We start from the raw sequence: 143,730 nt of genomic DNA on the forward strand, positions 1-143,730 counted from the left end.
TATTTTGACCATCCATGAAGGTGAAGAACCTCCTGGGTTTTGGATTGCTCTTTCAGGTGATTCTGACAAAGAAGAAGAGGTCATGGTCATGGAGGAACCCTCTGAAGGCATGGAAAGTGCTGAGCTGGTTGATTCGGGGACTACTGGTCCAAGAAAAGTTGATGCATATGATTTGGATTTTGAGATTTTCCACAAGGCACTTGCTGGTGGGGTTGTTCCACCTTTTTCCTTGTCTGATACAGGATTAGAAACTTGTCTTCCTGCTAGAGAACAAGGTTGGGCAAGACTGAGGAGGAAGTTTGCTAGTGGATTGCTCACATCCCCCAAATTGAACTGTGATGCTGATTCAGACCCATGCAATGATCATCAACCCAGTGTAGATGTGGAGGTTGAAAAACAAGATTCTGCAGATGAGCCTTTGTCACCATCATCAATTCCTCCCTGTGGTTCACCGGATTCCTTTGAATGCTATCCAAATAGGGAAAAAGGTAGTCCTGAAGCCATGGACTTCTCTGTTCATGGTGTTGCTTCATCATTGCCACTGTCTCCTCCTGGCACATCAAATCCTTTTCCTTGTTTTATAAGTTGCAGTCCAAAATTCAATTCCAAGTCACCAACACTTTCACCTTCAAGTTCTGATTATGCCAGTTCATTTACTTTTTCACCTTCCTCTACCAACTGGTCCGACTTGTCATTTTTGTCTCCTCGGCAGCCATTGTCATCCGGCCTTGAATCAGCTGAACCATTTAATGTTAAAGACTCGTCTTTCTCAAAAAATTCCTCTTTACTTCACAAAGAAGATGTCCCTTCACCCTTGGAGGAATTTTCAGCTAATCACACATTTGGAGGGGTGAACTCCAATTTGCCAATGAAAGGTTCTTTCCTCTCAATTGCAGAGTGCAGAGGGAGTCATCCACCGTCTCTTATGTTGCCACCCTCTGCCAGTGAATCCTCTCACGTCCCCAAGAACAACCTGGTAAGATCATTGTCTTTCTCTTTGCCTGAATTAGATGATAATGCGGTGAAGGGTGATACTTGCAAACAATCTGACCTTGAAAACAAAGGAAAATGACTAATATCAGATAACTATATCATTAGTTCAGGTGTTGAACCACAGAGTGAGATTAATCACAAAGAGGATCGTAGTACAGAGTTATGTAATATAATGGCTGAGCTTGACATAGAGGAGAAAGGAAATGGGATGACTTGAGCTCGAATTGTGTAAATTTTGGATGTAAATTTGCTCTCACGCTCAGACTATTCCGTGCGTGCCCAATACTGATTATGATCACATGCATGTCGTGCCTTATAATTGCAGTTGAAGTACATAACAGTTGTTGAAGTTAACAAGCGAAGGCAAGCCATCAACTCGTCAGGAACTAATGTTAAAATTGATGTAGCTTGCGTTGTTGTAGAATGATACATCATCTGTCATTAGTTACCGCTTCCATTAAATAACAAAATTAAGCTTCAAAAACCCATGTTTATTTAGAATTTAACTTTTGAGTGTTAAACACTGATTTCTTTTAGCCTGCAGGGTTTGCATACAATACGGTCTGCCAACTAACAACAATATAATTTTAACAGTAAATTGTATGAAAAGAAGCGTTATTATCTATAATCATAATTTCTTTTGTTTGGTACTTGGGATGGTGAACAATGGTCTCTCATGTTGTGTAGCAGTTGATTCAATTTTCTGCTTGGTTTTCAGGAGGACTGCAACTAATAACATCCGAAAGAGGGATAATAAGAATAAGCCTTCAAATATTTTTGCCTATAATATACTGAAATCAGGACATGCAGCCTGAATTGCTGATGATGGTTCGGTAATTTGTTCATATGTACCAAAAAGATGATAGTTTCGGTAATTTGTTCATATATACCAAAATACTGCGGATAGGTGACACAACAGATGTAGGCTTGTTTCTTAAAGTCCATTGTTAGACCTTAACAATGCCATTGTGGGACCCAACGCACTGCATCTCATGGCTCTATGGGACCATGACCTCGTGCTTGAGCTCTCTCCTCCTCTACTCCAACAATCCTCCTGCAACAGCTTGGCCTTCTTTGCTTTTAATGCCTCGTTAATTTTGTCCCACACGTTTACTTCCCCATTTTCTGTAAAGAAATTCCACATGTTCAGTGCATCAAAATGTTTTCATTTTTCTATAGACCATACACTCCAAGAATCGTAAAGTGTACATTACCTTTAGCAGTGATATGACCTCTTTCTGGATGGCAACTTCCCACAGTAGTTTGATCACCCGCGAGTTTCTCACCAGTGCTACCATTAATTGCTTTTGCCGCAAGTTTTTCATTGGTAATATCATTAGTTGCTTTTGTTGGATTAACCAAAGCATCACTTTTCAAATCAGGAATGCCATGCTTAACCATTCGAACATCGGCCAGCAATGTATACTCTATCTGTAGAAGGAAAACAATGTCATTTTCATGCAAATAAGCAGCAGCATGCTATTTTTATTAGAAAGAAAAGTTTTTTGGACATTCAATTAAAGTTAAGGCTTTAACACTTCGTCATGATCTAGATTAAGATAATAATAAATACATAAATGCACCAGCACAAGATGTCTGGAGATTAGTTGTTATATATAACTGCAATTTATCAACTTGTTGGATTAACATAAACCAGGCACCACTTATATATTGTTTACCATAGTGGACATACTTTACCTCTAAAGAACCATCCTCCTGATAAGGGGATGGATCATACTGTACAGAAGATGCATCCTCATCTATTTTTTTCTTAAAATCAAATGGGTATTCTAAAACTGGTTCCAGCCAAATCCTATTTGATTTAGCATCATACCGAGATATTTTCCCAACCTGCAAGGACATAGATGTAATTCGTATTGAACTTCTGATGCAATTTTTTTTAATAATGTAATCCAAAAGCAGACTTGATAGTTGATATGCACCCTAAAGGAGGAAAGTTCCGGAGTCCAAGATGCTGTTAACTCAATCAATCGATAAGCAATTACATCACCTTCCTGCAGTGTATACATAAGTTATTAAAAAGCACCAAAAGAGTACCATATAACAGAATTTACAGATTCATAGCACTGAATACAGAAAAGAATTTGAATGGTATAACCAAAAACAGCTGAAATGACTCCTAACATGTTGCAACAGGTTAATTAACTACTAGGATACTAAACAGAATAAGAAATGCCATAAGGACAAATTAGGGGGAAGGAAAGAACAACACCTTAGGCAAGCTTGTATAATGTTTAAGCTTATCAAAATCTATCACATTGGATGTCTGTTCCTTTTCAGCATTCTGAACTGTAGGACAATCTTGACCGGAATCTTCATATCCATCCTGCTTACGGACAGGCATTCTCTCTTTACCCCATTTCTGGCCCTTCTTCTTGTTGGTTATTCCATTCCACTGAAATGTTTCCTGAAACACTCAGTTTACATTTACAAGTCAATTGAAATATCATGACAAAAATAATAGCATATCTCCAACAATACCAAAAAGATGAATCCTTTGCCTTCTCCAAAGTTTTCACAATATTACAGAACTGACATGCAATTACAACTGTGCACCAAAATTTGATTAGTTAATCAATATAGTAAGTTTTACAACTTCAAGCTATTCTTAAGAAGGTTTTTTTTTAATTAACATATTTTTTTAACATATATATATATATATATATATATATATATATATATATATATAAAATTTACGATACCAGAAAAAAAGAGAACCCCTTTAGTGAGAATCAAGATACGGATTACATGAGCTGTTCAAGTGCTATCAAATTTATATCAAGTAACATTGATTCCTTTCAAAGTATCTCCCGAGAATAATCCTAAAGAATTTTGTTAGCTCCATCCCACCTATCTTCATTACCCATCACAAACCCAAGAAAGGACTAAGAGTAAAGAAAAGGCTGTTTTGTAAATTATGTACTTTACAATCACAAGTCACTTCTGACTGGAACACTCTTTATTCTCCATCAAACCCTATAGTCTAAAACCCCAGAAAAAATTAAAGCAAGAAGTTCAAATGCAAATAATAATAATCATAATGCTTAGTATAATTTTCTGCAAAATTAACATATTAAATATTTGATATTGACTATTTATGATTGAGAGTAAAACACAGCAGAAATTGTGAATCTTTTACTGAGGAAAATCAAACCAACCACTGGAAACTGATTCTGTGGCACTGCCTGATCCTGATCTGCATCAAATAGACCATGGACATATATCAGATCATGAAAGCAATTAATCCTGAAGCCCAAAAACACAACTGCTACTTTCAAAAATTTATAGCTGAGATCTGCATGCAAACCCTTCTTAAGGGGCTCAAACCGAATGTGCCCTGGCCTAATTTCCACAGGAGCAATGTCATCCTCTTCTTCACTTTCTTCATCAGGTTGTTGATGTACATCAGAAACAACACAATTATTATCGTTGATAGGTAATTCTTGTCCACCTTTTTCAAGCACAGGAGTCTGATGGAGCTGCCAATTTGAACAAAAGAACATTTCCTTTCAGAAAGATTAAATACATGTTTGCAAATAGTAAGCTTAGACAAGTGATCCAAGAAAACTGACAAATGATTTCAACCCTTGCAATTGCAATACTATGACCTGGGCATCTTACTAACCAGACAAAAGTCTATAACTCAACAAGTCAACTATATCAAATACAGCTAGTAAATTGTCATTCACAAGCAATGTTATCAACTGCAGATCACGGAAAATTGCAGAAAGCCAATAATTTGCAATATCATATAAGAGGATAGAGTGCAGGCAAATAGTGGAAGCCACATAACGGTTGAAATAGTGAAAAACTAAGCTGTATGCAAATAAAAATAAAATGCATAAAAATTGGCATAATATAAATTCAGGTTCAATTGGCCGGAGACTCGTTGAAGATGACAAGAGGATGCAGGAAGAGGTGAACAATCGTTATTGGAGGAGTGGAGGAGTTCTTCCTTGATCCTTAAATGAAACCATGAACAAAGGTTTACATGTGGGAGAAGATTAACAAATTTACATGCGTGGGAGGAGTGGGACACTGGGATTGATTGGGAAAAAGGTCACATGCAGTTCCACATCCATCTATTGATTGAGATGCCGCAATAGCAAACAAAGTCATGATTGCGAACCATGGAATTCCACAACACAATAGCACCGTAGCACCACTATAGTGGCTATTTAACAACACTGTTCATAAGATCCTATCTCCATAAATACATTTACAGTAGCATTACAGTACCATTACAGTACCAGATTACCTTCTCCTTCTCCTTCTCTAATTTCAGTTCCCTCAGCCATCTTCTTTTAGCTTTCTTTCGCCGAGCACTTCTGCTAGGCAACTGACAAAATAAAATTAAGTATATAAATACTTGGCATCCCCTGTTCTTTTGTGAAGAGATGGACGTATTGACTATTGAAACAGAATAAAATGACCAAGTGAGATGAAGTGTCCAGAAAGATATCCATAAAAATGGAAATTCCTAAATCATTCACCAACTAATATTCACAGACCACAGTATACTATCATGAACTAAATAAGAAAGCCATCCTGCTTTTATTATCTCAGGACAGGAGTATTTTATTGACCAAATACTCAAATTGTTCCTCTAAATACATGGGACATAGGGTTGGTTCTTCAAAGATTTTTAGATATCAATTCAGTCCTTCATTGTTTAACGTGAACATCAATTAATTCACTCAATGTATTGGTATATTTGGACACCAGTTTAATCCCCAAATCCATGCTAATTTAATGCTATGAAGGACCAAATTGGTGTACAAAATCTTTAGAGGACTAACATGATGTCCTATATATCTTTGGAGGCTCAATTTGAGTTAGTCTATTTTATTTCAAACCCTATTATTTGGCCGCATCAAGTTCTATTAAACACATGTGAACATATCCTGACACAACTCACTTTACCTTTTTGGCGAAGGAAGGAGGACATGAGAAAAGTCAGAAAGTCAACTACAAGCAGAAGTTTCTAATTTGACTTGAAGGAATTATATATATTTATACCTGCTATATCACCTCAGCATTGATAACCAAAGAATCAAGCTTAAAGCCTTAAACTGGAAATATTCTCCATATGTTTACAAGTGAGATTTGGTAATTTTCTTAATAAAAATCAAAATGTGAATGGGTCATTATGACAACATGGAACTTTATTATATTTAATTCAGTGCAAACAAGAACTATATGTGTATTCAAAAAAAGTGCAAATAAGTGCTACCTTTTTAGTTTCACTTTCATCTTGAGGCTGGACAAACCTGTACAGCATATCAGAGAAAAATAAGAAAAAAATATATATTTTATTTTTGATATTCTGGAAACCAACATCCTCATCATAAGGGAACATGGATTTCAAATTGGATGAATCAAAAGGAGGAACTCAGGAATTAAACAATTTATACATAACAGAAAAAGGCATATTGTTTTATACTCCATCAAAGCACACCTCTTAATTTACAAACACAGACAAATAAACATAAAATAACCAAGATAAAAAAATAACCAGAAATGCACACAAAATTGTCCATAAAATTTTATCAGTTAATTCTCATGCCCAAAAAGGACCAAATATACACAGCAATGCACAATCAGAGAAGGAAAATACATCATATGAATCACAAATGTGATCAAAATGCACCTTGTTTCATCACTTGTAGGATCACTTTTGTCATTCTTTTGTTTATTAAGGTTGCTTGACTTATTTGGCTGACTAGATAAATTGGAAGACTTCTTCTTGTCCTTCTTGACAAGACTCAATTGGTGATGAATATAGCCGTCAAAGCTTCCGTTTTCCTCCTCATGGCCTTCAGAGCTTCCGTTTTCCTTCTCATGGACCTTAGGAGTGACTAACAAGTTTTCGGCAGTAGACAACTTAATCTTCTTCTGACTAAATTTAAAAGATAATGGAATCAAGTTAACAACCCAAATAATGTTTACATGCTCCAATAACTACTCAAAGTTCCAAACAGGGGAAAAGATAAAAGGTTTCGAAGGAAAAAGAGAGTTCCCCAGGTAATCATACACTAAAATTAAGTTAAAAAAAGGAGCAGAAAGATTAATGTCATTGCCCAACTTACTCCCACAGACAGAGATTAGCCAAAATATGTTACATAGAACAGAAAAGCAACTTCACAAAAAGGTTACTTGTACAAAACTAGATTCTGAAACACTCAGAAGAGAAAATACCTCCAAAATAAATAATGCTGAAAATCTCTTACAACTCTGTAAGCTTTGTTGCACTAACAATTAAAAATTTGAGGAAAAAACAAACCTAGGGCTCTTGAGCTTCTTTGAAGCTTTTCTTTTCTTGAAGACAACATTCCCATCCGATTTAGATTCCACATAAACTGCATCTTCAAGCTGGTCATCATCATCCTTTTGGGACATGGTTTCTTCTGCCCCAGACTCCTCCTCTTGAAGGCCCTCAATTGTGAGAAGTTTCTGAAGCTCAATAGCCTGATTCTCACATGTCGCGGGCCGCAGCATTGCAGATTTATCATCAGTTGATACACTTCCTTTTCTTTTCACACTACCACAAATACACAAGCATTATAACACTGCAAGCAGAAACTATATTGGCAGCAACAACACAGAATGTGAGTGAAAACTGAAAACTGAAAAAAAAAAAAACCGAAAATTGCATAAACTCACCACACAATGTCCTTATCCTTCAAAATGCAAGTGAACTCAAAAGATGGCAAAACAAAACCATCCATCTGCATTAAAATCCCAAAAAAAAAAACAGAGTCAACACAGTTATCCAAAATTTCAATCGTCAAAGCAATATACTCAGCAGCTCAATAAACCAATCGAATCATAAAATCAAGATATGCGAATTTGAATCGTGATTTTTTAAAATTGATGATGGAAAAGAGTAATCGAATAACATGCATAAGCATACACACCGATAGGACGATGCCATGGGGACAGGTGCGGTGGAGGCGGAAAGTGTTGAGTAGATGAGAGGCAACATCGGAAATGGTGGTGTGTTGGGGTTTAAGCAGAAACCAGCAACGCTTGAGCCCTTGCTTCTTCTTTGACTTGCTCAACATGCCACGATCCTCGAACACCACGCGAAGTCTCACCGTCTCCGCCATCGCCGTGAATGCGACGCTCGCTGACACGGCTTTTCCTGCAACCGCTGCTCAGTGCTCGCTCGTTCGACTTCTTAAACCCTTGCTAAGCTTATATAAACGGTCTCACGCACACTGCCACTGCTGTCTTGTAGTAGTTCTTAAGGCCTGCCCTGCCTGAAAAAGACCAAAGTCACCCCGCTAGTATACTTTTATTTTTTTTTCATCATTTTGTAAGATTAAAGTTCAAATAAAATTGTTTTCTAATCATTTTAAAAAAATAGCTCGATTTTAAAAAATTGAGAAACTTGTTAGTCATTCGATATACTTGTGGGTGTCAAGTTTGGGAATTTTTGTCATTTTATTTTTAAATTTAAAATTGAATCTTAAATTCACATTATACTAATTATTCTTTATTTGATATCATTTGACAACAATGAGAATGTTTACATAGGATAAAGAGTGAGTTGATAAGACTACAACCACAACAATAATAAATTTATAATTGGAAAAGATTAGCAACAAAAATAGTGATTATGATAGTTACAATAACAATAATAATCATCACAATAGAATTAATGATGATACTTGTGATGATTAGTGATAATGAAAAGATAACAGTAATGGTGGTAATAATAATAACGATAAATTATAATATTATTTGTGAATGATAGAAAGATGGTTGTGATGATAAAATGAACCTTGATTATTGTTGGAGACTTGCATATCATTGTCATAAGTATTATCGTATTTATCATCATCATCATGGTTGTAAAAAATGGGACAAACCAACCGGTCTAACCAATTAGAGTGAGAATTGATATGTTATCTCATAAATCCTTGAAATTAGACATGAAAAAAATCAACAAAAAAATTGTTAAACCGATCTAAAATTATAACAACCAAAAATAAAAGATTTGTGTGCTTCATCTTTTTCGACGCACTTTTACATTTTCTACCCAAAATATAAGTTTACTTTAAATTGCAATGTATACTATTTGTTGAAGCCTTCGCCAATCCAAGTTCTTCGTTCTACAGCAACATTTGGTTTACACTTCTCATTAATCTAAACACTGGATCGATTACCAAGCCAGAGTTAGTCACAAGCAAAAATCAAGTATCAGACACCTAGCCAAATTTAGCCAACGGCTAAACCATCAACTGATTACAAAGCCAAACATAGCCAACAACTAAATCAAGTATCGGCCACCGAATCAAACTTAACCATGAGTTTAAATCAAGCACTTGGAGTCTCATGCATGCACTCAGAAAAATAGTGACAAAGAGAGAGACTTAGGAGAACGAAGAAGAAAGTTTGTTGAAGGGATGAAAAAAAAAGGAAAAAATTAAATATACATTTATTTTTCTTCCATTTCACTTTTATCCCATTTTCTTTCTCTATTTCTCTCTTCTTATTTTTATCATATCATTTGTCATATTAATTATTTTATCTTTTTATTTTCTACAAAAACATTGATTTACACCTCTTGTATTTACACTGGGAAGAGCAACAAAAAAAAAACTTATATGCATATTATCTTTCGTTTTACTTCTATCTCAATTTTTTCTCTTTCATTTTTTTATCATATCAATTGTTGTATTAATTTTTTTTCTTTCTTCCTTTATTTTATCTCTCTCTTTTCTACCCATACACACCAAATTCTGGATGTACGCTTGTTTGAAAGAAAATATTAAGTGCAATACAGTCAATTTTCAAGGTTAAGGAACTCTGCAAGGGAGCAGGGACGTTTCATTTAATCATACTGCAACGTATTAGTTTTTATTTGATTTTAATTTTTAGGTGAATTTTTACATGTTAAATATGAGTAGTGCAAGCATGCTCGTATGTTGGTACTTGCTTCGATGATTTAATGTGCTTGCTTGCTATAATAATTAATTTTTTAAACCATAATAATAATATTTCACACAAAAAAACTTTTAAAAATAATGCAATTATATTATTTTTATTTAAAATTATAAAATATTATTTAACTATTATCAGTTGAACTATTAAACCTTAAATTAATAATTTTAACAATTTAATATTTTAAAATATCGGCAATCATGACTATGGTAATGATTATTACAGACAATAGTTATCTTGTGATTGTTGTCAATTTCATAATCTATATTACTATTAATGTCATTGACCTACGTGATAATCCCAATAGTCACGAATTTCACTACCCTTATCTCTTCATAGTAGAAATAATTGATTGCTTTACACTCTGTTTGGTAGCATCAAAATATTGTGGAGAGGATACAGCATTTGTAGAAAGAACATGGAAGTATATCAACTTCCTTTGTTTGGTACGTTAAAATAAAGAGGACAAAATTGAAAAAATAATGAGACCTGCACGACATAGCTTTCCTTTGAGATACGAAGAAAATAATAAAAATAGAGTGTGTGCGTTTCACTTAATAAATTGATTTGCCCAAATTTTTAGTGGTTAAAACGATTATGCATGTATGTAAGCATAATCAATTTTGTGTTTTAAAAAATTATCATATAGGATATGACATGAACTTTGTCGGGTAAGATAGTATTTATTAATAATCTTTTTTTTTTCTTTCAAATCAAACAATCCCAAAGTTTATTTTCATTTTATTGCTGGTGAATCAAACAACCAATATTTTTTACTCAATTTATTACTTTTTTCACTTTTTTTATTTTCTCACTTATATTTTCACTCCCTCTGTATCTAACACAAAATAATTTTGTTTCAAAATAAGGTGGGTCAATGAGAGAAAAAAAATCTACGGTTTGAGATAAAAATTAAAATTTAGTTTAAAAAACATAAGAATTTAAAAGAAAAAACATAAGCTTATATTTAGATTTTAATTTTAGTTTTAAACATTTTTAAAATTTAAATTAACAACTAGCCATAGCAAGACAGAACTGTACAATTATCACGTTAATCATCACACAAATCGCTTTTCATTTGTCATATGGTAGGACATTTGTTTTGAGCTGTATTAATTGTTTACTTAGGATTCTCAAAAAATACTAGAAAATATATTTTTGTTTTGTACAAATATTTTTTAATTTAAGCAAAATGATATAAACAATTTAGATTCAAGGAGAAAAGGAAAACTTTAAAGAATTTAATTTCTGACTAGAAGTAATTTTAAACGAAAATTGAAACTTCATTATAAAAAGATTCAAACGTGATTAAAGTTAAGATTAACAAACTTTAGTTACACAACAAAAAATATTTTAAAAAGTTAACCAACTTTACATGTATGGATTGTGATTAGATGATTATATAATTTTTACATTATTAATATATAATTTTTTTCTTAATTTATAATTAAAAAACCTTCAAAAGTAATTAATATGTTTGAGGATTTCTAATATCGTTCAAATACACTACTAGTCTTTATTAAATATTTAATAAATTCTATTATCATGACATTAGACAGGGACATGATCACCACTATGTTGCTTATATATATATATAACTTGTTTATATTTTTGGTTTCTTTGGTATTACATACTCATAATTGTGGAGTTAAAACACGTCATTAAGTCACATTATAATGGAACATGTTAATTGTTATGTTATTATTAAACGACATTTCACTAAAATTTGATTAATATTTAATAGGAGATAAATAGAGAGACTAAAACTATATATTTATGATATTTGAAAAACTTTGAGAGCTTAATGCATATTTGGAAAATCAAAAGTTATTTTAAATGTAAGTTGAGTTTCCAAATATAAAAGGAGTTCCTTTTGCAAACCTAAGTTTAAGGTTTTTCAAGGGACTCAAACATACACTTAATTTGTATAATTATTAGTTTTTGGTTCCAAATTAAAGATCACATGTATTTCACATAAGGCGAGTCAATATCATATAAATTAAAAATGTCATTCGTTTTCATATAAATTAAAGATTACACAAAATTTATTTTAAAAAATTAATAAACTTATCATACATATATCAATTGTGATTAGATGACTATATAATTTGTTTATATTATTAATATATAATCTTTTTTCTTAATTTATAATATAAAAAACCTTCAAAAGTAATTAATATGTTTGAGGATTTCTATACCATTAAAACACACCGCTAGTCTTTATTAAATATTTAATATAACTTTTTTATGTTTTTGGTTTCTTTAGTATTGCATGCTCACAATTGTGGAGTTAAAACATGTCATTAAGTCATATTATTATATGTGTAATGTAACATGTTAATTGTTATGTCATTATTAAATGACATTTCACCAAAATTTGATTAATATTTAATTGGAGATAAATAGAGAGATTAAAATTATATATTTGTGATATTTAAAAAACTTTGAGAGCTTAATGCATGTTTGAAGAAAAAAAAATTATTTCAAATGTAAGTTGAGTTTCCAAATATAAAAGAGTTCCTTTTACAAACCAAAATTTAAGGTTTTTCATGAGACTCAAATATACACTTAATTTGTATAATTATTATTTTTTTGTTCCAAATTAAAGATGACATGTATTAAGTAGATAATTTTTTGACATATGAACCCGATAAAATTTTATATCATTACAATTTACATCAATCTCTGGTTTATGAAAATTAGTCTATTTTCTTGATGTAACTTGATACATATAAATTAGGAATGGCAATCGTTTTCTATCTCTCTATCTCACATAAGGCGAGTCAATATCAAAAATGAATTTTAGAAAAGAAGGAGGCTCCACTTGCAGAGCCAGGGAGGAGCGAAGGGTATCTGTGGATGAATGACGATCATGCCCTCGTTGTTGCTTTGCTCGTTGTGGAAAAGAATATAATGAATTGCGCAAACAAGTGGATCTGAATTCACATGGGACTCAGCCACAACAAGAAAACTTTGCTTTCTCCTCTGCTAAGAGTAAGACCCAAGCACCTGTTACTGCTTCTATAGTTATTAAGTCATAGAAAGAGAAACACTTCATCGCGAATCGGAGCATGGCGGAGCTCCGGCACTCTTCATCCCTTGGCAGCCGAGCCTCCAATTCTCCGATGAAGCGAGACGCCGGCGCCGGCGCCGCCGATTCCTCCCCTCTCATTCCCGACAACCACCTCGCCGACGACGACGAGCACGATCGACACTCGTCCAAGGACCGCGACCGGCACATGTGCTCCTTCTTCACCGATGACCCTAGGGTTTCGCCTCACAACTCCAGGATCTCTCTTGTTTTCACATTACTTCTTCTTCTCGTTGGTTTAGTCTCCCTTTTCACCATCTTCAATAATCTCGTTAGTCCTCATCTCTCTGGCTGCATTTTCAGATTCACTACTAAATCACTAATGCATTGCATCCTTCTTCGCCTTTCGGTGTGTGGAAAACGAAATTCCTTATCTGTAATGTGTAGTGTTATTTTGTTTATCTTAAATTGAATTAAACTACCTATTGTTTTGATTTTGATTTGGTAATGCTCAGCTATTGTATAACTTCAGTTATGAGTAGATGTGCAAGTAATGCATGTAATTTTTTTTTTTGGATACTGAAAGAAACAATTCAGCTGCAGTTGTATTTCTTACTATTATTTTTAGCAAGTTCTTATAATTGAATTTGTGTTCAATTTTTTTGTAGAATGCGCCTTACTTGTGTAAAAAAGATGGGATTGTTCTTCACTGCCCGCATGTAAGTTCTCTAAAGGACCAGTGTTTTGGAGTTTCGTTTCTCCTTCTATATTGTTCAATGCCAATGGTGTTCTTTTCCCATTCACATGGACTCTTTGGTATTATTTTTAGGTTAAAGAATCACCATCACTTTGGGAAAATCCTTTCTCTTCCACAACATCTTGGAAGCCCTGTGCTGAGCGCCAGGATGGTGTTTTACCAGGTTTCCTTTTTTTTCTTCTGTTCCTTAATAGATATTTAAGACCTCATTAGCATTGCAAGCCATGCTAAAACAGGGAATTAACAAATAAAGTAATAAGAATATCTTAACCCAGAAGTTGTGACAACTTAACATATTTTGCATTTGTCAGTAGCATCCACTAAGAGCAATTATAAGTGGTATCTCAACAAGTCCGTGACTGCAATTCAATTCTTGTTTATGGAGCGAGTGGACTGTTTAACTTTTTTATCACCTTCATCTTCATTAAAAAAATACTCTGCAAAATCCTTAGGTTTGAAGATTTTTTGTTGTAACAAGGGAGTTCTGTAAAAGTGATCTACAATTATTATTTTTTCTGTTTCTTTCTTCTGTAATATATGTTATTGGGGATTATGTTCATACTAGCGCTGTGTATGTTGTAACAAGGGAGTACCACTGCAATTATTGATAGTATTTTTATACCTCCATGTAGAACTTCCTCCTGAAAATGAAACAAATGGCTATATATTCATCCATGCTGAAGGTGGTCTAAATCAGCAAAGAATTGCGGTATGAGATATGTTCTTTCATTTGTGATACCCTCTAGCTTAGACTATTTTTCTTTTCTGAAATTCACCTTGAATTTGACATTCTCTTGCATAGCCATCGTTCTCTTGTAGACTGCTGCACTTTAGTTGGAGAATTTCCTTCCACTTGTAAAATATGTGAACATAATGTTCTTCGAACTGTCTGATGTAATTAAAAAGTAAAAGAATAGACCGATTTAACTGTTAAAGTGCTGTCTCAATACTGTACTATTCCCAATTTGGTGCACTAGCAAATAGCAAGCTAGAATTACGTTTAAAATTGGTTTTGATGCAAATTCAATGTTGCATTTGATCTATGGTGCTGATTTTACTGTCTTGTACATTGAAATGGGCGTTATATGAGTCTGTGGAAAGTTTCATAGAATTATCATATAATATTTATCTATCAATGATTCACTTCTGCACTTCTTTCAAAATGCAGATATGCAATGCAGTGGCTGTGGCAAAAATATTAAATGCCACTCTTATTTTGCCTGTTTTGAAGCAGGACCAGATTTGGAAAGACCAAACGTGAGATCTCTTGTCCATTTTTTTTCATGTTATTTAGATAAGTTTAATTAGATTAAATTACTGATTTGGTCCCTACAGTTGACACCTTTTGTTTTAGTCCTTTCATGAAAAAACTCTACATTTTGGTATTGGTCCTCATGAAAAATCATTTATGTATTGGTCCCCACTGTTTATCCCTTTTATCATGATTTTAGTGGACGCTGAGTTGTCTAATGGCCTTCTTACTAGGCAATTACATTTGACAGAAAGAAAAAGACATGGTTAATGAGTCAGCTTCTTCTTTAAACTAAAATCCCTAATCCATTAAAAATCTAATCAAGAGTAAAGTTGGTGTGTTCTTGTAAAGAGAACAACCTTCCACACTTCAAGTTCTAGCAACAAAACTTTTTGTATGAACTTAATAACCTTTCATTCCAAATTGTAGAACTACACCACATCACAAACCAAACCTACCCTGGCATCCTACTTTTGGTTTTATGGCTCAAGGATGCAAACTATGGTAGTGTGGCTCTGTATTGGGCTCAAAAGGAGTGTAGAAGCACCGAGTCAGTGTGGTCGGTTGGTAATGTAATGTCAATGAAGATTAGCTGCCAGCCTGCCACAGTGGCTATGTGTTCCTGGTTGGGTAATTTGGAGACTGACAGTGTGGGGGAGATGTTACTAATGGGGCAGTTTGCAGGTGATTTAGGGTCATTTGATCTGTTGGTCTCATTGGGATGATGGTCTGAGATATTGTAGCTTTGCTACTAGGGCAGAGATGGAGATATTATTATTTTTTAGAATTGCTAAGAGGACAAAATTGCTAGTATCTGGGTTGAGTCTTGAATTGCAGAAGTTTTCTGGGTGAAGTTTGGGATGGTGTTGGTTTTAATTGAAGATGTTTTTTGGGTTGTAGAATGGATTACTATTGATTGTGATTTGGAGAACTTTGGTTGATGATTTGCTTGCTATTTTTCTTGGTTATGGATTGGGGTGATATTTGATGGGTGTGGTGGATGCAGAAAATGACACACTTGGTGTTGAAATGAAGTTTTTTATGGATTGATGATGCCATTTCTTTGCTGTAAACATTAATTGCCAAATAGGGACACTGTTAGACAACTTAGCATCTCACTAACACTACGATAACTGGGACAAATGGCATAGACCAATGCATGGATGATTTTTTCTATAAGAACCAAAACAATTTTTTTTTTATGTAGGGACTAAAACGAAAAGGGTATCGGCTATGGGGACCAAATTATTAATTAAATTGTTTAAATTGTAATTATTACCACCGTTTTGCTAAGCATATGTATCATGTATGACATCAGATCACCAATATCATTTTTCTTTAACCAATAAAGTCAAATAGTTCTTAAATTTTTATTCACTTGGCCAATTCTTTTATCACTCCACTAGCTGTTCTTTCCTCTTCTATTAGTTTTCTTGCCTTGTGTGGTAGATTTCAATGATGGGCCTCCTTGGCTCCTTGCTGACCATGATGATGCGTTTCATGTTTGCAGGAAATTTGAAGACATTTTTGATGTGGATCACTTCATTGACTACCTGAAGTATGATGTTCGTATTGTCCGTGATATCCCAGAATGGTTTACCGATAAATCAGAGCTATTTACTAGCATAAGGTTTGATAGATTTCTGTGATTTTTTTTATTAATTTGTTGAAAACTTAAATCCCAAGTCAGTATAGGAGATGCACAAATATATTCTTTTTTCCCTTAAAATTGAGATGTGGAATATGTCCTCAACCAATATCTTTTTTATTTTCTGTTTTATCAGTGTACTGATTGACATGTATTGAACAGTATAATAATTATGAATTTAAAGTTAGAGATTCCCGTGCTTTTTTATTTGAGTCTTTTGAACACTTGCATCCCAAGTTATAGCTTGTAAGAGACGGATAAATATGTCAAGAGCCAGCTAGCTTTTTGTTGGTTTTCTGTTTCATCAATAGACTTACTGACTTTTGGTTTTGGTGGGAGTGCTGGGTGTTGTGATCAAATGTCATGATAATTATGAATTTAAATTACTTGTTATTCAAACATGTTCACAGCTGGTGATGGTTTTTCTAACTTCTTACATTTTAAACTTAGCTTTAGGATATTGTTACCAATGATGTCAACCAAGATGTTTCTAATAGTTGGGATTTGTTATTGATGCCTTTTGTGATTGCGTACACTTGGTTTGACTAACAAAGCAAAAATATATTCTCTTACAGACGGACTGTAAAAAACATTCCCAAATATGCACCAGCACAATTTTACATCGATAATGTTCTGCCCCGAGTCAAGGAGAAGAAGATTATGGCTCTGAAACCCTTTGTTGACAGGCTGGGGTAGGCCAACGATAATATATATGCTAGATGCCACTTTTTTTATATGTAATTGATCTTATCATGATGTCTCGGTTCTTGTTTCAGATATGACAATGTTCCTCCTGAAATCAACAAGTTGAGATGCAGAGTTAATTATCATGCACTGAAATTTCTTCCTGATATAGAGCAGATGGCTAATTCACTTGCATCAAGAATGAGAAACCGAACTGGCAGTTCAAATCCTTACATGTATGTGACATTTGTAGTCACGATCTTGCTGTAACTGAGTTTGGGTGAATTTTTCCAGTGTCAGTGATTTAAGAATTTTACTGTAAACAGGGCTCTGCATCTTAGATTTGAGAAAGGAATGGTGGGACTATCATTCTGTGATTTTGTGGGGACAAGAGAGGAGAAAGCCAAAATGGCGGAGTATAGAAAAAAGGAGTGGCCTCGACGGTACAAGGTGGCCATACTATTTTTTATTTAAAATAAATATGAGCAGTAAGAACCTTCTATTGGAGCATTTTGGTCATATTTGTCTTTGTTGAAAATGCAGAATGGTTCCCATCTGTGGCAATTAGCTCTGCAGAAGCGAAAGGAAGGACGGTGTCCTCTAGAGCCTGGAGAAGTGGCTGTTATTCTTCGGGCCATGGGCTATCCAAAGGAAACTCAAATTTACGTAGCTTCTGGACAGGTGTATGGTGGACAGAACCGGATGGCTCCGCTAAGGAATATGTTCCCTAATCTGGTAAGGCCTCTTCACTACTGCATGGATTATAAAAAATCAACATGGTGCTTCCGTGTGAAGTCCTAAAGATTTTGAACCTTTATCTTTCTCTGTTTGTTTTTTATGAAAATCACACCCATTATTATGTAGTGAATGTAGTGATGTCATGAAATGGGGTTCTAATGTCAGTTGAGGCTATCAAGCATTCAAGCCATGATGCAATGATCTCTTGCTCTATATAAAATTTACTCATCTATTATAATTAAGTAGACATATTAAGTTTATTCCTCGATAACATCACAATTCATGTATGGATATTTTTGATTCTTTTGCAATGTAATTAATATTTCCCCCATTTGACAACAGGTTACCAAGGAGGAGTTGGCAACTAAAGAGGAGTTAGATGGTTTCAGAAAGCATGTGACAAGCCTGGCAGCTCTTGACTTCTTGGTGTGCTTGAAGTCAGATGTATTCGTGATGACCCATGGAGGCAACTTTGCTAAGCTGATCATTGGAGCACGTAGATACATGGGTCACCGTCTAAAATCAATTAAGCCTGACAAAGGGCTAATGTCCAAGTCTTTTGGGGATCCATATATGGGTTGGGCTCCTTTTGTAGAAGATGTTGTTGTTACTCACCAGACACGGACGGGATTGCCAGAAGAGACTTTCCCTAACTACGACCTCTGGGAGAACCCTCTGACACCCTGCATGTGTAGAGCCTGATTACAGCAATTTTATCGATAACAATGGGACTTTACTCAAGATGCATTTGGGAGAAATATGCCATCTAAGTTATGAATTCTATCTATCTACAGGGTAAACGACGGAATCTGGGCTCCTGTCAATGCAAGCTTTGAGGTAGGAGGGGCAGTAAATAGAAATTTGAAGCAGTGATATTGGCTTGAAGGGAATGAGATTGGACTGTTGGTTATCACTTTAATGAACAGATTTCCTATTCTGAGTATTCTCTTTGCCGAGACCAGGTGGATTTTGTCTTTTCGTCTAACTTGTAGCAATTCCCCGCCCTCTTTTCTTCTTCCAGGAAAAAAAATTGATCAATTTTTTGTACCAAGAAAGATGTGCAAATCATTAATGAATTTCATGTTGCTAGGTTTCTTTTGTGATTATTATAGGAGGATTTGGCTCCTTATAAGTGCAGAGTGTAATTGAAGATGCATTAGAAATTGTGATAAAACAGATGCCCATGTAAAATAAGTTATAAAATTATTAATATTTTAACTTTTGATTTTCCAAACCATCGATTCTTATCTTACACTTCATTAAATAGAGGAGCTAAAAAAAGTAGTATAAAGTATGTTCAATCACGAGAAAAAAGGGATCATTCAGTCCATTGTGAAGATAAACGGTGCAGTTTTAATTCAGGGCTCAAATACCACAGGTTGGAAACTGGAAAACCAGAGAGGGTTAGAAAGAGAGAGAATTATATGATGGTACGTATTATGAATTTAAAGTTAGAGATTCCCGTGCTTTTAAGTACGTATTATTGGATGAATGTTGATTAAAGAGGGGCGAACGAGGCCTTTAATTCAGGGGCGTTTGTCGCGTTTCTGTGTGTTGGGCGAGGAATCTGGGTACGCGCCTGTCTCATTTTCTCTTGACACCAACGAGACGAAAATGTCATGTTCCCACAACGACAACGAGGCTGTTCTTGAAACAAGACCGCACGTGCGAAAGAAAACCAACCTTATTCAACTTTCGCATGAAGTACTTGTTACTACAATTCATGGTTCTTATACTCCCCTCCCTACCGCAGAGAGACAAATGTTCAAGTGATTGTCGAATTGGGACCTCCTTAACTAGTTAACGACTTTCATTAAATATGTAGTTAACCGAGTTAATCTAAAATTAAGGGTTATTGGTCACTATTTTGTCGATATATGCATAGGTTTGACAACACAACACGTCTCTTCTTTGTTTCCCTTTTTTTTTTCCTTCTTCAGTTTAACAGTATATAATTCTTAAAATTTAAACATTAATAAAGGAATGTTTAATATACTCTATTAATTGTCTTAAAAAAATATTTAAACATTAACCTTTTTTTATTAAAAAAATTATTTTCAATATAATAACCTTTTCTTATAAATATATTTTAGTTTTTTGGGAGTGATTTGGTACGAAGGAGAGAAAAGGGGAGGAGGAAAGAAAAGAGAAGTAGAACTGAGGAATGGTTTGGTAAGAAAGAAGAGGAAGATTTATTTTTTTTAAAAAAAATATGAATCCTACTGTATAAAATTTCTTTTTAAAAGTGACTAGATTTGCAAAGAAAAAACACCACTATTCACATTTTTTCCAATTTAGCCCTCGTGATGCCAAGTGTGCTCCTGGTCATGGTTGTTGTTTTAACTGCAAGAAGGTAGAATAGTATTTTCATAAATTACTATTTTTTTTACTTTTATTTTTTTCTTATCAAATCACTTAATTTAAATATTTCTCTTTTTTTTCTACTCTATTTCACTTAAAGCAAATCTCATTTTACTTTTCACTATATTTTACTCTATTTTTCTTCTCACCCATTCTCTTTGTTTTCTACTCAAAACCAACCACAACCTTAAGGAGGATGTCAAAGACAGTCTCCCAAGTCCCAATTAATGAACTAAAATAATGGAGATTTGTGTTAGTTTATAATTATAAACCGTGTTCAACTTTGTGACCAAACAGAGGCACCAGAAAAAGCAATGATGAAGTGTTTCTCCTTATCCTCAATCTCTCTTTTTATTCTCCTTTTTCTCTGTTCCGAGAGGTATATTAACATTACATGGCCTATTATTCTTTTTCTGTAGCTATCATTTAGTACAGATGGCGTGTTTCGCTTGCTTGTTTCCTCACTGATTGAAACCTCTCCACATTAGATAATAAAAGCACAACTAAGTTGTTTTCCCATATATTCATGTGTTAATTTTAACTTGTGTACAACTGTAACTGCATTATCAATAGACTGAGTGAATGTATTATTATCCCACAGATGACTCTGTGGTCGATGGCAAAGTCTCCCCTTATGTATGGAGGGGATGTTCGGAAGATTGATCCTAGCACATATGATGTTATCACAAATCCTACCCTTTTGGAGATTAATTCTTTCAGCTCAAATAACATGGAGGCATGTGAACCATATATCTTTTTTGGGATGGAGGGAATAATGTTTCTCAAATTAATGTCATATTTCTTTTGCTGCATTGGCAGTTTCCTTATATCACAAGTGTGAATAGTGAAGATCGGGATCTTGGTAAGCAAATGAGAAGAAGCAGCAAAGAAATAAAAACAACCTATACTCATTCATTAGGCCTCACAAGCTGCACTGAGTCAAAGGCAAGTGGTTTGGCTAGTGGAAGTCTTAACCAATATCCTGAAAGACTATGTTGGAAAAGGAGTTTAGGAAACAAGCATCTTGCCCCCTTCTGTGTGCACAAGAGAGAACTTTACTTCCCATTGTAATCTTGCTTTATCTTTCTCTGTTTTATTTTCCTAACTTTGATTTGAGTATTAATGTTGTTGACAACAGAAATTGTGACTTTGATACCGATACAGTGGTGAAGTGGGTATGTATCAAGAGTATCATCACTATCATTTAGTTGCAACTAACAGAATAAAATTTTGCTTGGATGCTTCTCCAAAACACAAGCTTACTTCTAAAGAGTTCAAGAGAGGGACATTTTCTCCCTGCAGGTGGGATTCAAATCAGTTAAGTTGTAGTCTCTCTAGTCTCTTCTTCAGGCTGTTTTTGTGGTTTTTCTTGGGTTTATACAATTCAAAGATAATCTTTCTTGTGCATCCTACTACTTTTATCCCAATCTTTATGTCATATACCTTGGCCAATTTTTTTTATATATGAAATAACCTTTAGATATGCATTTATTTATTTTGATATGTTTTTGTGTATTCTGTTAGAAGCTGATCTTTGGAATCTTTAACAGATGTGGGAGTTGAACCCTAATGGGACCCTGGTGAAAAGTTATTCTGGCTTGTGTGCAACAGTAGAGTCTAGTGAAGGTGAAAATTTGTATATATGTACCTCTTTCTATAATGATTGTGATTGATGCAATTTATTGAGTTTATCTTGTTTTTTCCTCTAATTTTTAGTATCCATGATGCAAATTGTCCGTTTATGAAGATACTATAAATTCTGGTGGCCTGCACTCTTGGATAGCTACAGGAAGAAAAGGTATGTTGCTAACAAAACTACAGATAAATTTGGTCTCCGAAATATTGCTCTCTTTCTAAATAAGTCTTTAGAAAGTAGTGCTTAAAGTATTGAATGTCCATCAATTAAATTGGTTTAATTTGTCAAGCTCATCGGGCCGATCATCCATCCAATCCAATGAACACTTTTGAAAAATGCACATGTTATCTGTAAAGTAGTCTAGCAAATTTAGCCAAACTACATTTGTGTGTATTTGCGAGACATTGAGGGTGAACTAGCATGTCACAACAAATAATTGTTTGAAGTTATTATCTTCTAACTCCTAGAGTTGTATCTCTGTGTAGGAGAAGTCTACGTTGCATTCTTCAATCGAAGTGAAAAGAAGGCGGTAATATCTGCACAAACATCAGACCTGGCAGAGACTTCAGTTCTTGTGAGTGCAGTGAAGTGAGGAGATGCTATAGAAATAACTCAGGGAACGTTATCAACGGCAGTGGAAGTGCACTAGTTGTTCTCAATTGCAACTAGTCCATCCCCCTTTCCCCAAAAATAGAAGAAAAATGGCATTTCAGTGGCTTTCTTAATAGTTGTGCTAGTGGGGTGATGGCTGCTTGAGAAAACAAGTTAGTATATACTACTTTGTTTACTTCAAATAACGGTAAGTGAGTTGCCTAATAGGCACGCACTTAGTTGTCACTGCTAGGTGGAAGTACCAAATAGCTTTACACTATATTTGACTGGAGTTGCTATCACAAATTTAAGAAATTAATTAATTTTTATATAAATATGACTGGAGTACCAAAAAATTAAGAAATTAATTAAAATGTACTAAAAGAATAGAAAAACTACATTAATCACAAATTTTTATATAAATATATTAATTTTTATGTAGTAATAATTGCCTTAAAAAAATTATTTCAAAAACCAGTTTTGAATTTTGATTAGTTGAGAGTGATAATATTCTTCCAATTTGGGAATTAAACACGAAATATGTTTACCGTGAGATTACATAAAAAGTTAAATATATCGTTAAGGCAGCTTCCAGGTACGTACCCATTCATTCGAATGTATTGTGTTGTATTGTGGATATAATAATAATAATAATAATAATTCATATTAAATGAATGGATCTATTTCTTTTGTTTTATGGAAAATTAAGAAATAAATTTTGACGTTTACTGTGGAATGCCACCCACCCTGTTTTTGGTGTGTCAAAACAATTGACCATTTAGGGTAAGAGTTTATTTTTTTACAGAAAAAAATTATTTATTAATTCATTAATTTTTATTAGTAGAAAATTTAAACCTATGATCAATTTTTTTTTCTCTTTATCTTTTACCACTAAATCAGTCTTATGTGACCACTTTCTGTGCACATGCATGCTTGTTGAATTCTTATGTTATGTGCCATTATTGTTTTGGTGATCAGGTGGTGTAGCTGCTCCGGCTGCTGAGAAATAAGGAAAAAAGAAAAAAAGTAGAGGAAGACGATGATGATTTGGGATTCTCACTCTTCGATTAGACTACTACACTTATACTTTCTTCCTTTTTTACTTAAACAAACACCTTTAGTTTTAAGCTAAAAAATTTGTATTAATTTTGCATCAATTAATAATGCTTTTGGTTCTCAATAATATTTCATTACTGTTTTTTCATAGCACTCACTAATCAATTAATTTAAAATAAATAATTAAATTCGTCTCCACGAGTATATAAGGCACAAATAAATTAAACTATTAAAAATAAAAAAATATAAATTTAATTTTTAAATATGTAAAAAATATGATAAATTAAACTTATTAATCACATTTAAACAAGTATCGTTATAATAAATTATCTTATAAAGAAAATATTTACTAAAAACAACCACGTTTAATGTTTTAGAAATATGTAATGATTCAATACTTGTTTTAAAAAAATCATGAATTAATAATATAAAATGATTTTATATTGTTATTCATCATCACATATTTTATAATAAATATATTAAAAATCATACTAGATGTTTTTCATTGAATAATAATATTTTTTTATATTAGTATATCTATTAAATTCTAAAAAGTAAAAGGATTAGTAGGAGAATATCTTAAAAATATTTACAATTATTTCTTATAAAAAATAAATTTTATATTTACAAGTATTTAATGTAATTATATATTTAAATTTTAAATATAAAAATTCAAAATTACTATTTAAATTAGAATAATTTTGGGACGAGATTATTTATGTCCTTTATAATAGATGAGAGTGTAAAATATTGAAAAAATATTTGTCCAATTTTTAAAAAATAAGATGAAATCTCAACTTTTTAAAAATTTTATATTTAATAATTTTAATATAAAAAATAGGAAACGCAAGTATAAATGTCCAGATTTTTAAAACTGAAAACTCTCCTGTTTCTCTCAAGTGGAGAGAATCCATGGCCATAAAATGCTGTTAGTCTATTTACATTAAATTTATATTAAATATCTTCCTTCTATTTTAATTTTTTTTTTAATTTCACAACTAATGACTGATGATGTTTACCGAAAGCCATAAAAGAATTGGCGAGTTGGACATGCATTATTCTGTCCCAACATATTTTCACCGCGTTATACCATTCGTTATTTTATATAAACAATTTTTTAATGAATACAAAAAAAATAATTTTATAAAATGAACCTTATTATTACTAATTTATTTTTAATTTTTTTCATCTATTATTAATATTATAAGAGATGTAAGTAAGAAAAATTAATATTACATTAAAAAAATAATAGTAATTATTTTAAAACTTTTTTTTTTCTTACACATTCATTTTAAAAGAAAGTGACGCAAAAATACCGTAACGAATACTCTTACCATACATTTTGTATGAGTTGAAATGTTGAATTTAACAAGAGACACAAAATCTAATTAATAAACAATAAATTTGGTTAACGTCATTACATACGTTTGATTTTAGACATTGAGTTTAATTTTTTATACTCTGTATGACAAATTTATTTATATATAATAAGTGATTATGGAATGATTAATATTTTCATATCAAGGGATGATTAAACAATACCATAATCAAATTAAATTGTTGAAAGTTAAAAGTATAAAAGAATTGGCGGCCGCCATATAATATATATATAATGTGGCGATGGGAAAGTCTCTTCTTCATCTCCATCTCTCTCCTTTCTTCTCATTCTTCATTTCCCATGTTTTCTCACTCTGATCTGCAAAAATATAAATGAATTAATTGTTTCTTTATATAAAAATGTTCTATTTAATTACAATGACAAACAACGCTCTATTGACCACGTCGTCTTTTTCTTCTGCTAAATTCTCTTTGTTTCGAAAACCCAATACTTTCACTGTCAATTCCAATATTTTATGTTCGGAATCAAAAGTTGCCCACAAGCTTACCAACCTGACTTCAGAATTCACCTCTCTGACGCAGCCAATAGATCGAGTGAAGCGCCTCTTGCACTACGCCTCCCTTCTACCTCCCTTCGCCGACAACGAGCGGATTCCGGCGAACCGCGTGGGCGGCTGCGCCTCCCAGGTGTGGGTGGTGGCGGAGGTGGACGAGCGGCGGAGGATGCGGTTCCGGGCCGACAGCGACTCCGAGATTTCGAAAGGGTTCTGTTGGTGTCTGGTCTGGATACTTGATGGCGCGAAACCCGAGGAGGTGCTCTCGGTCCACAGGGACGATTTGGCTAACATCAACGTGGGGTTGGGGATGAGTCTCAAGGCCCACTCACGGACCAACACGTGGCACAACGTCTTGTTCTCCATGCAAACCGCTGCTAAGGGTTTCCTCCTCTGAAGTGAAAACAATCAATATTTTTCCTCTCACAACACACACGAATGTAGAAGCATGGGTGATGTTGTTGGGATATCCTTATTGCCCTTGTTCCTGTTTTTTCTTTTTATATATATAATCTCGTTTTTTTTTTTTATTGTTTTTATGATCACGGTGGGGTTAGCTATGTTCCCTGAAATCAAAGGGCGTGTGATAATGAGTCTGTCAATATAATTTTTAAATCAAACGGGAGTATATGTTTAGATTAGATTCTCGGTATAACAAAATTAATTAAATTTTTATGATCAATGCAAAACAATAAATAGTTGCTATCTACTTTTTTATTATGTCACCATGATTTTGTGTGTTATCCAAACACAGTAATTATTAATTGTAAAAAAATTATATATAAATGCGTGACGAATACGGTTACAATTGTTTTGCAGTGATAAACACCCCAAAAACCTTAATTATTTTGGTCATGGAACTCTTTTTAGTAACAAGGGCATGAGAAGTTTTCGAATGTGTTCTGATTTACAAGTACATGTGGTATTACGATTAGGGCAGATTCATCAATGGTATGCAGGATGCGGATTTCTAAGGCTTTTTGTGACTTTATTAATATGGCGACGTAGATGCATGTGGCCTTGTATTTATAATTAGGTGAATGCAAATGTTGCTAATGCATATGGCATTATTTTTTTTTTCTACATTACTTGAGCATGTGTTGTGACTCTCAGGTTTTATATGGGATGTTATTGCAACTTAGAAAGCTTCCTGCTGTCTTTATTAACTGTTTTTTAAATTAGGTGTCGATAGACTTTGTGCTGCGGGTTTTTCTGCATCATTTGTGGTTTTGTTTTGTCAATTTGCCTTGTGATGTTATTGGCTGAAATTTTGACATAATATTTCCTTTGCCACGTTTGTTCTCTCTAGAACATTGATTGATACAAGAACCGTAACCAGAGAAGAAGTCCACACACATGATCTGCTGCATGGATAAGATGCTCTGCTTAAATTTGGAATTATGATTTTATTGATTATCTGATCATACAGCTTAGCAAGATAACTACTTGAATGAATTATGAATGGAAGGAGAATTAATGTTTTGAGAAATCAAACATATACATTTTGTAGTATTTTGCTAGTTAGGAAGAGAGAAATTTAGAAAAAGGATCCGTGTATATATATATATATATATATATATATTGGTCCCTGAACCATTACATTGCAATTACGTACCCGATCAAAGTCCCAATCTTAGGTTACAAATGTCCAAATGAAAAATCATACATTTATTGAGGGGATGGACACTGATATTATTATATGATTAAAATAATTAACTAATAACGAGGAAGAAACATTTGACCAAAAAAGCACACGTTGCGTTAAATTAGTCAGATTCAATGTCTTCAAGATTTAAATATGTATGTATTTTTTAATAATATCTTACTTGTATTACACATTCCCTATGATTTATAAACACTCTTTTACTCTGTGTACATTCCATTAACACTTATAAATCTATTTCACCCATCATATTTTTATACTTCATTCTTTTTTTCCCACTAGATGTCAAATATGTTTTAAATGTCATCTCGACCTGAATAAAGCAACAAAGGCAACATGCTTGTCAAAATGCAACAAAGTCCAATATATAATCTCATGACAAATATTCTATTTTATTTTACTCGAGATTCAAGAATGTTCCCAACAATGTACCTTATTTCTAGTGAGTGTCCAATGTTAAATATCAGACACGCTGCATGTTGTTGTCTATGATTATTGGACTTAATTTTTGGGTCAATCAATCTTAAGAATCATTATTTTGGAAATTATTAAATATATTTCATAAATTCTCCAAAACAAAAAACAATTCTATGTGGTGCAATAAAATATGGCTCATTTCACCCTCAAATAAATTATTATTTTTTGTTTTTAGTTGTCAAAATCATATCATCATAGCGGATAAATCCTTAACTAGCATTTACATTCGGGTTGTATAGAAAAAAAATATAAATTTTGAGTTATCATTATTAGTATGAAATATTTATTAATTTTATTGGTAATTAATATTTGTTAAATAATCTAGCTAGTCTTCCTAACATATTTTTTTATCCACAAAATTATTAAGATCGATCATATTTAAAAAAAAATCAAACGTAATTTCATTTGAACCAACATACTTGATGTTTAGTGTAATGTTCTTGAGAAAAATAATCATGTGACTTTCTTTGTCCTACTAGACTCTTAGTTGTGATTTCAGTATTTTTCATAATCTGTCCCATAAATTGATGAATAAGGATCTGATTATGGTGCTAAACATACCCGTTACACAATTTTTACCAAAGCAAAAATTTCTTGTGGTGTCTCCAATGGATAGAATACAACAGACACTTGGACGATAGCACAGGTCATTAGACTTTTGGTATTCAAAGCTGTAAATAAATAGCATCTACACTTAGATTCTTGATGGCTGTTTTATAGTATATCTTTTTTAAAGAGAGATATGTGGTTAAAAAATAAAAATCAGATAACCTGGATTTCTCAGTCGAACAAACATTTGGAGGGATTACAAATTACCCAAAAGTAAAAACGACTCCACTGGGGATCGAACCCAGAATCTCTGGTTCCGTAGACCAGCGCCTTATCCATTGGGCCATGGAGTCCTAACGATGTTCAAATGCGTTTAAAATAAAATTAAAACAGTTACGTTTGTAATGCAAATTGTAAACAGTATGCTCTGTGTATGATAAGCCTAGGGGAGAATTTGTTGTGTGACAGCAGGTAATAATAAGAGATTTTAATCCATAAGAAGGTGAATTTTGAGATATGATATGCTTATTTAGTTTAACATCTTCTAATTTTGTTAATTTAATTGTTATATTAAAAGTTATCATTAAAAAAAAATCAGGTAATTGAAAACTATTTGACATTTCATTAGGTAATTTTAATATAAAGATTTTGTTAACCGGTATCCTTAGATATTGATTAAAGAACTAAAAAAATATTTATTGAATAAAGAGAATGAAAAAAAGTTACGAATATTCTAATATTTTTTTTTTTAGTTTTTTAAGCAATGTCCTAAGAGCATCCATTAATATTTATCTTAATTTAATGCATGATATGTTTTTAAAAAAACAACTAAATGTAGACTATAAGAATAAATGTTTACAGATGTTTAATTGATCTAAAAAATTGATATATATATATATATATATATATATATATATATATATATATATGATCGTGAAGATAATATTACATGATTTACTAATGGTTGTATTGATATATTTTAATTTAATAATTGTGGTTATATTAAATGAAATAAATATTAAAAGAGCTAATATTTGAATAAACAAATTTCTGATATCAAGTATGAGTTCTCAGATTTTCCCATCCATAATTATTTTATTTAACTCAAGTAAAAAATGTTTCTCATAAAAAGATTTATAAACTCATACAAGAAGAATAATTCTCATTATATATAAACACACGGTTAATTTGTTCAATAAAATTGTCATATTCTCTTGCTTGGATTAGAAAGTTATGTAGTGCTGATAGTTGATGGCCTGTACAAGGTAAGCAATAGAAATATGAATAGAAACGAGGATAAATTCAAATGCATATCATTGATCATTTTCTTCTTTTAAGTATCTTATAAGGATGCAATTATGGTTAGTTTGATTCTTTAAATAATTTTAACTTCAAATTTAGCTCTTAATAATGAAAATAATATCAAAATTGTTTTTTAGTCCATGAACTGAGAAACTTATAAACTAAATGGTTTTTTTAGAATAATAAAGTAAAATGATGTTAATTTTGTACTATTTAAAAACTAAACCAATAATATCTTTCATGATTAAGGGACTAAAATGATATCATTTTTTATATACTCCCAATGTTAATTTTTATGATTGAAAAACTAGATTATTATTAAAAAAAAAAAAACTAATGACACTACTCAGTCATATATCACATGTAAATGCTGTTGGAAGTATGTGATTGAAGGTGAATACCAATCAATCAGTACTTATGATGTGCTGAATGGGTCATATGTACACAATTCCATTCCATGTTGACCATGGGCTGCATTAGGGCCTTATAACACGGGGTAATTTCTCTTACTATTCTTAACTTATTTGGCTATTTCTTAATAATTTGATTCTTCAAAATTCATTTGGCTATGACTCTGAACATTATGATCGCAATACTATTATGCCTAACTAGATTGAATTGTGATGTTGTCACGCGACAATTAATTTTGATTGCTCACGTACTAATTCAGATCATTCAATATTTAGGTCCCCTTGACTTGATTGATTTTATTTTATTTTTTACTTCTAAGAAAATGATAAAATTAAAGATAAAATTGTATTTTTGGTTTCTCAATTTGTCTTCAATTTTGATTTTGGTTCCCCTTTAAAATTATTGACGAATTTCTATTTTATCCCATTATGCAATCTTGGTCCTCCAATTCAGAATTGTACGTTTACTATTATACAAGAATGTTGACTGTTACGTGTCACGTTCTTATCGGATAATGACTGTCACGTATCATGTTTTGATTGGTCAATGACAATAATGCATTTCATCTTTCATGGATTCGACATCCAATCAGAACATGACACGTGACGGTCATCATTCAATAAGAATGTGACACGTGACTGTCAACATTCTTTTATAATAGTCAAAGTCCAATTTTGGATTGAGAGATTAAGATTGAGTGGTTGAATAAAATAAGAGAACAAAATTCAATAATAAATTTAAAGGATGAACAAAATTAAAATTGAAAACAATTTGGAAAACAAAAATGTAATTTTACTTAAAATTAAACAAAAGTGTAATATCATGTTCATGAAAGCACAAAAGTTCTTAGTTTTTCTGGTGAACACAAAAGTACTTAGTAATTATTATGCTCACATTTTACTTTATTTTTTAGATACATAAACTCCTTATTACATTTTTATTTAAAAAATTGCACCTAGAGAAAAACTTCAAAGTAAGTTTGTAAACAAAATTCAATAAAAATACTTCTTGAGCCACTCTTCACGATTTCATATTTAAGATTAATTTCTACAATCTTTTGCTAACTGCTAATGTGACTATTGAAGTATTGGAACTTGACTTAAACACGTTTTCGATTTGTGAGATAATACGTTAATTTGATTCATGCATAATATATATATTTTTATAAAGATGGAGAGCATTATGTAATTAAGTTCTAGAATGAAAATTAATTTCGTTGACTCAAAACTATATTTTATATATGTGATTACTTTTCATTAAATTATAAAAAAGTTATATAATATTTTAAAATATTAAGAATGTACCAAAATGTCTAAAAAAATGTACAAAAAAGCCAAATTTAGAACCGATATAATTAAGATGTTCTTAACTATTAAGAAATCGCTTATAATAAGAATTTTTTAGAAAAAAATCCAATAGGAAATTATTAATTAATTATAATTAATATCATTAAAATACTTGGTAACAAACATCCATAAGGCATGTGAGAACAGTCTCAATCCCTTTGAAACAGAAACGTCATCAATTTCATTCGACCTAAATCCTTTGCCTAATAAACGGAATAACAAAACATCACAACCTTGTCTTTTTTATTTTATTTTATCTAGTGGTACCACTATCACCACCTCGCCTTATCTTTTACACCAACAACTTCAATCAAAAGGACAATTACTTATCTCTAATCACTAATCATCCTAATCGATTTTGATTTGAAAATTCAAATACAATCACTAATCACAGCCCTTTCTCTCTCTCTCTCTAATTAATTTTCATAAGTAAAGGTGGAAGAAGAGAAGGGAACTCAAAAACCAAAACCAAAAACAAAACAAGGGGTACAAAAAAATAGAGGAGCATGACCCTCCATGCTGTTTAAACTCTAATAGACTCGATCTTGTTTGGTAGTGCTATTTCTATTGCTATAAACCCAAACCAAAGAAGATTCCACCCTTCATTTATTTCTTCGTACGTGTCTCTGCCGCTGAAAATTTCTTTCTCTGCTTTGCTCGCTCTATAACTTTCGACTTTATTTTCGATCAACATCATCAAACTCCTCGCATTTGGGGTTTTTTTTTCCTCAGCTATTCACCAGAAAAAAAGCTTCCATTTTTGCTCAGATCTTCCTCTTGCTCCTCCCGTTCCTGTTCCTGGTACATTTTCAGCTTCTCTTATTTATTGTCTTCGCAGTTTCAAAATTCATGAACTAAAGTTGAAAGCTTCAAATACTAGGATTAAATTTCCCCAAAACATAACCCCATGTAACTTTATTCCCCTTTCCCCTTCTTTTCTGGAAGAAAGATATATGTAAAAAAAAGTGATAAAATTTAGGATCGTGGTCATAGCATTCAATAGAGCTTCAGTTCAGAGATATAGATGCTGTAGAATGATTTACGAGTTCAGTTTATGTTAGTGGTAGTAGTACCATCATTGCGTCTTTATCACGCTGGAGAATTGTGCCTCTTTTTATTCCGCTTCCCAAAAAGCTTATCAATAATTTTCTCAAGAGAGAGTTTTTGCTTGCGAAGGTTTTTGTTAATAAAAAATTATGATAGTTCAGATATGGCAAGTTTTATATATTTTCTTTCCTTTTCCTTCTTTCCTTTTATCTGAATGTTTTAATGGCAGTTTCTATATTTGCATTGAAACTGCCGCGTGGTTTTGCATATGTGAAGCTACTATGTTGGGTGTCAATATCTATGTAATCCGTATCAACTTCTGTCAAAGAGATCACATGAGTTGTCCAACCTGTCTGAGTTAATTTCGGAGGTTATTGAGGAAAAAACACATGCTTTTCTTGCCTATGGTTCATTTCACTCAGTGTCTTTCTTCATTTTAGCTAAACTTGGTTCCTTTGCTTTTGCTTCTTGGCAACTTCTACCATACTAACCACCGACAGTGCCTTTTAGAGGTGCTCTTGCTTCCATGATTGCCATTTTATATGGTTGAAAAGTTCAACCGAATGGTGCTATGATAAGTTGCCATGCTGCTTGGGTTGTGGAACACCTTCATGAATACAAGCAAACTAATCTTGTAAATGCCTATGCTATGTTGGGGATTTGAGATTATATTAGGGGATATTGTATAATCTGTATTCCTAACAAGATAATTTTTTTGTCTAATAAAACAATTATCCATTATGTTCTTTTGAAATTAGAATCATTATCTGGTTCCAAATTTTTAATGTTTCTTGTTCTTTCTGCTTTGTTCCTTTGGCAGGGTTTTTATTACTTTAATTTGACAAGCATATCTGTTTCTTATACTGAGGATACTTGCCAATTGATAAACAGTGAAGAATAGCTCCTCCATATAGTTTTATGAACATACAGTTGCAGAAGTTCCAACATAAATGGTGATCATCACTCGCAGGTCTAATAATTGGTGATAGCTATGTTCTTTTAATAAGAAAATTTGTGTATTCTAGTTAATGTCAACAACTCCCTTCAATTGACATTGGACATTTCCATTTCATTGGCTGCAGTTCTGCTGGTAGAAAACCAAGTGAAATTATGAAGTTTTTCTTGACAACTTTTATTGGTATAGTTTTCGGATTCTTTATAGGAGTATCAATTCCAACATTGTCAATAACAAAGGTGCAGACTGAGTATCTCTTTCCTCTCCTCTTTATGGCATAGTTTGTGCAGAAATAAAATTTTGTCAATGGTTTTATGTTATTGGACTTGATAATGGTATGCTAACGGTGCATAACAATTTGCAGTTGAATCTCCCATCTGGCCTGCTTCCCTCCATTGATCTTTCTTACATTGAAGACAGATATGCAGGTCGCCAGGCTTGGTCTTTTATGAATAATGGTAACAAAAGAAGTTCATCGCAAGTTCAATTATCAAGTGATACATCAAAGGTACACACTGCATCCTGGTATCATTTTATTAGGGCATTTTAAGCCACTGATTTTATGGGGATTATAATGACCTTTTCATGTTCTTGTTCATAAATGGTTACCAACAGAGAGTCTGTATATTGAATTATGGATCACTCACTTGTTCCTTATTCTCTTGCTTCTCTTCAGATTTGGGTTCCCTCAAATCCAAGAGGTGCAGAAAGATTACCTCCTGGCATTGTTGAAGCCGAGTCAGACTTTTATTTGCGTAGATTGTGGGGCAAGCCCAGTGAGGTGTGTATCCTAAAACAGTTTATAGGCTCATTATGGCCACAATTCCTAATATCACTAGAAAACTGTTTTTTTTCCTCCCTTATTTTCTACCATTTTTGAGGTGGGTAGGGAGTTGGAGCAAAGAAAGCTTGTCCTTTTTTGTGCATCAAAATAACAGCTAAATTTCAGCTAAGGTCTTGTTAAGTGCTACATGATAGCAAAGCAAAATAAGTCTTTCATATGTTTGGCTAGATTATTTGCTTGCTTATATGAAAGGAAAAAAACAAATATTTAGTGGACAGAGCATTTAATTAAGTTGACACTTGCAGGATCTAACGTCCAGGCCAAATTACCTTGTAACCTTCACTGTTGGCTATGATCAGAAAAATAATATTGATGCAGCTGTGAAAAAGGTCTTAATCAGTTCATTCCTCTCTCTGTTTGCATATGCTTGTTTATGTGTCTTTTAACTGAAAATTTGCTTGAACAGTTTTCAGGGAACTTCACTATCCTGCTATTTCATTATGATGGCCGAACTACTGAATGGGATGAGTTTGAATGGTCAAAGCAGGCTATTCATGTCAGTGTTCACAAACAGACCAAATGGTTAGGAGCTAAGCGGTTAATTATTTTTTAGATAATAAATTATCGTTGTAGTTTTTGCAAGTATTAGTGTTCAATGCTTACCTAATTTCAATTATGTTATTATATTGACAATTTTGGTTTTTCCCTCTTAGGTGGTATGCCAAGCGGTTTCTGCATCCTGACATTGTGGCACCATATGACTATATATTCATATGGGATGAAGACCTGGGTGTTGAGCATTTTAATGCGGAAGAGTGAGTATTGGATATGAGAGGGATATTTTTTTAAAAGATTTTATTTATTTTTAATCAAATTTTCATATGCCTCTCTTATTTCAAGTGCAGGTACATAAAACTGGTGAGGAAGCATGGGTTGGAGATTTCACAGCCTGGCTTAGAGCCTAATAAAGGGTTGACATGGCAAATGACAAAAAGAAGAGGTGATCAGGAAGTTCACAAGTAAGAATGATTGGAGTCCTGCACCAGTTTTATGGCAGTTCATGTTATTTTAAAGAATGCACATTAACTGTTTATTTTCTTGATTTCTGTTAGAGTGACAGAGGAAAAACCAGGATGGTGTTCTGACCCTCATTTGCCTCCTTGTGCAGCGTAAGTAGCTGCTGATGTATTTATCATTTACATTATCTAGTTTACAGGACTGCATCTCATTGTGCTATCACTGTTATATAAATGCAGGTTTGTTGAGATTATGGCTCCAGTGTTCTCAAGAGATGCATGGCGCTGTGTGTGGCATATGATTCAGGTTGACTGATTAATCCTGAAGTCCTAATTGCTTTAAAAGATGCCCTTGACTAGTTGTTTTTTATGATGCATCCTTGACAAGTTCTTTAAGCACTTAGTAAAATTATGGTTGTACCACTTGACATTGCAGAATGACTTGGTCCACGGGTGGGGTCTTGATTTTGCTCTTAGAAGATGTGTTGAGGTGAGTCCATTCTCACACCTTTGTCAAGTAAAATCCAATTTGGCTTGACCAGTTGACCTTAGGATAAGCACATGCCAATGAAAAGAAAAAAGTGGAAAATAAAAATGCAATCTATACATACTATGAAGCTTTAAACAATGATCCTTTTTTTCCCCCCTGATTTAGCCTGCCCATGAGAAGATTGGAGTTGTTGATTCTCAGTGGATTGTTCACCAAGGTCTTCCCTCACTAGGGAATCAGGTACTTTGTTTGTCATGATTTCTCTAGACTTGACATTTTTACTCAAAAATCTGGCTGTAATTTATGCTTATTAATATTCCTTTTCTTTGCAGGGTGAATCTCAAACAGGGAAATCACGGTGGCAGGGGGTATGTTACTATGTTTTACATGTTCAATATTTTTCAGCTGAATTTGTTTGATTACTTTTCTCAAGATCGTTTGATATGGTATTTGGCTTCTTTTTATCTCACATTAAAGTCTAATGAAGAGGTTGTGTGTGTTATAATGGAAGTAGTCTAAATGTTATGTATTTTGATAAAGAAATTTGTTGATGTTAAAATGTTGTTTGTGCTAGGTGAGGGAGCGGTGTAGAAAGGAGTGGACCATGTTCCAGAGTCGGTTGGCAAATGCCGAAAACGCGTATTACAAGTCCATGGGAACTGATACATCTAATTCCACAGCTCATTAGGGTGACTAAGGCCAAAGTTGACTTGTACACAGATATCATTACTACCCTTACGCGTAGAATTTTCCCTTGAAGAAAAATATATATTCCTATGTAACGTTACGTACATGCAATGCAATCACAATAGAGTCCTAGCTGGGGACCAAACAATCATTTCGATGTAGAATTTTGCAGTACTGAACAGTGAGTAAATCAAGTGAAGAGAATTATTATTGCTGCTAATGAAAGTGCTTATAGGAAATGGAAATGCTAGTGTATCCTAAAATTGGAGGCTGACAACGAAGTTCATTAGGGTATGTATGTTTGGAATGGAGAAAACGAAATGTCATAATTATCATACCCTTGGGAGGAGGAGAAAGGACTATTACTATAATAGTGTTACAATTTCTTATTGTTTTGTTCTACTAGTCAGATACTGGAATAAAACTTTAAAAGTTGATTTTATCATAAACTGTTTAAATAAGTAGGATTGTCTTTAGTGAACAATATCAGTGTTATAGGCAAAAAAAAAAAAAAATCATTATTTTATCCATTATAAAAAATCTTATTTTATACTTTTCCATGTGTTGACAAGTTGAAAACAGAAGATGGCAAGAGAGTCATTTTCAAAATCGGTTGTGGGGCGCGCTAATCGGATATGGGGGGTTCCAATATTTATTTCCGTAGTATCGTTGTGTTCAATCCTGGTGAATTTTCTAGATTCGTTTCCAAATGGTTGCTGTGGGCACGATCTTTTGTTGTTTTTTCCGGTGATTACCATCATTTTAACAAAATCAAATGGCTGAGCGTTCAATCAAACACTTGAATAACTCTACGATGACGACAACTTAACTAGAGTTTTCAATATCTGATCGCCAGGTGTATGTTTCGAGAAAGAAGAAAACAACCATAAACTTTGGAATTGGTTTCGTGTGTTGTGGATCATGGGGAAACTCGGTTGGGCCACTGGAATTGATCTAATCTAGTCACTTGCTATAAGTATAATTGGACTAATAAATGTACTCTGATTATAGAAAAAAAAATCCACGTTCAATTTTTTTTTAGGTGGAAGAATTGAAGAAAATAGTATTAGGAGTTTACAATAACTCTCATTAATTTTACTTAACTAATTAAGTTAGTTCTACTAAACATTAGAGTTTCAAATCCAAACTGTAAAAAAAAATCTAAAAATCGAATCAAACCGATTATTTTTGGATGATTTTTTTTCTCAAATTCAGTTTGGTTTCATCTGTTATTTGTATTTTTGAAATCGAATCAAACTATAATACTTATACTCATACTTATAGTACTTTAAAATTATATATTTTAGAGTGTTTTGTAGTATTATTTATACAAATTCATATAATGTACACCACTTACTTTTGCCTTTTCATATGATTTTTTTCCTGCATAGAGGATTGGCTCGAAACAAAATAAGTGGTCAAGTGGGAATGATTTTATAGGCAGCTACTGTTTGGACTTTATGGAGATCTAGAAATGCTTGTGTTTGGGAATGAGGTCTTTGATCGAGAGAAAATATTCCAAGATATTCAATTTTTCACTTGGTTTTGGTTAAAGAATTTAATGAAGGTAGACGTGGTCTCATTCTTGCCGTGGCAGATACAGACTAACTTATGCCTGAAACAACTCACTCCTGGCTCGTCTCTTACACCTCCCTTGATTGAATAGATGATGCATGAAGTGGGTTGAATTTTCTCGTGCAGAATATATGTTGCTATTGCTGTCATGCAGGGAACATAAATTGCTATGTGCTTTTATTACTCTTTCTTTATTGGCTACCTGGAGTGATCAATCTGGTATCGACAACTTTATTTGTTGAATACAAGGAGGTAGTAATGGTTGATTTTTTGAAAGTATCATAAAGATAAGTGGGATAGAAAGATAGGTGGAGAATTAATTTGTTAGACACGGTGGGGGTTACGTACGATAACAATTGCCTTGATGGAATAGAAGGGGAAGTGAATTTTTTCTTGTTGTCTCTTTGGTTACTTAATATTTACACCTACACGTTAATATTTTGTAACCTTGGTCTAGAATTGGTGTATGATGACCAATACTTGTACATAGGTTGAGATATTCTTTGTGTCGTATATATCAATATATGTCTTATTTTACTGATTAAAAAAAATAAAAATACTAACACTTTCTAAAATGGGGTTGTAAGAAAGGAAAATAACTCTGAGAAATAAACAAGCTGTTTATACAATACAGACACGTTTCTCTTTGATATTATTTTTAATTTCTATTTTAATTTCCACTTTATTACGGTATTCTTATATTCATCGCTAAAATTTCAGAGAAAGAGTATTATTTATGGATCTTATTAAGGAGTAGTACTCTAAAGACACCCGATAAAGACTATTTGATATCACATATTTTATTAAAATAAAAATGAATCTTTTTTAATGTTTTTAACACGATAACTATATGTTTTAATTTAATATTTTGTTTATAAACTAATACTTTCAAACTATTAATTAACATTTCTAACTATTTATTTCGATATTACGGCAAGAGAATATTAACCATTTTTCTTTTAATGACTAATGTTTATGAATGATATAAGTGAAGCTACTGGTAAGAAGAACGTTGGTTTGCAAAGAAAATATCTCTTGGACGTTTACAAGAAGCCATACTGTGCATCTCTCTTCTGACTTACCTTAAATTTTATAGTGCAGCATAGGCATCCAAAAGGTTTCCTTAAAAACTGATTCATAAGGGAGTGGTCTACCCAACTATATAAGTACTTATCATGTTCATGAATTACCCGATGTGGGACTATTCTTAACGGTATGTTTTAAACCTATCATAAACTGAGGCAAGCCTATGATATGAATAATTCTAAATTTTTTATAAACTTTTTTTGATGTTTTTAATTGTTAAACAATAAAAAATAATTGATTGAGGCACTGCGTTAGCGAGTTAAAGAGCATACGCGGAGGAGATACAATGTTGATATATTGATTGGAGGGAGAAAGAATTGAAAGAGGTTACAAATTTGAATCTTTAATAATATTTTCATGAATAGCTAACAAACTGACATGTGTAGAAGAAAATCTAGAAACCTCGGAGTGTTGCAATTGATGCATGCCAGCACTCACAACTTCTGTGGCCACCTAGGACACGTGGCTCTGATGGCATTGATTTTTCACTTCACCTCAGTACTTACAAACTCCTCCACGTGTTGCCACGCGTAAAACCCTTTTCCCAAGGTCACCCAATAGAACCATGGTTAGTATTCGCTAGTTAGAATATGTGAACGTCACTCACTATAGTCTATATATATAATATACATAAACTCTAACATTTCATGTAGTAGTATTTATCAGGCAAGTGGGGGTTGGTTTGTGTTTTTTTGTTATATTTGTATGTTGTTCTGTGCTGGGTCCTTAATTTGTGGCTGAGAATTAATTATTATTATCAATTATGGGTCTCTCAAATTTCCCAAGTGCATCTGAAGGGGTGCTACCTGTGCTTGTGATAAACACGGTTCTCTCAGTGGCAGTGTTGAAGAACATGTTTAGATCCATGCTCCAAGTAGTACTTGGTGGCAGTGCTGCTGCTAATGGTTCAAACATTGAACATGATGAAAGTTCATCATCATCATGGGAAAGGAGGGTGTCAATAACTCAGTACAAGTCATTGTGCCACAGCCACGACATAGGAGGAACAAGTATGGCTATGGTGGAGTGCTGCGTTTGTTTGTGTCGTTTTGAAGCCAATCAAGAGGTCAGTGAGTTGCCTTGCAAGCATTACTTCCACAGAGGTTGCTTGGACAAATGGTTTGATAACAAACACACCACTTGTCCCTTGTGCCGTTCCATCGACTAGACATGCAGACATATACATACAAAGGTTGATTAATTACCATTAGAGATATAGCTAGCTAGTTAATTAGTTGTTGCTATATACTGTTAACTGGTTATAGTGAAAAGAATCAATGCCTCTTTTCATTTCTTTACTTTAGATTTGTAAAACTCCTTCAACCAACTCAGTTTCTCTTTGTTTTAGTTTTTATGGAACGTAATGAGAGATGACGTTGCCTTAACTAATTGCTTGATTTTGTATGTACAACTGTTTCAATATCCCTTTTCATTACTGCATGGTAATTCTAATTTAATACTTTTGGCTTTTTTAAACTGAATAAAATCTGATTTTGCAAGCTTTCATAAGGATATGACACTCTGTTTCTTCAAGATCTCAATGAGCCAGGATGGAATATATTAATGTAACCTTTCACAGAGGTATTTTAGTTAGTTTTTATTTTTTTTATTATCGGAAAAATTTGTTTTAGTGTCGAATAAATAAGAATTTTTTTTCGTAATTTTTTAATATGAATAATTTTATTTGGAGTTGATCTCATAAAATTACTTCTTTTAATGCAAAATAAATGTGCTTATTTGTCCCTTATTAAAATATTATGTTTCAATTGAAAAATTTATCATAAGAATAAAAATATCTTAATGCATGATTTTTTTTTCCATTTTTTTCCTCATTCAAGTATATAGATAATTTTTTTTCTTTATGTTTTATGTTTGTTTTTATCGATTTTAAAATTTTCGTCTTAATTTTTCATTTTGTTTTTCTTTAAGCGGAGCATAGATTTTTTTAGGTGATGAGGATATGATTTTGATTGATAGAGATTCTAAGCATTCATGGCGCGTTAAATGATTTTGCTTGAAACACTAAAGAATGCGTGGGATTTGAATTTAATGCCACGTATTGATTTGTTTCGCTAGAACTTCCTGACTTTTGAAGCACATTTTAATACATTTTGGTTGAAAAATGTTTTTTATTTTTATGTTATACAATAATTAGTGAAAAAAATATTTTTATGACAAACTCTTGAAAATAGGAAATAAACTAAAAATAATTATATATATAAACTGAAAAATAAAATATTTTTTCAATATAAATAACCCTTTTAATAAAATTAAATTGCATTTTCACATTATATAAGTGAGGCAAAAACAGGCAAAAAGAAAAAAAAAATAGAACTAGAATTTAGTTCTTTAAACTTTATTTTATGCTCTAGTTTAGTACTCTACTTACTATAATAACTATTTTATTAGAATCAAACAAATTTATTAATTTTTTATTTCTACTTAACAACATCAAACAATGCATAAAAAGAAATGAAGGAAGTAATATTTAATTTTTTTACTACATTAATATTTAATTAATGACCTCACATGAGAAGATTTGTTATGTCTAAGAATATGTTTAACTTGTACCTTCAGGAGGTTTGATAGAATAGAATTGAACTTAATAACATACTCAATTGTCTACTAATTATACCGATACTTATTGATAAATACTAAACTTAATATATGACAAACATAGGGAAAGAAAAATATAATTTTACCTTTGAATATAATTAATTTTACCAATAGTTTAATTAGTATCAAATTAATTTGTTTGAATTTTTTTAATTAATTACATATAATTTATACACAGTACTCAATTAATTTATACACAGTACTTTCAAACTATCTTCACGAAATTATCCAAGTGAAGTAGGAAAGACAGAATCTCCCATTTTTTTTTTGTAGGAAATCATCCTCTCACGACATTTTCAATAATAAAAAATGTCTCAAATTCTACTAGAAAAGAAAACTTACTTGAAAGTTGGTATTTCTGTCAAGTTAATAAATTAAAAGTTTTTAATATTCCAAAAATAATAATTTCTTTTTAATATTCTTAAAATAGTGTGTTATTGGTCATATGAGTTATGTCATTTAACAATTATTAGAACCAAATGGGGATTAGAAGTTTTTTAATATATTTTATAATAGTGTGTAATAATGGTCATATGAGTTATGCAATTAACCATTATTTATTAGAATCAAATGGGACTAGACAGTTCAACAACTTAATGCATGGTATTGGTTGCATACCAGCTGAACGTAGAAGCAACACCCTTGTTGCTTTTTAAAAAAACGTCCGCTACATTGAAGGAAACTTTTTTTCAAACACACGCTTAACTAGTCTTGTAACCTGTCCAGGTCAATTGTTATACCGATTTTACAATTAAACCAGTATGTGCTTAATATGAACCGGACTGAATCAGTAAAAAGGGGTGCTGATTTTATAACTGAACCAATTTTTTAAATAATTATTTTACTACTTAGAATTTGAACATGATGAGACCAAATATAAAACTACTAATAATTATTACACCAAAGATAACTGTTGATTTTCTGTGTGTGTCATGCATCTGGGTTGTGTGTGGATACACCTATGTTAGCCTAGCTAGTTGATAAACTGACAAAGTTTTATAACACTGATGCAATCCTATCTGTCTGCATGGTTTAACTTTAATTGGTTTGATTTCTGACTCATTAGTTCTGACTAGTGATCTTGTTAAACTTAACAACACGGATGCGACTTGAAGGGAGAGTCACATAGCATTCAGTTACTCTTGATTCATTTAAAACAAAATGCATTGTCATTGAAAGGGAAGAGGAGTTATATCTATCGACCATACTTGCACATACATAAACGAGAGTAATGTTTTCCCTACAAACTCCATTCCAATCAATATATAATTAATTCTGTGAGGATTAATAATACCATAGCTTTTGGGAACTTAATTTGCAATTGGCAATTGCATTACCACCACCATTCAATTTTATTCGTTTTACATTTACAGTTACAGTTGAAGGCAATCAATGTAATCAACTTGTTTGATAAACGATTCGAGGAAAGTAGAATCATTGTAGAAAGGAAGAGGAAAAGGGCTACTTTGGACGTGAAGATTATTTTAACTTGCCAAACAAAACCACATTATCCCTTCTTATATGAGATTTTTGCTACACAGAAAGCTCATTTGATTCATACATACAAAATTCTTCAAAATAAACTGTTCGCGATTCTCGACAATCATTTCCTTGTTATGATGACTGTATCACATTTGTTTCCTATCACAAACATACACACTAGTTTGTAGACTGAATGCTATGTTAGGATTAAAGATTCTAAACTTAATTTTGAATGAAATTCATTTTGTAAACTCAGTTCGCAAAAGCAATTCTATGTTTTCTTTTATTTCAAATTGATTTTCAAGATAAAATTGAAGCAGAACTCAATTTAGCTTCAAACTTAACTGAAAACTAAATAAAAGACTTCCAATTTTACTTTTTAAACGTACCTTTGGGGCATCCTACTAAAACATGCCCTTGATATTATTATATTGATAAGACATCAAATTAATGGAGTTACTCCTCATCTCATTATTTATTTTCTTTAAATCTAATGGTTGTAAAGAGTTATTAATCTTACAGATTATATTTCAAGTAAAACAATGACTAGGATAAAGATTAACTCTTTCAAGATTACTCTTGAAATAAGTTGATCCCTCCTCTATTATATCACTAGCAACCTCTCATTATTTCACTAGCATTACTAAACCAAAAGGATGCAAATATAAAAGGCAGAAAAAGGTATGAATGCTTAAAACATCTTGACAAGATACATTGGTTTCACACTTTCACCTGTCGAGTGTCGTGTTGCTGGCTCTTTTATTTCGTGTGTGTGTGGTAATGGTAATATTAAAGGACATTGAGCGGCAAATAAAGAACTCTCAGTCATCACAATGAAAGACAAGGGTCCCAATATATTACAACTTCATAAGTTAAAATTAGATATTACAAGTGACATATCAAGCATGACAAGGGTCGAAATACAAACAGGGGAATCGTATTCCCATAAAGAAAACGACAAAAATACACATTTTATTACAGTTTGTAGTGATATAGCAAGAAGCAAATGCAGAGGAAGTACTGAAGTAGGTTGTATATTAGACCCCCTTTGGTGTCTACCAGTTCTTGTTCCTGTCATAGGGATTGACATAACAAGTATCCCCAGCCCAGTTATGATGCTGATATCTCATTTCTTCCACCTTAGCTGTGATTGCACCAACATGCTCCTCTGCATAAGCCTCCTCGTACTCGGTTTCCTCCGAGAAATACTCATGGTGCTCACCAGAATTGAACTTGCCACCACCACCACCACCCTTTGAAAAATGGTGAGAGGCCTTATTAGCACCAAAAGGGGACCTTTTGCCGCTCCCATGATGCGCATAACCACGCCCATAGCCATGGTCACTGTGCATGCCTTGTTGAAACATATTGCCGGAGCTTCCTCCAAACTTGACATGCTGTTTTGACATCAAGATATGAAAGTCCGTACCAAAAGCACCTAGCTTGTTCATGTGCATGGCTCCTAACTTGGCATGCTGTTTTGACGTTGAAAGGTCAGAGTCCACAGCAAAAGCAGCAAGATTGTTCATGTGCATGGCTGGGAATCGCTTATCAGAGCTCCAAGACGACTCTTCGTGGAAGGCATAGCCATGCTGCTGAGCCTGAGTCTCCATCCACATGCCATCATCAGCATAGTATTGCTGTTGAAACACAAGGCTCCTTCTCATGCTTTCTTGTTGAAAGCTTGGAGGAAGTTAGTTAGTTTTCTGTTTTATTTCAGTTGTTGGAGACCCTTTAATATAATAATATTAGAGACAAAGGATGACACATTAAAGAATCACAACAACCCAGTATATCTAATAAGTTTATTGACTTTTATGAAATTATTTTAAAAATCATATTAATAAATTGAACAATAATATATAAAAGTATTTTACGTCATCATTATCATTAATGTATCACCGTTAAACTCATAATATTATATGCCTATATAAATGGGATAGATAACAATGCATCTTTGCATCAGAATATAATTTTGTCAAATAATCCAATGGAATTTTGAACGAAGGCAGGGTCGGTTGGACTTGAGAGTGCGGTCATGAATTGTTGATAAAACTTTATTCCAAACCTCTTTTGCGTGTTTGAATAGGCGTCAAGTCTGTCTATATCTTCGTCCTCCATAAGCAGGCTATGGTAGCTTGTGTGTCATTGTAGTGACGTGATTTGGGTAATAGATATGGTTTGAAGACGTTCCGATGAGTTTTCTTGACTAAAAACCATTCATTTCAATCTCTATACATAATATTAACATACTTTTAAACTAAAGTGATAATAAATAAACATGTAATTAACGAACTAAAGTGATAACATAGTTACTTATTTTGAATTTTCCTAATTTTCAAGAAATAGTGTTACAGTGTTTTAAATTTTTAGAAACTAAAATAATTATTTACCCAATATTACTTGTGTAATGACTCATACAAGACCAAATATTAGCTTAGTCCAAAATCATAAGTGTTGCCGTATGTCAATGTCACTAATAGAAGTAGTATGCCCTCATGACTCCCGATGAATAATTTATAATTGTGAACTGTGACTCACACCTTGGTCAAAAGTAACATTTTCTCTATTGCTACACTAAAACATGATATTGCTTATGAGAGACCTTAGGCACCATGTTAAGGATTTCAGTCTATTTCTAATCATGTATATCAACACTCTATAGGTGTTTACGCTGGAATTTGGTAAACAACCGCTAGTCTAAGTTAATTGCTTGCGAGATCAACTAGTGAATCTCAGGAGCATGTCATTTGTGTGTTTGCTTTTAAATGTAAAGCTTTGAATGTTCATCACTGCCACAAACATTCATTGGTTCGAAATTTGCAAAAAGTAAAGTTGTTTAACAGAAATCGAAATGCTGGAAGTAACTTGACAAGGAAAGGAAAATTACAGAATTTAAAGGCTCAGCGAGTTCATTCAATCGAATGAACCATTTAAAAGGCAGGAATTATAAAATGAAATGTAAATTGCACTGCATTCGAAATGTAAAGTTTACAGAAACTTAAAATGGTTCACAAACATACATTCTCCTTGTGTACTCGTTTCTCTCTGCGCTGGGTACTTTGAGTATCTAAGGATTTTGTAGAAATGATTTGCGACCCCGAAATCTGACTAAAAAACTGCTATATATAGATTTTCGAAAATAAACTGCCCTAACGGTCGAACGCTATCCTAACGCCAAGTGTCCTACTACGTACACCTTGCATGCACACATAACCGCTCCCTAGAACGGTTATCCACATTACTCGAGATCGAACTGATTTGGTGAAGATTTGTTCAGAAATTACGCTAAGTCCAAAACTCTTGCTGCCTCGACTTCGACTCGTCCATACACCAGTTCGAATTGCCCAATAGCTCGAAGTCCTCTTTCTTGTCTTAGCTTTGTACTTCGTAAATACTTCTTTGAACCTGGGAATTCCTTCTTAAAGACTCTCCTCTCTTTTCGATTCGAGCAGGTCCTGACCAGACTCTTGCTCTGTAATACGCTTCGAAACTCGAGACGACATCTAATGCATACTTAGAGCATATTTTAGCTCGTCGAAAATATGGGCTAACAAATTGCCCCCAAAAAATGTCCGCTTCGATTCGAGATCGAAGGAAGATGAGAAGTTGACATTTTTTCTCTTCTTCTACCAGTTTTCCTGAAACGGCGACACGATGGCACGTTTAATGGTAACCGTCGCCTCGATCTCCCACTACCCATCATTAATTCCACCTTTCTAGGCAGAGTGGGACACGTGTCACGCTGGGGAGTCAAAAGGGAAATCTGATGTGATTGATTTCTGACCCTTGATTCTTATTATATTATTTTCCCTTTTTTAAAGTGAAACCTCCATAAATAGCGCCAAAAAACCTCAGAGAAACCCCTTCAGCTTCTTTGCTTCCGAAACCCCGAAACCTTTCTTCTTCTTTGCTTCTGAAACCCTTCTTCTTTGCTGATTCGTATCCATTATCTCCGGCGAGGCTTCCTTATTCTCAGATAACAACTTGCTACTCCTTTCATCATCAAACTCACCGAATCTCTGAGCTTTGCCATTGTTCTTCGTGAACCCAAGCTCTCACTCACTGATTCTATCAGTTACAAAACCCTTCGTAAGAATCATCCTCTCTCAGATTTACAATGTCGCAAGGACAAGCAGTTCCGTTTGCTGGGAAATGGCACCGTTTTACAGTCAGGAACGACGGAGAGAAGGTGGTTCCAGAACCACAAGGTGACGCCGAACACACAGAAATCTGGGAATCGGAGGTGATGATCCCTTTCGCAGTAGAAAGGACAGTTTACGCTTTCGGTGGACCTCTGCCAGACCAAGAGTCACTTTCGAGTTCAATGAACAAGGTATTTCCCTGCTACCCAACTTGCGAACCTAGGATCTTTGATAGTGAGCCTTACAACTTCAATTGTTTAAGCAAACCCCATAAATTCTTTCGATCCGCCCCGTCAATAGCCCATAAGGATTACCTACCTTGGCTTGATCGAGTCGAACAAGCGTATGAGGATTTCTGGAAGACATATGGCATATTTGACTTGATACAATTCTCTCGATTTGGTCCTGAATATCGACCAGAAATGCTGATAGCAGCTATGCATTTTTTCGAGTCTTCTACCAACACCTTTCAATTTAAATGTGGTATGATGACCCCTACTCTCTTAGATGTAGCTGCCCTCACAGGCCTTAGGCCTAGCGGAGAAACGTATGATCCCACTAAATCTAGTGATAATATCAAGCTAGTATATAAGGAGAACACCTTTTCCAAATATATAGCTGAACACAAAGGATCGGTCGAAGAGGAAGTCTCTGATGAAGAGCATGTAGCCTTCTTGACCCTATGGCTATCTCACTATGTCTTTTGCACAAAATCCTTGCAAGTAGCCAAAAGATTTATTCCAATGGCAATACAAATTCATGAAGGTCAGAACTTTGGATTTGGACGCCTCTTGTTAGCAGTGCTATATGAATCGCTTGGAGAGGCATGTGATGACCTGAAGAAATCGAAGGATGGGTCTTCCTTCTTAGTATCTGGGCCTATGTGGCTTCTCCAGTTGTGGCTTAACGCCACTTTCGAACAAGAAATGGGATTAATAATCCCACAAGATTATGCTGAAGAAGTTGCCAATCGCTCGATCGAAGGCCAGAGAGCACTTCGATTAACACCCAAGACCTTCGATCAAAATCAACAAAAGCTTTTCCTCAAGTACATGAAGATTTTTCTGAGCTTTGACAAGTTTCTTCCCCAACATGCTCCATTCATTAGTCGAGAGGTCGGCCCGGCCTGGTTCACTGACTATTTTCCTGTTGTCGATCCAGACAATGAAGAAGAAGTGAACGAAATATGGTCATTTTACTTGAATCCACAGATCCTGTCTTGTCGTACAGGTGTTCAATCGAACTATTTAGGCCTGGTTGGATACCAGCCTAATTTGGTTTCGAGACAATTTGGCCTCTCGCAAATCCGTCCTAAAAGCTTGTTCGAAGATCCTCGAGACGTCATACGAGGGGCCAATCTTTCGGAAAAAACTTTCAAGAAATTTTTGAAGATTTCTCTAGATGAAAACTATAACCTGCATCCTTTTGAGTTCAACCATTCCCACTTCTGCACCATAGGGTTTGTTACCTGGTGGGAGAAATATTACTCGGGCCGTTCAGTTGGAGACACTACTATCATGATCTCCAGACTTGAGAGTGGTTTTACACAACCAACGGTCGAGAATATCCGCTCAAACCTTCAAGCTCGAGGTACTAACTTTTGATTTTCTAAATTGATATGTATTTTTGCCTTTTCTAATATTCTTACTTTCAGGCAAAACAATCATGTCAAAGAAAATTACTGAAACGTCTCGAGCTGATGTGAGACCCAAGAAACCCACTGGGGTGAAGATCCAAGAATGGAAACAAGAAGAGAAGGTAACTCTTCTGAACTTATCTTTTACTCTTAACGTCTTTGCCTCATATTTCTTTATTTTTCAGAGTAAAAAGAAAGATGATAGCACTGAGACTACCACGACCTCAAAACGCTCGAAGCGTGTGGTCATCGAATTCGACGAAGAAAAAGATGCAAGTTTTATTTCTAATGTCAATATTATAACTCTCTTTCAGGTCTATATTCTGACATTTCTTTACCCTCATAACACAGGAAGAAGAGGAAAGACCTCTTATAAGAAAAAGAAAATCACCTGAGACTTCGACCAAATCTGCTAACCAAACAGAGGCAGGCAATTCCCAGGCTCAAATGCCTAAGAAGAAAAAGAAAGTGAAGCAGGTCGAGCCTGAACCTTCTGTGACTGTCGAGGGTGGCGAGCCAGCCAGGAAGAAAAAGAAAAAGACCAAGTCTTCAAAAGAACAAGGTGAGAATCAACCTGTTGACGTCCAACCACCTTCGACTGATGTTGACGGCACTGAAGCAGAAACTACTCCCTCTATTGCTGAGATGGGCAACCCTGTCGAGCAACCGGACTTACCACAAGAACAACCTACCGTCGAGGTATCATTCTTAATGTAATTTTAATCATAGCTTATACGAAACTATTTGTTAACCTTTTCCATGACAATTCGAATTAGGTACAAAATGTTTCTGTAGAAGAAATACCCTCATGTGCTCGAACCTCTCCTGCTCCTGAGACGGATGCAGTGAATGTTGAGGAACAGGGTGAAGGTCAAGGTATTCGATCCAGCAGTCCTCATGGATCGAGTCAGAAAAGTTCATCTGAAGAACACTTTTCCGATGAAGAGGCCATACAAGAGGCTGAAGCTGGAGGTTCAGACATTTTCCCGGCGTCTTCGACATCTAAGCTTTCCGCTAGCATAGGGATCGCAGAGGATACATTCATTCAAATGCAAGACGAAGACCCTGCTGCGCCCTTCGACTCCTGCTGAACACCAGTCAAGCCAACACCTCAAGTGAAAAGATTCCTGGTGCTTCGTCCTCATCTGATGCTGACATAACCTCTTCAGTACGCCAAGATTGCCTGCTTTTGAAGTTATCAATGGAATACGCACGGGCAGACGTACTTAAATCCATTGAAGAGAACCCCTCTGCTGCTTTTGGACACCTGAATTTTTTGAAGAAATTGCACAACCCCCTTACCTCTGATGAGATTCTAGGCAAAGTTATTCAAATCGAGGCCATCATCGACCAGTTTGCAAGTGCCGTGCAGAAAAAACGAGAAAATGACGCCAGACTGGATGCCCAGAAACAGGCACATATCCTTCTGCTCGAGAAAGCCCGAGCTGCTCAACAAGAAGTCGAACGTCTCACCAAAGAGGCAAAAGAAAGGTCTTCTGACGTCAAAGCCTGTGATGATAACATTTCCTCCTGGGAGGCAACTATTACGAATTTACTGTCTCAGGTCGATGATCTTAGGCAGAAAATTGTAACAGAGCAGGCCAAACGCAAGGAACTCCAGGAGAAGGACGCTAACTCGATTCAGAAACTGGTTGCTGAAAAAGGGAGGGAAGGCCTGAAGGCCTTTAGTGCATCTCAAGCGGTAGCAGATGAGGCGAGAGCTATGGAGAGTGCTGACCAGGTCTTAAGCAAAGAGATGGCCACCCTGAAGAAACTATATGAGGACTTAGTCATGCATTAGTAGAACTTATGATTTTTTATTTCGAATTCTGTATTTCGATTCTACTCTTGATGTAATATTGACACATGCCCTTTCGTGGCAATTTTACTGTTATCGCCATTTTTATGTTTCCCATATTCCTCTTATTCTATGCTTATTTTAAATTCGAGCAGTGTTGGTTTATATTTTTTCAAATACTTACCATTTATGCTCAAAGTACGTTTGTGAGGGGTTAGCTCCTCTAACTCATAAGCACCATTCGAATAAATCTGAATTATTTTAAACGGTCCTTCCCAATTTGGGGACCATTTGCCCAAGGCTCGATCCTTACTATCCTTGGGCAGGATAACCTTCCAAACTAAATCTCCAACATTAAAAGTTTTTGACTTCACTTTCTTATTATAAGCTTTAGCAACTCTTTCTTTTTGTTTAGTCAAAACTTCTAATGCTCTTAATCTCTCCTCGTCTAAATCAACTAACTCATCTGACATCATTTTCCAATAATGGTCGATTGGAATGTCCATTTGTTTTTGTACCCTGGCTGATTGCAAATGTATTTCGACCGGAAGTACAGCATCGTGCCCATAAGTCAGTCGAAATGGGGTAGTATTAGTTGATTCCTTAGGAGAATTTCTACATGCCCATAAAACTTGATCTAACGTTTTATTCCAATTTCTTGGCTTTTGGGCAATGTGTTTTTTAATCAAGTTAATTACAATCTTATTGGATGCTTCGACCTGACCATTTGCTTGCGCGTAATATGGTGTTGAGGTTAATAATCGAAAGCCAATTTTTTGGGCAAATTCTTTCATTTTTCGTCCCGTAAAAACTGAACCTTGATCAGTGGTAATTGTTTCGGGAATACCAAACCTATAAATAATATAATTTTGAATGAAACTAATTACTGCTTCCTGATCAACATTTGGCAAAGGGACTGCTTCGATCCATTTTGTAAAGTAATCGATACCAACTATAATATAACGCTGGTTCTTCGAAGAAGCAGGCTTGATTTCACCAATTAGGTCCAAAGCCCATCCTCTGAAAGGCCAAGGTTTGATTATGGAGTGTAACTCACTAGCAGGTACATGCTGTATTCCTGCATGCTTTTGGCATTCCTGACAGCCTTTAGCAAATTCTATACAGTCTTTTAACATCGAAGGCCAATACAAACCTTGTCGAAATAAAAGCTACTTTATTTTATGGCCTGCTTGATGTGATCCACAAGCCCCACTGTGAACATGGGAAACTGCCAAGTATGCTTCTGATTCACTTAAACATTTCAGCAACACTCCTTCTGCAGTCTTTTTAAACAAATCATTTCCCACAATCACGTAATTTAAAGCCCTAAATTTAATCTTTCGAGCCACATTACCTATTGGATTTTCCAAGTATTCAATAATGGACTTTCTCCAATCATTATCTAATATATTGTCAATGGCCAAAATTTGAATTTTTTCCTGGAGATCATTCATGCTTTCATCTTCATTATTTTGTGGTGTATTTGCCCCCACAAGTTTTGGCATTGGCAATTTAGTGCTTAATGGCTCTAGTAATTCCAGTTTATCTTTTATTTCGATCAACTGAGTTAACTTCTCCTTCGACATTTTGTACCCTGAAGCTATTTGGGCTAAATCATTTGCTTCTTGGTTTTCTTGTCGAGGTATATGCTCAATGTTAATATAATCGAAATGATTCAGAAGAGAATTTGCCATAACAAAATATTTTGCTAAGTGTTCACTAACACATTTGTATTCTTGTGTTAATTGTCTCAACACTAGTTCTGAATCACCCCTTATGTTAACATTTCTTGCCCCCAAGCTAATTAAAATTTCAAGGCCTGTAATTAGAGCCTCATACTCAGCCTCATTATTAGAACAAAGCCCTTTGATTTTATATTTGAATTTAGTTGGAACTTTATTGGGGGATATTATTAAAACTCCAATTCCAGTTCCATGTTTGTGTTTCGAACCATCAAAATACAAAATCCAAGGCTCTGTATCGACATAGTGTTGCGGCATTTCGATCAGTGAGTGATCTACAATAAAATCAGCCACAATTTGACCCTTAACAGATTTCAAAGGCTTGTATGTTAAAGAATATTCTGTTAAGGCTAAAGCCCATTTTCCAATTCTACTGTGTAAAATAGGTTTTGACAACATGTGCTTAATAATATCATAATGAGAATACACATAAACATCAACAGGCTTTATGTATTGCTTAAGTTTTGCACAAGAGAAATACAGACAAAGACAAAGTTTTTCTATGGCAGTATATCTAGTTTCTGCATCATTTAGTACACGACTAAGATAATAAATTGCATGTTCTATGCCATCATCATCTTCCTGAGCCAACATGCTACCAATGGTCTTGTCAGACGCAGCAATATACAACTTCATAGTCTTGTTTCGACTAGGAGGCATTAACACAGGAGGCTTGATCAGATATTCTTTAATTTCATCGAAAGCCTTTTGATGCTCTTCATTCCATTTGAATGGTTCATCTTTCTTGAGTCGAAGTAATGGCGAAAAAATTTGAGCTTTGCCACTTAGATTCGAAATGAATCGCCTCAAGAAGTTGATTTTTCCTAGCAAAGATTGAAGCTGTTTTTTGGTCGAAGGAGGCTTCGTCTCAAGAATAGCCTTTGTCTTATTTTGATTTATCTCAATGCCTTTTTTATGCACCACAAAACCAAGGAAATCTCCTGCACGCACACAAAAAGCACACTTTAATGGATTCATTTTTAATCCATGTTTCCTCATTCGTTCGAAAGATTGCCTAAGATAATCCAAATGGCTATCTTCTGAGGAGGATTTGATGATTATATCATCAATATAAATTTGCATAAATGTGTCAATAAAATCATGAAACATGGAATTCATGGCCCTTTGATAAGTGGCCCCAGCATTTTTCAAACCAAAGGGCATAACCACCCATTCATAAGTGCCTAAAGCACCAGGGCATCGAAATGCTGTTTTCGACACATCACTTTCAGCAATAAATATTTGGTTATAACCAGAATAACCATCTAACATGCTTAAAAATTCGAAGCCGGCTGCCGAATCTACCAACATTTCCGCTATTGGCATAGCATATTCATCTTTAGGTGTAGCATTATTTAAATCCCTAAAATCTATGCATACTCTAAGAGTTCCATTCTTTTTAATGACAGGGACTATATTTGCTAACCATTCGACATACCTGGCAGATCTGATGAATTTACACCTCAGCAGCCTTTCGATTTCTTCCTTAATTTTGGACATGATTTCTGGCGCAAATCTTCTTGGTAGTTGTTTTACTGGTCTTCTTCCCTCCTTAATTGGTAATTTCATTTCGACCATTTCTCTGCTCAACCCAGGCATTTCTTGGTAATCCCAAGCAAAACAGTCTTTAAACTCTCTAAGAAGAGGCACCAGCTTTTCTTTTAAACTTGAGGTGATATTGGCACTGATATAAGTTGGCCTTTTAATCGAGCCATCTCCAATGTCGATTTCCTCCAAAGGATCTTGAGCCTGCATCTTTGGCACCTCACTTACGGGGTTTTTCTCGAACCCCAGCGGCTCATCGTCATAAATACAATCCAGTCTTCGATCCTTTGTTTCTTTGTTTTCATGATCTTCGATCTTGGCTTCAACTGCCATACTTTGTTGAGATTCAGCCTCAAAGGCCGTATTTAGTCTATTTTCGGCCATATAAGCCGTAATTCTGGCCCATGCAGTGGCCTCAGTCATATTAATCTTCATATATATTCCACCCAGTTGGTGGAATGACTCCATCTTCAGAGGGAACAGCATCAATTTCCTCCCTCTCCCATATAAACCCATAGGTAGGATGGAGTTTGACAGAGTGGACAACATTGTCACTCGATTCGACAACAGCCTCCTTGTCACCACAAGGTGCTATGTTAGCCAACTTTTTGTCAAAGGTTTGTGCAGTAACATTATCGACCTCCGACTTATAGAAGCTTTGATCCGCCTCTATATTTTCCACAATCCCATCTTCCCTCCAGATAATGAGTTTCTGGTGAAGGGTAGATGGCACAGCCCCAACTCCATGAATCCATTCTCTTCCTAATAGCAAGTTAAAATTAGCCTTGGACTGAATCACCAGGAATAGAGTTGGTCGAACTATACTGCCTACAGCAACATCTACTTGAATGGCTCCCAAAGAATAGCCAGTTTTACCTTCATAATTCGAAAGCACAATGTTGTGGGCAGATAGATCAGTGTCATGTTTCCCGATTTTGTAGAGCATAAATCGAGGCATTAAATTGACAGCCGCTCCTCCATCAATGAGCACTTTGTTGATTCCAACATTCTCAACTTTTGCTCTGATGAAAAGAGGTTTGAGATGACTTTTCATCTGAAAATCTGGCTTTTCGAAATAAGCTAATTGCTCTTCCACACAGCCATTATTCATAACATAGTAACATACTGGCTTTGGGTCAGCCATATCAAAATGATCAAACTCACTTTCGATCTCAGTAACTTCAGATTGGACATCATATTCAGATGGCAAAATAGATACCACACAGATGACATCAAAATCTGGTTCAGAATCGAGTAGATCCTCATCCTCCATCTTATCTTCATCCACCGGAGGCAAGAGCCTCTCTTTTACTGGCCTCCTAGATACTTCTCTATACTGGCCCGTTTGCAGATTCTGTTAGGCCAATTTCTTCTGACGCTGGAACCTACGCCATTGGGTCCTCGTCATAGGATTCTTTCCTTTGTAATTGTTCCTATAAGAGTACTTATTAGCCTCTTGTGGGCCAATTTGCTTCGTTCCACTCGAACCACCTACTTCCATGATCCCTTTGTTGAACCTTATGAGTCCCTGGTGCATCCATTTTTCAACCGGAACTGAACCCGGGGGAGCGAAAGTATTCCTTCGACCAGACTTCTGATTAGTATTCGACTGCACCATAACTCTTTTGCCTTTATCGAAACGTTGGTTCTGCTTTGCCCCCTTGTTAACAACTTGGTATTTCTTGAGGCCCTCAGTAGCCTCCCTATCACAAACTGCACTGCAGCGAGGGCAGAGCATCACAATCTTGTTTTCGAGTTTGCACCTGTTCAAAAAATCAATTAACTCCTCCTCAGCCTGAGGATACACAACCTTCATTTGTTCGTTGTAATCCTCTTCAGATATGTCCTGAACTTGCACATGGGACACCTCCATTGTTTCGACCATCATTATTTCTTGGGGCTCCGCATAGAGAGTGTCAGCAGCTTTGGATGTTTCAGCATTTGCCTGAACAACCTTTGGTTTCTCACCAAATTTTAGCCTCCCCTCGTCAAGAGCCTTTTGAACCAAATCCCTGAAAAGAACACAACGTGAGGTTTTATGGCCAAGGAAATTATGAAATTTACAATAACCCCTTTTCTTCTGTTGTTCGATTGGGGGTACTTTCAAGCCCTTAGGAACAACAATCTGGCCATCTATGACTAATAAATCAAATATTTCATCACATTTAGTTATGTCAAATGTATAAGTTTTAGACACAAATTTATCATTTTTAGGTTCAACAGGGTTTTTTCCATTGGAAGGTCTAAGGAGTTTACAAACATAAGGAGGTCCAGGTTTTAATTATGCTAAATCAACCTCATTGTCTTCGATATTTTCATAAATAATATCGAACTCCTGGTCACTGTCATTGGTTTCGACATATGCAACCTTTTCCTTCTTGTGGAATTTAGAATTTCTAGCCTTTTCAGCCTTCAATCGTTCGAGTTGTCGAACTCTATCAGCCAATTGAGCCATATCCCTTAAATACTGGGTATCTAATTTCTTTCTAATCGAATAGTCTAGGCCACCAGCAGCCATTTCGACTAATTCATGTTCAGGGACTTGGGTGAAACACCTTGCCTTTAAGAGTCTGAATCTGTTCAAATAATCATCAATTGATTCAAGTGCCTTGCGTCGAACGCTGGCTAATTCTTTAAGGCTGATCTTAGACTGTCCCATATAAAATTGCTCATGGAAAATCCTTTCCAATTGGTTCCAATTATGTATGGAATGAGGAGGAAGGGTTGTAAACCATGTAAAAGCATTTTTAGTCAAGGAACTAGGGAAAAATTTCATTCTTAAATTTTCATTATTAGCCAAATCCCCTGCCTCGACCAAATATCTAGCAATGTGTTCAACAGTGGACTCATTTGTCTCTCCTGCAAACTTAGTAAACTTAGGGATTTTCACACCCCTTGGTAATTCTGTCTGTAACACATACTCAGATAATGGAGACACAAAATTAGGCCTGTGTAAGCCTAAGTTCAAACCATTTTGTACCAAAATCGTTTCGACCATTTGGGCCAGGTTATTCTGCCTATCGAAACGGTTTTGTTGAATATTCCCTATTACTTCATCAGCATTTTGGTTCCTATTTACCAATACTATACCAGGGTTTGGTTCGACCTGTTGGGCTGGTGGCTCTATGCGTGCCAATGTTTGTGGTGCTTGAGCCATTTGCATCCCTGGATTGTTAGGCATCTGTACCTCTTGGACAGGCGCCTGTATTTGGATCTGTCGAATTGGTGGTTGCTGTATGGGTGGTGCCCCAAAAAAGTCAGCAATTCGACTTATTTGATTTGTTAACATTTGGTAACTGTCATTTGTATTTTGAATTAAGGGGTTAATAACAGTTCCTATTTGTTGTGTTAACATGTTAACCATATCATGGTTACTTTCATCCATTTGTTGTCTAAGTGACAAAACGGATGTATTGGTTAAATGTTGAGGAATTACCCTACCTTGATTACCCGCTACAGATCCTGATGGAGAGGACATATTAAGATTCTCTATATTTGGTTGAGAGTTTTGCAACCCTGCCATCAAAGATGTAGGCATGCCATATAGAGGGTTTTGAGGCGGTCAAAAGGGACTTCCACTGGGATTCCCTAAACTAGGGTTATTCCATGGGGCAAAAGCAGACGCTGACGTGGTCGAACTTGCCAACGTCATGTTGGTCATGGGAGAAGTTACCCCTGTCTGATTCATAACCGTCAAAGCGGTCGAACTTATCGTGCCAACAGTTTGGTCAGGAATTGCCCCTATGCCAGAATTTATATTGGCATTACTGACAGATGTCTGCGTTGGTTGCCCCTCCATATTTGGAAGATCATTGTTTCGATTACTTGGGGGTGGTCTAGCCATCCTTGTACGAGTTTTGAATTCTGTTAAGTGTGGAACAGATTTCCCACTTCTTAAATGCATACAAAATCAAAACAATTAAGAATGCAATAAACCAACTACACAAAACAAAACTTTAATAATTTAAAACCAAAACACACAATTGACCGGTCCCACCGGGCGTGCCAATTTGTTTACGCTGGAATTTGGTAAACAACCGCTAGTCTAAGTTAATTGCTTGCGAGATCAACTAGTGAATCTCAGGAGCATGTCATTTGTGTGTTTGCTTTTAAATGTAAAGCTTTGAATGTTCATCACTGCCACAAACATTCATTGGTTCGAAATTTGCAAAAAGTAAAGTTGTTTAACAGAAATCGAAATGCTGGAAGTAACTTGACAAGGAAAGGAAAATTACAGAATTTAAAGGCTCAGCGAGTTCATTCAATCGAATGAACCATTTAAAAGGCAGGAATTATAAAATGAAATGTAAATTGCACTGCATTCGAAATGTAAAGTTTACAGAAACTTAAAATGGTTCACAAACATACATTCTCCTTGTGTACTCGTTTCTCTCTGCGCTGGGTACTTTGAGTATCTAAGGATTTTGTAGAAATGATTTGCGACCCCGAAATCTGACTAAAAAACTGCTATATATAGATTTTCGAAAATAAACTGCCCTAACGGTCGAACGCTATCCTAACGCCAAGTGTCCTACTACGTACACCTTGCATGCACACATAACCGCTCCCTAGAACGGTTATCCACATTACTCGAGATCGAACTGATTTGGTGAAGATTTGTTCAGAAATTACGCTAAGTCCAGAACTCTTGCTGCCTCGACTTCGACTCGTCCATACACCAGTTCGAATTGCCCAATAGCTCGAAGTCCTCTTTCTTGTCTTAGCTTTGTACTTCGTAAATACTTCTTTGAACCTGGGAATTCCTTCTTAAAGACTCTCCTCTCTTTTCGATTCGAGCAGGTCCTGACCAGACTCTTGCTCTGTAATACGCTTCGAAACTCGAGACGACATCTAATGCATACTTAGAGCATATTTTAGCTCGTCGAAAATATGGGCTAACAATAGGGTCTTAATCTTAACCAACTATTCGCCTTGGAATTGTCATTAGTTCATCTTAGACACATCATATAAGTCCATCAAAGATAAGACATTAGTGTCGCCTGTGGGAATTCAGTTAATCCAATACCCACCCACGACAAATAACCCGACATGACGTTCGTAACAGTCATGTGCAGGAGCCAGGAGGTGAACTAGTCCAACAATGTTCAAAATATACCCAAACATACTCGAACTCTCTCACCTGTACAACAACTTCACAAAGACATCATAGATTCGTAGATTCAAGAGATGAAGCGTAATGTTGCCCTTAGTAGATGCTTAATGAATTAAGGAAAGCTCTGAAGAAAAGACAACTACCTCAAAATTTTTTGGATCAGTGTGTTCGACAGTTAGAACAAACAATATTGCAAAATCAAAACTTATCCTGCTCTTAACAGTTAAAAATATAAAGAGTCACAATAATTCACTCAGTATTTCACTAAACATTTTTAAAATATCTCCATTAATTAAACACTTGGACAACACGTTACTCGACAAACGGAATAAGGAGGGAGTTAAGAGGAAAGTTCAACAACTATGCCCCACTGGTAACAAACCAGACAAAATCTATACTTGATCGAGTTCACACAAGTTTTGCAACTATCATCACTAAAAAGAAAGGCCAACAAAAATATATATGAAGAAATATTAGGCCTTTAATGATGACAAAAGAGGGTATTCGGTTAAAGGACATCATCTAGGAATTCATTCGCAAAGGACGATTAGACCAATATGTGCAGAAGCAGAGAGGGGAGAAAGAAGATTATCCGAACAACAAACAAAAGAAAGAAGATAAACATTAAAAAAGAAGACCACCTAAGCAAACGCTTAATTAATATCTTCAATTCTTTATTCATCATAATCAAAGACAACTTTATATTATAACTTAAATAAGTTAAAGAAGATATTACAAGTAGTAGCATCAAGCACCATCAGAAAGGTCCAAATACAATTGGAGTGGTCTTAATTATTCCAAGAAGAAAACAAAACAACAAAGCACACATAATTTTATTACTGTTTTATTGATAGATATTTGATAGGAAGAAGCAAGTGCAGAGGAAATTAATAGGTGTAGGTGGGTTCATTATAGATTTAGACCCCCTTTGCTGTCCACTGAAATTTGTGGGGTTTGTGATTCATGTTCATGCCATAGGGATTGGCATAGCGAGTATCCCCACCACCCCAGTTATGACGCTCATGTCTCATTTCATCCACCTTAGCCGTGACTCCACCAACATGCTCCTCTGCATAAGACTCCTCGTACTCCTCGGATTCCTCCGAAAAATACTCATGGTGCCCACCATGGTTTGGAAAATGATGTTGAGAGGCGTTATTATTACCATGATGATGACCACCAAAAGGGAACTTTCTGCCACCATGGTGGTCACTGTGCATGCCTTCTTGAAACATGCCTCCTAACTTGCCACCATGCCTGTTCATGTTCATGTGCATGGCTCCTACGCCGTTGCCATGCCCATGATGATGTTTTTGCATTGAGAAGTCAGAGTCCACAGCAGCAAAAGCACCAAGCCTTTTGTTGTTGTTGTTGTTGTTCATGTTCATGTGCATGCCTGGGAATTGCTTGTGGTTGTGGCCATAGTTGTTATCAGGGCTCCAAGACTCTTCTTGGAAGGCATAGCTCTGTTGCTGACCCTGACTCTCCATCCACATGCTCCCATCAGCACAGTGTTGCTGCTGAAAATGGTTCCTTCCCATCTTGTTTCTGGCAAACTTCACCTTTAGTTTGCTGTTATTAGTGTTAATTAGAGATATGTCTGATTTTATTTCAATGGTTGTAGATCCTTATATAGGCACTTCATAATAATATTATAAGCCTGGAAATGGGATTGATTACAATGCATCTCTGTATCGGAATTTAATCTTTGCCAATTTCAATTTTGGAATTTTGAACGAAGGCAAGTGCGCTATAAATTATTGATACAACTTTATTCTAAATCCTCAATGTTTTCTTCCCATTCTTCCTTTTTCATTTTTTATAATTTCCCCCCCAAGATATGGTTCAGACTTCAGACCATATATGCAGATTATTTATTCCCTTTTGGCTAGAAATAATTGCATTCCTGGTGTTATATAGATACAAGTGAATTTCGGGACAACACATTTACAAATTACAACCAAGAAATTCTCGGTAACCCTTTTAGCTATGTCTTTTTTTCAAGAATTATAAACAACGACAATTATTAAAAAAATATCCTATTTTCCCGTCAAAGGTTAAGGCATATCAATGTATGATTCAATGGTGGGCAAATAGGGCAGGTATATCCGGGACCAACAAGGTGTTTTTGTGGTAGCTGCAACATGGAATAGCTAATAAGGAAATTTAGCTGAAGCAATGGGATTGATTGAAGGTTAGGTTTATCTTTAGCTAAGAACCACTTATATTTCTTTATATTATTGCTGAAACTGACTTATATGAAACGGCATTCCATTGAGGTCACTTTGATCTGGTGGTAGACGATTTGTTAAGCCACTTATTTCATTTGGAGAGCGAGGTAGTTGTTGATTAATGAAATTCTCAAATTCCATGAACAATAATAATAAGAAAAATAAATTATTTATATTTCTTTTTAAAAAAAATGAATGAACTTTACAAAATTTTGAGTGGAGAATACTTATAAACATGTCTCTGAATGATATTTTATATTTGTGTACAACTTTTAGTAATACTATTAACAAATTTCGAGCACCTTATTATTAATTATAGTATTTTAGAAATGATGTTTTAAATAGTTCTGTTATTAGCTTTAGATTTTTATTTAAAATATTGATTTTATCTGTTAAGGTCACAAAATGAATAACAGATGATTAAAACTAGTCAATCCTGTTAAAAATCAGAGACAGAGAAGAAGTTTTTAAAATCTTCATTATTTACGTTAAAATGGATTTCAATATAGTATAAGTATTTTTTCAGAAAAGAAAAATATAACTACTGTAATGAGGACAACAAGAAGAATACTAATAATGATGATGTCTTGGTTCTCTGCTGCCCGAAAATTCTAAACCTACCACCATGGCTTGCGGTGTAGGAATGACAAATCAGATTCTTAATTGGCATCATGGATGGAAAAGCATCCCATTCGTTATAATGTTTCAATCCGTGAGGGATTCGCATGGGACCGTATTCTCCACTGCAAATAATATTAAAGAGCTCTATGATTGTTTAAAATATCAATTTTTTTTAAGAATAATTTTTAAAATTATTATATTGATCAATTTTATTTTTATACGGTGTAAAAACATTAATTTGATCTTTAAAATTACTATTATCAATTAATTTGGCTCTTATTATTAAAAAATAATTTTAATTGTTAACTTTGATAACTAATCAACTAATTTGACCCCCTCTCTTCAAAAAAGAACTAATTAGATCCCCTATCATTTACCAAAAAAAAAAAAAACTAATTTGGTCCCTAACATATATATCGGTGTGTATGAATTAATTTGATCCTTAAAATTAATTCACCTTTTTATCAACTTAGAAATGAAATTGATCAAAGGTACTAATTTTAGGAACCAAAATTTATTAAAATTATTTGTTTATTGTATGGTTGGTGTTAATTTTACGATCATATTAATATTCTTTCTTAGCGACTTTTCTTTTTCCCTGAAATGAAGAATATTAAAGTTTGAATAATTGAGTTGGAAATATTTAGGAATCTGATTATTACAGTAGTTCTCCCATCTCCCTTTATATTTTGATCTATGATCAAAATGTATCCTTCCTTATTTTTTAATTTATTTAACTTAATTTTAATCTCTTGCTTTTATTTCTTTATTTTTTTTACAAACTTATATTTTTATTCTTTAATCTTTATTCCAAGACCATGATAAAATACTTAAAGTGTAATTCACCGCAAACTTTCCTTATCAATTCTACCATTTGTTTTTGTCACTATTTTGTAAAGTATTTATCAATTTTATTCATAATTAATCTTAGTTAAAAAATCTTTTAATACTTTGCCTAATTTTTATTGTAATTGCACTTGTATATAAGGTCTAGAGAGTAGAATACCTATTTTTTGTTTCTGACCTTTTCTTGAATATTTTTATTTTACAATCAAGATTTTCTTTTTTTTGAAAATAAGAATTCTTATCTTTTCGTCCTGAACTTTTTAATGTATTTAAGACTGTTTTAGCAACTTTTTCATTTTTTAAACATGGTTAATAATATATTGTGATTCTAATTTCCTTCTTCCAATAACTTCTTTTTCAAAGTCAATTGTTTTTCACTCTCCCACTTAATATTTAGATTTGTAACTTGTCATATCTTTGTTTTTTTTTTTTTTATTATCAAATCAAATCTTTTGTAATTTTTTATCCTCAGTAGGAATAAAGGATAGGCACCGAGTAAAAAGGTTTGTAACATTCAGGCATCCTATTCAACCAATTGAATTAGATTATCTTTTATAACTTTTAAAAATGAATATAAATATTAAGATTTATGTTATTTACAAAGTCTCTCTTAAAATTACTTTGCAAAAACTCTTTTATTAAAACTCTTTACCAAAGAAAAAATCAATTTCAAATTGAAATTAAATTCATTCTTATAAGATGTTCATCTTACTATTTAAGACAAGCGTTTATTATCTTAAAATCATGTCATTAAGAAATCTAATTGAGAAATTAAAAATAAATGATCCTTCTTAATTTAGATCTCCAAAACCGTTGAGCTTTTGTAAAGTACCTTGTCTCATTCCCAATATATTCATTTAGATCTTCACCTATGAGAATATTTTATTCTTGTGCAAAGCTTTGAACCAATCACTCCAAATTTCCCAAAACTTTTCTTCAAAAGTGTTTCTCATCCTACTTTGTGTACATAAACACTCATGGTATTGACAGCCTCCCGTGTATATTACTTATAAAGAAACAATTATGTTCTTAATCGTTTTTACATCCACCACATTCTCCTTGTCATCATTGTCCACAATAATATTCACTTTATTCTTTCATGTAACTTTTCCTTGTATCAAAGTTTAAATTTTGCAGTGCGAACTCTTTAGCTTCTTTCTTTTCAATACATTTAATTTCACGAAGACACAAAGTTAATCTTTCTCTTATTCACGATAGCCACAATTTGATGGACAAAGTGTCAATAGTCCAAGTACCAGACCTAATTTGATATTCCTGGACTAAGTTTATACTTGTGGGTTACTATCAATTATGACATTTTATTTTTTCAAAAAAATATCATCAATTAGATGATATTTAAAGTCTTAAATCAATTGATAATGTGATTAATTGATAATCAATTTTAGACACCTAATGATTTATTTGAGAGATCTTAGAAGACTAATCATTAAGTGTGTATTTGATTTACCATTAGAAGACCCTCAAACATTTATTAAATCAAAAACTCTGAATTCTTATTTCTCACAAAACATGAGTCCTGCATCCTCTGCATGTTACTTATGGTTGTCAACATGATGAATCTAGAATCAAGTTATAGTCATGTCTTCACTTAGGATGTATTTGGATTAGCGTTGAAACTACATTGAACGGAAAAATTACGTGTTTTAATGCAAAAACTTCAAAGCAACTGTGTTGTAAGTTTCATCTAAAAGTCCATTGAAGTTGAATTCTAACTGTTTTCCAAACACACAAACACACACTTGGTAGTGACAGACTATTTTAAAATAAAGTATCAAAATCAACAACCAAAATTTAATCATATTTACGATAAATAAATAAAACATATTTAAGCGTTGAAAATATAATGCAGGCAATCAGATGAGAGACATCTTCAATATCAAAGTCGAGCAGAAAGAAAATAAATTTATATGCAACACAAAACTTCCCGAACGAGAAAAGGTTGGGTTGGGAACTTTTTAAGTTTAAACTACTCTAATGTATCTGGGGATCAGCCACACTAATCCAAAATAAGCACAACCTCATGACCGCAAAATTGTACTCTAAAAGCTCAACAGAAATAGATGCTGCTCTCCTTGGAAGATGTCCCAGTCTAAATTATGTACAGAATTGTCCCCAAGATCAAAGAATTTGTCCTAAATGAACGAAATTCTGAAAAGAATATCTTACTGGACAGTGAAATACCAGTAGGAGTGACAACAGAGTCATCAAAACCCCAGTTAAAACCTTCATGAGCACAATAAAACTGTTGGATCATCTGGACTCTCTCAAGCAATTTCCAGGCAACAGAAATTTATACTTCTCAGCATTTTCCAGTAGATAAGCAGGAAGATGAACTGCAGAATAGGAATGGGGTATCGGCCCCATTTTACCAATGATTTCCTTGAAGGTGTACTCCTCTGGTAGCATGTCAAATAAATCAGCCCCTTTGCAGATTACATCTTGAATTCTTTTGGGATTTAAATAATGAGAGAATCTGACTCTGTCATTATGACTGTAGGCTTTCATCTTAAAGACGAAATCGCTGATATAGCGGAAGCAAAAGCTGCAATGCCAACCAGCATCCGCCAATAAGTCATCAGACTGGCGGTAATGAGCATACCTTGTCTTACCACTCTGATATCTGTGAACAGAAGCTCTCCAGCTGTTATCATCCAAGAGAAACTCAAAGGAGTATAGATAGTTCTTCAGCTGAAGATGAAGGACTGAAGGCACATCATCACACCACCTCAAGAGGTTAATAGTGTGAGCACTCGGAATCTCGTCAACATCAGACATAATCAACAAGTCATCATCAGTAATACCAGCTATCTTAAGGAGTTGATCCAATGCCACCCGCTGATATGCCTCCTCAACAAACGGGTTTTCTCCTTTCTTGAACCTCCCACCAATAGTTCCGTAAGTTAACCGAGACTCCACGAATTTGAACTGTTCCCGATTGCCTTTGAAAACAAAAGGTTTTGGCCTACCAGTAAATGTGGAATTTGACTCGAGGAGAACAAACTGTGTTATGTAAGGATACAATTCTCTCCAGCGCAAGTTAAGTATTTCCAATTCATTACTGAACAACACAGCATCATACACACGTCTTGGGAACTCACGGACTCCCCACCCATGAAGTCTGCAGAGATTCCCCATTGACACATTTTCGTTGTAGTAATGTGGAATGACATGGAAAGGCTTGGGTGGTTTCTCCCATAGCGGCCGCAGGAAGTAGGAGATTTTCTGTCCATGCAAGTATATTCCAAAGATGCACATTGGCACAACAGCAAAAAGAAAAATACAGGTTTTTACATCCAAGCCGCGTAAAATGCAGCGCACTCTTGACATGCCCAATACTTGACTTGACTCCTGTATCATTAAAGAGCAAACATCTGAGTCAATATTCATCAAGAAAGTAAAACAACTTTATAACTTGATAATTCAACTTCATTCTACCCTGTAAATAAATCAAACCATAATCCAAATGCCAATTTTTTCTTCTCTATTGATGATTTTATTTCAATAATCATTGAACATAGCACAAAGGGGCAATTCTAATAAATAATCATCATAGCCTAAAAAGCTGCATCATGAACAGATCAGACACATGCAAAAAAAAAAAAAATCCCCAAATGCAAACTGTCAATTGTGCTGCCATTCCAAGCCTATTATGACTGCGCAATCAAACCCCTCTCTCCCTCAGACATAAAAGAAAATGAAGAAGAAACAATTGAGAGTCTGCATAAACATGTGCATGTGCCATAAATTAAATCCCTATGAAATAGTCCCGCATATTTGCTAAAAATAGGTTTCAAAATCCATGCTTTCTCAGAAAGCCAAATTTAGATCACAAAAATCACGCACTCATTAAAACGCACAGAAAAAAGGGTCAACTAGTGTACAGAATGGCCACGACCAGCCACTATTTTCATTTTATCATTTTAACCCCCACAAAACCAAAGACAAGATTAATCATTTTATCATTTTATCAAAAGGGCAAATCAAAGCCACGAAGATTAATCAAAGGGGGAAAATCCTCTCACAAAAATCACGCAGACATTAAAAAAATGGTTTTTTTTTTCCTTGTATATTGAGATATGATAATTACCTGGCCACAAACGTCGCCGCATAAATCATCGGTCTTCTTAGGACAGTAATGGCCACCGGAATCTCCCATCGCACACCACATTATCAGAGTTCAATCCAAATCCAACGAAACCAGATCGATAGAGGAAAAACACTCGCTCCGTTGTTTAAGGGTAAAAGCAAGGAGAGAAAAAAGAGGGTAAAGGCCAAAACGAGGAAGTTCCGTTGTGGTATTCCTCTTTGGGTGTTTTTGTTGTGTTTGTGTTGATGATGTTCTGTTCTTCTCAATGCCACTTTTTGTTTCTGTTTAATTCCAATCAATCACCGCTTCTTCCAAATGTGTATTTATATATATATAGCCATTAGCCAACCTAAAACTCATTAATGATACTAGTAAAACACCTCTTCTACACGCGCATTCCTTTCGTTTCTTTTGAAGATATCTTATGATTACTTAGTCACGCAGAATAACCCCTCTAATATATACAGCGTCTGGTTAGCAAAATGAAAAATCATTTATTCTGTAAATCATACAAAAGTTTTAAAAAATCATGAATAATCTAATTTTTTTATATTTTTTAAGTGAAATATTTTTATTTTAAGTTTCAAAAAGTGTATTAATTATCATGATAATATGATAATTTAGGTTTATTATTTTTTACAATATATTTTGTAGTCATCGCTTATAGAGCTCGTAGTAAAAACCAAGTCCTGGCTGGTGTGGGTTACATCGTTGGTGAGTTGTTCTCTCTTTGGGATTTTTCTAACGTTGCCACGTGTCGGCCATGCCTTGTTGTGATTGGGAGCGCGTAGAATCCAAGACGACGTCGTTGGTTACTAGGGGACAACTGGGGGTTGGATTCGAGTGAGTATCGCTGGCACGATGTTGAGGTTTGGTGGGGAAAGATTGGCTACGGCGACGCGCACCATAACAGTGGGTTTGAGGTGGGGCCCATACCAACTGGGTTAATGTGTTGAGGGGCCCTACCACGACGTTGTCGCCAACTTTATGCTTTGTTTCCGTTTCATTCCGATGCTAAACGGTCATCTTAAGGACAGTGATTAAAATATTAAAAAAGAAATAGTATTTTTAATATTATATTTGGTAATATACATATGTTTTCTTTTGTTAATATAAATATGTTTGATAATACAAATGATATGATTTGTAAATAAATTACTATTATAGTCTCCAAATTTATCATTTACCTTACAAACGGTGGATTGTGAATTATAATTGAATGTCAGCGTATAGTCTATTTTTTCATATATTTTTTATTGTAATATCTTTAAAAATAATATTTGTTAATTATTTTATCATGAATTTAATGATTATGTAACTATTTAAAATTTAGCGTTGGTGAATTCTAAATAAATATTACAAAAATTAATAAATATATTATATATAATAATTTATAATTAAATGATAATATAAAATAATTTTATATTATTAATGTATAACTGTTTTTTACTATTTGAAAATGGATAGTAAAATCATTAGAAAAATAAAATTTTTTTTAATTATTATAAATAATTTTGCATTCAAAGTTTATAATTAAGAAATAAAAATATTAAAAAAATTATTTATTTGTTGTGATTTTAATAAGAAATATTTAATTTTTAATAATTATTCATTATTCTAATTAGTAAAACTGCAATAATGTGCGACGGGTCCTACTTCTGCTAACGGATTCAACGAGGAGCGCCCTACCACTCTACTACTAGTGACTTGACCGTTTTACACTTACTTTTCCTAAAAAAATAAAAATACATGATAATAATGATATATAACTAAATACTAATAATAAGTTACATTAATCTAGCAATAATTAATTAGTCATGATAAGTAAAGTGAAATGTCAAACTATCTATATAAGGGTAAAATTCGAATGAACATTTGACACACTTAAATTAAACACATTCTTCGTTCATATATTTAAGTATATCGAATAATACGTTTCGGCCTTTAGTATACACGAGTAAAAAACATCATTCGACCACGATTATCACCACTAAATTTGCTCAAGAGTAATCACTCGATTAAGGATACATAAGCATGGTTATAATGAGTATTATGTAATTGGTGATCATGATGTGATAGGTCCCCAGACCCTAGGTTTAGCAAGATTAGTATAAAAATGGACGAATTTCTCAAGTAAGAGGATTGATTCATTTTTCACCTACTCACTATATATTATTAATAGCTTCAAGTTCAATCCTCACTTAGCGTTATAGTGTCTTTTGTAGGTAGTCTTCCCTTCGATCAGCTAGATACTTATACATCCAAATCCTCAACAAGAAATAACAAGTAGACGACCCTTCAACTCTAGAGATCATTTGGCATAGTAAAATACCCTTCGATATGAATACCCGATCCATTTGTGATCAAAAAACATATCTCATTCGCAGTGTTATGAGTTTTAAGTAAAAAAAATTATAATTACACCAATAAATATCCAAATAAAAAGGGAAAGAGGTTCTTATGATTTGCGATGACTAATATGTCAAACTAAGGAAAACCAGCATGAAAAAATATGAAAAATATGTAATCTTTTTTCGTGAATTAAACGGTAGGAAAAAAATGATACGACTAAAGTTATCGGGAAGGGTATCATTCGCATATTGAGAAAAGTAGTAGAAATCCAACTCATAGGATCGTTGGACAGCAAGTAATTGTATTAATTGCAGCTACTTTACTAGGGAGAGTTTACATCTTTGACTATTTATATCAATTTGTTTTGGCTAAAAATAATGCTATTGAAAAGTTTGTACTATTGCGCTAGCACTACAAATTTATTTAACAAGACTACAATTACACTCATTCTAATTATTATCATTATTACTTAAAAAAATTATCATTATTAAGAATTAGATTAGATAACACAAAAGATTTGTAACCAAAAAAAGATAACACAAAAGCCTGTGTTTCGAATTCTACGATAAAACGCGAACACTTATGTAATCCAATGTTTGCCAGTTATGCTAATTACTTTTATTTGTTTAATGAATACAGAATACTCATCTTAGGGACGAAAGACTCGATGATTCCAGCTCCGGCGTTTGGTATCGTTATTCCTTATCCTTTCTCAAATGGCATAATTATTTCCCCAATTGTATGAGAAAAAAAGTATAAAGATTCCAACTTGCAAGTGAAGGGTCTTCCCATCAAGACTGGCACAACTTGGTCAAAACCCAACCAATTATGATTTGAATGATTGGGGTTAGTACCAATCGATGCTATGCTCCATGATCAAGGGAAGCAACAAATAGTGCAGTAATATATATTATTGAAACATTTGCCGTGAACTGGAGTTACAGGGATAATATCCACAGATTTTGCTCATAATTATGTTGTTAGGTTATTGCTATTACTTAAAGAGTACGATAAAATTTTAAATTAATTTATTTCTTTGTTGTTTTTAATAAAGTCAAGTGAATGCTAACTAATAGTGTCTTTAGGACATTAATTACAAAATTAAAAATTAAAAATAATTTGTTGAAATATGTAAACTTATATTATTCATAACATTTTTTTTATAATTATTATAATAAATATATTTTTGTTTTTTAAAGTAATATTTTAGGATATTGATTAACAAAACCCATAAAGTTAGTAATGCTTTTATGGTCATGGACCATAACTGTTGATTGTGGATGTAATGTGTTTAGCAGAAAATTAAAGTGGGAAGAGACTAGGAAACATCATCTAAGGAATAAGGAGACTGGGTCTGGGAGAAGTGGGCGTCTATTTCAAACCCAAACTGGCCAAGAAATTTCAACATGTGGGCTTTGATAGTGATCCATGCCATTCAAGTCAAAGTCAATTATATATATAACACCATCATTATTATATAAAGACAAACTTTTTTTTAGTAATTTCTTTTTTCCTTTGAAGTATATCCTTCAACCATTTTCAAAACACCTATTAAAATTAAGCACTATCTTGTTACATTTTTTTTCTATTTTTTTATTTAATTTCTACTCTAGCTGCTTCTCTTTTCCCCTTTCTTCCTATTTCATTTTTCTATTTTATAAAAAATGAACACCGACAGAATGCCTCTTTTTTCTCATAGTATATATTTAAAATAATGGAGTGAAGAGGTTAGTCCAACATTTCATTACCCTGTATTCCTTTCGATCTTTATTATAAAATATAAATTAAAAGTATGATTTGATTCTTATTATAAAGTTGACTTTAAAATTTTTTTGCATTATTTTTTTTAAAAAAATACTCTCAATTAAAGTTAGTTCTAAAATGATAAAAAAAACCACAACTCATAAATATTTGTATATTTTGTTCAAAGGATTAATTTTAGAAGAAAAAAAATACTAACTAATGATAATTTAATATTCATAACTAAATTAATCAATTTTTTAGTTTTAATAAATTAGTTAAATGAACTTTATAATAACAGTTAAAAGGAATACTTTTTTTTTCAAAACATCGTCATCATTAAGTAAAGGCGATATTTTTTTATTAACTTTCTTTTGTCTTCCATTTAAAAGAAATTTTTTTATTCTCCACTACTATTGGACCATTATACCCTTTAACCGTTTTCAAATTACCTGTAAAAACTGCTATGCTTTGTTACATCACTTCTAATTGTCTATTTAATTTTTACTCTCTCTTCCTATTTCATTTTATTTTTTGTTTTATAAAAAATACATGAGACATGGAATGCTTGTATTTCATGTAATATATATTTAAAAGAATGGCAGGGTGAAGATGCCATTTCCATTCTCTTGATATTACTTTTTTTTTTTTCAAAATACATATGATGATGCTAGCACGCATTTTTTAGCATTTTAAATACATTTTTTCTTATTAAATTCTTTAGAGTACTGTTTTTCTTAGCGTGACTTCTTTTTATTAACCATATCTCCAACACTGTTTCATATGAACAATGAAACACACGCTCACACAACTGATTTACTTGATTAGAATTAGATGCTATTTTTTTCTTTTATTTAAAGAGGTATGAATAGTTCAGTTAAAACATTTTATATCTTATTTTAAATTTACATAGATGCAATTTTTTTGGTTCAAGTGATTGTGTGTGTGTATATATATATAAAGTGTGAGTATGTTGAGGAAAGTGTTATTGTATGAATTTCTATATTAAGTGCTTATTTGGGCCTCACAAATTTTATTCAAACTCCATGAAGAAACTTTTGTTCATATCCGAAAGTTCAACTTGGGCTAAGCTTTAGGGAAGGAGAAAGGCGTTTTGGTGTGTGCTGTTGGGTCATTCTGGTAGTAGGAGGAAAAAGGGTAGTTTGGGGATATTAAAAAATTAAGGGGAGTATAAGCAAAAGTGGAGGCTTTGTTTCGTGGCTTGTGAACCTTCGTTTTCTTATTAAAAAATAACTGCAGAAGTATTTTTGTAAGAAAAATAAAAAAAAATCAACTGAACAAAAAACCACACAAAAACGAAACAAATGAGGGTAAAAATTCGCAAACACATAAACACCTTACAATAATAATAAAAAGATTGAATTGGTTCAACACTTGGGCCAATCACGTACCTACATAAGATATTGTTCTTTATAATGAAAGAAACTCTAAAAAAAGTATTCGCTGATTAAATTTTTTATTTTTTTATTTCCAAAAGTTTGAAACTGAATTTCTAAAAATATTTTTCAATTTTTATATTTATTTAAGATTAATTTAAATCGTAATGGCCTAACGTTTTTTACCGCTAATTTCACCGCTATATATATATAAGAGCGTCTTGCCTCTTTCTTTTTTTTTATTCGGTGAATAAGGGTTTCTTACCTCTCATCAATTATACGTATGCTTTTCATTTTTATACTTCTTATTCTCACTGATGAGTGTTAAAATCCTTGTAGGTGACCTTCCTTAGAGATATTTTCATCGTTGTGCTACTGTGTTAAAATTAAATCACCTTCACCATATCTCATGTCCACCCACGTTCGAAGATCCCAACAAATTTAAAAATAGACATGTTAAATACTCTATGTAATTATTTCGGGCAATATTTAAACTTTTATTGCCAACTTCTAAGGCCTTTTGATTGGTAACATCAGTTATATAATGGAAAAGTTATAAGTTTTCAGTGCATGGACCCTCTAAAATTAGTATTCTATTATAGCTTATACTATACTTATAATAAAAGTGTGTGCATGAACTATTGGTTTAAATTACCAAACTGTTTCCGAATTGTATTGATCTGGTTTTTTAATCAAATTGATTAAGTTAAATAAAATTGAATTGATCTTTCAAATAAGTTTAGCGTGATTAAACTGATTTAAAAATCGGTTCGATTCACTTAATAACTTAATTTTTTTTTCTAAAGCTGGAATGATTTTTTAAGAGAAAAAAAAATAATAATTTATAAACTAGTTCAAAATGAATTCAATTCTTAAAATTGGTTTAAAAACAATTCAAAACGGTTCAATCCCTGAACCATTTTGGTTTCAAATTATTTCTTTAAAATCAACTCAGTTTTGAACTGATTTTAAAAATCAAACCATTTAAACCAATTCAAAATCTGTTTGATTAGGTTTTTTTGCAAGCCCCTTGTTACTTTGTTTTTGGCATAATATTGCCTGATAAGGTTATTAGAATATTTATCAGTAGCGGGACGAAGGGGACCAGAAACCAACCCATGTTCTGATGCCACATTTATGAATAGATTAATCCACAAATGACTGTTGATGCTGAAACGTGAAGGGTCTTTTTGCTTGTTAGGAAACACATTTTAAAAGCAAGTGCTCTAATAATTATTTTCACATTAAAAACAGAATAAAAGCAGAACTTATTCTTTGTAGATTCAGTATTACTGTAATAAACTTGCTTCCAAACAAGAAGGAATGCTTTACGTCACATTAAGTGAAGCTAAATTCGGATGCGCCATCATTTGCATTCGATACATTAATTGCAACTGGCAAGCAGCTGATTGGGATTAATATTAGGTTCATTAGTTATTTAGTCCTAATTACGTTTTTCACTTTGAAGTTAATTTAATCCTTATAATTTAAAATTGTTTCAATAAATAAATTCTTTAATTTTTTTTAAAAACTCTCCACAAAATGAATTTAAATAAGATATAAATAAAAATCGACGAAGCTCGATCACCTAAACTACATTGTCAAAGGGTATATGTAATAATAAAATCGTTAAAAAAAATCACAAGTTTTTTTCACCCATTCCACAAAATTTAGAATCCGTCAAACTAAATCTTCTGAAGAAAACTAATCCTGTTTCTTACTGGTACAATGATAATCACTTTCTCACTTTTTGGAAGAAATTTTTATTTATCTATTTTTTTGTTAATTATAATATTTTTAAACGTGTATTTATCTCTATTTAATTTTTAAATATTTTACACAATTACCATATAATAAAAAATAATAGTAAAATTCAAATTAAAAAAGCTAAAAAAACATTTTTTATATAGATGAATAATTTATATGAAAATAGACTTACATTAAAAGTTAAAAATAATGTTACTCTATCATTTAATCACAAACTATGGTTATGCATAATTACATAATAAATTTATTTACTGTATAATTCTTTTTTAGATCAACAAATACAGAACCATGTTAAGTTGCTAATTCAGAATATTAAAAAACGACCAGAGAAAAAAAAAACTAAAACATATAGTTTATGTATCCCAGCTTTTCCACCTTTTGTCCTGAAATCATGTAAAATCTTCCTTCGTGTCGATGTAAAACAATTTACATTAACATTAGCCTTTAAACTTGCAATTTATAATTTAAGGATGTAATATTTACGCACGGAAAAGGGAAAAGTAATCCAAATTCAAAATCATTCATTAGAATGAGTCAAACTAGATGCAATCTCATGATGGGTAAAAAGAAACAATTTCTATTTTCAACCATGATCATCATATGAGCCCGCAAGAAACAAGATGCACATACACGAATAAGGTATACCGTATACCTTTTCATTCTCCTTAATTAAACTCTATTTTTTCTTTACAATCTTTTCAATTGCCTTTTTTTATTACACTATTCATTGCATAAAAACTTGTTTTCTTTCCTTGTTTATTTTTGTTTTTCTGAGAAGTATATTAGAATTTAAAATCACCATTTACTTTTTTATACAGTGCATAAAATGGATGGATAATATGATCAACAAAAATAAAATACTCCTCATAAAACATTCCATCCAAAAGTAGGTAAGAATGATATACATAAAATAAAATAAAATAAAACTATTCTTATTCCCTACCATCAGAGTTATATCACTGCTGCGCAGTCCCAATACAAATTTTTTTGTAACTATTTATTTGTCAGGAAACTTTTATAGTAGTTTTATACAGTAATTTTTTTTGTCTCTGGTATATTATCAATAGGACGAACAAAGTAAACAAACCCAACTTTTTATACATTTCTGAGAACCAAAAATTTACAATTTCAACTTACAGGAACTAATTATTAAAAGATAAAAGAAAGATATACACAGGCATCAAATAAATAAACAATTTAACCAAAAATTTTATGATTAATATTTATTTACAAAATGGTAAATGCTAATAAATATATATTCTAAGGATATTGATTAAGAATTTTAAAAAAAATATTTTTATTGAAAAAAATTATATTATTTATAATTTTTTTTACACTTTCATATAATTTACTAATAAATATTTTTTTTCTTTTACTTCCTCAATCAATATTTTAAAAACAGTGGTAAGATACTTACAAAATATCACAAGAACCTTGCAGAGGGAAACCGTCCCAAATCAACGGAATTGAGAAACGTGAGAGCAAACCTGTCAGACTTTGTTGCCCTGTGTGTTGTCAGCGTTCTTTTCCCTTCTTCCCTGTACACCTCCATCTTCTCTACCTTCACCTTCAATTCTCTCACTAAATCCCACAATCTCTGCTTCTCCGTGATCACCACCATCACCAATATCTCTTTACACCTGTCCAATCTATTCAACACGTAAACCAATTCCACCACTTCTCCAAAACCGAGACACCCCATGGCCAATCTCTCTCTGAACTCGTTAACTCTAACAAAAACCTCACTCAACGTTGCAACCCCATCTTCTTCCACCAAAGTCGCTATTTCAGAAACTAATTTATTCCCTTCCATGGATGCAGCGTCGGGTATGTTCCCAATCCCTTCAAGAACCGTTAACAAAGCCTCCGTCTCTCTCAATAACTCCCCGTTGGTGAGACCCGAAACTCTCTCTTTTTCCGTCGGTAAGAACCCGACAATTCTGGAAGCCCAGAGAAGCTGTTCCACGTGTTTAGCGTACCATCGTACCCAAGAAGAGAGTTCCCAGCACACGGGGTTGCTCTTGTCTCTGAATTTGGAGAGGTTAAGGTAGTTCCTGCCGCCGCCGCTGTACGGAAGCTGGTCCCTCATGATGAAGCTGCCGCGCTTGATCACGTGGTGCACCACGATCAGGCACTTCAGCGCCACGGCGGAGCTCTGGGTGGTCTGGAGGCGGTGGGTGAGAAGGTGGACGGCGGCGGAGGAAGTGGCGCGTGAGCCGTCGCCGGAGGAGAGGAGCATGGAGATGTGGTCGCACGTGGGAGGGGCGTAGGAGTCGTGGCTGGTGGCGCGGAGGAGAGAGAGAGTGGCGCGCTTGGAGAGGATCGCGGCTTTGCCCTGCGAGGCTTTGTCCTTCATTATCCCTATCAGCTCTTTCAGTTTCGTCATCGTTGAGTTAAGAGACACACGCGTACACGCTAATTAAGGGACGAGATAGCAACCAAAGGAACCTTAATTTCTTCGAGGCAACTACTAGTAAATAAATATAAGAGATGGTTTATCTTCTTAGGATAATGCAAAGAGTTTGCTAATCAGTGTTATCATGATGTTGTTGGTTAAGGAAATAAAAGAAAAAATATATTTATTGTGAACATGAGAATATAAAAAAAGTTTTAAATAATATAATTTTTGTATTCTCGTATGATGTTTATAATAATTTTTTTTAATTTTTAATTAATATTTTAAGGACACTAAATAATTAGTATTTGCATATAGATATCATGGTTGAAAATAAACAAACTATTTAAGTCGTGCACCTTATTATCAAGTATTAATTGTTTTTTATGCAAGAATAGAAGGGGGAAAAGAAAAAAAATACAATAAATAATATAATGAAAAAAAAAGATATAGAAAAATAAAATAAAGGTGAGATGGAAGAGAAAATGATAAGAAGACTATCCTAAACACATGAAGATTATACTATTACTTAAGGGCGACTCCATTCATTGTCCCTGTGCTAATTAATCAAAAAGTTAGCAAGACTTTGGTTGGTTGGGTCAGCTGTTCGAATTTTTCAACCATGATTGATAAATACTTCCAATAAAATATCCTGAATGGCCACCTAAATGTAACCACGAAGACTAATCTAATCAACAACATAATCACTGACAATTATAGAATGAAAACCAAAAGCAATAATTGACGCGAGTATTTTTAAAAGTTAGTGAATTTTATAATATATACAAGAAATCATTAATAAAATACAGAATATATTTTGTAGTTAAGGAATAAGTTATTTGAATTAATTAATCCAATATGGTGTGCAAAAATTAAAATTTTGAAATTCAAATTGATAAATATAAAAAGGCTTAAGTTATATAATTGATATATATATATATATATATATATATTGTATACTAGCTAATTTTTTAATTAATCCACGGACATCATGAAAAGCGCTTTATAGGGCTTATCGATCACTAGCCTAAACAAGACCAAGGAATATGAAAGAAGTGTTTTCCACACTTGGATTGGATTGGGTTTGATCACGTTTCATTCTATTTAAAAGGTTTCTATTTTTGTCACTTTAAATTTTGAGAGATTATTATCATATATCTTTATATCTTTCTCTTCCACCAATGAGTATGAAAGAAGTGTGTTTGCCACACTTAGGTTGGGTTTGATCACATTTTATTCTATTTAACAGAAGTAGTAGTCTAATTGACATTAAGTGAAGTTGTTCAACAAATATATAAGTTGCATCCCAAGAAATGAGGCAAACGATGTGGGACTTTCTAACATTAGTTTTGCAAAATCTTGTTCCATGTGCTCATAATTCAACATAGCCTCATGATTCACCATATCCATTTCATTATTGTGAACATCATATCATGATCTCTTCCTTGACAACTCTTTTAAATTCTTCTTATATGTTGGTAATTTCTCCTAAATTTGCTTTCCCTTTACGACTTTTAGTTTGCTTTTCTTTGCGAATCTTGCATAACTATAGCATTCATGGACTGAATCATCATGCTATTTGGGCGCTAGCATATCTTTGATTTTTGTCATCATTTCCATGTTATATTGTCATCCTTCCTTCTGTATTGGAGAGTTCTCAAGCGTAAGAATGTGTTGCTCCTAATAGTGACCATATGTAACCCAATTAAAGCAAATATGAATGATATCTTGATATTCAATCTTGTAATTTAACAATTGAGTTTAAATTTTGATATGAGGGTTTTCTTGAGATCTACTTTTATATATGATTTTTTATGCATATGTGCATACTATATGTTTAAGAGTTTAATTGTCATGTACTGATAATGTAAAATAATTTTATATTATCATTCAATCACATATATATTACCATTAATAAGACTTTTAAGAAAATTATTATCAAAGTCAACAAACATACTATACATGATAATTTGTGATTTAATAATGACAATGCGAAATTATTATCCGTGCATGACTTATTTTCTGTATGTTTATCCCATATAAATAATTTTCTATTCATATATAAATAAAATTATTTTGAAATCAATAAAAAAATAAAAATATTTTACACTAATATGTGAAACCATATCATGTAATTAAACATAAATCATATAATTGAGTCCAAAAGGAGTATATCTTATTAAATTATTCTTATTTATTGATATTATAATTTATTACCTGCTAGAAAATTGTTTAAAACATTAACAATTTTTTCTTCATCAAACAAATCTTAAATAAAAATAATTAAAAATTTCAACATAATTCATGCCTCATCTTTTTGTACAAAGTTTTAACACAATCCATTATTTTATGACAATATAAATTATTTGTTTCCACTTCAATGTTTATATCAATCTTACATTTTTATTCTTTGTCTTTCTCTTTCTTTTATGATGATTGAGGACTAAGAAAATTGTAGAAAGAAAATTCTGCTTTTAACTTAATTCATGTATATGTCATTTTTACCACCCATTAATGATATATAAAATTCTAATTAGCTTTGAGTCTTTAAACAAAGTCTCATGTTTGAGTTTTGTGGGTGAAAAATTTTAGGTGAAAGAAACTTCATTAAAGACGATCAATCAATTTTTTTGACGAAAATCAATCATTAACATGACAGATTGGAATTCACATATATAGATGTTGGAGACTGACTTGTGATCATTGACGGCTAAGGAAATTGTAGAAAGAAAATTACGCTTGTAACTTAATTCCTGGATATACCACTTTTACCACCCACTAATGATATATAAAATTCTAATTAGCTTTGAGCCTTTAAATAAAGTCTCATGTTTGAATCTTGTGGGTAAAATAAATGTAGTTGAAAGAGACTTTATTAGAGGTGATCAATCAAATTTTATTTTTTGATGAAAATTAGTTATTAACAAAACTCATAAATACTTCACACCAAGTCATGATGACAATTTTTTTTTTCTAATTAATTAGCTATACACACACACTATAACGGAAACCAGGCATGATATATAACCTTTGTGTGTTCGCATTCCTAATTTTTTATTGCATGTTTTGTGTTAAAATTTATTCAAATCAAAATACTATAAATTTTTAACTCTAACTATATAAAATAAATTTAAAGAATTAAATTTTATATATTACCACAATATATTATTATCATATATTTTATTATATATTGATATGTATATTAATTTATTGAATAATTTATTTTGTACTTGATGAATGCTTATTTGTAAGTTTTTTCCTATGTGTTTTTTTTTTTAGTTTATTAAGTTATTTTGTTCTCAATATATGTCTATCTCTTCACATTTTTTGTTTGTTGGGTAAGAGTTAAATTTGATATTTTACAATGGTTTTTCTTTTTATATATTAAACCATATATTAACATATGTTAGTTTAGTTTGAAAATTAAGAAGACACATAGAAAACAATGATAAAGATAATAAATATGGTCACACACAATTAATGTGAAATAGAGAAAACTTATTCTTGTGTTAACCTTGGAACTAATAAAGAGAATTCACTTGTCTTTATCACTTTTTTTAATGGATTTCCATGTTTGTTGGTCATATTTCCATGGGAGAAATGAAAAGTTAGAATAAGAAGTAAAAATAATAGAAAAAATTAATTTAAAATTGAAAATTAATAATAAAAAAAGAAGAAGAGAAAGCAACTCTATATACTTGTTTATATTAGATAAGAAAATCTGTTATAGATAAAAATTACTTTATACACATTTTAAATTTTAAATTCCGCTAAAAAGTGTATATCAATAAGATAATTTGTAGGGAAAAGAAAGACAAAGCAAAAAAGAAAACACACTAAATTTACATGTTGATAGTGAAAGGGGTGAAGTGAAGTTTAATAAACTACAATAAAGTGTGAGACAACACGAGAGTGAGTGAACACAAATATTGATTCCTTATTCATAATTCAACTCTTTGTTTCTACGCATACAGAACAAAATAGCATATCAAAATATAATTAAGCATATGCAAAAGTGAGAGGGGAAGAAAAATATGGGCATGAAGAACTTGCTAAAAATCATACAATAATGAGATCAAGTACATACCATGCTTAACCCAACCATACAAAAAATAATCAAACTAAATAAAAATACTTTAAAAAACCATGTACTCATTGGACAAATTAAAAATACTTTCAAAAATAAATAATGAATAAATAACAACAAAAGGCTGGTGAGAACATCTATATTGAAAAACTAATTCCTTGGGTTCAACGTGCATGAGTCTAGACTCTAGCATCAACAAAATAAAATAACATTTTCTTGCTACACAATTCCATCTCCAAAAGCTTCACACCATCATCGTTTTCTTCTTGCAAAATTCCTTCCTCTTTTTGTTCCCATCCCCATTGAATTCTTCAGTGCAAAATCTTTTTCTTTTTCCCCAATGTGCAAGAAACTGAAATTAGATAAGTTAGATTGGACTTTTATGTATCCTCGGGGGAATAAAAAATGAAGGACTTTTATGTTAACAATGAAAATGGTGAAGTTTAATAAACTATAATAAAGTGTATGTGAAGGGGGAAAACCATGTTCTGTGTGTATATAGTTGGATTTTTATGTTGTTTTTAAATCTAAGTTTTGAAGGATAAAATGATTTAATAAAAATAGAGATAAAAAATAATTATTGAATTGGATATTCCTTTTATCTATTATTATTATTATTATTATTATATATAAAAGATGTAATTAACACATTTTTCTCTCTCTCCTTTTCTCGTGCTATTATACTATTTGATTACAATTCTCTTTATATACATATTATACATTACATTACACACTTCATTAGATGAATAAATACATGGTCATGCTTTCATTTTGCCATTACATTATAATATTCATAGTGGGATTTGAATTTTTGCGTCAAAATGTACCTGCATGCAGACACTTGGAATCAAAGAAGCTAGCTAGCAGTTTATTTCGCCGAAAGAAAGAAAGAGACAAAACCGACAATCAAAGCTAGCGGACGAATCTGTGACGGTGGCTGAGGAGAGAAATGCCTCCTGAATTCTTCAGGCAACCTCAAACCAAAACCTGTTCCACAACAGTGCCAGTGTCAGTTTCATCAGTTACTGCCACCTCTGACTCTGTAATCTCTGTACCAATATCATGTTCTAGTTGTTCCATTGGGACGACATCATCATCATCAATGTCGATTACGGTATCCTGAGACGTGAGTTTCTGGCGACAAATGGGACAGGTCATGCGAGAGGGTAACCATGTATCGATGCAATTCTGGTGGAAAACGTGTTGGCATTTTGGGAGCATCTTTATGGTGTCGGAGTCTTCGAACTCGACCAAGCACACCGAGCACTCCTCTGCCCCATTCCCCACTTTAAGCTCCTTCGCCGTCGAGTATTCAAAGATGGGGCACTTTTCAATAGCTTCTGTGGCTGCCACGAGCTTTGTGTTATGGCGTTGGGAAGAAGAAGAAGAATAACAACAACAACAACACGCGCGGAGCTTAAACAAAATAAACACCAGGATGCTAACGAAGACACATGACAGCGACACACTCCATGTGACCTTGGAGTAGTTTCCACCTTTGTTTGTCTCGTCGAATGGAGAGTAGTTTATTGGGTTATTCCACTGTGCATTCGCACATAATGAAGAATGCCAAACTAGGACCACCAGGAGCATATATTGGCTCACCTTCATTTCTCAACTGTGTCCTTGTAGTCCAAATAGGATCAATGAGGCGCTGAAATGTAATATAGATAGAAATCCAAATATGCACTATATATGCATGTAATATAGAGATATAAGTCATGAGAAGTGTAGCTAGCGATGTCTCTGTTTTGAAGCCTCGGTGCTGAGTGCTTACTTAATTATTAAGAAGGAGAGAGGGAATTGAGAAGTAAGTGTAGCTCCTGACAGTGGCCATGGCAACATAAGGAAGTGACACGAGGACATAGTAGCGTTATGTGGAGGTTGCATTTACTGCTACAAACATGTTAAATTACGTTTTAGCTAGGTAGCAAACAAAAAAGCTCGCGATATCAGTAAATACCTAAAATAGTATATGATTTGTCACGTAGCTAGTAATGTATATGAAGTTGTGTACGAGGATATTCTTTCTACATATGAACTCGTGTACGAGGATATTCTTTCTACATACTCATATTCATTCCACTTAAATTTGTATACCCCTGGCCCTGATGACTACTTTTTTTTTTTGACAGAATACGCTTGACTACCTAGAAATATGATTAATTGAATGTGTAAATATAATTAAATTTATTTTATAATTGGTCAATAAAATTATGAAGTTATTGACCATTAGACGTAGTTAGTTACGTAGAAAAATATAATTAATTTTGTATCACAAGTGGTGGTTAAAATGTTATTAGTCCATATTAGTTTTGATTTGATTAGAGTAATTTTTTTTTTAATTTTGTTTTCAGTAAAATATTTTGTTTATTTTTAATCTATGTAAGTATGTATTTTTTTAATTTTGGTCTCAATAACTTTTTTATTTTATTTTTAGTCATTGTATGTTTGTGTTTTTTTTTTTAATTTTAAAATTCTAATTTTTTAAGTTTTAGTCCGTATAAGTTTATATTTATAGGAACTGAAATTGAAAAAAAAATACAAACCTATACCAACTAAAAATAAACAAAATAGGGCCTAAAATTCAAAAAGCATCAAGTTATAAGGATTAAAAATAAACAAAACTTACATGATCAAAATTATAAAAAAATGTAAACTTACATAACCCAAAAATGTATTTAATTTTTTTTTAACCAAGAGATGTATGCATGATACTTTTAGTTGGCACTCAATTTATCTCTCTTCCACTAAATCAGTTCATTTTGGAATAAAATGTTATTTTTTGTCATGAGATTCTATGCTCAAACTGGAGATTGAAACGATAAATTATGTATTTTATCCTCTAAAACAAATTGTTCAAAGAAGTTGGAGTCGATTCACTTGATGAATCTATTTGGCAACGGGATATGGAGCCACAAGTTGTGTGTAGATTTTAGGCCTTATTGTTGTTTGTAAGTGGAGTTCTCAATTTTCCTATACCAAATTGATTAAGGATGTTGCTTCCTGCAAATTGCATTCTAGATTGAACTTTCTAAAATGCAATGGGGTACAACATAAAGCAGAAAGCAATAGTGAAAGTAAGGAAGTTTTAGCCATTAATCAGAGTGTAGGCAAGACACCAACTGGGTCGAGGGCTGAAGTCAACACCTAAAAAGTTAAAACACAACAGATAATTGCTTCCAGCACCCCAGTATTTGCTATTGTCCAACGTGTGTGGTGACCAATTCATAACTATTTTGGAATTTGCTACGGTTCCTAATGAGACCTCTTAATGATATTGAGACCGTTTTCAGTATGGTTTATTCCTATTTATTGCAACATTACTTAAGTACCCATTTACTTTCTGTTGTCTTTTTCTCTAGGTTGTTCTCAGTGTTGACCTTTCTATTGCGTAGTAATCAAAACAAAGACTGAATTAGGATCATATTTGAATATTTTAATTCTTTTTCACAACAACTCTACTATCACGTGTAACCTTTTCCACCCTCCAGTATCTTCTACTTCCCAACAATTGAAAACACATTTTAAATGGAATAAAATTAACAGTGATACCTGGCATGAATACGAAAACAGTAATCGTGAGTGCTCCATAGTAAAGAAATAAGGATACAGATACTGCTCTATGTATTTGTTGTGCATGAAGATATATACTTGTATATTTAGTAGTTTTTAACAGTTAGATATTTGAACTGTTCTGGTGCAAATCTAATGATACACATAGATTAATCTAAAATCTAAAATGAAGTGGATTCAAGTAAAAAGAGGAAAGAGACGGAAAGAAAAAATTGTCAAAAGAAAAAATTCTCTTTATGTCCCATAACGATGGTTGTGTAAGAAAAAAAATTATTCTAAAATAATTATCATCTTAATTTTTAATATAACATTAATTATTATTTTTTATTTATATCTTTTATAATATTAATATCATGAGTTACAAAAGTAAAAAAATAAAATTTATAATGATAAGATTAATTTTATAAAATTATAAATTTTTTTATCTATTTATTATTTTTTTAATCTGTATAATATAACGTAAGACTGTAATTATAACCGAAAGGAGTAATAAGTATAAGTAAGAAATCTGACATTGAATGAGAATATGCAATTAAGTTTGATAATATACACGAGAAAGACTCAAACTGAATATTTTAAGTTTTTGCTTTAATTGTGTGCAGTTTATTTATCTAATTTAATTTGTTCGTGGCCATTAATGAAAATTCCAGTATATTTTTATAATCTTTCAAATCTAATACACTAATGATTAGATGCCGAATATTGGTGTTATGGTTGTACGGAAATCTCCATCCCCAATTTATCTGCTCAATCACTGGAGAGAAAAAAAAGTTTTATCAATCAGCTATGCATAAAGGAGCTGGGACACCCCAATTATTCTCATATATAAGATTTTCAGCTATGGTTGCTTCATCGTGCTCAACTACTTGCGTCCAGGAAGTAAAATAAACCCAATAAAATATAGAAGGGATTAAGGCAAAAGTGAAAGGAAAATAAATAAAAAAATCCACATAATTAAGAAAGCAGGACAAAAAGAGACATTCTTGCATTGGTTGCATCATAATCCACTTAGATAACTATTAAACTATGAGTTATATTATTTGTATAGTATTAATTTTTCTCTACGTCTCATTACATTAATCATCTCATCTCAAACGTTTGCTCTCTTTTCTTTCTCCCATATAAATAAATCTGTATAAAAATATTATATATACACTTACACTTTATTCTTAGATAAAAACATTTCAGTTGGTGACAAAAATAACCAAGTATCACTTCAACCAATCAGACACAAGATTCCTGTAGAACCAGTGTGTTGATGAGGTCAACCGTTGAAAATAAAAAGAAAACAGAGAAAAAGGACTAGAATTATCATCTTAGCTAGACACGTAGCCAAAAAAGTTGATAACTATTCTCATATACCAAAAGATATCAATTCGATTTATGTTGTGAATATAAAAAATTTGTTGATTAATAATTTGTTAAGTATTTCTGAGTTTGAAAGTTTATTCTCCTTTGAATTTGAATATCTATCCTGATCTTTTTGAGTTCAGAATTCAACTCACGGAAACTTTTTTTTTTTTTTTCAAATCTTAGCTATACACATGTATTTTATTTAAACTCGTCCTGAACCATACACAAGAAGTGCCAAGTGCAAGTGCCACCAAGAAAGAAATATGGCGTACATCGCCACCACCACGGTTGGTGCAAGCAGTGTCACCACAGTGGATTGCCAGAAACAAGTAAGATCATGGAGGCTGCTACGTTCCCTCATGGAATTTCTAATCCCCACTTGCAACTGCACCTTCGTAGAAGAAGAAAACCAACCACAAAAGTGTCTCCAAAAGCATCCACAACAACTCATGACTTCAACCACAATCACTGGCACCATCTTTGGATACCGCAAAGGAAAGGTGAGTTTCTGCATTCAAGCTAATGCAAACTCAAGCAACCCTATTCTTCTGCTGGAGTTAGAAGTTCCCACAAGCGTTTTGGCTAAGGAAATGAGAGGGGGCACACTCAGAATTGTGCTGGAGAGTGGCAACAACAACAACCTTAACCTTTTTTCCACGCCTTTGTGGAGTATGTACTGCAATGGAAGGAAAGTGGGGTATGCTGTTAAGCGTACGTAGGCCTTCAAATGGTGACTTTGAAGCGCTGAGTTTGATGCGTTCAGTTGCTGTGGGAACTGGTGTTATAAACAGTTGCAAGGAGGATGAGCTTATGTACCTTAGAGCAAACTTTCAAAGGGTCCGTGGCTCCTCCAATTGTGAGTCTTTCCATTTGATTGACCCAGAAGGAAGCATTGGCCAAGAGCTTAGTATTTTCTTTTTCAGGCCTAGGTGACCTTAATTTGTTTCTTTATTAATTATTATTATGTATATATTTTCAAGAGTTGTTTCATTCAACACTTTCAACTTAATTACGTTTCCTTTTTTTGAGCCGTGCCTACCGTATGGTCTAGCAGAGCTAATAACATGCATGGCATGGCATGTCTTTAGCTTTATCCTATGCTCTGTGAGTAAGTGTAATTTTAAATGTACTCTTTCTTCCTTTATTTCAAGTTTACAGAAAGTAACAATTTGGTAGAGGGAGAGTGTCAAGCCTATATAGTCTGTGTTGGCTTTTTTTCCACCTAATAATACTTTTAATTTTATGTTTAACAGTTTGGTCTGAATATTAAAATACCAGATTACCTTTTTTCTTTTCTTTTTGAAGATCAAGATGCTGATAATTATCGTTGGCTTACCTGATTGCCTGCATTTTATCTTTTGGACATTATTGTATCTGATTTTAATTTTAACGAACTCATAAAAAATAACTTTAAATGAGATTTTTACAACAATTAATGTAAAAATTATATTTTTTTTAACATATATAACAATCCAAGATTGAATAATCGTATATATTAAAAAAAAACCCTTCAGTTTTACCAATTACCAACTTTCCTCGTGTTCTAGTTTTTTTGTCATTTCTAATAGTATCATTTTTCTCCCAATCCCCTCCCCCTAATTAAGTAAAAGGAAAATGATACATGGATACTTCATGTTAGTAAATACTTAGAAAGAAAGAGATAGAAATAAAAGAAAGGGAAATTAATGTAAATGTGATAGATAATATAATAAGAAATAAAAAAATTGTGAGTATCAATATTAAGATCTTCAAAAAACAATTATTCTTAATAAAAATTATCAAGTCCCGTTATTTTCATCTACGTAAGCAGTTATAAGTAGTGTAATTTTGTATTCTTAAATAATATTCTCTCTTTATATATATAATACAACTTTCCTATTTTTTTTTATCAACATTACTTGACTTATTTCAAACTTCCTTTTCTTTTCTTTCTATATATCCATTTTATTATTTATTTTAAAAAATATTATATTGATTTTAAAAGCCTGAGACAGCCTTTTAACTCATTATTTGATGATACGTTATTTTGTTTTTCAGACACGTTATAAAGTTATTACTGCCTTCAAGTTTTTATTGTCAGGATATAATGAAGATCCAAAGACAGACATGAGATATGTCAAGTCACAAGTGTGTCAACTTTTTGATTACCATGTCTGCAGAAGTAAGTCTAGCTTGAAAGTTCTATAATTAATTAACTGGAAAGTTATAGTCTGGTATTTTTTTTAATTAAAACATTCAACGCAATACATATCTTATAAACTACAATATTTGTTCCGTACCAAAAAAAAAAGCTACAATAGTATTTGTTAAGATATAACAAGCATTTTAATACTCGCCATAAAAAAACAAGCATTTTAATAATGTTACACATAATTGACAGATCATAATATTCTCCTTGTTAGTTATTACTATTAAGCAATCTTTGAGAAATCGTACCCATGCAAACAGCTTTGGAAATTAATATTTAAATCAGATGAGATATCGAGTAGAGAATTAAATTTTAGAGATCACAATGATTAATTTATATAATTCTCCAGCCTTATCAATGTTTGAAAGAGCCAAGGATGAGTGGAAGATTTTTTTATTTGATTTTAAGAAGCCTCGGTGGGGCATCCTTCAAAATCCAATTGAATGTATGAGTTGTTTCAGATTCCTCAAGTAGTTTGATTTGAGTATATCACATGTAATATTACTTACTAGCTATAAGGCAAGTGGAACAGTGCCATTTATAAGGGTGCAGTGCAAGAGCACCTATTAGCTGGGCTCAGCCCCAAACCTGGGCCTATCTTTTTTCAGCCCGGTCCAACTAAGGGCCCAAGGACGGAATAAGACGGAAGGGCCAGCCCAACATATTTGACAATTAGACTTCACAGAATGATTTAGTAAATGTTTGGTTTACAATTGAAAATATTGAGACACTCATTTATTTTTAATGTAAATCTAACGGATAAAAAAGTAAAATGAATATAAAATTACTTTTGTCTCAAACATATTTTACAGCTAAAAATCAAACATGCTCTTAGGCTACATTTGAATTAAAGTTAGGAAGGGAATTACAATGCACATTTTTTACTTCCAAGGTACAAAATAAAGAAGGAAAAACTTGTTATTTTGAGCTAAAAGTACTTTTGGACTGGCCTAAGTAACATCCAAACATACACTTATAAAAGAGGACCTTGAATATCAAACTTCTCAGCTTTATTTGCATGAAATGCAGCTACGAAAATTATGGAATAGGCATTGCGCAGAAATTCTGTATATTTCACATTATTGCATTCTGCAATTTCCAACAACATGAACAGGATGACAAAATAAAAAGAAATCAAGAAATGGCTGCATAAAATATGCTTCCAGTCCTGGTAAAAGCTGTCACAAAAATGGAAGTAGACAAAACCAGGTGCATGCTAATCCTAACAATCCTAGAATGTTCAAGCTCCGTTTGCTGGGTGAGTTACCTGCAAATATACATGGGTGCATTAAGATATTTTAAATATCACAAATGTACATGCAATAGAGGCAGTGCCAGTTTGCCTCCAAATGTATACAATTTACCTAATTGAAGATAGTTGTTCCTAATGCTCCATTCAAAATCCCAGTGCTTCTCATCATTTTTTAGTGTCCAATAGCACCATCCAAAGGAAGCTGCATTATAGACGTCTAGCTGTGCTCTTGCAAAGTCTTGATAATCTTTTTGGGATCCGTTTGTTACATTCCACTCATTCACCCATTCTCCTGAAAATTAGTCCACTTTCAAGTTATGGCCACTTAGAAGAAGAACTTATTAGGGGGTCTAAAACCATCATAATTCTCAATAATCTTCACATGACACATAATTAAGTGTTATTAATTTTCTCGAAAATTTAAAAAAATGAATACATTTTAAGTAGAGATTTGGACTACCTAATAATTTTGCACCTAGAAGGGGATAAAACAAGGCTTTACAAGGGGAAACATTTTAATCAAATTCAGACAAAGTTAATTTATGTATACAAGGATTTTTAAATTATAGGTTTATAACTTTGAAACATGTGTGTTAAGAATAGATGTCTGTCTTACCAACTAAAATAAGTGGGCCATTTGAATTGTTTAAGGCCTGCAGTTGACCTTCCCGGCTTTTGTATATGTATTGAATATTATCCATAGCACTCATATTATTGAAAAATGTGTCGAAGAGATTGTAGAAATGCAAATCCAAAACTAAGTTGTGAGATCCTATGTTGGCTTGATAAAGTTCCATAGGATCGGCAACACCAATTCTCTGGCAGATTATCACATAAGCTGATGATGAATATTTTCGAACAATTTGGTAGCCTTGCTTGTAATATGAAATTAAAACATCTAATGAAACTGTGGCAGCAGATGGTTCATTCAATAGCTCAATTCCCAGCAAAGCAGGATTTCTTGCATATCTGCAAATGAGAATGTATGTAAAGGTAAACACAGAGATTCACAAAGCATTTGCCTAACAATAAAGCCAATAAATGTCATTGCATCCATCTAGTAGGAAGCACTTGTAGGGCAGAAAAAATCAATGCTATTTTCTTTACCATGAATTTCATAACAGTACAATTTCTGACCAGGAAGAAAAGGGACAGTGAAGAATATAGAACGAATCATTTTATAGGAAGTTAAATGCCAAATGAATGATATTTCTAAGTTTCCCTACTAGGACCCCATTTATATATTCTATATATACAGTTATTCACTGCTTCAATTCTAATAAAAAGTAAAAACTTTGCCTCTTACTGCTAAAAGAGTTGAACTCAATGTATTTATTTACTGATCCTAACAAGAAGTGTATTCAACCAATAAAATTATAGCATGCATGAAATTTTATTCTTGAACTGATATTCTAGGGCGCATTTAGAAGAGTTGGTTATTACATATTAGATGATACGAGCAATCTCAGAATATGTTTCCGCATTTAAAACATACCTAGAAACTAAAAATTCAATAACATATAATGAGTCGGAAATATAATCAGGAGAAGTTGGCCAGCCTGTAAATCCATCTCTGCTTGCACTATGCTCCATCCCATTTTGGGAACCAGGAGCAGCATGAAGGTCAATTATGCATTTAATATCATATTCCCTGCAACATGATAATTAGGTATTGATTGTCAGAAGGAAAAACAAAGTTCCAATTGTGCTAAAAACCTTGAAGATAATGCTGCAAAATCAAAACCTACTGTGCCCATGAAAATGCATTATCTAGAGCTTCAAGACTTCCTCCAATAAATGGACTCGGAGGATCAGGATCATAAGCAATCCACCACCCAACTGGTATCCTCACAGTATTTATTCCATGTTTATATAGAAATTTGAAATCTTCTATGGTGATAAAGCTATTTCTATGTCTCTGCAGTTACAACAATCAATAGAGAACACAATCTGTTATTTTATTTTGTATGTATTATTATGTATGTGATGGCTTTCACGGATGCAAAAGATTTGCACAAACAAAATATATATAGCTTGGATGAAAGGAAGTTACAGAAAAATATGTGGAGACTCATTCCTATTCATCAAATGAATGAACCCCCCCCCCCCCCCCCCCCCTCCCAGCCCCCCATATAACAAACCACTGTGAACACTATGTATGACACAGCCTTTGCTAATTTGCATTGGAATAGTCATAAAAAGCACTTTTTAAAATAAAAAAACAAACCATGTTCAACAAAAGCATAATCGTGCCCATAGAAAATGATACAGAAAATATTTGCAACATATGATTTTACCCTGAGAATGTCTTTTGCCCGACCATGCCCATATGCGTTTGCTAGCTGGTAATCTCCATGCAATTTATTAGATACAATTGTCATTTCAAACGTGGCAGCATTATCATCCCATCCTGGTGCACCTGGGTAGTCTGCTGTAAGCTGACCATTGGTTGTAGCCTATATAATATAGCAGAATAATAATATCACATGCCATCTTAAAGATCCTTAAATATGGTATTGGTGTGTTAAGAATCTCGGGAAATCCCACACCACAAAAGCTAGTTGGTGTAGTTGGAGATTTATAAACCCTGCACCAAAATCTCATACTTTCTATGTGGAACTCAAGTCCCATGGCTTCCAATTAGATCCTAACATGGTTCTTGAAGCAAAATCCATAAAAAATGTTGAAATTGAAAATGATTTATACAGGTCCAGACAATAGTGAAGCAAAATCCATAAACATATTGCATGTTGTTTAAGGGCAATTATTATACTATTTTTCATTTTATTCCTCTGTTCAACATGATGACAAAAGAATCTTGTGGAAACACAACATTATATTTTACATGCAACCAAATGACTTCTAATTTATGTAGAAATCAGAAGAATGAATACCTGAAGATATGCCCCTCCCTTTATCTTGAGGTGAATCCTATTTTTTCCATTCCGCTCAATTCCATATGTCTCTGATGTCGAAGGAGATTTTGCTGTTGCAGAGACAGAGCAGCCCCCACCATCACATGTAAGAAATTGGCCTTCGGAGGTACGAAATTGAAATTCTGATTCAGATGCTCTCCATAACTGCAACAGAAATAAGGAGAAACAATAAAGCTTCCAGTTACACATATCATTCCAGCAAAATCAATTCTTAAAATTCCATTGTTATGTTTGAAGTCCTGCTAAACTATTGGTGCCTACCATATTTATTCAATTACTCATGAAAAAGGAAGTAACTCTCACCCTCCAAGATAAAGTTAGAAGAAAAGAGATGCCAACTAAGAATAACAGCCACTAGTACACTGCTATAGCTGTATTCGAACTGATTGAGATTCAAGAACCTGAAAGAATTCTTCAGTCAATCTAGAATAATGTCTGCAGTTCCAATTTCTTTCAAAGCAGCTATCAGCACCCAAGCCTAAGTTATAAGGTTGATTTAGTGGTTAAGAGAGAAGGAGTAGAGGGAGAGGACGTGGGTTCGAATCCTTCCACTAACAAATTAACAATTAACATTGGCCTTTCAAAAAAAAAAAAAAAACCCACCAAGCCTGCTAGCATTTGTCTTACCAGTATTTCATCCTAAAAGTAACTGAAAACAAAACTAAAGAGTAGAAATACAAAGTAATGCAAGATTAATCACTTTTTTTGCTTTTAAATATTACTATGTAAAGATAATCTGTCAGACTAGAATTTCATCCTTGTCAACTACTCTAATGAACTCAAACTATTAACCAGCAGCAGCCATGTATCAGGTAAGAAAAGAGAATAAAGTATTTCAAATGATTGAATCAAGTTTATCTATTGCAGCTAGGATTTGTTAGTTGTTTTGAATCAAATGAAGCCTATTCCATTAGGTTGTTGTTTGGTTATTCACTAGGCAATGAAGATTATTTATGATGCATTCTTCTTACGAATTTCACTCGCATATAGCTTCTGCAGATCCTATGAAAAATTAAGCTCTAGTCGACTTTCTTTCATCTGAATGTTTCATCTTTATGGATTTGTGTCCAGGTCAACAAAAGCATAACTTATTAAACTAACATTGACTTGGATGGTTCCAAATCTGTTAGTATTTTAGTGGTTCTTCAAAGTAAGCCACACAAGTTTCAACAGAAGGTCGCCTTAGCTGGTACAAGAGACAGTATGCCAGAGAATACTTCCAACTTGAAAGATACTAAAGTTCAGATATTAAAAAAAAATGGTGTATTACTAAATCAAAAATGGATAAATCAACTTAGACACTCATTTTCATAGATAAAAGAAGGGAATGGATAAATTTGCAAGTGGATAAGGATTAACCGTTTGACATATGATTATTAATCTGCATTAATAGCTGCGTGCCAACTTATAATGCTGGAAAGAATATCAAAACAAGAACACAGTTGTCATCTTACCCTGAAGGTTTCCCATGAAGATGGGACATCCCTGTCAACTGTCACATTCATTCCTCCCCCATTCTCAGCGGATACATACTTGTGCAATGTCACTGACTTAAATTGCACTTCTGTCCCATCCTACATTTTTCAATATCAACATACAGATCAGCTTTCACTTCAAAAAAAAAAAAAAATACAGATCAGCCTATGTTATTAGTAACCCCAAAAAATCATGTATTTCAAAGGAAAAATGAATAAACAAAATGTGAAGTAGCTCACAAGCATGTCTCCATTGGCAATGCCATCAAAAAGTGAAGGCTTGATCCAACCTTCGATGACCAGCCACCCTCCTAAGTTCACTCCTCTCACTTTAGAACCTCCATGCAACCCCTCCACTAGAACGAGGAAATGCCAATCAACACAAGAGACAAGTAAGATAATGTACTAAATATCATAGTCACATAATTCGCGGTACGGGTTCAGGTTCGCGGCCTTACGAAGTAAATACATTGCCTTTGAAGAATAAATAACCGATAAGGCATGAAACTGTGAAGTAAAAAGAGTTCACCTTACCTGAATATACCCCAGAAGTGATGAGACAACAGCATAGTAAGAATGCACATGCCCATTTAGTAAAAACAAGTCCCATCAATAACGTAGGCTTCAAAAGCACCCAAAAAGGAAAAATGCAGAATCCATCATGGGAAAAAGCTAAGCCTCAATTATGTAGTACAAGAGAGAACTCAAAGCTAAAGCACCTTAAAGTCCAACTTGGAGGGTGAATCAATGCAATCCCTTCCTTATAGCTAAGTTAATACCAAATTCAACTTTGTGAACAAATATAAGAAGGTGACTGGGTTTTGGGATAGCTTCTCTCAACTTTTCAGTTAATAAAAGAAAATTAAATTAAAAAAAATTGTTCTAGTTATATTGAAAATCAAAGCCAATGAAATAAGGATAAAAGAAAAGAATAATCTAGTTGAGAGGGAAAGGTAAGGGAAAAAGCGTTCACACACGGTATATAAACTAAAAAAGGAAACTTTGCTTGTGGGGGTTCTTCCACTGTTAATATAATTAAATAATTAACTGATTAATTAGGACCTGGGCTTTCATCATCATAAATTGGACTTGGAGAAGAAAAAAAGTAGACAGAATTAGAAAAGGTAGGGGAAAAGGTACAAGTGAAGAAAATGACATTTGGTTCCCAATGTTTTTTTATCATTAACATCTATGATTTTAATGTTTCATATTATTATAGCGAGCAGACCAGAAATGCTAATTTGTAGTTTTGTACCAAATTCTTCTTCTCGGGGTTGTGCTGTCTGAAATTAGATTCCCATTTAGTTAAAAATTTGGATTCGGGGTAAATTTGGAGAATAATCAAAGTGAGTTACTTTCTATTCTCGTAAGGCAAATTTACAAGATAAATTTATTGATTGAATTTGAATACATTTTTATGGTGATGATGATAAACTAGAATAGAATCCAAAGCATCCCTTGGCATCTCAGAATGGGCTAGGCCAGGCCAGCTCAGGGGAAAGCGGCTCACAGGTCACCCCATTTGTTTTGTTTCTTAGGATTTTGGTGTTGATGACTCGTAAGTTGTAACATATCACTAATTCACTTTATGTTACTTAGATTTTGTTTGTTCCAGAAAAAAAAAAGAATTGATTGGAAAAAATAATTAAGATTAATGTTTTATCTTTTTCTTTAAATGCAACTATACATTTTACCATTCGAATATATCATTTCACAAATTTTACTGCTTGAAGTTTTTTATGTATTTTATCATCATGTTTTTCAACTTGTACAAATTTTATTACTCAAATATTTTTGCGTATTTTTATTATTATGCATATTGCTAACAAAATAATATCATTTTACAAAATATGATATTATTTCATTCAGTACTTTTTTATAAGATCTAAATTAAAAGTATGATTTGATTATTTGTATTAATTATTTTTTTCACAAAAATATGCTTAATTATAAGTATCTTTTAAGTTCAATAAAGAGTAAGTAAAATACATTTTTTTAGGCTATGCGGAATCTAACTTTGTAAAAAAAAAAACAAGCATTTTTGGAACCTTAATTTGACTTTGTTTGGTATTGCTGCTATTCTATATAAACATAGACAATAAAAATTAAAATAATAAATGCATCAATAACAAGATTATAAGAATTAAAATTAATAAAAATATTTTACAAAGAATTAAAATATATCTCATTAATGTTAAGAATAACTTTGAAATAAAATATGTACATTTAAGATAAATTTAATATAATCATTTAACTTAACTAATTTTTTTAATTATGATGATTTAGTGAATTAGATATGATAAAAAAGACACGAAGACCTTAGAATATATATTTTTTACAGCAAGACCTTATAATATTAGAAACATTGTTTTAATGATTTTAATTTTTATTTTAATTCTTTAAAGTTTTAAATATATTTTTGATTCCGGATAAATATTCGATTTTTATGTTTATTTTCTAATAATTTTTTCTTTTATATTGAGTCTCTGATAAAATAACACTTTTATTTTTTATTCTTGATATTTTGTTTTAGTCCCTAATAAATTAAAAAAAATTGTATTTGTTTCCTAATAAATTAACAAATTTTATTTTAGTCTATATTAATAAAAAATAAGAAATATTTATCATTAAACAAATAAAAATTTATTAATTTATTGGAAGTTAAAAATAAGTATCAAGAACAAAAATAAAATTGTTGTTTTATTAGAAACTCATCGTAAAATACAAATTTATTAAAGAATAAATATAAAATTGAATATTTTTAGGAATAAAAAAATATATTTAAGTCTTGAATAAAGTATGATGATAATGGTCATTTTTCAGTTGACATTTTTAGGCTATATAAGGTTTTTTTGTGAATTTATTCTTTTTTATCAACTATTACCGAAAGAAAATAACAATGTTTATTTTATTCTCTTTATAGCTTCAATGGTAGTCTTATACCTATTTTGAAATAGGTAAATATTTTATTTTTATCAAATGCTTTCTTCTATGTCTTGGTTGATATCACACAGACTAGCAGCATCAAGAACAATAGGGGCACGGCACAAGGGACAACTTTTATGTGATCTCAACCAAGTATCAATGCAAGAGATGTGAAAAGCGTGGTTACACTTTGGCAACACTCTGAGACTCTCTTCTTGTTGAAACTCACCAAGGCAAACAAGACACTCAGTTAAAGTTTCTTTAGCTAACCCTTCATCTTTTCTGTATTTGCAGACTGTGATGGAGTCTATGATTGATTGTTGGAGACCCTCTGTGGGGATGAACCATATGGGATGCCTAATGGCTTGTTCTTGTTCCTCATCATCAGAAAAGGGAAAATCTCCACGAATGTCAAATAATATTGGTGGGTTACTTCTACTAACGTTATATCTCCTTGCATAATAGTAACTTAGGATTTTGGACAACGTGATGAGAAACATAATTACACAAGCTGTGCTAGCTATGACAATTATAAACACACAAATTGTCAAGTTATTCATTTCTCCCCCATTCTCAGCAGACACATACTTCTGCAACGTCCCTGACTTAAATTGAACCTGTGACGTCCCATGCTACGTTTTTCAATACGTACCAACATACACAGATCAGCCAGATAAGTTATTAATACCCCAAAAATCATGTATTTGAAAGGAAAAAAGAATAAAGAAAATATGAATAGTAAGTAGCTCACAAGCATGTCTCCATTGGCAGTGCCACCAAAGAGTGAAGGCTTGATCATCCAACCTTCGATAACCAGCCACCCTCCTAAGTTCACATCTCTCGCTTTAGAACCGTCATGCAAGCCCTCCACTATAACGAACGAGGCAAGGCCATTCAACACAACACAAGAGACAACTAAGATATTGGACTCACTCAACACATTGCCTTTTGAAGAACAAATAACGGATAAGGCCATAAGGCATGAAATGAAACTTTGAAGTTAAGAGGGTTTACCTTACCTGAATATACCTCAGAAGTTATGAGATAGTAGCATAGTAGGAATGCACATGCCCATTTGGTAAAAACAAGTCCCATTAAGAATGCGGGCTTCAAAAGCACCCAGAAAGAAAAAATGCAGAATCCATCATGGGAAAAAGCTAAGTCCCAATTATGTAGTACAAGAGAGTGCTCAAAAAAGCCAAAGCACCAGCTTAAAGTCCAACTTGGAGGGTGAATGAGATGCAATCCCTTCCTTATCACTCAGTTAATTCCAAATTCAACTTTGTGAACGAACATAAGAAGGTGATTGGGTTTTGGGATTGCTTCTCTCAACTCCTCAGTTAATCATAGAACTAGAAGAAAATAAAAGAGAATGTTCCAGTTATATAAAAACAAAGCCAATGAAACAAGGATGAAAGAAAAGAACAACTTTGTAGGGTGGGAAAGGTAAGGGTAAAAAACGTTCTTAAACGGTTTTTTGTAAACTGAAAAAGGAAACTTTGCTTGTGGGGTTCTTCCACTATTAATTTTAATTCAATAACTAACTGATTCATTAGGATCTCGGCTTCCATTTTCATGTAGTGGACTTGGAGAAGAAAAATTATCATGTATAGGACTCGGAGAAGAAAAACAGGAGACAGAATTAGGAAAGGCAAGGTAAATGGTACTAGTGAAGAAAAAGACATGTTTGTTTGTTCGCTTTGTTTTATTATCAACATCTTCTATGGTGGATTCATTGCGTTGTAAGCTGCAACTAATTTCTTTTCCTCTTAAAATCGTTAACGCTTATGCAAGAAGTTGAGGAAGATACAAAGTTAATTACAGGAAATCAGTTGCTCTATTGATAGTAACGGCGCCAACTTTGCGCAGAAAGATTTTAATAAGTTAATGTTTCATATTATAGCGAACAGAAATGCTAATTTGCACGAAAACAAATTCTTCTTCTCGGGGTTGTGTTGTCTGAAATTAGATTCTCATGCAGTCAAAATTTTGGATTTTGGATAAAGTTGAAGGATAATCAACGTGTGTTTAATTATGCCATTTTCTGTCCTATTTTTAATTAACTATTTGTTATGTTTTATTTGGTGATGACGTATTTATCCATTGTTTTCTTTATTATTGAGTGAATTTATGTGACTTTCGTTAAAATACTTAGGTTTACTGTTTTTAATATGAGTTACATATAATTCATTCAATATTGAAGAAAATATTAAAAAGTGTTTAACAAATGTGTTACTAGTATTTTCACGGTCAACAGTTGAATAGTAAAGAAAATAGAAAAAACGATGTGTAGTGTGATAAAAATGTTTTGATTGGTAAAAAGGAAAAGGCTAATCCATTTTTAAGATGAATAAAATCCATTTTACCCAAAAAGAAACAAATTTTCAACTTCATTTCTTGGAGGCTCCTAGAATCAGAATTCAGAAACAAACTACACCACTGAACCAGCTTCTAGCTCTTCTAAACAGTAAGATAACTATGGAGGAATTGCCTATTTTGTCTAATTGTGGAACAAATGAACATTGATGACTTTTTCCTTACGTTCAATATGTTCTGTTCGTTTTCCAATTAATTCAATGGCACGTATTCTTGGCCAGACCAACGCTCGACAGAGAATATTGCAGAGCAAAATGGTTGTCGTGCATGCTATAAGTTGTTGATTTTCTGGGTGAAATTCTTAATATAGCATATAATTATTATTGTTAAAATTATATGGGGAAGAATATATGAACACTGTTTATAGCATGTTTGGCATTTATCTGTCGCAATCGCCTGAAGAAAAAGTTGTATGGGAAGGATTTCTTCTCATATTTTATTTTCTGAACATAATTTTACCAATTTGAGATGCATCTACCTTCGACTGAGCGAGTGAAGCTAACGAGAAATTTTAATTTGAATAAAGAATAAATAGAACTTTAGTTTTATCTGTACATTTTTTTTTTTTACTTTTAGTGTTAAGTCTTTAGCATAAATAATTTAAATAGGATTGTCACATCACAGTTGAACTTGTTCAAAGTCTTTATATAATGTCCCTCACACGATAAAATGAGGTGAAAAGCTCATAGCGCGGGAGAGAGAAGAGACTAAGAACGTGTAATTGGGGTACGGGATAGGTGCTCAAGTTCAACTACGGATTTATGGTCAACTTAATTACACCAGTGAATACTGAATAGCCAAGGAGATTGATCAGAATCATAAAGACATAATGATCGCAAACTGTACTATAATTTCTCAGCATCTACCCAATAATATATTCATGCATACCAATAATTTTCGCTGCGCTTACTGAAAAGTACCATGATTCATAGCTAGTCATATTCATCCCAAAACCTTATCATTTTTTTAAGGAACATGAAATCAAATAGTAAATAAGTAGATGTAATTTGAGTTCTAAAAACATATGGATCTATAAAAAAAAGATATAGATGAAGACAATGTTGAAAGTTTTTCATGTGAATATTTTGCTTATGGGGTACAGGAGTAGAGTGGATTGAAAATACTACGCATATTATTTCTTGGTTATTATTAATTAACATACTGAAACACACGACTAATGTAAATGAAATACGGAAAGACAAATATAGAACAATGCTTCATACAAATAATCATTTATCTATATATACCTTGAAAACTTAGATAAATTCACACAGAAGAACGTCCTTTAGAATTTTTACTTGACTTTGCCAGGTGAATATATCCTCAGTGGCTTCTAGTTCACAATGGAAGAGTTAAACTCTGGCTCCTGCTACGCTTGGAAAATAAGAATTTTGTGTTATGTGAAGAGAACCTCAATGAGCAATGCCTCTCTTGCATTGCATGCCCAACTGAAGCCAGTTTGTTATTGGTTGAACTTTCGCTACCCTCCTTAGCAATAGCAACATCCTTGTTACTTGAAATTGAAACCTTTTCAACCACCAAGTTGGTGTTGGTGTCTAAGCTTTCTATATCAAAATTTAATTCCAACACATCACTAAATACTATTGAAGCAGAAGATGAATCCACCGAGACAGATCTCTTCATTTTGAGTTCAATTTCATCATCAAATTCTTGTGCACTAACATCAGAAGCAGAACCAATTAGAATTGTAGAATGGCCACTCACCTCGACACATTCATTCAAAACATGAATTCCATCATCCCTCCCCTCTTCACTAGAATTTTCTTCATCTCCAACCCTCACTCCACCACTATTACTTTCTTCTACGTATTCGTTCATATCAGAAACATTTGAGTCAGACTCGGTGCCACCACCAACACTAGCAACATCAAGAACAATAGGTGCACGGCACAAGGGACAACTTTTATGAGATCTCAACCAAGTATCAATGCAAGGGATGTGAAAAGCGTGGTTACACTTTGGCAATACTCTGAGACTCTCTTCTTGTTGAAACTCACCAAGGCAAACAAGACACTCAGTTTCTTTAACCAACCCTTCATCTTTTCTGTATTTGTAGACTGTGATGGAGTCTATGATTGATTGTTGGAGACCCTCTGTGGGGATGAACCATATGGGGTGCCTAATGGCTTGATCATGTTCCTCATCATCAGAAAAGGGAGAATCTCCACGAATGTCAAATAATATTGGTGGGTTACTTCTGCTAACGTTGTATCTATTTGGATAATAGTACCTTAGGATTTTGAACAAGGTGATGAGAAAAAAAATTATGCAAGTTGTGCCAGCTATGACAATTATAATGATAGGTGCAAGGTTTAGATACATGTGATCTCTATCATTGATGGCAGGAACCCACGGAATTGAAAGTGGGACTGGTTGGTGAAGAGGCGAAGGTATTGGACTATAATTGGTTCTCCTTCTCATGGTAGCATCACTTGAACCAAGGTACTGGTGAAATAGATTTCTAGGATGGAAATTCATCATAGAAACATGGCAAGAAGAGATGTCTTTTAGTAGGAGGGGATAATTTAGAACATGTGAACAAGAGGAAAAAAACACACAATGATAGAGGGTACATGGAAAATTTGAAGTCCTCCCTAGAGTTTTGGTAGAATTTTGGGCATCTTTTGGCCATGCTTTAATCAGTTTGATGGGACAAATTTCACATTCCTTGGTAGACTTGTGCTTTCTCACAGTGACTTCTTTTTATTTGTTTTGATCCAAGTCAGTGGACTTTTATTGAGTCGTTCCCGTGTTATCTCAAGTGGTGGGAGGTTAAAGGAAGGTCAATTCTTGTCAGTGTGTCTTTATATCTCTATGTTCAAACTTCATGTAGTAGTATCTGGTGCTAAACCATGAGTACTGGTAGGGATAGTCTTAAGGCAAAAAATTTGAGCTGTTCAAAACTTCATATATGTCAGTAAGTTAATTATTAAAAGAGTTAAATATATTTTCCGCTCTCATAAAATTAAATTGAAAATATGTATTTTTTTTCTCAACACGTGTTTCATTCTTGTAAAATAAAAACGTGTAATTTTTTGGTTTGAAACAAGATTTGAATATTCAAACCTATGTGTATAATTTTTTTACATAGGTAAAAGAAATATTAAGAGGATTCTTATTAAATAATAGAGAATGAGTCAGGTAGGCTTGCATCAGTAGAATTGAGTTTGTTAGGATTCTGTTATTGCATTTGTAGACTTGCATCATGCAGCTATAGTATTGCTCTATGAAGATCAGAGAAGAATTAATTCAATTCCAGTTTTTATTTCATTCCCTGTTCCTAATCTTCTGTGGAGCTTTTTCCTTGCTCGAAAGGGGTTCACAACAATGGGCATGTTCTTGGCCATGCTTTAATGGGACAATTTAACTTTCCTTGATAGACCTACGCATGTTCCCACTGACTTCATTTTCTTTGTTTTGGCCCAAGTCAATAGACTTTTATTGGGTCGTTTGCGTGTTATCTTGTGTGGTTTGATAGTTAGCTTTTTGGTTGTCCGTAGTTACAGTATAACATGACATGATAAGATAAAATATAATAAGATAATATGATACTATTAAAAATAACCTATAGTATGTCTTGGACTTCATTCAAAATATTACATGCAAATGGTCTTAATATTAGCAATCCTAGATGCAAACGAGAAAAGAGGTTGTAAGAAATGAAGGGGGCTAAGCAATAGGAAGACAAACCCAACTCCAATTCCAATAATAAAAAAGCAGTTCAAAAAGCATGAGCTGACATGAAAATGGAAATGGAAGGTGTAAGATATTCTGCTTCAGACTATCCTGATACCGGACGAAGGCACTTAAACAGCTATTCCATTTTTTTCTTCTTATAATTATAAGGAATTCTAGAACAAATATAAAAACAAAAATCGTGTGAGCAATTTCAAAAAGAGGCAGAACAAAGAAGCCACATTTGGTACTATACCAAGGAAAATTTTATTGGATATGTTTATCAAAGGTAGCAGCATCCCAGTATCCCACAATTTATTGCATATATTCTTTCAGCCTTTCTTCTTCTTTTTTATTTCCGGTCTTCAATTCTTTTTTTATGGATAGGTCTTCGATTCTTGCATCTTCTTTAATGTAGGAAAACGATACTTTAATTGGTGGTATCTTCACAAATCTTAATTATACATGTAAATTGTAAATTATTAGATACATTTTGATCCAATGGTAATTTTTTCATATGATCCATTTCAATTTATCTTAACTTCTTTTTTTTTTTTTAAAAAAAAGGCGAGGATAAAATTTATATAAATATCTTGACTTCTAAACAAACACATGGCTTTCAGCATTTCATGGGGGGGAATCATATGCTTTGGACTTTGGAGTACTAAAATTAATTTGTACGGATTGTGTTCTTAAATTTGATTGGCTGTTGATTACGTAATAACATTTTACACTCATTAGCACGCATCCTGATTAATTATTCTTAAATTCGTGAAAATTTCTCAGATCAAACCTTGTATTTACAATAACTAACCTACTAATTTTGGAGAAATTTTAGCATTTTTTTCACAAATAATACATATATCAGGAAAAAAATATTATTAATTTAAACAAATGCATTTAAAATTCATACGAATGTATTTGAAGTAAATAGTCAAGATTTTTTTAGAAACGCATTACTTGTGCTATTCTCCTGGAAAATTAAGCAGTTTCCTGTAGTTTAGACTTTAGACTTGGTAATAAAATATTTCAGCTACGAATCAATACATTTCAGCTAATTATAACGGCTGGGTTGTATTGACTTTAGAAGATGTAATAATATATGTTTAGACACTAAATATCAGTATGTGTCGTTGTATGCGGCAGCTTCTATGAAAGTACGAGGTATGCATATTTAAATCTTGCATTTCATTAATTTTTCTTGTTTCTTCTCCTTCTTTGTGGGATATTCGTGGAATTTTTCCTAAATCCATCTTAATATTGAATCATCATCTGAAAAATATTATAAATTATAATGCACGTCAGAGTTTTATTATTAAATTAATATGGATTTTTAAATAGTTTGCTTCAGTCTCGGTCAGAAAAGAAAAGCAGAAATTTTTTGGAGGAACGCTTGCTGCTTGACCTGTTCTAGTTTCAGTTTATTATTTCTTCAATCGTTGGCAGAAAAATTATATATCCGTAGTATAAGCAGAGAATCAAAACAAAATTCCCTGCCTCTCAGAAGGTGAGTTGGGCAATTTGCATCTTTTGGTTTTATTTTTAAAGTCTAAAATTCAACAACATATTTGTACCAAAATCATTTTTATGTATTTAAAGAAGGGAGTGTTGAATGAAAGAAGGAAAATCATGGGCTATAGGGACAATAGTTTAATTGGATGGGAATCAAAATTTTCCCCTATGGCGTGGCAAGTGGTCGTTTAATCTAAATTTTGGACCAAACGCGCAAGCAAGGAATTTCCCAAGCCATCAAATCAGAGGGAAACTTACACAGCAATCAAATTCACAATCACGAAAATTACTTCCTTTTCATCACGCTTTTGCCCCGAATTCAATGCTCCCACTCCACCACCAACTTCACACACCAACCACCTTTTCCTTCCACGCCTCAAACTACATACTTGAAATTCTCGACTTTAGTCCATTCAGAAATTAACCCATAAAACTACCTCCACCAGCACGGCAGCACCAAGTTGATAATCACAAAAAGATTGGATTTTTCATGGGTGGCCAACAAAAGAAGATTGGTCAAACTCAAAGAAGAAGAAATGAGATTATGGGTTTCACAGTTTCTCACAACAAGCCTTCAGGGTTTGACCTGATGCAGAACTGTGATCTTCCTCCACCTTCCAAGTTTTTTATGGGTCCAGATAAGAGTGTCATATTGTCCATGAATAGGCTCTATAACAGAGAAGAAGAGCAACATAGCAAACAGTCTGGTGCTTACAGGATTGACAGTGGACATGATGAAAAGGATAAAATGGAGCTTCTGAAGGCACTGCGAGCATCTCAGACACGGGCCAGAGAGGCAGAAAAGAAGGCTGCAGTTCTGAAAAATGAAAAGGAGGGTCTTTCTATGGTTTTGTTGGAAGAGGCCATGCACTTGTTTGCATATCGCCAACAGGTGCGTTTGCTTGAGCTTCAAGTTTTCCGCTTGCAACAATCCCTTTTGCTGCGTCAACAACCAGAGGGAGATGGCCATGATGAAGAAACTACTGGTGTTGCATGGGTTCTGGCCTTGGTTCTTTCGTTGGGAATTGGAGTTACCACTGCTCTTGCTTGCAGATACTATCTGTGAATAGCCACTCTGCTGTGATTGGAATTTGGAACCGTTTTGAGACACAGAAGACGATCTGCATATACAATTTTTTGCTTTATATTTATTTAGACACAAATATAACTGTAACCTAGTTCGTGCTAATCGACTTGTAATCAATTCTCTCTTCCGGCTCATTTAATGGATAAATACAACCGTATTGAACTGCTTTTGAACACATAATGTAGAGCTTGCATAGCAGAAAAGTCACAACCTATATACACCGTGCAACTTATATTAGAATTAGATATACAAGTAAGAAGCAGAACTGCTGTGATATATATACATTAGTTTAAGAAAGCTGTACAATTTGCTACTTCCATGTACAGTGTTATTATATACCGCTAGGCTTAATTACAAGTCTCAGAAAAATGGTACGCAAATGGCAATTTATATGGTTAAGTGTATAGTTCTTAAATGGTCATAACAGTCATTACTAGTACTAAAGAACTCTAAACAAACCCAGCAGACATGCTTTCCGCACTTGCATTCAACGTGGTTGCACCCATCTACCTTCTCAATTACATATCCACATGCCGAGCAGCACTTAACTTGTTCTTTCCCTCTGCACCATTCTATCAGAGATGAATCCGGATCTTCCTTGAATTCTTTGTATCTCTCACATGAAAGGTAAGGATGATACTCTAAGTGGCACCTGGTACAAGTCTCTGAATAACAAGCCCTACAAACAAATGGCTCGCCAGCAGACCCAGGATCTGCAACTCGATAAATTGAGGGGCAGTCAGGAGAAGGGCAAAACCTGTAAGTTCCCCCACTTGTTGCCACAAAAGCTCCCAAAGAAGCCCTGAAAAGATCCTCCAACTTATCACCAAATAAAAGAGATCTCAAATCTGTAAGCAGGATGGGATCTCCACAGTCCCTGTGAGTACAACATACCGGGAAAGTGCCTTGGTTTTTAATAGCAGATTCAAATTGCTCAACCAAACACATCCGGCAGAACAAATGGCCACAGCCTTCAAGCCGGTATCCATCCTCAACCTCGCACAAGCAAATTGGGCAACTGGGTCCATTGCCAAATCTCTCAACCAAATGATGGCTTGAACGAGCAATCTCAAAAACTATTTCCTCTACTCTCGGTTTCAACTCCTTGCTACCATGAAGAATGATTATGTGGCGACGTATGTTCAGTGTAAGATCTACCCCAGGTACCCTCTCTTTCAATCCATGGAGATCTGGCCCAAAATTCTTAATCATTTGCTTCATTAAATCAGGAGGTAGATCCCTCCCTCTCAGATGAATTTCTAACTGCTTTTCTTCATGGAGAGAAAGGAGGGACTGTATCACCTTCTCCTGAGCCAAAGCAACCATGTTTGGGGAACCAAACACCCGTAAATTCAAGTTGTGCCTGTCAAAAAGAATATAAGTTCCAGTCTCTTGCTGCAATGAGTTTTTAAGACTAAAGCCATCTCTGGACAACATGAGTTGGAGAACTGCAGGGGTGAGGCTGTCATGCTCAATGGTTTTCCCTCTCAATAGTTCTTCCAGAGGTCTTCTAACTTCTGCCACTGTCCTTGTGGCGTTCGCTGTTATCTTCACTCGGTGAGAACCATTAAATGTCCTGTCCAGGTTGCATTCAAGACCTTAACCAAGAAGACCAATGATTGTCAGCTGTCAATTATAATAAGACTTTTGAAATTGTGCAATTAAAGTTATCTCACACAATATAAATAGAGGCTACCAACAAACATGGATGGCCCATTCATAAAAATCAATCAATGTTTAGGACAGAATAATGGCAACTGTTAGTCCATTACTTAGTTAAGACTTGAGCAATTAAAAAAATGATTGTTCAACAAGACTGACAAATAGACTTGCAAAAAATCAACAAAATTTTTCAAAAGAAAATATTTCGTAGCAGCCATGTAGGTTTGTGAGTAAAAAAATGCTTAGCATTTGAAAAAAGAATTACAACTTACAAGCATCCACAGAAGAAAAAGAACAAAATGATGTAGTACCTTTCAAATTCCTGAAGCTTGCAAGTACTTCATCCAGTTGTTCCTTAATCACACGATACACTGGAGTAGGAAATGTAAGGGAGCTATGAAACAACTGCTGGCACTTTATCTTTTGCCATGAAAGACATCCAGGTAACACCTTTCCTTCAATTTGCTCCAAAGCTTTTGCTGCCTCTAAATGTAATCTTCCATCAAAAGTGATTAAAGCTCTCATGAAAGCATCCTTGGGCTCAGGTGCAAACACCTGAACTCGGCAAGGACTAATGTGAGGGTTCCTTTTGGGCAAAAAGGGGTAAATTTCTTTTAGGAGTGCCTCTTCCAAAGCACTGCATGGTGGATTTCCAACTGCTTCCCCTCTCACCAAGAAAAAATCCAAAATCCTTCTAGTTGTAGCAGTTCTTAGCACATCTGATATTTCAGCTTCCGAAAGCTCTTTGTCAAGCCCATTTATAACAACACTGTCCATACTCTTTTTGCCAACTTCACATCGAACATACCTCCCTCCTACTGCAAGGTTATAGAAATCTCTCAAGATATAATCAACGTCCTTTATATCACATTTAACTATGGCAAATCCCCTGCTAAGCCTACGAGGCCAAGAAATTCTTGCTTTAACAGCAGGGAACGAAAATGTTTTATCCCCTCCCAACTGTGAAGGAACAACTTTTAAGGATGAGCCACAAAACTCCCGTCCATCTAGCTCAGCAGCTCTTCTGACAATATCTGGGGACATAAATGTTATCCTGCCCCACTTATCCCTATCTTCATCCCTCGTATTGCCTGTGAATTTGTGCACAGCACAGATGCAACCAGAGGTATTCTTCTCAAAAAACATCAAGAGCTCCTTGTCATCAATTTCATTTATGTTTGGATGACACACATCAACACTCAAGGAACGTTTCTCAAGTTCCAAATGTTTTATCTCAGCACCAGACCCAAACAAAGCTACAGGTGGAGAGAAACCAGAACCATGATACAAAAACTTATCCATACATTCAGTGCGTAACCACTTTCTCTCATATTCTAGAACATCGTTAACCAACCCAAGGGCTATATCCATATCATTTGAAGAGGCATATAAGTGGATTTCATTATTGTCAACATTCACTTCGATGAAGATGCGTTCATCCATACAAGCTTTCCTTATACGTGAAACAAGAGCAAGCAAATTGCAGTTGGCTTTTCCACAAAATCTCTTGAGAAGAATACAGCCAAGACCAGACAGTGTCTTCATTAGCAACTTCCGCTCTTCCATTTTGGATACATCAAACAGGGGAGCAGGGCAAAGGTCGTATAATGATTGAAAATCAAATGCACTCACACAGACCAAATATTGATTGGAAATGGAAAGAAGCTCACCAAAAACTACCCAACTTGGTTTCTGAGCAAATACAAGCAATGAACAAGATGGATGTAGTTGAACATGTTGCCCAGTTTGTGCCACTTCATAACCAAGTTGATTGCAGCCGGAGTACATGGCTACATTCTCAGCAAGTGAGAACAGTATTACCCTTTTCAAATTCTTATCATGATTAGAGGGCATACAAGGATCCCAACGCCAGTAACTCGGAGTAACAACGTCATGTTCACGCTCAAGGCAAGTTTCTAACTCCAAAATTGTGTCTTGGCACCTCCTCATGGATTTGGCATTGATACTGTTTTCCCAACACCATTTGTTCTTCCTTTCTCGAGGCAAAGCTTCCCATTCCTTGTACACGGAGAGAAGAGTAAAGAGGTCACCATCACAATGGCAAAATTGCACTTTAAGACAATCAGATCTTTGTTTATCAAATTCATTGCCAACTCTGCAAAAGATGCTACTAGCATTGGCCATCACAGCAGCAAGGATGATACCTTCCCTACCCAAACCATGTTTGAAACAACCAAGAATAAGTTTACCCAGCCTAGGTTCAATTCCCATTCTTACCAAGCACCAACCTTCAGAAGTTAAATCATGAACATCATTGTTCAGTTCAATGGCTCCTAATTGAATTAGATTTCTGATTGCCATATCTATGGAGCTAGGACTTGGAGCATCCACAAAATCAAAACCTTGCACATCCTTCACTCCTAAAGCAAGGATCCTCAGAACTGCTACACCAAGATGAACTCTCCGAATCTCCGGCTCTTGATTTAGGTCCATAGACTGATAATCAGCTTCCGTGTACAGTCTATAGCACACACCAGGCTCAGTCCTCCCAGCACGACCAGCCCGTTGATCAGCAGAGCTCTGGCTGATCCAGCAAACCTTAAGTACATTCATCCCACTACCAGGATCAAATCTGCTGTCTTTAACCAGCCCAGAATCTATCACATACCTAACACCAGGAATCGTAAGTGATGTCTCTGCAAGATTTGTTGAAAATATCACTTTTCTCTTTCCAGTGTAGTTCTGAAAAACACGGAATTGCTCATCAGAAGAAAGTTTTCCATGCAAGGGCAAAGCTACTGCAGAGGGAGCTTGAAACTTTTCACAGGCCCATTCTACTTCTATCTGAGAGGTCAAAAAGGCAAGAATAGTTCCCTCTTTCTCAGTTTTGTGAACCTCAGTTGCCATTCTGACAACATCAGAAACATATGAGGCAACAACAGCAGAACCAGAATCTCCTGCATAGTCAGAAGGAACATATTTGATATCCACTGGAAAGCTTCTCCCAAGCACACGAAAAATTCCACAAGCAAAAAAGTAATCAGACAGCTGCTTTGCATCAGCTGTAGCAGACATAATGATAAGTCTCATTTCAACCCTCCTACAAAGTAAACTCTTTAACAAAGTCAACAGTAAATCTGTATTTAAGCTCCTCTCATGAGCCTCATCAATTATGATGCACGAGACCCCGGATAAATTATTATCACTCATGTAGTGCTGCAATAAACAATGATCTGTCATGAATGCTATCCTGGAATCAAACTCACGTGAGGATGAAAATGTAGAACAGCATTTGATTGATTGGCCTTCATAACATCCAATGCTTTCTTCCTGGACCCTTTGAGCCACTGATTTGGCAGCAATCTTGCGAGGTTGGGTGCACACAATGGATTCGTCAGTACCAATGCCTGAATCAGCAAGAAACTGTACCAACTGCGTACTCTTCCCAGAACCAGTCTCTCCGATTAATACCATTATCTGCATATACACTAATCAGAAGCACAGCAAAAGGAAAAAAAAATATCTAAATTCTAGACAAAAAGGTAATTCATAGTATCCACCGGCAATAAAAGTAAAAATACAGTAGTACGGGAGAGAACTATTAGATTTCATCTTGAAACCACTGGGGCGTTAACTGAAGTTGCCCAAAAAGTATATAAACCACAACCCAAAAATTGAGGTAGGCGACATGAGACTTCCCAACCCTCACCTCCACAAATGCCTGAAAGACCAAGCGATACAGGAAAGATCCCCTCCCTTCACAAAACACAATAGCAACATAAACAAGGTATAGGACCTAATACGATTTCATCTAAAACCAAGGTTTTAAAAAACAGTTTGTGTCGCAATTTCAGCCATAACGTCTTAAGGTTTTTAGCGGCCACAATTGCGGCAACATTTGGCCCAATTTCCCGTGCAATGTCGAGGATTTTGGAGTCTTCGCGACCGCAATTGCGGTGGCATTTGTCCACAATTTCCCTCCATCTACAACCGCAACCACAGTTCAAGACATTGTTTAAAACCAACTGGCATTAAATTAAGCTGTTAGACAGGTACATAAACCACACCCCAGTAATTGGCACTTCCCAACAAGAAGAAAAGGAAAAATATAGTTACACTTACACACTTATAAAACACTTATCCCTTCCTATGAAAAACAGAGTGTAAAAAGAATTGAAATCACAATAGAAAGAAAGACATACCTGTTGATAATGTATTTCCTGAAGAATATCACTCCGGTAAGCATAAATAGGCAACCCGTCCTCAAGCCTCCGACACTCCCTTTTGATCAGACAATGAATCCGCTTCCAATCAAAACCTCCATCAAACCTAAAGACAGTCACACCCTCCACGTCAACACCACCCTCCAAATACTTCAATAAACACTGCATCGCAGACTCAAACTCCTTCAACCTCCTTTCAACAAGATTCTTCTCATCAACAAGCCCTTTCTTCTTCTCCACCAACTCGTTGTGCACGCCAAGTCGCAAGGGCTTACTCAGCGAACTCGAAAGCCGAGAAATTTCTTTCGACAACCGTTCACTCTCCTCCATCCACCGCTTCACCTCCTTCCCTTCCGTCAACCCTTTCACGTGCCTCGCGAACACCGGTCGAAGGCGACAATCCACATCGTCCTTGACGACGACGACGTTGGAATCCAGCGTCGGCGTGAAATCGTGCTTCTCCGCGAGCCGCGCCTCCCAGAACCAAACGACGGCGTCTCGCGCCTGCTCCCAGCTCCGGTAACTGAGAACGGCGGCGACGTCGTCGACGGGGTAGAAAGTGAAGGTGTCGTGCCGGGAGTGGCATTCGTCGATCAGGGCCTCGACGTCGTCGCGGTGGAGGGGGCTGCTGCCGAGGCGGAGCTCCACCCTGAAATAGGGCTCCGGAGGGCGGTCGATGCGGGCGGCGTGGGGGTGGAATCGGGGCCTCCATTGGTGGTAGGGGCGGTGGTAGGCGGGGCGGGGAGCCCAACCGCAGCCGTGGGTGGGTGGTGGCGGACGGTGAAAATCGTGGCGGCGAGGGGTGGGATTAGGGTAGGAGGATTTCTTCATGAGGAAGCAATAGCGATGAAACCCTAAGTGAAGTGAAAGAAAAAAGGGTGTATTTTTCTGAGAGAGGAGTGTGTGTGTGTGAGTGTGGTTGTGGGTTTAGTAATCTATCTTTGCCTCTGCGATGGTTTTGGTCTTCGTCGTGTCAAAAGACTCTCTCACATACCTTTGCTCTTCCACGCCAGTTTCTCGTTTTCTCCCTACTTTTGGTTCCTTTTATGACGTGTTCTAGCGTGCAAAGGACTGACTGAGTTTGGTAGGTGCCAAGGCAAAAATATTATGTAATGTGATAGATTAATTAACGGTTCAAATAATTGAGAATTACGGTGAACATATTTACGAAATAAATTTAAAAATAAATTCTTTGTTATTCTTTTCCCCTCGTCTTCTCTATTGCACTGTCGTCGATAATGTCGACACCATTCATGATTAGATATAACATCCCACAAAGTTTTTTCTCTTCATAATAACAAACGTATATACATCGACATAGATTGTCTCCTTCTGTTTCTTGCTCTGTCTCATATTCCCGTCAACGGAAATGATCGAACATCATAATAGCACGCATCGGCATTGATTCTTCCTTAGTAAGATGTTATTGGACATTGGGATTTTCTAAAAAGGCAAACCTCAAATGTGAAGAGACAATGACTCTCTTCATACCTCTAGTTTAAGAGAATGTTATTTTCACCCAAACAAATATTTTAAAGAACTACGAATACACTGACGTCAAGTGTGGAGGATATCGCCAATGATGTCGATATTCTTATTATGTCTTTCACTTATCTTAACTGTTAATTCTAGAACCATCAAATCAGATGCTCTATCTAGGTTTTACACCTACTAAATTGAGTTCCTCCTTGAGACGCTAGAAGTCGTCTTCCTTTTATACTTTCTTTGTGTTTTTTCTTTAAAAGTTAAGCAATGTTTTTCTTTCTGTCGAGATAAATTAAACAACACTTAAAAAAATTAGTGTTTTCTCTATAAGAATTTAATATTTCGAATGGGACGAAAAAATATATTTTCTTATTTGATTGAAAAGAAAATAAAAAAATCTTTTAATTAAAAATCTTTTCATGTTAAATATTATAATATTTAAATTACAATTGTTAATGTGTTCAACTTTAACATTTATTCTTTAACCTTTTATATATTATTCCATTTTTAAAAATTATTTCAAAGATTAATGAAACGTAAAATAAGTATTAATACTTCTTTTCAATTCAATCATATGTTAAACAGAGATATTAACCTTTTCAATCATGTGGTCAATATTTTGTAAAAAAAAAAAAAAAGTTATGCACTTTCATCATTTAATTCCAAACCATCATATATGATAAATTTATTAACTTTAATAAATTTATTTTAAAAATTGATAATTTATGATAGGATAACGCTATAACTATTTTATAATAGTGTAAAAATGTGTGCATAGATGATAAATGTTTTAACATTTTAATTAAAAAAATCAATTTTTGCTTTGAAATTGTTGTATGAAAAATATAATTTTTTTCTTTCTCGATATAAAAAATTTCAATATTTTATATCGTTAATGTCACTCAAAAGTTAAAATCCTTTTTTAAAAAGGATAAATAGACATTTTTTATCCTGAATGTGTAATTCGCTAACTAATTTGTCCATCAAATATGAAAATACAAATTTTAGTCCCCGAAAGTGTAAAAAGTACAACAAATTTATCCAGCCATTAACTTTTGTCTGTTACCATTAATAAAGTTACCTAGGTGGTATAAAGGGACGAATTTGTCTCAAAATTAATTGTCAATGTGGTCATGTTGATTAGATTAGATGAAAATGTCAGTAAAATATCATTTTTTAACCTAAATATCAGTAATTTTTTGTTGAACAAAAATGTCAATATTTTTTTATTGGAGGAAAATGTCATTAATTTTTTTGGATCAAGTGTCAGTATGTTCCATTGGACCAATATGTCAATAAGTTATCATTATTGGACGAAAATGTCACTAATTTTTTATTAGATCTAAATATTAGTATGTTTCTATTTGATTAATTTGTTAGACCTCAAATTTTGTTTTATTTAAAGGTAAAATATAATTTTAGGATAAATTTTCACCATTTTGTATCGTTACAAGCATAACATTACAATAATCACGAGAGAAAATATATTGACAAACATAATTTAAAACAAAACATAATAATAACAATAATATTGATGATCAACCATAATTTATGTGTCATAATAAAAATGATCTAAAATAAACATTATAACAATGTATCAATCATTACAAATTTATCAAAATTATAATAATTAGTCACAATCTACTATACATAAAAAGATAAATATATCTCATATTTCACTTCTTTGAATCTCGATGACTGGGCAATCTTGGTATGAGTATGAAGCTCGTGTAATTCGGTTGGTTCTTGTTATAAGATGCTTTATCTGGGAATATAATCCGAATTGGTGTTGGAGGTCTAACTGGAGCTAGTCTAAATGCAGTTAACATTGACGGAAGTATGAAGATTGTTTCCTACACTAATAATAAAAAGTGATTAGTTGTGCATAACATAATTTAACATTAACTAATCAATTATATGTAAAAGTCACTTACAACACTTGGAGTTGGAACACTTTGAGTGGTAGTTGGAATTTGAGCTAGAGCACTTTCAACATTAGGAGTTGGAGTAATTCCTAAATTAGTTGAAGGTTGTTCAACTTGTGAAGCAGACTGGGAGTAGTTAATCTCATCTTACAAATATGTAACATATAACATAAATAACTTGTAAGCAACAATAAAAAAAACAGGCTAATCTGGAATGCAAATGGTATCACCGATCCAAAATGTAAAAATCTGGAAGGTTAAAAAGGTGTAAAGAAGTGATTTTCAAAGTGAGGAAGAAATTGCCTTTGTAATAACTTTTTTAGGCCTAGTTTGTGAAACCAATTAGATCAGACCCAAACACAAGAAAAGTCAAACTGAAGTTGTACAATTGGACTTGGATTTAGAGTTTTGTAATTTGCATTGTAAATATATTTGTATAGAATATTCAGAAGAAACTACTGGTTGAATTGGATGGCGTGTCTTTATAACATTACTGCATTTTGCGTATAGAGACATTGAGTTGAATATTTCGGAGTCCTTAATCATTTCCAAATTATTTAGTATGTGATTGCTTAATTGAAATTCTTTTTTTCTGGTATAATAATAGACCTTATAAGTGAGATGGAGAGAGGGAATTGAAATCATGTTTAAGCAATGACAAAAGAACATTGGTATAACTCTTAAAAAGAGAATGTCATTTTATCATATTTTTAACTTATCCTACAAATATGTATCATATAACATAAATAACTTATAAGCAACAATAAAAAAATTAATCAGATTTTTAGAAATATCTTAATGGTGTTGTTGTGGTTGCATTTGAGTTAGTCTCTTCTGCAAGAGTTGGTTTCCACTTTTTTGGTCTTGGTGGAACACCACCATTAATGCATCTTATACTGTTATGACCATTCAGACCGCATCTAGTACAAGTAACCTCTTTGTAGGATCTTTTAAGTATGCTATTGCTGACTTGGCCCTCAATCTAATCCTTTCTTCTACATTTTTTGGGTCAACCATGTCTCTTTTTAATATGGGGTGGTGTCGGCCTATCAAAAGGTGTATTTTCCCACTATTGTTGACTCATGGTAGGGCGTATGTAATTTTCATAGGTTGCATTGTAAGATCCAATGATCGGTGATAACTGCTAATTATGAGTTTATTTTAGGATTAAATTATATAGGAATTTGTAATTTTTCTCTCCTAATTCTTCCTTTTTGAGTAAATAATTCTTAAATTAACATCATTTAAGTTTTTGTCGAGAAAATATTAAAAGTGATGAATTTGTGATGCTTAGTAAGTAAAATAAAGTCAAAGAAAGCAAAGATAACTAAGGAAAGCATGGCTAATTAACAAAATGAGGCTAATTAAGGAAATTTTCCCTAATTAGGGAAATGAGACTAATTAAGGAAAACATGACTAATTAAGAAAATAAGACTAATTAAGAAAAGTATACTAATTAAGAAAATGATGACTAATTAAGGGAAGCACACTAATTCAAGGTCCGCTAATTTGCACCTCTAAAAGAAAAAGAGAAAATAAGGAAAAAATACAAAAATTTTAAGAGAATACAATTCCTTATAGAAGACAAAGACTAGAAGAAGTAGAAACAAACATTTAGAATCATTCTTTCCCTCCACTCCCTTTCTTATCTTATTTCTCTTTACTAAATATTCTTCTCTTTCAATTGTAAAGCCTTAATGACAATGAGAGGCTAAACCTCATTTGTTGGGAACTTGACAATAAACTACTTTTGATGAAAATTTTCTTCCTATCTATTTAATCATATTACATTTGTATTATCCTTTTTTGTTTTTAATATTATTACTTGTGACTTGATCACCCATTTGCATGGAAAGTTTTAGGGGTAGCATCGGAAAACATTATTTTCTAATAGAATTAGGAAAAAGCATCTAAATAAAGTCATCATATGGATAAGTTAATGTTTGTTTAGTTTGTTATACATCTCTATTCTTAATGCAATTTACTATTTTAGCCAAAAACTTGTTAACTCGTTGGCAAGTGTACCAAATTTGTCACAAGTAGTAAAATACTCAGAAGTACGAGTGTCAAATCCACAGAGACTTTGTTTATACTTAGATTAATGCAAATCCAATTTACAAGCAAGAGATAATGAATTTAAAATAAAAGATAAATAAAGATAATAGAAGATAAAAAAGATAGAAGATTTAAATTAAAAGATGATAAAGATTAAAAATAGAAGAAAAAAAAGATAAGATAAGAAAAATAAAAGATTAAGATAAAGATAAGAAAAATAAAAGATAAAAATAGAAGATAAAAAAATAAAATCAGAGCATGATAATGTTGGAACCTAGTTTGCTTGATTTGTCTAAGATGTATTATTTTAGATTTTTCTCTATCAATTTAGTGAATTTTTTCCTACCCACATCTGTTAGAATACTTGCCCCTGATGTCTGAGGATGACAAGTCTAGTTTACCTATCTATCTCCTAAATGCCTTTGCAAAGACTCAATAGATAAAATGCTTGAAGTTCTAATTCTAGATGTTTGCTTTGATTCATGGGCATAATGCAATCACTCTATGTCTAACAATAATTTTATTAAGATATCACTTTATTTTAGTTCCATTAGAAATTACCCTCTGTCGAGCGACTAATTTTTAAAATTATACATGCAAAACCTTCCTTATTTTTCTATTAAGGATTACCCTCTCTCGAGCACCTAATCCCTGAAGATGATGAATGATACATGAAAATAAGAAAGGATAATAGGAAAGAAAACACATGTTTAGCATTGATAGATATGAAGTATACAATACATCTTTTGGCTTTTTAGGCCTGTTAGACCCTAACTAAGAGTTTAGCCTCTCATGGTCATTGAGGGTGGCTTTACACTAAATGAGGTATAAGAATTGATAAAAAAAGGAGTGAAAAAAAGAAAGGGAGAAAATGATACTCAAGAGGCTTAGGATGTATTCATTAGAGAGCTTTGAGTCTTTAGGGTTGGTGTCGTGATGATCTTTTCTGCTTAGCTTGACTCCCTTTTTATAGTTGTTGTAGTGGACTTGAGCCTAATGCTAAAAATCTTCCTTTTTGATATTTTTTCGATCTTTTTCTCTTTTAATCTATCATTTTCATATTTGCAAGCCACAAATAATAAAAATATCAATTCTTATCATTTAAGAAAAAAATAAATGCAAAATAAATATTTTTAAAGATATTTCAATATATTTTTATTTTCAAAAATAGCTCATATTTAGCGGTTATCAACTCTACAAAGGGATTTGGAGAGAAAATAGATAAATTAGATTCTTTCACGCGGGGGACTAAAGTTAAAGCATACTAGTAGATGCAAGTGTAAATTAGAATAATTGTAAATAGAGAAAAAATTATTAACATTACATCAAAGAGTAGCTCTAATAGGTTAAGTTCATAATATTCTCATCTTCTGAATTTAACTTCTATAATAATTGGTTTTTCTTTTCATTTCTGTTTTTAATTAATTAATTTAAATTCTTGTTTAATTTCTCCTCTTGAATGATATAATTTTCTGCCAATTTAAATTATTGTTTTTCTTATAACTTTTTCCAAACAATTTTCTTTAACTTCTTTTCTTAATAAAATATTCATCTGCATAAGTACAAACAAAGTCTCTATAAATACGATACTCGGATTTCCGTTTTAACTTTACTACTTGAGACGAATTGTTGCACTTGCTAACCCATCAATAGTGAGCATACCATATTGTAATCCTTTGGTTTGTGGTTATTGTATCTGATGGCAGCAATCACATGCCTACAAGGCAAACCTGTGTGGATAAACAAAATTTTCATAGTGATGCAACACATAATATCCAAAATTTAACTAACTTAGTGGTATACTTGTAAGTTTCCATATCCTACATATGCATGATTGGCTTTGTAGATCCACATCAAGTCTTGTTTCATAATGGTAGATTTCTAATCTAGTTCCATCAGGATCACTAACCTAGTTTTCATTCCACTTGTTGGATTCAGCTTTCTCTTTTTCCAACCTTGACTGTTAGATAGGTACCAATGGTCCTAATCTTGCAGCCATTTTTAGTTCAACACTTGTCATCTTGCGCATAATATAGGTCCTTATATCCTCACACAGACTCAAATTTGGCATATTGTTAACTCTTGTTAATAATCCCAAAGCTTAGCATATTGCAATTGGATACTTCCCCCAACCAGTGATTGAGCCTCTTTAATAGCCTTAAACATATTTCTTTCATCAATGTGCACACCATAATGTTCTCTAAGATGTTCATGTGCCTCTACATGATTTAGGTTTGGATGAACCCTAAGCTTATCAGCCACCATTTTTGCCACCCATTTCATTTAGCTTGCTTATTTTTTAAGACTCTTCCACACATGTGCTCCTCTAAAAAAGTCTTGATTTGAAAGCTTCTTATAACTTCAAACCATGAACAAAAAACATCCCATGGACATCCAATTTGTTTACAGCGTGTTCTAGCTCGAATGGCGTCAGCTTTTATCCATTTCATATCTTTACCATGAAAAAAGGTATGGTCTTTTACAGCTTCAAGAAACATTTTAATAGTATCAAACTCCATCCCAACCTCCAAATGCACTTGTCCAAAACAACTTCTAGGATTGTATTGAGGATACACGATTTTAAAATTGGTGTCCCATTCATCATCACTGTTGGGAAGAGACTGAAATTCTTCAGAGTGGTAACTATCATTACTTGTGTCACTTGATTATCCATCATCTTTTGGAGAGACATATACATATTCTGGGTCACTTTTAGAATGATCAGAAAAGTCAGCATCCTCATCATGTTCTTTAACTTCATCATCATCTGCACCATTATTAAGTTGGGTTTCAACTCCAACTTCAGTTTTTTGCATCTTATACACCAAGTTTTGTTAACTCCAGCAACTTCAGTTTCAACATCTTGTACATCAGGTACAGTTTCAACTCCAACAACTTCAATTTTAGCATCTGAACCACCTTTATCCACACCTTTAGCATCATCAACATCCATATCTTCAATACCATTTTTAGTAGAGTCCGTAGGAATAGCCTTAACCACTTTCTTTGCACTGCAATTTAGAGGCAATGCATCTATTTCAATCTTTGGCCCAATTTCATTAATAGGACCTTCCTCTGGCTCAATATGTTCTAAGTATACAACAAAATTCACCACCAACATACTCAAGTGTCCCATTTGCATTTTGTATGAATTTACCATTATGGTGCAAAATAAGAGTGATTTCATTACACATCCTATAGGTAAACATAAAAATGATTAAACACAACATTAGTAAAATGATTGTCAAATTTTGAGAACAAAGGCAAAATGAATCACTGTGTTCCAGATTTCAAAATCCAAATGGACGATGACGACGATGAACGATGTGACAATGACGATGCCATTACAACCAAGCAAAAATGACATAAAGAAGACACATACAAAAAAGAGTGAAGAAAAGAAAAGAAAAATGAGTGAACAAACGAAAAAAATGCAAATTTGGGTATGCGATAAAGAAGACAAAAATGCTATGGTGATCGTTGTTGGAAAGACAACATGTTAAAAAAGGAAGCACTTTGGGAAAGGAAGTAACGAAAATGTGCAAGAAGAAGAAGAGGCAACGTGAAGGATGATTTTTTATTTAAAATTATTAATGTCACAAGATATTCCTATTCCAAGTGTGAGAAAACACGAAAAGTCAAAAAATATTATATGATAAATTTGTCCTTATGTTGACAATTAGAGATAGTCACGTTGACAATCATTTTAGTGACAAATTCGTCCATCTGTATCACGTATGTTATTTTTATAACGGTAACAGATAAAAGTTAACGGTCAGATAAATTTGTCGTATTTTTTACGCTTTTAAAGACTAAATTTTATATTTTCATCTTTCAATTATAAATTTATGAGCGACAAACACACATAGGAACAAAAATAATTATTTACTAAAATAAAAATTGGTTCATCTTTTAAGAAGTGCGACAACCCTTATTTGCATTGCAACAACCAGGTTACGGATTGGATGCTGTTGGGAAATTGGGATATGGCATGGAATCGATGGTTCCAAAGGCAAAGTGTGGATTTTTTTAATGTTTTCTAGCTTTGTCACTTTTTTCTCGATGGGATTTAGGGGGTGTGATTCTCGTGATCGTCACTCAGCCCACTTTGCTTTTTTCACTTTACTTTTCTTTTCTCCAAATAATAGTACTTATGTGGCTTAATAGTATTTTTTTTGTTAAATTATTATTCCCTTAATTGATTTTATTATTGTATGATTGTCTTCTAATTTTAGTTGGGTTTAATTAAGTCTCTAATTTAAAATATAATAAATTAAATAATGAGCATCAATTTTATCTAAATCATTAACGATATGTAAATTTTATCATTAATAATTTAAATAGAACAGAATTAACAATCAAAACTTAATTGAAACTATTTTAAAAATTAAAGAACTTAATTAAAAATAATAATTTAACTTTTTTTTTACTTATTTTACGTTTTTACAAATTTTACTACCAAATTTTGCATTGTCACCCAATTTTTTTAACTTGTATGCATTTGTTATCCAACTTTTATTTTCACATTTTGCCACTTAATTTCCAAAACAAAAATATTTAATTATAGTAAAAGGAAATGCACAAAAACATTGAAAATTAGGCGAGAAAATACACAAAAACATTGAAAATTGGGTGACAAAATATGGAAAAAAAAAGTCAAATGAAAAAATACCTGGGATTTCAAAAGTTGGGTTGTAAAATACCAAATTCCATTATAGTTTTGTGATAAAATTATATAAAAAAAAACAACATAAAACATGGGTGACAAAAAGTGTAATTAAGCTAAAATATTTTACTTGTTATTTCTTTAAAATTGAGACCAAAGATAACACATCTATCATTATATTATAAATTTGAGAAAAAAAAATAATGAAAGCATTTTTAGATGTTATTTTAAATAAAAATGTTTTAAGAGTTATTTTTTCAATGAAATTGTTTTCCCTCTCATTAATTCACATGTCTTATTCTATTTTTATATATATTAAATATTTTCAAAAAAAATTCACTTCTTTTAAATATATTTCATAATTTTAAATTTAATTTTAATACGTTGTTTCAAATTTTTTTAAAAAAATATTGTTTAGAAAAGCTAAATATGTCTCTTTCATCATATCATCTATTGTATACATTCAACATTTTCCATAAAGTAAAACCTGACAAAGTTCGTAGCGTGATTAAATTAAAAGAGAGGTGTAGTTTTGGATTTACTCAACTGAAGTAAGACAGCTTTTACATGAAGGCTTGAGTTCTGGTAAAGTGCTTACTTTAATTAAGATTAGACGAGACTGGTACCCTAAAACTCACAAGTTTCTAAATTAAAGTTCCTTATGGTGATTTCAGTTGCTGGTTTTCAGAGAGCTATGGGCCCTTCACAACTTTCAAATCGATTGGTGATGCCAGGATTCAAGTGCAAGTGAAGAAGCCCCACTTTGAAATGCATGGAAAAGACCAAAGATAGATACTAATGGCATACAAGTTTTTGGTCGTGTTGTATGTGTTATTTGACAAGCAGCCACTATAAGAAATTCTACTTTGTAAAGTCTAGGAATTCCTTAATTACTTAAATCGGTTATGATTATGGATATGATTTTTAAGATTCCTTCCTCTGCCAACTGCCGAAATTTGGTAACTTAACCGTTGAATAATCATCTTCTGCTATCTCACTTAAAACTGCCAGTGCTTCAAAGATAGTACAGAAAGATTTTATGTAGTTTTGACCTGAGATTCATGTTTTAGGACCTTCCTTTACATATCCTTTAAGATGCAGTTATTTTGATATCAGATATGAAATCAATATTAAAATCAGATGTCTTTTCTTCCATGAAAATTAGCTGCCATTGCAGGTGCTATGAATTAAACTAGCTAGTAACCTAACCAACAAGTTAGTTTGGCTACTTTAGCTCAAAACTACTGGAAATTTCAATTAGTGTGTAGCCATGTAAGCTGCCAACAAAGTGACGTAACATTTCATGTGATTTCAATCCAAAATAGAAACTTATCATAACAAAATATGCTTCCATTGTTGATATGAAAATTAAAGGCTTGTTCTTTGAGGCGCATCATATGGGGACTAAGAAAATAAGTTGAATAGGAAAAAGATGCTACAAATTAGGTAACAGTCTAAGTAGAGAACAATTTTCTGCCGACCTTGTTTAATGTTATTGTTCTAGCTCCATGGCTAATTTTCCTTAGTGTCGTAGCAGGGAAGATTGGGTAACAATTGCTTTCTCTAAGGTATTTGTCACACGTTTGGTAGTCCTAATATTCTTCTAAATTAGCAATATAATTAAAGAATGCCACTTGTTGAAGGTTTTTGCGGGTCTTTTGCACGGTTCGGTATATGAATTTAACTCTTTTTTGTTATCCAGAATGAATTTAATAAAATATGTTAGGCCCAAGCCCATCTACAAATGGTATAGACCTAGCTTGAATCAAGCCATCATCAACATATGGCCCAATATAGTTTTACCAGAACAATCCGGACACCTGCGCACGGGCCAAGCTAAGTCATCAAGCTAGAAACACCCCTCACCAATGGCTAAATTGGCATTCGAATAAGTTTATAAGTTTATTTAAATTTATCAAAATAATTTATAATTTCAAGAGTTTTAAATTTATTTTAATAAAATCAGGTGTATTATTTTTCTAAAACAATGTTCTTAATTTATTTTAATAAGTTCTATAATTAATTTTATGAAATAAATTTTTATGTGATAAAATTTTATTGGATAAACACTTATTCAATTTTTTACTCAAATGAATATCGGAATCCTAAAACCACATAATTTTCAAAGTGTTTTTTTATCATTTTTTTTCTTTGGTTTGAGATAGAATGTAGTAAAGATACATGGGATAGGAAAAAATATTTTAGGTGGAAAAGTGGTGAGAAAACGAGTGACTTTTTTAGCATTTTAGAAGGAGAAAAATATAAAGAAAGTGAATAGAAATAAAAATAAAATTCATTTTCCTTATTTGGTCAGATAAAAAATGTGAAAAATAACTTTCTGCACAAACAAGCCATTATGTCCCTGCTAATAGTATCAAAAGGGTATTTAATGACAAAATAACTGATTCATATTAACAAATAAACCATTAAAATAATGAAATTCCATATTAATCTTATAAAAGTAAAATTTTATTTAATAAAATATCAAAATATGAGGAGTGGTCAGATGAACCGTAATTTTTTAAAATGTATGTACTTTTATAAAATCTTAATCGTTAATTTTTTTTAAGGTAATTAATAATTATAACTACATATTTAACAATATTTTGTCTTATAAATTGTACTCGTCATTTTTGAAGAAAATTCTCATAATCAATTCAAATCAATTTTATGTTTCATAATTCATGACCATGGGAGAGAGAGAACTTGGAAAAGAAATAAACGAAGTTTCGAACATATAGTACAAAATCAAGACAATTAGAGTACTATTTCTTTAAAATAAACTGTTTTTCCCATGGCATTTTTAGCCAAAGTAAGAAGAAATAGATTAATATGTAAGCTCACCCAAATACTCTAATAGTTTGTCTCTCTCTTTCCAATTTGTCTACACAAACAAATGGGAATGATTAATTCAAAACTTTCTTTCTAATTTCTGTCCCTTCAACTTTTTCGTTTCTTTTTTACTTATACCACTTGATGATATTCTTAGTAAAGAGTTGTGAAATCTACTTTTTAATTCTTTTTTTATATAAATATTAAATCTTATCAATCTAACTATTAATTCAATTTTTTTCACCGAGTAAATTAAATCACAAAGAAAATAATTTAAAAATTGATTATTATGTCATTAAATTAATTTAATTTTTATATATAAAATATTTTTAAAATATATAAAAAGTTAATCATAAAATTGTATTGATAATTAATTCTGACAGTTACATCAACAATATAACTGTTAAAAATAATACTACCTAATATTAGATGTTTTCCTTATTAATAGTGAGTATTTTATTTTATTAGATATAAACAAATTGAAGAAATAATACTTTTAAACATGAGGAGAAAATGATTAAAAAAATAATTAAATTGACATACATAATCTTTCTTGATATGTTGTATCAAAATTTAAAATGAAATTGTTAAGATTATATACAATATTTTTAAAATTCGATCAATTCATAAAAAAGTATTTTTAATTTAATATTTATACAAGCTTTTTACAATCCAATAATAGTTAAATCAATTATTTATGATAGGTTTTGAACATTGACTTTTTAATAGTATTCATAATAAGATATAAGAACTAAAAAAAAGAAACTCCTAATTAGGGAAACAATTTGTTCATGTATTTTGTAGGGAAAAAATGGTGAAAAATGAAGTGCTCGTCAAGATTCTGTTTCCCCATAAACTTTTATCATTGAGTCTTTGGAGAGCACTGAGAGATTAGAAAAAAGAGAACAAAAAAGAAAGCTGCCTACCACTAAGGGTTATGCGTCAGATAAAGTTTGACTCCTTATTAAATCTTTTCTCCATATGTTACTTTCATATTTGTTTTTCTCTCAATTTTTTATTGTTGGATTCTAAGAACAGCAACTAGTAGGCCCCGGGAGCTAGCAAAACAAAAAGCTCCATCTCTTTCCTACTTTCTAAACCATTGGACCTAATCAAAACACTTTTTAACGAAAGCCATGTGATCGTCTCAATATTAATTGATCATTCGTGGGTTTGGTGAGGTTCAGGTTTTTTGCAAATCTAGTGTTACGTTTGGTCTTTTCCAATCTTCAGATCATAGACTTGCAAATTAAAGTAGTAGCCTTCTCCTTTCAATTCTTATAATTAGATTAGCATATCAAGCCTTCAAAAGAACAATTATTCCTATAAATAGAACTTACCATTTACTTATTGATGATCAAGCACAATCAAATTAACAAATTCGTAAATTAATGTAATTGATCGCTCATCTATATAATTTAAGTTAATGATTTGGCATATTACAAGTTACAAGTCTGGGAGAAACATTGATTGCCTTAAAGTTATGGAACCTCCTGTCTTGTCTTGAATGTTCCAATCGATGTGGTTCGGATTTGGAGACATTGGCACTCGCTCGAGTTTTACGGGGTGGTGTTCGCGTGGTTGTGGGTCCTGCCTTAGCTGGCTGTCGTATGGAACAAATTTGAGACTTATATGGCCATAATTTTAGCTACGACAGTGATAAACTGATTTTTTTTCGGATTTAGGTATTTCTTCGTCGGAAATCTGATATTAATCCTTGCATGGGAATCCGTTTAAAGTTATATCTTTCAATCAATATTTTTTTTATTTACATATAGACTTGTAAATTGAACTCTTAACTATATTCTTAAATGACTCCATTATGTGTTAATATTCATACTACCACACACTGTGTTGGTAAAGTAATAAATTAATATCTAATGAATGTGGCTAAGTTAATAACACATTTTAAATTTGTAGAAAAAATATATTAGAGGTGAGAAGTTTTAAGTATTTTTAAACTTAAATAAAAAATTAGTTTCATATTCAACTCAAACGAGTAAAGAATTTTACCTGCATTTAAATCTTAGGTAGAGAACCAATTTGATAATTGATTTAATTAAACAATCAAAATTTGTGAAGATAGTTCGAAAGTTTCACGGTGTAACGGTTGAAATATGATTTAAAAAATATTAAATAGTATTTGTAGTTTAAACTAAAATTATTTGGTGTAAAGAAATTCATCAATACATTAATTAATTTTTTTTTACATAAAACCAAAATTTAAAGTATTAGTTTTTATTACAGCAAAGAGGCCTCAATGACTTATATAAGTTGGATGTCCATATGCTGTGTTTATATTGAATAAAGAATCATATTTTCAAGACAAATGTTGATAAATGTCTTATAATGTTGGTTAAGAAATTAAAAAAATCATTTTTTATTTATAAAATATTTTAATATACTCTCACTATGATTTTTAATGTGATTTTCAATAATAATTTTAAATTTTCTTACTATATATTTTTGTAGATTATTATACTAGTTGAATAAAGAAACAATTAAATATATTTTATATTTAAAGTTATTAAATATAATGATATAACATAATTCTAAGGCACTATGTAGTAAGGCCCTAGTTTCAAATCACATGAAATTTTATCTTGACTTATTCTAGACACTAGCATCTATGTGTGTACATGTTTGCCAAAGGTGGGAATGGCCATGGCAGTGTCAAATGTCGTAGACTCGTAGAAAAGTCTCTTTCTCAATTAATCAAAAATGGTATTTGCATCTCAGACAAATCATTTATTAATTTTTCCACACAACTTGCGAGTCTCTTCAGACTTTTACTTTTGGCAATGGCATTTCTTCTGCCTAATTAAGCAAACTTTGTGTCTTTTCTGCATATTCTCAAAGTTCAAATATTGCCCTGAATGGGAGAAGATCGAACCAGTTTGGTGCATCGCTCTTTTTTTTTTATTATTTCATGGTGTGTTAGTCATGGATTCAATCATTAGCTTGTTGAAGTGAAACCATCTGTATCTTTATCCCATAATTATTTATAGTTTGAGATTCTTTTTCAGCTTTTGTGGGAATGATTAATAACCAAATATTCAGAGAAGTTAACTTGCTTTAGAAGTTAGATTCTTTGGATATCCATTGAGAAATAATTAGTGTAAGGAAAAACGAACAGTATTATTCAGAGACTTTTTGTGAAAGTCAGCGACACCAATGAATATGTCCCATGCCCAATCACCATGCAGACAGAGTTGTAGAATTGTTGAAGGCTTTCTACACATTCCACTATCTATTTTCCCTTCTAGGATAGGGTTCGCGTCAATTTTAATATACCTATATAACCAGAGCAAGAGGGTTCATGACATGTGAAAGAACTGCAGCATATTTAAAATAATTAATGTTGCTCGGCTTGCAAGGTATAAAGAAAAGCTGTTACAGAGTTCTTTTATCATTAATAATACTAAATGGATGATGCATGTCGGTCCACATAGTGTGTCTTTATATAAGTATTTGTAAAATTAATTTTGTTGGTTAAAATTGATTTTCAATATGTATTTTATGTTTGAATCTTTTTATTTTAAAGTAGCTAGTGAGTAATAAAATTTAGTATAATTTTTTTTATGTATAACGCAAAAATTATCTAAAGTTTTTTTAAACTTAAGGTCAATTCTGGATTCAAAAACTATTAATAAATTCATGGATCAATTAACGGGATTTAAGATTATTTCAATTTAATCTATAACCTCAAATTCCAAGTTTTGAATAAATATAAACAGTTGAGATAAATGTTAATAGAAAAGCTTTGTCGTCTTTAGTCATCTTAATCATCTTAAATAGTATTACTACCTCCCACTGAAAGCTATGTGTTCTTTGCCAAAAAAGAATCTAGACACTCACAATTAATTTTAAATATGAAACAAAATATGAGAACATTTACTTCAAATTATATTAGCTGATATTTCAAGGTGATTTTGGATCATGAAAGTTAAATCCAGACACAGTAATAAACACATGGCGTGGCTCTTTCCTCTGGCTGCATGCAACTGGGGACATGCTTGTCCCGCGCGTCCTTCATGGACATGGGAAGTGAACCCTCTCAACCTCAAATTTTAATGTGCTGCAACCGCACATGGTCACACACAAGCAACTCATTCAGAGCAGATCGAACAGTGCCTTTTTCCTGGAGTTAATTTCTGTACTGCATTGTTAGCCCCACCTCACACCTTTTAACTTTGATTTTAATTTCTTTTTAGGAGTGATGGACATACTTTTATGAGTGATTATATTTTAATAATTAAAATTTTCAAATATTCAATTAATAATTTTTTTTTCTTTCTATCACACTATTGATCAAATCAATCAATTATATTATTATTTTTACTCAAATAAGTTATAAGACAACTCAGATTGTGCAGAAACAGTTTTCATACTTTTTATATGATGAAAAAGTTTTCCTCTCTCATTAATTCATGCTTGCCTGTCACTGGTCGGCAACTGCCTTGAATTGCGTAGGATAATAAGAGACGTTGGAATGGAAACACATTAGTACAGCTGAGCTGACAGTTATGTCTACATATGAAAGCTAGAATTAATACACGGATTTTACAAGTACTTGTGTGTGCCACGAGTTTAGGGAAACGTGGGTGTGGGTATTCCCTTTGCCATGTAAAAACAAGAAATTTCTGGTTCAGGATATGATCGAGTGCCAATATTGCAAATGTTTCCTAATGAGTAGAAGTCTAGCATAGGGAAATGCAACTAAACCAATGAAATTATAGGTTTCCTATATATATATATATATATATATATATAAGTTTGAAGCAAATGTTATTCGGTGTGAGAGGTTCAGTATTCTTGTTTCGTAATATAGTTTGTGGGATCATTTTTTTTAATAAGTTTTCTTTTCATGGGTCTGAACCATCTGGTTATGCCAAAATTAGGTTTGAACGGAGAGACTGAAATTATGAAGTTTGTAGGAAAAAAAATAACAGTACTCATAATTATTATCTCTGTTACAAAATAATAATCTTTTTTTAAAAATTCCAAAATAATAGTTTCTAAAAAAAATTAAGCTATTTTTCAACAATACTCGTAGCTAGGATTAAGAAGATAAATTAATACTCCTCTAAAAAAAATTGATACTTGGTTTCAAAATAGAGACCAATCGTAAAAATGAGTTGATGAATAGTAGAAATGTATTTATTATAAAGTGAGTTAAAACCTGTGAGTCACAACAAACTAATTACGGGTTTGCGCCTGATCGGATTGATAAAAATTAGTCTACTTCAGTTATAAAAAAAAATTGATCCGACTAAAACTTGTTAAATCTGTAATGAATCAGATTGATTCACTTTTCTTTCATCTTAATGTTTTGTTTAAGTGTCATGATTCAATTGTCAATAAAAGTTTGGGTTATTTTATTTTCATTGTATTGTTTTATTGCAGTTGTATGTTTTTCGTATTTTCATGTTTTTGTTGTATTATTTCCTATGTTATACATTTTTAATTTTTTTTTTAATATTTTAGTTTTAGATAAGTAAACTTGTTTAATCCATCAACTTATGATAGGTTAGACCGTTATAATCTCCCCGATGGACAGAACCAACAGATAATGTTTTGGGTGGGAATGGGGCAAAAATATAGATTTACTCATGAATGAAAAATATTAGAGGGGGTGATTTATTTATTTATTAGGAAATATTTAAAAAGTTTTGGACTTAGGGGGCAGCAGCCACTGCAGGCTTATGCTTAAATCCACCCCTGAACTCAGAAAAATGTGAGTCAAAATGGATTAATCCACCTTTTGAACACTCCACCATGGTGGACCGAATTGGGTGGATTGGAATGGCACACATTTGCAACTAGTATGATAATTTGTGAAAGAAGTATTTTGGAATTGAGGAATTACTTATTATAGAGTTGATCTTTGTTTTGTTTTTTTTTTTTCTTGGGACGATCTTGATTGATCCTCATATAGTCATACATGGGTATCATAGCTTTCTCCGATGGATCACAAGTTAGCCGAGCAAAATATCTTGTGAACTGTGACGGGTGAGTAAGGATCTAAGAATTTTATTTCTCAAATTCTCGTTAGGGACGATTTGCCTAGAAAATAAAACTCTGGCACATTAGTTTAAATTTAATCAAAAATTTAAAAAATGCTACATTAAAAATCTGTTACCTATATTGATTTCTATTATTTTGTATTTTGATCTTTATTAAAAAGAATAGGTTTTAATTCCTCCGTAAATGAATTTACAATTCTGTTCTTATTTATTTATGAAAATTATAAATAGTTTGCTAAGTTAAGTCAATAGCTACTGTCATCTATCATCGGAAGGAAATTGGTGTCGAAACATCAAAAGTAGTATCTTTAAATTTTTCTGATTTAAACTTTCATATTAAAATTAAAAATAAATGTCACAACAATACATTCATGTATTTTATATATTATTAACAATAGATAGACTATAGTTTGTTATTAAATCCCGAGAAATAGTCACGGGAAGCAGCCTCGCTTCAAAAAAATACTTTTTTTATTTTATTTTAACTCAATGACTAGTTAATTAACCATTGCTTCTACAGGTCGAATTAGTACGAACCAGTGGGAATTTGTATTTGATTAGGTGGTACTTTAACAGTTTTTTTTTTTTTGCACTTTTAATGCGAAAATTTGAGCAAATTTTTTTTAAATCAAGTACAATATTATTTCTTGAGAAGGAACAAAACAATGATTTGGCAAGCTGAACATCATCCATATTCTATGAATCTGTTGTAGATGCCATTGATGTTCAGCCATGATTTATGCTACTCGATGAGTCATCATGTACTCGGGTTATAATCAATAACGAACTCAGAAATTTTAAATTGTGGGACAATATTTATAAGATAATATTTATATTATAGATTGAATTTTTTATTTCATTTCAAATTATAAAAAGATTTTTTAATTATAAATATACATTATATTAAAAAATGTGAAAACAGCTGCTCCTAAACCTCACAATTTAGATAAGTCCGACTTATATATGAAATTATTACATAGTGTAGTTATGATATGTAATATCAGAATTTTATAATTAAGGTTGTGTTCAGGCAAAAAGTTTAATATACGTTTATATTATAAATTAGAATGCACACTTTAAACTGTGAGGCACTTATTTTTTTATTCTCTCAATTAAATATTTTTAATTTTTAATTTTTCTCTCTTTTAGAGATACATTTTATACACTACTTTCATACTTGGCCAAAAACAAAATTCTCTTAATCATTTCAAACTTCCATCCTTTTATCTTTATCTCCATCTCCAATTAAATTTCTATATTGAAACTAGCCAAATCCCATCCAATCATTTCAATAATTGGACTGAATTTGTTTTTGAAGAAAAATTGTTATATAATTTTTTATTTTATCATCTAATTAGATTAATTTTAAAATCAAATTTGATATAATTTACTTCAAAATGGTTTAAATTGGGTTTTCTTTACCTTTTTAAAGCAAAAAACATACTACAAAATTTTTTACAAATACTATTTTTTTTCAAGGAATAAGTTTTGTAAGCACTTAAGTTATTATTCTCTCCGTTTTTCAAAATAATAGTCTTTTTAGCTTTTTTTCTAATATAATAATCTTTTTATCATTTTCAAGCTATCTTTTCAATAATACCACTAGATATGATTCAGCAGATAAATTAATACTTACATGGAAAAGATACATCAGCCATAAAAATAAGTTAGTCGATAATAGAATGTAGTTATTATTTGTGGATAGCATGATAATTTATGAAAATAGTAGTTGAAAATCTATGTATATTTTTATCAAGATTTATATCAATTCTATATTTTTAAATCAGTGTACCATAACTTTAAAAGGTTGAAATTGAGAGAGTAGGCGTTTTGTTGTAAAAGACTGTCTAGGAATTTAAATATTGAACAAAACAGAGGCTCACAAATTCATGTCAACTCTAGTTCAACTAGATTAAGAAGTAAAGGTGATTAAATTGTTTTTAATGAACTAGTACGCTTTTGAAAAATTATAAAGTAGAAAAAAGTGATCGTAGTATTAAACAATATATATTTTTTTATTATATCTCACTCTTACTTATAAAATTGTGTTCAATATATGATTCAAATTGTGTATTAACTGACACTGTCTTGTTATCTCTTAACCGAAGGTTTTAAATCTCAATCATGAATATATAACTACATTAATCAATTTAAAATGAAAATTTATCACTATAATGATCCGATAAGTCTTGAACAGAATTATCATCTCCACTAAAAAATGTCTAAACCAAAAAAATAGTTTATCATCATTGTTTATCCTGTAATTTGCTCTTTAAAAAAAATATAAATTCTTGTTTATCATGAAAATATTATTATTTATTTATTTAAAAACCCAATTGATGTTGTGTCTAATCCCCCTAAAACGTAGATCAAAGAAGTGAAAATTTAAGCGATGCTAATAACTTCTACTCTAACATGAAAATTAACGTTAATCTCAACTAATACGTCGCTCAACCAGGAAGGGTAGTGATCAATGTTATTTTATTTAGTTGAATATGAACTATTTTATGATAATTTTTAATAAGTTAATATCGCTCAGAATACTTTATAATTTTTTCCTGCTAGGAGCGTGATACGATGACGAAACCAAATCTTGGGCCAGCAGCTTAGTTCATGGAACCGCGCCGTGGAAAGCCGAGCCGTTTACGAATGCATTTATATTATAAAAACTTAAATATGTTTTTTTTTTTCTTTCGATAAGTTAATATTATTTTTATTTTTGATCCTGTAAGATTATCCTTTTAATTTTAGTTAGCTTTGTACTCTTTTAATTTTTTTTCTTATAATTTTTTTTATTCATTTTTATTTTTTATAAGTTTCTATTTTTTTAAATTTAATCCCTTTGAAATTTTAATTTTTTATTTATAATTATCATAAATTTATGTTTATAATAATCAAAATAAAAAAAAACAAAAATTTATAGAAATTAAAATTAAAAATGTAAATTTATAAGAAATAAAAAAGAACCAAAAATTTTATTGACATCAAAATTGAAAAAGTTTAAACTTACACAGAAAAAAAACATATTTAAACATATATTATATGCAACTAATTAACAATTAATTAATTAATTAATTAAGTACATGTTAGGGTCTAACATGAAGAAATACTATCACCGTCACTAAACGGTCGAAAAAACCGGAAGCACCGGTGAACCGAAAGTTGCATTTGGATTGAATTTGGGTTCATTTTCATTTGAAAGCTAACCGCAGTAGCAACCCACCTAACCCCAGTCAGATTCTAACCCCGGTTGGGTTTATATAAACGAGTGCAATTCAGAAACTCTACCGGGATGTGAAGCTACTTCACCACTCCAAACCCACCACACCACCATTATTCATATCTCATTCTCTAACCTTTCACTCTGCCTTACTCACTCTCTACTTTGCTCATCATCGTAGATGAACCAACACTTCTAGTCTCTCTTACTTTATAACCATGTAAAAATGAGTCACCTAATGAAAAATTAGTAGCTTCTTGTTGTGCTTTTTATTTTGTTTGTGTTGAGATAAATTTGTTTGTTTGTTTGGTATTGTTTTGTGTTTTATGAATTATTTGATGGGTGAAGAAGGAGAAGTGGTGAGAAAGCAAGGACAAAGGGGTGTTGGTGGAGATAAGTGGTACTTGTATAGCTGCTTACAAGACTGTAAATATTGGTGCTGTTTAATACACGAGACTAGTTCTCTTTCGATGGTCCCTTTTGAGTGAAAAACCTTGTCTTCTCAGCTTTCTTTCGAGAGATCTTAAAGACATTGACTAACAACAATAAAGTGGATCAATCAAAAGACTTACTTCTTCTTCTAACAACAATAAGATCACATCTTTCCCACTCATGAAGAGACTTAGCAGCTCAGATTCTTCCAGTGCCCTCATGACAATTTGTCCATCAACAGGTGCTTAATTAATTAATTAAATCACACTTCTATAATATTGATTTTTGTTTTGCTTTGTTTTTTTAAATTCAGACACAGATCCAAGATCCATGTTTTAGGTTGGTTATTTATACTAACGATTATGTCTGATTTGTATTGGTTTAGAGGAACATAGTCCGAGGAACAGCCAACACATGTATGGTAGGGAGTTCCAATCGATGTTGGACGGACTCGACGAGGAAGGGTGTGTTGAAGAACCGGGGTATCAATCTGAGAAGAAGCGTCGTCTAAGTGTGGATCAAGTGAAGGCTTTGGAGAAGAACTTTGAGGTTGAAAACAAGCTTGAACCTGAGAGGAAGGTGAAGCTTGCCCAAGAACTTGGGTTGCAACCTAGACAGGTAGCCGTATGGTTCCAAAACCGTCGAGCCAGATGGAAAACCAAACAATTGGAGAGAGATTATGGTGTACTCAAAGCCAATTATGATGCTCTTAAGCTTAACTTTGACACCCTCGATCAGGACAACGAAGCCTTACGAAAGCAGGTAGAATAATACTCCTTCCAAAATATAAACAAATTTCGATTATTTATCTGTCTTATTAATGATATTTTCTCCAAATTATATTTTATTTAATAAGATAAAAAAAAACTATGTTTAATATAATTAAAAAAAACTATTTATATTTTAATTAAAAATAATATAATTTATTGAAATTAATTAATTTTTTTAATAAGTATGAAATGTGTTTGTTTTTCTTATAATTAAGATGGGAGAGAATACATAGGAGTATAATATTTATTTCATTTTGAGTCTAATTAATTTTAAATTAGAAAACTACAGGTAAATTTTGAGTGAGATAGCAAACTTCATACTAAATTTGTTTTTTTGTCCTAGAATTTATGGGTGTCTTTTTTCAATCGGATACTAAATTTGTCGAGCCTTCTGCTTGAAATTAGTAGTTTTTTTCTAATTTAAGAGCTATATCTTCTCTTTATCTAAACTTCTTTAATAATAAAGCTTTACCTGAGAATAATTTTTGTTTTGTAAATGCTCAATCAACTCAATACACATAGTGTATATAGTGTCATGGTTTTTGTTGAAAGTGAGTGATTTTGAAATTGGATGGTGTTTGCAGGTTAAGGAATTGAAATCGAGGCTGCTGCAAGAAGAGAACACAGGAGGAAGCGGTGTTTCGGTGAAGGAAGAGATAATAACGAGGCCTGCAGACTCAGAAGACAAAACGATGGAACAAAGTAAGAGTGACCCATCTTCTGAAACCTCAAATATTAATCCTAGTTCGGAGTCGGAGGAGGATCACTTGAACTACGAGTGTTTCAACAACAACGACGACTGCGTCGGAGGAACCGCCGCATCGCTCTTGCAAGTGGACTTCAAAGACGGTTCTTCCGACAGCGACGGATCAAGCGCGATTTTGAACGAAGACAACATGTACTCTCCCTTGAAATTCAACAATTGCTCCATATCAACCTCGCCGTCATCGTCTTCGATGATGAACTGTTTTCAGTTCCAGAAACCGTATCATCACCACGCGCAGTACGTGAAGATGGAGGAGCACAATTTCCTCAGCGCGGATGAGGCCTGCAATTTCTTCTCGGATGAACAAGCACCGACCCTTCAATGGTACTGTCCAGAACAGTGGAGCTGAGAAAAGAAACATGGAAATTAAACCGCTTTTAGAAATTTTTGTTTGAAGGTAGAAAATGAAATACTGTGCAAAAGAAAAAGAGAGAACAGAGATCAATGGCTGCATGGCGTGGGGTCGGAGATGGAAGGTTGATTATTACTACTCTCGACCGTGCGGCAGGGGGTAATATTAATAATTATTCAATCGTAAAGCAAACCATGCTGTAAAAACAAATTTCCATTCAAGTATGGAATAACGGTGTAGTACTTTTTTAATAAATAAAAAAAACAACAACAACGGTGTACTACTTTTAGGAAAGAGAAAACAAAAAAAAAAATAATTAAATCGGTTAAACAATATCCTTTTGCCTCATTGAACTCAATTTTCTAGTATTTATGATTTGATTATTCTTAAGATCAGAGTGGAATACACTATAATGAGGGTGCACCAACTGACATAAAAGTTTTAATTAGAGAGTAAAATTAATAAAATTCATTTTACAATTTAATTTTTTTCAACTCTTTTATTGCAAATATTTTTTATTAGTATCGTTCAAATGAAATTTGTTTTATCAACATATTTTTTTATAAAAATTCAAACGCAAATCACATTATACTAAATTTTTTTTAATCAAACTTAAATTTACAAACTTTAATTTGAACATGAATTTTGCCTCTAATTGCATTTTAGGAGCAATTGCACGAAACTCTAAAAATAGTGGGTAGTCAACTTATATTAAAATAAAATTTGTGAAAATATATAAATTTAGGGTGAAATTGCTCAAAAAGTTAGGAATAATATTCAAAAACATTTTATAAATTAGGTGATAAAATAGTGCAATTATTTTTGTTTAATTTTAAGAAAAATTTGGCCGATTATTACAATTTGAGGAACTAATCTGATTGATAATTGATAATTGACAATTTGAGAGACTATTGTGACACTTTATTTATTTCACACAACCACAAATGTAAATTTGTTCTACTTTTTTTTTAAAGAAATAAATATGATTCTCTTCCTGTCTTAACTTCTGATCCTAGCCACATTATTTTATTAATAAAAAATAAATACCACAACGTAAGATGCCCAATACTCCAAGTATTTAAACCCCTGCTATTGTATTGATGTGGGCTTCCAGTATTAATTAAACTCTGTGTCTTTATTTGTACGAGGGAGTATAGTTGGTCCAAAACTGTAGTGTCGTCACCTAAACTCATCAGTATCAACACAGCAACAGCAACTCATTTTTTATTTTTAGTCTTGCATGTTACAACTAGTCCATTTGCTCAAAATATTGTAGAGTTTCAATGTGCATGAATTTAGGGGAGCTTAGGCCTCCTTTTTTTTATTTAGGGTATGTTTGGTTCATGAGAGTGAATGTGGAGCAGGAGCTGGAAGTGATTTTGAGTGAAAGTTGCGAGAAGGAATGTTTAGTGGGCGTCAAATGCATGTGAAATTTTTGAAAAAAAAAGATGGAATCATGGACGGAAACTTTCATGCTAGAGAGAAAAATTAATCTCTCAGACACTTTTAACATCAGTCATCTTTATTGTTTTCTGCATGTATACATTTCTTATACTCTTGAAATTGAAATAGTAGTATTAGTTAAAAAAATTAAAAAATATATTAAAAACATTATTAATTCAGTTTATTTACAGTATATTTTTAATACATTCTCTGATTCCCTCATCTCACGTACATCGATTAATAAGATCCTTCACCAAATTCAATGCTTAAACTAAAAAGGCAAAGGTGATTAAAGAGAACGTCCCTTAAAAGAAGTGCCAGATGATTGGATCCCGAATTAACGTGTCTGACGGGAGCCGCAGCTTTCTAGTGTTTGGTAACGCACATTTTACATTCGCGATTTTTTTGGGTTTTAGTAATAAAAAAAACTTAATTATATAATTTAATCCTTTAATTTTAACTAAAAATTCAATTGAATTTTTTAATTAATAAAAAATTCAATAAAATGATTTAATTATTTAAAATATTTCATTCTAGTCCCTTAATTATTTACAAGTTTAATTAGATTCTTTAATTATTTAAAATACTACCATCATATTTATTATATAATAAAATATAATTTTTTTGATTAAATTTTTTAATAATTGAGAGATCTAAATGAATATTTTAAAAGTAATTAAAGGATCTGATTAAATTTTTTAATTCTAATTTTGAGGATTGAAGATGGTTTTTTTATCAACCATTGAAATGGAGCTGGCCACGTAGTTTCTTCTTTCTTGCAAAAGCAAGTTGTCTTTCTTTTCTTATTTTATTTGCTTAATTTAAAAAAAAAAGGAACTGAAAAACGAAAGAAATAAAATTTTATTGTGGGCTTTGGCATCGGCTCACTGGGAAAGCCCGCTATCTTCTGATATCCGTTACAGGAATGCACATGGCGCGGTGCTAACTTTCGCGATCGTGCATAAAATAAGTGATGCAGATGTTATATATTGTATATCTTGAACCGATTCATCATACACGTATACGGAGATGGGACCCCTTCACAACGTCCAAATATTCCCTTGTGGTTTTATACCACATAAAATTATTTTTGTTATTTTAGTCCCCAAAACATTATGTGTCTATGGGGACAACCTGTGGCGTAGTAACATTACATATGTGCCTACATGGACAACAACATGGGACACTCAATACAACAACATGTGCCTACAAAAACGTATTCTAAGATTAAAATTATCAAAATAATTTTATAAGAACTAAAAAACTAAATACTCGGACTACAAAACTTTAAGCCAAAATTATTTCAATTCACAGGTTACATATTGTTATTCTATAAACACATATAGGCTGAAATAAAAAATCCTACTTTAAAAAGCCCAATTCTATTAAGATTTAAGACTAACCAAATGACGGTTCTTTTTAGAAGTTTTATAAAGAGATATTCTTATTTTGATATTGGAGTTAACAAAGAAATAATGTAAACGGTGACATGATGAAGGCAGAAGCACTATCTTTTGGATCGCTATCAGAGCTGAGTGTGAGCTCAGCAGGTCCTCCAACTTGGAGAGGTGGGACCTCAGCGTCCGTCAGATTACGTTAAATTTTGTAGTTATCATTACTTATCATTACGATAATGATGTAATATGGAACTGGGGATCTATAGAAAACAAAACAAAACATGGACTCGTTCCAAGCTTCTGCAATTTCAATTGCTTTTGCACTCTCTCTCTCTTTTAGTCTGTGTGTGGTTTAAAGGAATAAAATTGGTGTAAAAGTAAAATATAAAGGTTTAAGATTCACATTAATTTTAAAAATTTTGGTTTCAAATTCGGTCAATGGAATTTAAACAAATATTATCTTAGATAGTGTTGGGTTAATTATACGGGATACATTTGAGATAAAAAAATTTAAAAATTAATATAAATTTCACAATTTTATATTTTACTTTAATTTAATTATTGTACTTTTTTTTTTATCTCAAATCATTGTTTCTTCCCTTCCTTTAAATGAAACGAATACTTAAATGAATAATGAATAATGATACATAAAAATTTATGTTTTTTAAATATTTAACAAACATATGTTTTTTCGTTCTCTGTTTTTCTTCATATCAAATCAAGCTAATATTTATATTTTTCTCAATTTTATCTTTCTGTCATCAGATCAGATGTTAACGGGGATATTAGATGTTCATGAATAATTTTTTCACTTGCAAGAGTAGCCATGGCCTATAGGTGCGGTACCACTGAAGCAAAAAATATTATTAAAAGAAGGAAAGAATGTGTGGGTCCTTCCTTCCATGCCGTATTGGTAGAGCCATGTGATATGGGTCCCTTACCCAAGAGTACATGGAATGGAACACGTCAAATTAAAACGGGTCAGCGTCGCGTAGAAATTGGACAGTATTCTGTTTGGACACACCGAATAAGCTTAATCATTTCTATGTGCGCAGATACAAATATCTGTCCTACTCCCCAAATTATGTATTGCCACCTCGGAAATAAAGGGCTTTTTCACCATTTGGGATATTTTTTTCAAACTTAACAAATGGGAATATTTTTTAAAATTAATTGTTATTTAGCACTAAATTATAAAAATAATTATAACTTTATAAACAAAAGTCATAAATCATTATATGACTTTCAATTTTAGAAGATATAACTTTAAAGTCACATGTGGTATAAAAATTTAGGACTTCTATTTAAAAAATCATAATTACTTTTATGACTTACTCTTAAAATGAGAATTAATTTCAAAAACATCTCATTTTGATGATTTTGAAAAAGAATTACATAAAATAATAAAATAAAACATATGGTCAATCAGTATCTTTCATTTTTGTAACTGGATTATATGGAAATGAAATCAAATTATACATTTTTTACACACTCCTAACTTGAAACAATATATGATATTGCATAATTGTTTCCTTTTTCCCTCATTTCAGGTGATTCGCATTGTTTATTTGTTTATTTTTAATATCCACTTGTTATATGTTTTATATTATTTTTGTTGGAATTATAATAAATCATATACCATATCATATAAGCATCAAACACATTATGTCATATTATCAAAAAGAGTTTCAAGAATACATGGATCTATAATAATTGATCAAACAAACATAACCAAATCTTGACAATGGTCACAAACAATTGATTTAATGACCTTCCTCAACTAAATCACATTATTCCTTACGAGACTATTGTTTTCTCTTCAGACGTGAAAGGAGAAAATGTTTCTTGATTTAGTGTGTTTGGGACCATAACTGTACCTCAGGTTTTGAACTTATTAGGGTTTTCATTATCCTTTAATGAACCAAACTGATTTTCACTCATTAAGCTTATATCAATTTTTCGTTGGCAGTCTAATAGGCTCACTAAATTAGATCACTTATATTAAGCTCATCTAAATGCAAATAACAAATATAAATGACAATATAATATGTAGCCCATATTAATTAATTAGGATTGATAACATTTCTAACAATCTTCTACTTGGGCTTCATATTAACTTTAGACACTTATACCACAAAACTCTTTAGGCACTCAATCGTATATTATTTACTTTAAGACTACTCTTTAAAACAATCTCGTTCATCTCATACAACAATAAGGAATCATTGTGATTTTCATCATAATCTAACGTGACTAAGCCACAATGATAACCATTATCACTCATACTTGACGACATAGATCAAATATGGATAAACAACATGAGAATTACATGCAATGTGATCTTAATCATGTTTATTTCCAACTAGTCCAAACTTTATTTTTTTATAGAGATGAATCCTAATGCAGTATATAAATATTGCATATAAAACAACCTCAGAATATAATGATAAACATCAATTTTATTTCTGTAGAAAATCCAAACAATACAAATATATGAAAAACATAAGATATAGAACACAAATGAGACTCTCACTAAACTAAGATACTATTAGGAACCACACTCATATGAGCAGTGTGCTCATGAAAAACTTTAGGTACCAAACCTTTAGTAAGTGAATCAGTCATCATGGAATCAATCTCTATACATTCTATAGAAATTTGTATATTCTAAACTCTTTCCTTAACAACTAGAAACTTGATGTCAATGAATTTCAACTTGGTTGTACTACTATTGATGTTGGAGTATTGAACTACTGACTTATTATCACAATAAATTCTCAATGGTATTTCAATGACGTCGACCACACGCAAACTAGTGACAAAGTTTCAATCATATCCGATGGTTGGATGCCTCAAAACAAGCAACAAACTCTGCAACCATGGTCGAAGAAGTTACAAGAACCTGTTTAGTAAACTTCCAAGAGATAGCTCGTCTAGCCAACATATATATGTATCCAGATGTGAAGTGTTTGTTGTCTTGACATCTAGTAAAATTAGAGTTTCAGTACCTAATGATCTCTAAATTCTCAGACTTCTGATAAGTGAGTATGTACCCTTTTGTTCTCTTCAAGTAACGCATCACACGTTTTGCTGCCTTCCAATGTTGCATTCTAGAATCACTCAAGTATCTGCCCAAAACTCCAACGAAAAAAGCTATGTCGGGATGAGTACAAACTTGAGTGTACATTAGACCTCCTACTGTTGACAAATATGGAATCTCTTGCATCTCAATTCTTTAAAGGTCATTATTGAGGCATTGTTTGAGACTGCATTTATCTCCTTTAGCTATTGGGGAATCTCCTTATTTACTATCTTTTATGCTGAATCTATCTAGGGCCTTATCGATATAGTTCACTTGTAACAACCTTAGGATACCTTGAGAGTGATCTCTTAGTATCTTGAAATCACAAAAAAGGCTTCCCCAAAATCTTTCATTTCAAAATTTTCGTTAGAAATCTTTTGGCCTCTTCCAAGAAGCCTATATCATTGCTAGCAATAATATGTATTTACTCCCACTGAACTTATGATACACACAATCATCAACTACATTTGCCTCAAAACCATATGAGGTAATGACTTGATGGAAATTATAATACCATTGATGAGAAGCTTGTTTGAGCCCATAGATGGATTTCTTCAGATTACACATCGCAGACTTTGAGTCACTTGACACAAAGTTTTCTGGTTGCACCATATAAATCGTTTCTTCAATGTTACCATTTAAAAATGCAGTCTTGAAATTCATTTGATGAAACTCGAAATCAAAATGAGCTATTAGCGCCATCATTGTTCTAAAAGAATCTTTTAAAGATACCGAAGATAAGATTTTTTTATAGTCAATGCCTTCCTTTTGAGTAAAGCCTTTAGCGACTAGACAAGCTTTATATCTCTCAATATTACCCTTTGAATCCATCTTCATTTTAAATATTCATTTACAACTAATAGGTTTCACACCTTCAGACAATTCAACGAGATCCCAAACGTTGTTATCTTTCATAGACTTCATCTCATCCTTCATGGCATTAATCCAATTTTGAGAGTAAGAATTGTGCATAGCTTGATAAAAGTTTATTGGATCTTCTACTATTAAACCAACATCATCCTCATGTTCTTGGAGAAAGATAATATAATCATTTGGGATTATAGTTCTCCTCTCTTTAGTGAATCTTCTTAATGACACTTATTGAGGTTGCTCTATAGGTATTTAAGGAATAACCTCATTGTTATCTTGTTCTAGAAGAATGTCATCAATAATAGTTTGAACATTATTTTCTATTACTAGATTTATGTCTTGAGTAGGAATAGGTATGAGGACTTGATCACTGTAAATAATAGGTTCTTCCTCAAAGACAACATTCCTCATGTTTTCTTCCTTTTCAAACTCAATTTCCTTAAGAAATCTTGCATTTCCCATCTCGAAAAAAGATCTTGAAGTAGGATTGCAAAAATTATTACCCCGAGAGCGTTCAACATAGCCAACGAAATAACAACTAATTATTCTTGAGTTCAGTTTTCTTTCATGTGGCCTATAAGGCCCTACCTCAACTGGACAACCCCAATTATGCAAGTGTTTAATGCTTGGCTTTTTTCTAGTCCAATGTTCAAAAGGGTTTTTGTTAACTATTTTACATAACACCCTATTAAGGATGTAAACTGAGATGTTTAAGGCTTCTCCCCAAAGTGACTCTGGTAAAGAAGAATGATTAATCATACTCCTAACCATATCGTTAAGAGTCTGATTTCTTTATTCTACTACACCATTCATGCTAGGTTTGCCTGACATAGTGTATTGCAGAATAATTCCACACCCTTTTAGGAAAAACACAAAAGGCCCTAAACGTTGTTCTCCTGATTCGTCATATATGCCATAGCACTCACCACCACGGTCAGATTTGACAACCTTAATTTTCTTTCCAAGTTAAAGTTCAACTTCAACTTTGAAGGTCTTAAAAACGTCTAAGGATTAAGACTTCTCATGTATCAAATATAGGTAGCCATCTCTAGAGTAGTCATATATGAACGTAATGAAATATTGTTGTCCATTCCAAGAAGCCGTAAGGAAAGAACCACGAATATCCATATGTATTAGTTCTAACACGTCCTTAGCTCTTTCAGCACCTAATTTCCTTATGTTTGTTCGTTTTCTCTTTATGCATTCAACTTAAACTTCAAAGTCTAATAAATCCAAGGGATCAAGAATCTCATCTGACACAAGTCTCTGAATTCTTTGTTTAGAGATATGGTCTAAGTGTTTATGCCATAAAGTGGTTGAATTCTCATTCAATTTTCATTTTGTACCATGTGAACTTGTTTGCAGTATTCCGTCTAAAAGAAGAAATAAGGTACAACAAAAGTTTCAAATAAATCCAAATAAAATATAGTCTTCAATTGCAAACTAAAGTTCCAAAGCCTCAACTGCAACCCTTTTGTCATCACCCACAAAGATGAATCTTTCATCATCATTTGGTGGTTGGCTCCACACAAGCAACCCTGTAAAGACATACTTATGTGAGTAGTACTA

At 32.9% G+C, this 143,730-nt stretch overlaps 16 protein-coding genes, 1 long non-coding RNA gene, 1 other non-coding gene and 2 pseudogenes across 29 annotated transcripts in view; 9 read left to right on the forward strand and 11 right to left on the reverse strand.

Moving 5' to 3' along the window:
• LOC114394596 (protein-tyrosine-phosphatase MKP1-like) overlaps positions 1–1,911 on the forward strand; it is a 3,527-nt gene extending 1,616 nt beyond the window's left edge. The window contains exons 2-3 of one of the 4 annotated variants that reach the window (XM_028356227.1): positions 1–976; positions 1,099–1,536. The exon at positions 1–976 is cut by the window's left edge and continues 821 nt beyond it. In XM_028356227.1, coding sequence (XP_028212028.1) covers positions 1–976; positions 1,099–1,110 — 988 coding nt within the window. In that variant the 3' untranslated portion in view covers positions 1,111–1,536. Of the gene's footprint in view, positions 1,537–1,711 lie in introns of those variants that run through there. The other 3 variants (XM_028356224.1, XM_028356226.1, XM_028356223.1) reach the window with 3 other exon arrangements.
• On the reverse strand, positions 1,612–8,253 carry LOC114394594 (coilin-like). 3 transcript variants are annotated; one of them, XM_028356220.1, is made up of 13 exons: positions 7,932–8,253; positions 7,678–7,742; positions 7,298–7,555; positions 6,665–6,913; positions 6,248–6,284; positions 5,272–5,353; positions 4,322–4,498; positions 4,173–4,210; positions 3,227–3,421; positions 2,937–3,008; positions 2,692–2,844; positions 2,208–2,424; positions 1,612–2,118 (listed from the first exon to the last, which is right to left on the reverse strand). In XM_028356220.1, exons 1-13 carry the CDS (start codon positions 8,121–8,123, stop codon positions 1,928–1,930), a joined length of 1,926 nt encoding a protein of 641 aa, XP_028212021.1. In that variant the 5' UTR covers positions 8,124–8,253; the 3' UTR covers positions 1,612–1,927. The 3 variants fall into 3 exon arrangements, with proteins under 3 accessions (XP_028212021.1, XP_028212022.1, XP_028212023.1); XM_028356221.1 differs by having other exon boundaries at positions 4,322–4,493; positions 5,273–5,353; positions 7,932–8,252; XM_028356222.1 differs by lacking the exon at positions 5,272–5,353 and having other exon boundaries at positions 4,322–4,493.
• A 4,492-nt stretch (positions 8,254–12,745) lies between these two features.
• LOC114396472 (protein PECTIC ARABINOGALACTAN SYNTHESIS-RELATED-like) lies at positions 12,746–19,291 on the forward strand. The gene is made up of 11 exons (XM_028358463.1): positions 12,746–13,325; positions 13,663–13,713; positions 13,824–13,914; positions 14,384–14,460; positions 14,920–15,008; positions 16,514–16,633; positions 17,227–17,343; positions 17,428–17,571; positions 17,662–17,785; positions 17,879–18,070; positions 18,416–19,291. The coding sequence occupies exons 1-11, from the start codon at positions 13,035–13,037 to the stop codon at positions 18,773–18,775; spliced, it is 1,656 nt and encodes a 551-aa protein (XP_028214264.1). The 5' UTR covers positions 12,746–13,034; the 3' UTR covers positions 18,776–19,291.
• A 1,509-nt stretch (positions 19,292–20,800) lies between these two features.
• Positions 20,801–23,846, forward strand: LOC114395955. Of its 4 annotated transcripts, none has more exons than XR_003663167.1 (5): positions 20,801–21,501; positions 21,599–21,736; positions 21,985–22,060; positions 22,151–22,232; positions 22,556–23,049. It is a non-coding gene; the product is annotated as an uncharacterized LOC114395955 (long non-coding RNA). The 4 variants fall into 4 exon arrangements; XR_003663165.1 differs by adding an exon at positions 23,640–23,846 and having other exon boundaries at positions 20,813–21,736; positions 22,556–22,869; XR_003663166.1 differs by adding an exon at positions 23,640–23,846 and having other exon boundaries at positions 20,818–21,736; positions 22,556–22,834.
• Positions 23,847–25,349: 1,503 nt separating this feature from the next.
• On the forward strand, positions 25,350–26,252 carry LOC114395869 (sufE-like protein 2, chloroplastic). The gene has a single exon (XM_028357737.1). It carries the CDS (start codon positions 25,455–25,457, stop codon positions 26,004–26,006), a length of 552 nt encoding a protein of 183 aa, XP_028213538.1. The 5' UTR covers positions 25,350–25,454; the 3' UTR covers positions 26,007–26,252.
• Positions 26,253–28,578: 2,326 nt separating this feature from the next.
• TRNAR-ACG lies at positions 28,579–28,651 on the reverse strand. Its single transcript has one exon. It is a non-coding gene; the product is annotated as a tRNA-Arg (tRNA).
• Positions 28,652–31,782: 3,131 nt separating this feature from the next.
• On the forward strand, positions 31,783–36,778 carry LOC114396735. 2 transcript variants are annotated; one of them, XM_028358875.1, is made up of 15 exons: positions 31,783–32,158; positions 33,225–33,386; positions 33,487–33,598; positions 33,724–33,867; positions 34,036–34,140; positions 34,449–34,532; positions 34,610–34,725; positions 34,857–34,958; positions 35,049–35,162; positions 35,256–35,312; positions 35,400–35,466; positions 35,596–35,649; positions 35,815–35,889; positions 35,982–36,017; positions 36,224–36,778. In XM_028358875.1, the coding sequence occupies exons 2-15, from the start codon at positions 33,355–33,357 to the stop codon at positions 36,335–36,337; spliced, it is 1,212 nt and encodes a 403-aa protein (XP_028214676.1). In that variant the 5' UTR covers positions 31,783–32,158; positions 33,225–33,354; the 3' UTR covers positions 36,338–36,778. The 2 variants fall into 2 exon arrangements, with proteins under 2 accessions (XP_028214676.1, XP_028214677.1); XM_028358876.1 differs by having other exon boundaries at positions 31,785–32,158; positions 33,225–33,374.
• A 2,856-nt stretch (positions 36,779–39,634) lies between these two features.
• LOC114395554 (probable E3 ubiquitin-protein ligase XERICO) lies at positions 39,635–40,394 on the forward strand. The gene has a single exon (XM_028357362.1). The coding sequence runs from the start codon at positions 39,761–39,763 to the stop codon at positions 40,163–40,165; it is 405 nt and encodes a 134-aa protein (XP_028213163.1). The 5' UTR covers positions 39,635–39,760; the 3' UTR covers positions 40,166–40,394.
• A 3,556-nt stretch (positions 40,395–43,950) lies between these two features.
• On the reverse strand, positions 43,951–44,847 carry LOC114394454. Its single transcript, XM_028356030.1, has one exon. The coding sequence runs from the start codon at positions 44,760–44,762 to the stop codon at positions 44,151–44,153; it is 612 nt and encodes a 203-aa protein (XP_028211831.1). The 5' UTR covers positions 44,763–44,847; the 3' UTR covers positions 43,951–44,150.
• Positions 44,848–56,242: 11,395 nt separating this feature from the next.
• On the reverse strand, positions 56,243–57,142 carry LOC114396168. The gene has a single exon (XM_028358067.1). The coding sequence runs from the start codon at positions 57,140–57,142 to the stop codon at positions 56,243–56,245; it is 900 nt and encodes a 299-aa protein (XP_028213868.1).
• Positions 57,143–59,727: 2,585 nt separating this feature from the next.
• On the reverse strand, positions 59,728–60,748 carry LOC114397527 (annotated as a pseudogene). The gene has a single exon (XR_003663354.1). The product of XR_003663354.1 is annotated as a histidine-rich glycoprotein-like (transcript).
• Positions 60,749–64,557: 3,809 nt separating this feature from the next.
• Positions 64,558–67,303, reverse strand: LOC114396641. The gene is made up of 2 exons (XM_028358730.1): positions 66,881–67,303; positions 64,558–66,141 (listed from the first exon to the last, which is right to left on the reverse strand). The coding sequence occupies exons 1-2, from the start codon at positions 66,959–66,961 to the stop codon at positions 65,044–65,046; spliced, it is 1,179 nt and encodes a 392-aa protein (XP_028214531.1). The 5' UTR covers positions 66,962–67,303; the 3' UTR covers positions 64,558–65,043.
• An 8,178-nt stretch (positions 67,304–75,481) lies between these two features.
• Positions 75,482–76,665, reverse strand: LOC114395165 (putative clathrin assembly protein At4g40080). The gene has a single exon (XM_028356874.1). The coding sequence runs from the start codon at positions 76,520–76,522 to the stop codon at positions 75,560–75,562; it is 963 nt and encodes a 320-aa protein (XP_028212675.1). The 5' UTR covers positions 76,523–76,665; the 3' UTR covers positions 75,482–75,559.
• Positions 76,666–81,593: 4,928 nt separating this feature from the next.
• LOC114396170 (RING-H2 finger protein ATL34-like) lies at positions 81,594–82,229 on the reverse strand. The gene has a single exon (XM_028358071.1). The coding sequence runs from the start codon at positions 82,227–82,229 to the stop codon at positions 81,594–81,596; it is 636 nt and encodes a 211-aa protein (XP_028213872.1).
• Positions 82,230–85,810: 3,581 nt separating this feature from the next.
• LOC114396173 lies at positions 85,811–86,480 on the forward strand (annotated as a pseudogene).
• Positions 86,481–88,723: 2,243 nt separating this feature from the next.
• On the reverse strand, positions 88,724–97,485 carry LOC114395321 (glucan 1,3-beta-glucosidase A-like). Of its 2 annotated transcripts, none has more exons than XM_028357067.1 (10): positions 97,343–97,485; positions 97,075–97,193; positions 93,378–93,497; positions 91,882–92,067; positions 91,285–91,443; positions 90,736–90,905; positions 90,483–90,638; positions 89,604–89,956; positions 89,100–89,279; positions 88,724–89,002 (listed from the first exon to the last, which is right to left on the reverse strand). In XM_028357067.1, the coding sequence occupies exons 1-10, from the start codon at positions 97,416–97,418 to the stop codon at positions 88,917–88,919; spliced, it is 1,605 nt and encodes a 534-aa protein (XP_028212868.1). In that variant the 5' UTR covers positions 97,419–97,485; the 3' UTR covers positions 88,724–88,916. The 2 variants fall into 2 exon arrangements, with proteins under 2 accessions (XP_028212868.1, XP_028212869.1); XM_028357068.1 differs by lacking the exons at positions 97,075–97,193; positions 97,343–97,485 and adding exons at positions 93,639–93,754; positions 93,933–94,578 and having other exon boundaries at positions 88,788–89,002.
• A 2,552-nt stretch (positions 97,486–100,037) lies between these two features.
• LOC114396174 (E3 ubiquitin-protein ligase RING1-like) lies at positions 100,038–101,141 on the reverse strand. Its single transcript, XM_028358074.1, has one exon. The coding sequence runs from the start codon at positions 101,139–101,141 to the stop codon at positions 100,038–100,040; it is 1,104 nt and encodes a 367-aa protein (XP_028213875.1).
• A 2,840-nt stretch (positions 101,142–103,981) lies between these two features.
• LOC114397526 lies at positions 103,982–105,169 on the forward strand. Its single transcript, XM_028359598.1, has one exon. The coding sequence runs from the start codon at positions 104,398–104,400 to the stop codon at positions 104,971–104,973; it is 576 nt and encodes a 191-aa protein (XP_028215399.1). The 5' UTR covers positions 103,982–104,397; the 3' UTR covers positions 104,974–105,169.
• A 72-nt stretch (positions 105,170–105,241) lies between these two features.
• Positions 105,242–111,912, reverse strand: LOC114397525 (ATP-dependent RNA helicase DEAH12, chloroplastic-like). The gene is made up of 3 exons (XM_028359597.1): positions 110,820–111,912; positions 106,968–110,094; positions 105,242–106,592 (listed from the first exon to the last, which is right to left on the reverse strand). The coding sequence occupies exons 1-3, from the start codon at positions 111,669–111,671 to the stop codon at positions 105,382–105,384; spliced, it is 5,190 nt and encodes a 1,729-aa protein (XP_028215398.1). The 5' UTR covers positions 111,672–111,912; the 3' UTR covers positions 105,242–105,381.
• A 21,193-nt stretch (positions 111,913–133,105) lies between these two features.
• LOC114395450 (homeobox-leucine zipper protein ATHB-6-like) lies at positions 133,106–135,717 on the forward strand. The gene is made up of 3 exons (XM_028357239.1): positions 133,106–133,722; positions 133,867–134,243; positions 134,836–135,717. The coding sequence occupies exons 1-3, from the start codon at positions 133,662–133,664 to the stop codon at positions 135,364–135,366; spliced, it is 969 nt and encodes a 322-aa protein (XP_028213040.1). The 5' UTR covers positions 133,106–133,661; the 3' UTR covers positions 135,367–135,717.
• Positions 135,718–143,730: the final 8,013 nt, after the last annotated feature.

This window comes from Glycine soja, chromosome 18 (assembly GCF_004193775.1).
Source record: "Glycine soja cultivar W05 chromosome 18, ASM419377v2, whole genome shotgun sequence".
In the NCBI taxonomy this organism is placed as follows: domain Eukaryota; kingdom Viridiplantae; phylum Streptophyta; class Magnoliopsida; order Fabales; family Fabaceae; genus Glycine; species Glycine soja.

Bases quoted from the DNA above. Each gene is read 5' to 3' on its own strand.
- LOC114396735 (XM_028358875.1), top strand. From the start codon at position 33,355: ATGGTGATCATCACTCGCAGGTCTAATAATTG. The intron at 35,467-35,595 runs GTTGACTGATTA...TTGACATTGCAG, and splicing joins GTGTGTGGCATATGATTCAG to AATGACTTGGTCCACGGGTG. The intron at 35,650-35,814 runs GTGAGTCCATTC...CCCCTGATTTAG, and splicing joins CTCTTAGAAGATGTGTTGAG to CCTGCCCATGAGAAGATTGG.
- LOC114396472 (XM_028358463.1), top strand. From the start codon at position 13,035: ATGGCGGAGCTCCGGCACTCTTCATCCCTTGGCAGCCGAGCCTCCAAT. The intron at 15,009-16,513 runs GTGAGATCTCTT...TCATGTTTGCAG, and splicing joins CAGATTTGGAAAGACCAAAC to GAAATTTGAAGACATTTTTG. The intron at 16,634-17,226 runs GTTTGATAGATT...ATTCTCTTACAG, and splicing joins GAGCTATTTACTAGCATAAG to ACGGACTGTAAAAAACATTC.
- LOC114397526 (XM_028359598.1), top strand. From the start codon at position 104,398: ATGGGTGGCCAACAAAAGAAGATTGGTCAAACTCAAAGAAGAAGAAAT.
- LOC114395321 (XM_028357067.1), bottom strand. From the start codon at position 97,418: ATGGGACTTGTTTTTACCAAATGGGCATGTGCATTCCTACTATGCTAC. The intron at 89,280-89,603 runs GTAAGACAGACA...ACTAATTTTCAG, and splicing joins TGGCCCACTTATTTTAGTTG to GAGAATGGGTGAATGAGTGG. The intron at 89,003-89,099 runs GTAAATTGTATA...GTATATTTGCAG, and splicing joins GAACAACTATCTTCAATTAG to GTAACTCACCCAGCAAACGG.
- LOC114396174 (XM_028358074.1), bottom strand. From the start codon at position 101,141: ATGAGAAGGAGAACCAATTATAGTCCAATACCTTCGCCTCTTCACCAA.
- LOC114396170 (XM_028358071.1), bottom strand. From the start codon at position 82,229: ATGAAGGTGAGCCAATATATGCTCCTGGTGGTCCTAGTTTGGCATTCT.
- LOC114395869 (XM_028357737.1), top strand. From the start codon at position 25,455: ATGTTCTATTTAATTACAATGACAAACAACGCTCTATTGACCACGTCG.
- LOC114396641 (XM_028358730.1), bottom strand. From the start codon at position 66,961: ATGTGGTGTGCGATGGGAGATTCCGGTGGCCATTACTGTCCTAAGAAG. The intron at 66,142-66,880 runs GTAATTATCATA...TTAATGATACAG, and splicing joins GCGGCGACGTTTGTGGCCAG to GAGTCAAGTCAAGTATTGGG.
- LOC114397525 (XM_028359597.1), bottom strand. From the start codon at position 111,671: ATGAAGAAATCCTCCTACCCTAATCCCACCCCTCGCCGCCACGATTTT. The intron at 110,095-110,819 runs GTATGTCTTTCT...GTGTATATGCAG, and splicing joins AGGAAATACATTATCAACAG to ATAATGGTATTAATCGGAGA. The intron at 106,593-106,967 runs GTACTACATCAT...TTCTTGGTTAAG, and splicing joins AAGCTTCAGGAATTTGAAAG to GTCTTGAATGCAACCTGGAC.
- LOC114395554 (XM_028357362.1), top strand. From the start codon at position 39,761: ATGGGTCTCTCAAATTTCCCAAGTGCATCTGAAGGGGTGCTACCTGTG.
- LOC114395165 (XM_028356874.1), bottom strand. From the start codon at position 76,522: ATGACGAAACTGAAAGAGCTGATAGGGATAATGAAGGACAAAGCCTCG.
- LOC114394454 (XM_028356030.1), bottom strand. From the start codon at position 44,762: ATGAGAAGGAGCCTTGTGTTTCAACAGCAATACTATGCTGATGATGGC.
- LOC114396168 (XM_028358067.1), bottom strand. From the start codon at position 57,142: ATGCCTAACAATCCAGGGATGCAAATGGCTCAAGCACCACAAACATTG.
- LOC114395450 (XM_028357239.1), top strand. From the start codon at position 133,662: ATGAAGAGACTTAGCAGCTCAGATTCTTCCAGTGCCCTCATGACAATT. The intron at 133,723-133,866 runs GTGCTTAATTAA...GTATTGGTTTAG, and splicing joins GACAATTTGTCCATCAACAG to AGGAACATAGTCCGAGGAAC. The intron at 134,244-134,835 runs GTAGAATAATAC...TGGTGTTTGCAG, and splicing joins ACGAAGCCTTACGAAAGCAG to GTTAAGGAATTGAAATCGAG.
- LOC114394594 (XM_028356220.1), bottom strand. From the start codon at position 8,123: ATGGCGGAGACGGTGAGACTTCGCGTGGTGTTCGAGGATCGTGGCATG. The intron at 2,845-2,936 runs GTGCATATCAAC...ATGTCCTTGCAG, and splicing joins CGGAACTTTCCTCCTTTAGG to GTTGGGAAAATATCTCGGTA. The intron at 2,119-2,207 runs GTAATGTACACT...ATTTCTTTACAG, and splicing joins AGGTCATATCACTGCTAAAG to AAAATGGGGAAGTAAACGTG.